Source organism: Daphnia pulex, chromosome 8, assembly GCF_021134715.1.
Source record: "Daphnia pulex isolate KAP4 chromosome 8, ASM2113471v1".
In the NCBI taxonomy this organism is placed as follows: Eukaryota; Metazoa; Arthropoda; class Branchiopoda; order Diplostraca; family Daphniidae; genus Daphnia; species Daphnia pulex.
The window spans coordinates 5,815,732-5,951,525 of record NC_060024.1 but is presented as its reverse complement, the minus strand read 5'-3'; the positions used below and the strand labels follow the sequence as shown (position 1 = coordinate 5,951,525).

Here is a 135,794-nt window from a genome sequence, read left to right as displayed (position 1 = left end):
GGCGTATATTATCATTTGTTATTATTAGCAAATAAAATTATTTACCGAATTATTAAGGCCCAAAGTGTCGGTCACGTGACTGGCACTTGAAAAAGGAGGGGTGGCGGGGTGGCCTATTCGTGACATCAGGTGGCAAAGGGTCGGATCTGCGCATGCGCAGTGAACGACACAGCAGACAGCTGAGAATCTCGAAGTGTTTTAGAAAGTAAAGGTGATATCAAACCCGGGACATTTTTGTTAGTGGGATATTAGTTGCTTTTAATCGGCCTTTAATCACATTGCTAGCAAAATTTGTGCATTGATTCCCGACAACTAATAATTTCCTGACGGATAACTTATTCTTATTATTATAGAAGGGAAATCATTCGTCGTTACTAGCATCTTATACATATACCTATTATAATGAGAAACAGTAGAAGAACTTGCTCATTAAATTTTACAGCACGTCAATTTCGCCAATCAAGACTTTCTCTATTTTGATTCTCAGTTTCACTTCACAGAGAAACTCGTACCAGTATGAGGACAAGCGAGGACAAGTTAAGACCAACAATTTGTTCCATTTGTTTTATGCCCATTTCCTTATTATCCCACAGCTGTTATACACGATCGGGTTCGATCGAGTTATTGTATGGGCTGCAACCTGTAGGCCTAAGTATAGTATGTTCAAAAATTCGCCTCACGATTGCTGTGATATCTACACATTCTGAAAAAAAAATAAAACTGGTCTTCTTTACATCACAGACTATATACATTTCGGATTTTTAGTGATTTGCTGCAGCACCGATAATAGCAGTGGGAGTATGTTGTTAGTATACCTTCTCAGTTTCTCTCGATCTGACTTCCTTAAAAGAATTTTGAAAAATTCTATTTGTTCAGCTCATTCCACCCCCATAGCTATACAGCAGAGAAGTGGCTCGAACTTTCTGCTGAATAAATAATAACTGGTCTCAAAAATGCGCTTTTTCGTAGCAAGATGGACTTTCGTTGCGCAACCAGTTCTAACAATAACTTTTGTTTTGCATAACCGGTTTCTGCTGCTTGATTTCAAGCTTATCTCATGATTGAGGGCATGTGCTAATAAAAGATGCCAGCAGAGAAATCGCATCAAGCAGAAAATTTCGAGTTTCACTACCCAAGAAAATGGCAAAGAAAGTTGGATTACATTATCATTGATGAATACCAATTAAACAAGTAGGAATAAATTGAAATATTAGAAATATTTAATTTTGTAATATGGGAAGAATAAATGCTGTAGTAATAGGGAATAGGGAAGCACACTTATGGTTTCTATATCTGGCGTATAGAAGATATATCGTAAATAGGCTACTGGCTACCAAAAGTCGTCAAACGAGATTTTGAACTTGTTTTTGTTTTTATTTTAAATCAAACTGCTGTACTAATACAACATTGCCTGTTTTTCACTTTTTTCGACGTGGACTATATAGGATAAACGAACAGCGCCATTGTTCATTCGTGGTTACAAAGCCGCGAACGTCTCTTGTTCTTTCCTCTGATTCGAGCTTCAAATTAATTCGATTTACATTTACTGTGCCGCTCGGTGCCGCTCAAATTGGGAACGAGAATGAGATATGTGGTAAGGATTAGTTTGACGGTGTGCCTACTGGTAGGCCTATCAGTGATCCCTGAATTGTCAGCTTACAACCTCCTGTTCTTGTCGCCGATTACGACTCCCAGTCACAGCAATTTCTTCAAGCCGGTGGTGAAGGCGATGGTCGATCGCGGCCACTTTGTCACCTACTACAGCGGATTAAAACACAACAACCAGCAAATGGCGACTAATAATCAAACGATCCATTTCCGTCCATTGAGCAGCTCGCCAGTGCTGCACAAGATCAGCACCGATCACCAAGTGGATTTCAACATTCGAGACAAACCGTTTCTGTTTCTCTCGCAACTCCCACAGCGGATGGAGAACTATTGCAACACAATCTACAACGATCCGGCCTTTCAGCAATTAATCAACACGACCGAAAAGTTCGATCTCATCGTCATCGAGGGCTACTTGAACGATTGCGTTCTGCCGCTGGTGCGAATCCTCGACGTGCCGTTCATCTACATGAGCGGCGTTGCCCCAATGCCGTGGCTGCTCAACGCCATCGGATCGCCACTGGCCACCGATCACGTTCCCAATGTCGTTCACAGCTTCACTGACGAGATGAATTTCTGGCAACGAACAGTCAATTCCGTTTCCTCTATAATAGGTGGGGTTTACCTTCGTCATTGGTTCGTTATGCCCGTGGTGGATCGGATGGCTCAGAAAATGTTGGGCAAAAACCTGCCCGCCATTGAAGAGATTGAACGTCGTTACCTGAGTTTATTAATAGTCAACACTCATTCCAGCATCAATTATCAGATGCCATTGTCACCGGCCATCATCCAAGCCGGCGGATTGCACTGCGTCCCCCCTAAACCGTTGCCGGAAGATTTGGAGCTTTTTGTCGACGGTTCCGGTGATGCTGGATTCATTATCGTCAGTTTTGGCTCAGTCCTAAAAGGCGCCAACATGCCGAACAACTTCCGCCGCATATTTTTGTCCGCATTCGCTCGGTTACCACAGAGGGTTCTGTGGAAATGGGAAGATCAACCCGGGGAAAACGAATCCATTCCATCCAACGTCAAATTGCTCCCGTGGATGCCTCAACAGGATTTATTGGGTCATCCGAAAATCCGTCTGTTCATCACCCACGGCGGATTGTTTAGTAACCAAGAGGCCGTCTACCACGGCGTCCCACTCATCGTTATGCCCATCTTTGCCGACCAGCCCATCAACGCCCAAAAGGCTCACGACGACGGGTACGCCATTCGTGTTGATTTGGACAGTGTGACGGAAGAGATTCTATTCGACGCCATCCAGCGGATCCTTACAGATCCCAAGTAAAATTAAAATTGCTGTAAATTATTCGGTTTGAATTTCATAATAATAACAAATTTCTGTCATAGATATGCTGAGAAAATGAATCAAGTATCTGCCCTGGCACGCGATCAAATGGAAAGTCCACTGGACCGGGCCGTCTACTGGATTGAGTACGTCATCCGGCATCAGGGCGCACCTCACCTTCGTATTGCTTCGCGCAAACTTTCCCTTTTCCAGCGCTATCTCTTCGACGTTTTATTCTTTGTCTTGTTTTCGGCACTTTCGTTTTTCTATCTAGTCTTTTACCTCTGCCGGAACATCATCTGTTCGAATGGCCGGGTGAAAATGAATGGCCAGAAAAAAAAGACGAATTGATTTCTGCATGTTTTGCACTTTCACTGTTGAAACTCCAACTGGCCGGCCCTGGCGACCCGAGCCTTTTATTAATTGGTATAAATTTATTCAGTCGTCTTAAAAGAATGTCCCGTTATTATTTTTAATGATTTTTTAGAAATTCTAATTGTTTTCATTCACCAATTAAATACAATGGTATAAACTATAAAGATCATATCAATAAGTAGCATTTTTATTTTAATCTAACTGGATTGATTTCTGCATGTTTTGCACTTTCACTGTTGAAACTCCAACTGGCCGGCCCTGGAGACCCGAGCCTTTTATTAATTGGTATAAATTTATTCAGTCGTCTTAAAAGAATGTTCCGTTATTATTTTTAATGATTTTTTTAGAAATTCTAATTGTTTTCATTCACCAATTAAATACAATGGTATAAAGATCATATCAATAAGTAGCATTTTTATTTTAATCAAACTGGATTGGAAATGTCCACCAAACGTCATTTTCTGATGGCGACTATGTAGGAAATGTTATAGAAAGAAAGTCTAAAAGAAATTAAACTGTTAGAGTTAAAAGAATTTATTTCTACATTCACGGACAAAATAAACACAAGAGACAATAGAATATTATAATTATAATGCTTAATCTGTCTTGCTGTGAGAGGTAGTACCAAGTAACTCTGCTACCAGGGCCCACTGTTGCTGAAAAATCTCCAGCGATTCCCAATCTTCCTTGAATGCAGCTTTGGGATGGGATCTTGAGGCATAGCCATTGCAGAACCAGACATTTGATCAGCCATAGCCTTGGTCTGGTCAGCAGCTGCAAAGATTGAGACCCAAGAAATAGTTAGTTTGGTTCTCTCATCATCTCAAGATGTTTACTGCTCACCATTGTTTTCTCCAAGGACTAGAGAGTAGATGCTTCGCAATCCAAACACATTCAAGAAGTACCACGAAGCAGATGAAACCCATGATGCATCTAGCAAAATCAGTTCAACTCCTCTCTGCAACATTGGTTTGAACTTCAGAGTCAGTGGGAATGGCACCTTTGCTGTAACACATGCTCATATTAGTTTACATCACAGATAAACAGGTACACATGTTTGTTTTTATACTTGTAACAAATCCTGAAAAGGCCCAGTTGATCCATCCACCAATAGTAATCATGGGAAATTGGGAAGGACATATTAGTAAAATTTCCTTTAGCATGTCAAGGGATTGATGTTGAGGGCAGCCTGTTTCTGAGTTTTGAAGTAGCCCATATCTTCACTGTTGAAAAAATGCCGTCTCATCAGGAAAGCTTGCTTGGGCAAACATTTCCCATTTTCTCGCAACAGTCTCGAACGAACCAGCGCTTGACTGTAAAGCCGAGAAAATATAATCAGTCAATTTAGTCTAAGATCTGTGGATTGCGATAGTTACAATACCTGTCTTGGTTGGACTTGCCGACTTGGAGCAACTCGACTTTCTTTTGGCTGGCTATGATGAGGGAGAAATAATGGCGAAGAATACCCACAAGGAAATTGATCATAATTATGAATAAAAACACCGAACTACGAATATTTGAATCTAATGATAGTTTTGCCATTTTTCAGCAATTAATCAATTAAGCGGTGACAGTAACGTCATGTTGTCAAATGTCAACCCCAAAAAAGCAGACGAAAACGGTATTGAATATTTTGATTGTGTTTGTGGTGTTGCAAGATTTATTTAAACGTAGCCGCGTGAGACGACGAAGAAGGTGAAATTCAATTATTCTAATCACGAATCGTTCGTTCAAAATTCAACTGATGCTGATATTCTGTGCCTGTTGCCATTGTAAGTAAAACGTTTCCCTGCCTATATGCATCTATCGAATGAACATCTATCTAGCTGCTGATAAACAAGACCCTTCCAGGTTCGCCCTCGGGTATTAACGGGCAAGATATCAGTTAAAAGCTTTTGCTTATATTTTCAAAACAATTAAAATGTAGGAATTTCGTAAGATTTTGTTTATTGTAATTTCCTGGATTTTTTTTCTGTATCATTTACGAAATAAAATAATACAGAATGTAAATTCTAGAGTTAAACTCAGACAGTGGCCCAATTTCTCCATCACAAGGGCTGAGGTAAAAAGGCAACAGTTCAGGGTACAACATCGAGGCAACAGTTCAGGTTACAAGATCGAAGCCATATTTTAGGAAAAAAGTTTGAGGCAAGGCAACAATTCAGGGAAACAGATGGAGGCAACAATTCGAGAAAAAAGATGAGGCAATTAGCTGCAGTCGATGTTTAAGGACGTCAAGTAATTAAGATCTTCAGACAATCAGTAAAAAAGGATTTGTTTACTGATTGTCTTTAAGCCACTCCCTCAGCTCCCTTTCATCAGGTATATCCGGGTTGATCTAAAGAGAATACACAAGAAAAAAAAATCCCGATGAAAAAAACTGCTGGAGAAATATTATTGAGTTTAAACTAACCATGATTACCGAATCATCGAAGGAGTCTAGGAATATTTCTCCACTATCGCGTGCGAATGCAGAAACCTTAACACCTCCAAATGCAACAATGGCGTTATCCAGGCTACTGAGCTGAAATAGCTTTAGCTTTGCGACTGAGTGCAGTACCCACGACTGAAAAGTTCTTGTCCCTGCGAAAATAAATAACTTTAAAACTGTCGGAAGCAAAATTTGTCTGATTCAAAATTTCACCTCAAATCAGCGTAAAGTTCTTCGGCCGAGTTTAGAACAACAGATTTAACAGAGCTACCATCAGAGCGAGGTGACTGGCCCGCATGTGATTAGGCTTGAAAATTTTCTCCTGGAAGCTTGACTGTATCTAAATAACAATGAAACCACAAAATGCAAGTAAAATAATTGTTTTACTCAGAAGCTAACAATACTTTCTTACTATGTTTTATTCCATAGAATTCGTCGATAAGACCCATAGGTCAACTGAGTGACAACAGGAGTTATCAAATCTACAGTCCTATCAATGATTATGAGAGTGTTTAACAACGGAGACATGGGAGGATCACAGTCTACCCCAATATCACGTCGCATTCGAGTCATCAATTCGAATACGTTACGGGCATGGCGCCCCTTACCCACAACGTTGAGGAAAATGCCATATAAACTTTGGAGGGACATTAACCCATGAGCAATTTGGTGTAAGGAGCTGATTTCATTGTCAACATATAAATCCTGAGAATAAATTTGAAGAAATTGATGACAAGCAATCCCTTTCAAAGTTTGGCTCATAAATAAAAAATAAATACCTTGAAAACATTATCGAGTTCCATTGAAATGACATTACTATCTAGTGGGAAAAAATCAACAGGCAGTTCATCAATAGAAGTAAGAGTTCCATACACTCCTTTGTCCTAAATGAAGTAATAATTTTGTCAACAATTTCTTCTTCGCTGATTTAAGTAACTTTAACCAACCTTGAGCCGCTGTTCACATACTGCACTTCGTCGGGAGACAAAATTAACTGATATTCCTTACTAGCAGAATGTCCTTGGTTTTCTTCGCTGAAATGAAAATTAACTTATTGTTGACGATTTAAAGTTAAAATATGTAGATTATTCATACCTGTGCAAGTTATCGGCAATACAATCCATCAGCTCAACTTCAGGTCTTGTGATGAACAGTATATTTTTAACAGATATGGAAGACAAGCGCCCAGGTTTTAACTGGAACATTTTTACAACATCTAGTTCCTTAAGAAAACTGTATTCTGCCACGTGCCACCAAACCAATGGGGCCAGTTCATCCCAAAATATTGCCTAGCATAATTGATGAATTTACGTACATTTCTTAAATGGAATAGCACACACCAAAATACCTTTGTTCCACTGAACTTCTCTAAAAGAGAAACAATATCCTGTCACAATAACAAAACTGTTGACGAAATTTATTTTTACTGAACAAGACATCAACAGACTGTCAACAGACAACCTAATGGATTTTGTGGTTGTCCTAAGTCACAAAAAGCTAATGACTAAATCCGCATAAAAATTAATAAAATTTAGTATTACCAAATGAATCGAAACTTACCTAAGCGCTGAGATAAATTACTGTACGTTTACACAAAAAGTTTGAAGAAAATCGATGCAGTAGTTTAGTTTTCTATAAATTTATTCTGATTCTGAATTAAAGGTTCTGGAAGCCTGGCTCAGAACAGCGTTCACTCCCCCACATCCCCCCCCCACTCCTACACACACACACACACACCCGCATTTACTTTAATGCCTTCTGGTAGTACAAGTACTACCCTCAGGGATAAAAAGCATTGGCAACCAAAACATCCACCAAGTGACGTTCCCTCCGGTTTCCTGTGTACCGCAAAAATTACAAGTTATACTCTCACTTTTGTTTCAAGTGTCAGACCAGACCACATGATGGATGGCTCTGCGTGAGTGTATGCATGCGTAGAGAAATGCCTTTCCCTTTATTGCGTAACTTTTGGAGTTTTGTATATGATGCGGTCGTCGGCAATCATGGGAAAATGATTTGACACTGTAGCGTCGCATTGTAGGTAATACGTAACATTGGGATCGGTTAATAATAGCTTACGTCGAGGTCAATCACTTTTTTGTGAAGGTTTTCAGATACGATCGTCATTGACTTTTCGATTGAAATGACGTCAATGAAAATGAATGCCCCGGCATTGGGACGTAATTATTCCATCGCTAATTGTTTACCTCTTTTTGTTTTCGAATGGTCCACGTAACGGACTCGATTCGATTTCACCATTCCATAATTTATAATTCTAAGGGTTTCTTAAATAGCATGTTTAAATAATGCTATTAAATTGAATACATTAGTTTTCCTGTTATCACCTTTTAGTAAACGATACCCATTTAACGCTCATGTAATCAAACTTATAGGGCCTCAGTGGTAAACTACAACTACACTATATATGTACTCGTTCCAGTGTCTTCATGGGAACTCTTAGTGGCAAAATTTTAACTCCGGTGGCAACCGGGTGGCAACTTTTGAGAAAACATTAAACAACAAACACTTACCCAATTGTCCACCATATTGTCAGCTACCTGCGCTGCGTTAGCAAGGTTGCTGTTAGTGATTTTTTTTTCCATAAAAAAAAAAATAATAAATAGAATTAGAATTATTAGACTCTGGTTTCGTTAAGAATAAATTCATTTCTGTATATGCTTTCGCTTCTTCTTTTCTTATCAGGTAACCTCAGATTCTTAGCATAGAAGTGAAAGTAAGTGGAGTAGTGAATAAATAGTTGTCTTCAATGAGAATCAATGAGAATTGAACCCCAGGTTGATGGGTGGGAGTTTAAGACTAGTACCACTAAGCTACTAGGTGAATTAAAATAAAATAAGATTTTCGATGGCGGAAAATCGTATTATATATGACTTGTTTCATGAGAGGAATTCTACGTAACGGACGTTACTTTTAATTGGTATTGGTTAATTATTAGCTTATTACGACAACGAGGTCAATCGGTTTTTTTCGTGGAGGTTTGCAGATTTGTTTCGTGGTGAACTTTTTGGCGGACTAAACGGCAGAGGAGGAAAACTGAAATCAACAGGGAAAGCAGAAGGAACAAAGTGAAAAGCAAAACATCGATGAGACAGCGCTGGAAAAGGGAAAGTTTGCGCGAAGCCGATCGGAGATGAGGCGCTCCTTGATGACGGATGACGTACTCGATCCAGTAGACGGCCCGGTCTAGGGGACGGTCCGTTTGGTCACGCATCAGAGCCGATACTTGATTCATCCTTTCAACGTAACTGTAATGAATAAAATATTAGACTGATAATAAAATAAGAATTGATTTTGAGGGACACGGACACCATACCTCGAGTTCGACAGGATCCGCTGGATCGCGTCGAAAAGAATTTCTTCCGTCAAATTGTCCCAATCGAGTCGAATGGCGTACCCGTCGTCGTGGGCCTTTTGGGCGTTGATGGGCTGGTCGGCAAAGACGGGCAAAGCGATGAACGGAACACCGTGGTAGACGGCCTCTTGTTTGCTGTTGAGTCCACCGTGGGTGATGAGCAAACGGATTTTCGGATGGCCCAGTAAGTCCTGTTGAGGCATCCACGGAAGCAATTTGACGTTGGATGGAATGAAATCAGTTTCATCGAGTTTCTCTTCCCATTTCCAGATAATCCTTTGAGGTAATCTACTAAATGTCGATAGAAATAATTGGCGCACATGATCCGAAATATCGGACCCTCTCAGAACTGAACCGAAACTGACGATGATGAATCCAGCGTCACCGGAACCGTCGACAAACGATTCCAAATCATTCGGCAGCTGTTTAGAGGGAAGGCAGTGTAATCCGCCTGCTTGGATGAGGGCCGGTGATGCTGGAAATTGATAATTAATGCTGAAATGAGTATTAGAAATGATAAGGCTCATGTACTCGCTTTGGATCTCGAAAACGGATGGTTGATTGTTTAATTTTAGAATCTCGGATGCGAGTCGGTCGACGACTGGGATCACGAAAAAGCGGTGAAAATAAGTGATCATCATTCCGGAAATGGTGTTGTAGGTCCTCTGCCAAAAGTCCATCTCGTCGGCATAATTGGACCCGGCATGCGGTAAATGGTCCAGCGCCAGGGACGAACCGACAGCGTCCAGCAGCCACGGCGACGGTGTCATACTGACCATGTAGACGAATGGAACGTCAAATTTGCGCACTAAAGGTAAGACACATTCGTTGAAAAGGGCCTCGATGATGAGCAAATCGAATTGCTCAGTCGAGCTCATCAGTTGGTGGAAGACGGGATCCCTGTAGATGGCCGTGCAGTAAGTTGCCATCCGATCGGGGATGGCCAGCAAGAGTTGGAAGGGCCGATCGTCGTATCCGACCTGATGGTTGTCGTTTAACGGACGCAAGCCAGGTGAGTAGAGGAGATTCAGATTGGCCTTTGGGTTTGTTAACGTTTCCTTGTCTGGTGGCAATCCGTTCCAGTAAGTGACGGTGTGACCGCGATCGGCCAACGCTTTGGCCACTGGTTTGATGAAATTGCTGTGACTGTTCGTCGTGATGGGCGACAGGACAAGGATATTGTGAGCCACGATGGATGAAATCCGAAAAGACACAACTAATAGAACAAATCCGAGCGCAGTTGCACAAAAATAGCTCACCATTTTCTCACGAGGAGAGAGTATGAATCGTCTGACAAGTGAACGAGACGAATGATGGCCGTCGACTGATCGCCCCACAGAGAGTATATATAACCAGCACGTATAGATTTATAAGGATTGGGGGGGGGGGATTGGGCGCTTGAATTGTCGGCCCTTATTGTTTCAGCAACGAGGAATAATGCAGCACTAACCCTCTGGATAGTATTTATCTTGTCCACATTCACGTAAGAAATTCCAATCAAAAATGGATTTCATAATAATACAAGCTGGAAATAATGAATGCATAATCGTCTCCGGAAACATGCAAGACTTTCCAATCTGACAAAGGTTGTGGTTTTTCAAGGGCACTAGTTTTTACTTTTTTCTCAAGGACATTGTGATAATGAAAATTATACCCTAGACTCCACTTTTCCCGCTGAATCGAAATATGCAGTCAGTATCAGCCTAATATGTACATTGTACACACGTATAGGGGAGAACGGGGCAATTGAGGTAGTGGGTAACTTGGCACCCATCGTTTATCGGCCTCTTGCGACCGAGGGTCGAGGGATTGCATTTTAATAATTACCAGTTATAGTCTTTAATAATGCGCATCTTTAAAAAAAAAAATTATTGAAATAGTCCAAGTAGTATGGGAACAAGAAATAATATAGTTTTGTTTTACTCTTAATTCGTGTCGTCCATTTCGTTTTCTTTTTTCTTTTGTGGAATTCCCTAGTTAACTTAAAATTTATGAAAAATAAGTTTCTGAAAGGAAATTATTTCCTCTTTCAGAAACCAATTTTTATTATTTTATTAATGAAATTAGGGGAGACCGGGGCTAGTTGGCTCACTTTTTACACACCGGTACCTCACAGGCCTATTTTTGATGAAATTAATTGTTTTTTGTTTCAAATTATTAATTAATATCTCGCCTAAAAGATGGCATCGAAAAAATAAGCAATACAAAAATAGTTCTTACCAAAACAACTGTTTTATTGCGACACTTTCAATTGCCAACTTACCCCAACGCCGGGGCAAGTTGCCCTTTGAGCTGGGGCAAGTTGGCCTTACATTCGACATAGGGCCTACTACAGAGCCGCCTTAGAGCAATTTGAGCAAATATAACTTTCGTCATCTTCTCCTCTGTCGTCGACGCAGCTCTCGCACGCCCATAAACCGCAATTGTTTAAACAACGGATTCAATCTTCTTTTGTTGTTGAATATCGGCCGGCACATTCTGGGCAGAACGATTCACCCTTCTCTTTCTTTCTCCTTGTTTGTTTAGGTTTGATTGCTTTAGTTTTGGTCGGTTCTTTGGATGCAAAAATTGTTCTTGCCGCTTTGGTTCTAACAGCTGCTTTCTCAGATTCGATTACATCTTTGATTGGAGTGTCCGTAAGTACAGCAGATGTCCTCTTCTTTCTACCATTATTTGCTTTCGGAGCTGTGCGAGGTCCAGCTTTTGGAAAAGGTCGTAGTTCTTCAATTATTGAAGCTGTAGAAGAAGAAGAACTGGCTGAAGAAATTGAAGAAGCAGTACAGTACCTACCGGCGAAGTTGGTACTGCGTACCAACTTCGCCCGTTTTTACATGGCGTCTTATGGCACTACGCAAGTTTAGTTTTTATTTTTTTATTAGCAACCTAGTTGCTGTAGTGTTAAGATTTTTGGGGAGGGGGGTCACTACATAACTGTTAACATGAAAAAAATACGCCCCCTCTTTATGTACATTTCCCTACCCCCTGGAACTGGCGCCATGCGTAACCGCTTCGCCGAGCGAAACTTTGGGCAGTTGCCGTGCTTTTCTTATGGCGCTACCAAAAAAAGGGCCCTGTTTTAAAAAAATAATAAAAAAATAACCGCTATACTTACGCACTTCTAGCTTTTACTAAAAGATGAAGAATAAGCCAATCTTAATTTTAAGTAATTCAATTTATTTTTTTGTTAAAGTTTAGGGGTGTAAAAAAAATAAAAAGAAAAAAACGGCAAAATTTCTCGTCTCTGAACAAGAAGTTGCTATGCCTACCACTAGAGAGACTCATCATTCGGGGAAAATTTTTCCGTTTTTTCTTTTTATTTTTTTTACAATTAAAAATAATGTTATTTACCGAGGAAAGATAAAGAAGGGTGGAATACTATTGCCGTAGCTGGAAACTGCACAAACAACCGTCACCAACACCCCTCTTTCTCCTGAAACAATTGATCGTGGAAAATGAATACAAATTGTATGCATAATTAATAATATGCAATGAAAGATAGGATAAACAAAAAGCTTACCAATTTGTTTCTTGCCTTTTCGACCTACGATCTTCTCAGGTGGTGAAACTGTAGTGACACCAATTTCGTCCATGTTCCATACGCATTCAAGCCCAATTTTCTGTCTCACCAACACCCTTTGATAATTGTCAAAGAACAAATTACTATTGTGGATGTTAAATGATGACGTTCTTGCCAGGGAAGTAGCCTCTGGTTTTCTTATTGCCAGGGTAGGATGGCGTTTCAAGAATAATGCAAACCAGTCTGGTCCAGCTGAAAGTTTTTCAGTCCACGAAGTAGGGATTTTTAGATTCAGCTTTGTGGCAACTAAATAAGCCAGCTTTCTAACATCAATTGGGGACAATCCAAAGTAAATATCTGCTGAACGGTGAAGGTAATCAGCTAGCAGAGTCTCATTTTCCTTGTTGAAAACCTGCACGATAAATTTTGACACACATGAGCTTATATTAACATCAACTATAACAAAACTGTTACCTGGCGGACAGATGAATACCCATAATGGGTTGGAGAAACACTATTGGGCATATTTTGTTCTTCTAGACCTGACTTCTTCTTCTTTTCAACATATCTAGTAAGACTTCTTCTTGGAATGTCAAAAAGAATAGCCACACTAGAACATGATTCTCCATCATCCAACACCATTGCAACTGCTGTGTCAATTACATCAGATGGGGCCTTTACTCTTTCAGTTTTTCTAACGTAGTTTCTCATTTTTCTGAAACAATAAAAGAAGAAAATTTGAATAGCCGAACTTGTCAGACGCACCCATGTCGGCTAACTTGCCCCATGGAAAAATGGCCAACCTTCCCCATGAGTCATTTTCATAGAATTATTAAAATAGAATCTAATTAAATTTAACTACAGAAAAAAATTAAACGGTAACATAGCTTGAGGAATAAGCTATCTACGAAACATCACTACACAAATATGTTACTCATACCTTAAGAGGAAATAGATAAATAGTCCGCAAAAAAAGTTGGTCTGCGAAACTGAAACACGTTTTTGACGATCAAAACTTTACGAATGAAGTGCAGACGAAACATTTTTTGGTGGACGCCATCTATGATTTAAAAAAAACATTATGGTTATTCTGAAAAAAAAAAACGAAATTTCAAATGGATACAAATAAGAGCCAAATGCGCATCTTACCCCGTATACCAAATGACCCCGGTCTCCCCTATTGCTTGAAAACGCAAAAATAACAAAGAAACCTTTTCTTGGGGCAACTTGTGTGGCTGGGTTAGAGATGGGAGGGAAAATTTCGTTGATGACGCCATCACCAGGTGTTCTTTTAGCCCGTAAGAATAACATGGGCCGTCCTACCCCGCGTACATGAGCATGTTGCCCCCTGACTCTACCCACTCTCCTTCACTTTCAAAGCGCTTTTGGTTTTAAACAAAGCAAATTGTCAGAAACTAAAAATACGCCTTTGATAGCAAATTTTTTCCTCTTTATTTTTTAGCCTAGCGGAGATAAAAGATATTGAGAAATAAAGAAGTGGGGTTCAAAAACTAAAAAAAGCGCCAACTAGTACTACTCTCCCCTATGTGTAATCAACGACCGAAGAATTTTTACTTTCACGCACTCTGCGGCTGGCGTTTTTAGTATGCTGTTGTCCTTTATGTTGTCTATATTTTTCACTAATTGAAACTATTTTTGATTAGTATCCCCTCAATTAAAATAAAAACTATCTTTTAGGCCGCTAAAATTCTAAGAAAATTACACTTGAGCCTCATTTTCGGCAGATTTCCCTGATGGGAATTAATTGAATTTCAGGGGAGCGATGTAGTTCTTATATTGATAGATGTTTTTATTGGTTCGCCACATTTTATTTACGCAGAATTATGCTCAAAACCACGATTGAAAGAAAATAGACTGCCCCAGATCCGACTAGTCGGCCATTATCGGCGCTCCAAAACCTTCCTTCGAGCAACTTGCAATAAAAACACTGGAGAGTTCGGTTTAATATTTGTATGTCATAGATTGGTTCATGCATTGCAGACTTTCAAAAGAAAATCATAGTAATTTGTTGATGAAGTAGACGTGAGCTGGTCTAAGGCGACCGAATCGCAATCTTCAGCTCGAAGATCAGTTGCTTAAGTGGCATAACCGAAGTCTCCTTCGTCTCCTTCCTCTTCAAACTCCGCTACACCCGACCCCAATTCCTCCAATAGATCTTCCTTTTCCGTGAACTCATCCGTGAAATCTTCACCTTGTGCGAAAGGAGATTCAGCGGGCGGAGAAGCAATCAAACATGGCCATCTCGTTCTGGTTTTGAACAATTGTTTACTTAATCGTAGACTTAACATCCATGCATCAATGACCAGTGGTCATTGCCACATAGTTTTTGATAAAAGGAACTGTAAATAGAAAGAGAGACAAGACATAAATAAAATACGTAATACGGTGTGCAAAGTGGCCTCTACCTGAACCAAGTGTGTGCCATGGGAATATACCACTATCTAAATGTGGTTGCGTCACGATAACTCTTCTCATTGAGACGATCTTGCCAATACGCGCCTTCTTTGGGTAGAGGAGAACTAGGCCATCTAGAACAAAAATTTTATTTGTATTAAATTTTCATTAAATATTTTTTACACGTATTGTAAAGTATCCTATTGTCTACCTTCCCTATTTTTTATTTATTTTTCCGTTTAAAGGTAGCCTAAAGGAGTTGTAACGTTTTTTACAAAGTCAATATTTTATTTTGCCCCCTACCCCTCCTCAGAAGACGAATTCGACTGCGCTGCTCCTTTCGGCAAGCTCTGGAAGCTTTTCCTTACTTAGCGGTATTGGCGGTATGGTTCAAATACTGAAGGGGGAGGACTTCTGGGAAATGCTTCTGGAGCTCGCAATAAAGGGGCAGCGCAGTCGAATTCGTCTTCTCAGTAGGAGAAGGGAGCAAAATGTCGACTGCTGGACTTTACACAGAGTAAGCCATCTCCTTATCTCTGTAAATACCTAATTCATCTAGATTAATATTACGTAATTTGTTATCGGGATGTGTTAATCGATGTCCAATACACCATTTTAAGTTCATTGAAGCAATTAATTCCTAAGAAATTCATGTAGGAAAAATAATAAGAACTAAGGAAGATAGAAATAAGTTCAGTATCTGGGTCAAACCATCTTTTCAGAATATGAATTTTCTTTTTTGATGGTTTCACTAATCCAAAAGATTTCTTTCTTACAGGATTTTTTAATCGATGTCCAAAACACCATTTTAAGTTCACAGAAGCAATTAATTCCAAAGGAATTCGTGTAGGAATATAAATATAAACTAGGGGAGATAGAAATAAGTTCAGTAGCTGGGTCGCACCATTTTTGTTGAATATGAATTTGCTATTTTGATGGTTTCAGTAATCCAAAAGAGTTCTTTCTTACAGGATGTGTTAATCGATGTCCAATACACCATTTTAAGTTCATTGAAGCAATGAATTCCAAAGGAATTCGTTTAGGAATAGAATAGATGCTAGAGAAGATAGAAATAAGTTCAGTATCTGGGTCATACCATTTTCGCTGAATATGAATTTGCTATTTTGATTGTTTTAGTAAACCAAAAGATTTCTTTCTTACATGATGTGTTAATCGATGTCCAATACACCATTTTAAGTTCATTGAAGCAATGAATTCCAAAGGAATTCATGTTGGAATAGAAATATAAACTAAGAAAGTAAGAAATAAGTTCAGTAGCTCGGTCACACCATTTTTGCTGAATATGAATTTTCTATTTTGATTGTTTCACTAAACCAAAAGATTTCTTTCTTACAGGATGTTTTAATCGATGTCCAATACACCATTTTAAGTTCATTGAAGAAATGAATTCCAAAAGAATTCGTGTAGGAATAGAAATAGAAAATAGGGAAGATAGAAATAAGTTCAGTAGCTGGGTCACACCATTTTTGCTGAAAATGAATTTGCTATTTTGATTGTTTCACTAATCCAAAAGATTTCTTTCTTACAGGATGTGTTAATCGATGTCCAATACACCATTCTAAATTCATGAATCAATGAATTCCAAATGAATTCGTTTAGGAATAGAATAGATACTAGGGAAGATATAAATAAGTTCAGTAGCTGGTCATACCATTTTCGCTGAATATGAATTTGCTATTTTGATGGTTTTAGTAATCCAAAAGATTTCTTTCTTGTAGGATTTATAAATTGATGTCCAATACACCATTTTAAGTTAATTGAAGCAATGAATTCCAAAGGAATTCATGTAGGAATAGAAATGGAAACAAGGGAAGATAGAAATAAGTTCAGTTGCTGGGTCACACCATTTTTGGTGAATATGAATTTGCTATTTTGATTGTTTCAATAATACAAAAGATTTCTTTCTTACAGGATGTATTAAACGATGTCCAATACACCATTTTAAATTCATTGAAGCAATGAATTCCAAAGGAATTCGTTTAGGAATATAATAGATACTAGGGAAGATAGAAATAAGTTCAGTAGCTGGGTCCTACCATTTTTGCTGAATATGAATTTGCTATTTTGATGGTTTTAGTAATCCAAAAGATTTCTTTCTTACAGGATATGTAATTCGATGTCCAATACATCATTTTAAGTTCATTGAAGCAATAAATTCCAAAGGAATTCATGTTGGAATAGAAATATAAACTAAGAAAGTTAGAAATAAGATCAGTAGCTGGGTCACACCATTTTTGCTGAATATGAATTTTCTATTTTGATTGTTTCACTAAACCAAAAGATTTCTTTCTTACAGGATGTTTTAATCGATGTCCAATACACCATTTTAAGTTCATTGAAGAAATGAATTCCAAAAGAATTCGTGTAGGAATAGAAATAGAAAATAGGGAAGATAGAAATAAGTTCAGTAGCTGGGTCACACCATTTTTGCTGAAAATGAATTTGCTATTTTGATTGTTTCACTAATCCAAAAGATTTCTTTCTTACAGGATGTGTTAATCGATGTCCAATACACCATTCTAAATTCATGAATCAATGAATTCCAAATGAATTCGTTTAGGAATAGAATAGATACTAGGGAAGATATAAATAAGTTCAGTAGCTGGTCATACCATTTTCGCTGAATATGAATTTGCTATTTTGATGGTTTTAGTAATCCAAAAGATTTCTTTCTTGTAGGATTTATAAATTGATGTCCAATACACCATTTTAAGTTAATTGAAGCAATGAATTCCAAAGGAATTCATGTAGGAATAGAAATGGAAACAAGGGAAGATAGAAATAAGTTCAGTTGCTGGGTCACACCATTTTTGGTGAATATGAATTTGCTATTTTGATTGTTTCAATAATACAAAAGATTTCTTTCTTACAGGATGTATTAAACGATGTCCAATACACCATTTTAAATTCATTGACGCAATGAATTCCAAAGGAATTCGTTTAGGAATATAATAGATACTAGGGAAGATAGAAATAAGTTCAGTAGCTGGGTCCTACCATTTTTGCTGAATATGAATTTGCTATTTTGATGGTTTTAGTAATCCAAAAGATTTCTTTCTTACAGGATATGTAATTCGATGTCCAATACATCATTTTAAGTTCATTGAAGCAATAAATTCCAAAGGAATTCATGTTGGAATAGAAATATAAACTAAGAAAGTTAGAAATAAGATCAGTAGCTGGGTCACACCATTTTTGCTGAATATGAATTTTCTATTTTGATGGTTTCACTAATACAAAAGATTTCTTTTTGGAAGGATGTATTAATTTATGTCCAATACACCATTTTAAGTTCATTGAAGCAATGAACTCCAAAGGAATTCGTGAAGGAATATAAATAGGAACTAAGGAAGATATAGAAATAAGTTCAGTAGCTGGGTCACACCAATTTTGATGAATTTGAATTTGTTTTTTTTTTTATGGTTTTACTAATCCAAAATATTTCTTTCTTACAGGATGTGTTAATCGATGTCCGATCCACCATTTTAAATTCGTTGAAGCAATTTTAATTCAAAAGGAATTCGTGTAGGAATATAAATAGAAACTAGGGAACCACCGTCCTATTCCGCCCCAACACAATTACAGGCCGTCGTCACCGAAATAAAAAAAAACAACCTACCCACAGGCTGGGCCCTCACCCCCGCAACACAGGCCGGAAATATGTGGAAATCCTATCAAGAGGCCACAGTAACCGCAGTCTCGATTGAGAATGGGATCAGACTTTTCATCCACATTCCCATATTCGAATTCACCAGGACCCTCACTTTATACCGAGTAATCGGTTTGGCACGAGCAACAACAAACGGCTCAACAAGTCTACAATACACCGGCCTACCGCAGTACCTTGCCACATCACCAGACCAACAGACGTTCATTGAACTTTCAGCGGAAATGGTTGGGCCATGCCGCTCAGCCAAGCAAGCAATCTGCCCCATCAGTCGAGCCGTCAGCCGAAAAAACAACAAAGGCACCTGCAGTGTCGCGATATTCCTGGCTGACAATCACCGGATAGAAGAGAACTGCGCCGTCGTAGTGACACCTTGGACGGGACAGGATGCCGTCTACCTCGGACAGACGGTGGGGACTTTCTTCCACAAACGTAACCCGCCTGATCGTAACATGCCCACACCACGCCACAGGACTAAATTCGTACACAATCGACACCCCCGCGATATCCATCTTCGAAATACCCATGTCGTGTACAGCCCAATCGGATGACTGGGTTTTCCAAGCTAGTTTCCGAAAAGATTACCACCGAAAATGGATAACAAGAACCGCCCCACAGCTCACCGACCTAAGAATACCCGGACGACCCCTGATCACCACCCAAGATGAAATACAACCTCCAGACCAAACATACCGATCAAAACTTCCACGCCATCACCTACAAGAACTGACAGCCGGAATGATCCATCAAATGGACGGTCTTTCTGACCTAGAACACATGCGGCTCAACACAGTCAACACCCCGAACTACAACCGCTACCCATAGGAATGGATATTATTCTAACATTATGCATCCTAGGAATTGAAAGTGTCATAGTAGCAGCCCACACCAAAACTACCACCCGCCAAAACGGACTGGAAGCCCAACTACAGACGTTAGAACACCGCCTACACCTTCATGAAGAAGCAACTAGCCCCGAAGAAAACGGAACAGAAAATTAAACAAATCCCAGAAATAGAATAGAACACGTATCCAGATCCGCATCCATACCTTAGTTTAAAAAAGGGGATGTAACGGATGTCTCACGCCTATCATGTAGATCCGCTGACCCATGTAATATCACCACTAATTAGCCTATCATATAGATCCGCCGACCCATTTATCGGCACATATTAGCCTATCATATAGATCCGCCCAACCTAGCATAAAAGGGTCCGAAAAGAGCTTCTCGCTCTCAGTCTCTGTATACAACTTTTATCGTGACTTACAATACACGTCTTCAATCTTATTCACCGCCTTGTTACAATATATTTAAAGTGGGCCTATTTCGTAGGGTCCTATTTCGTCCGGTCCTATTTGCCGGGCCTATTTCGTCGGGGCCTATTTCGACCGGTCCTATATCTCCGGCTTCCAAGGATACTGAACAGCAACGACAAATTATCAGACCCCAACATGCAATCCAGTTTGTCACTCGGCAGAAAGGTAGTAGTTCTCATCCAAAATACAGTAAAGAATGCAACAGAAGAAATGGACAAAATAGTAGAGGAAGCAATAAGCCCCAGTGCGATCCCGAAAAATCAATATAACATATAATCGAATTGCAAGCACAGCAAGCTGGTTTGAAACCAGAGGAAGATCCGTTAACCGCCTAATTGAACGTCTCAAGATCGAGAAAAACGTTAATATATTCAACCATCGAAATGAGACGACCCTCATAATTGCAAGCCAATTAAGAGCCTATCGTTTCGCAATTTTAATACTTACGCAAAAGACATCAATTAACATACAAGACGAAAAAGGCTACTCAGCACTCCACTACGCCATCGGAGCAAATACGCTAAAATTAGTGCTAGAATTGTTTAAAAAATGGCGCAGACGTGAACGCACGTACAAGAAGGGAACACCCTTATGCATATTGCGGTCCAACTTTACAACACAGAAATTGGGAGAGCATTAAAGAAAAATTGATTTATCAACTCTACGATATTGAACCATGAAGGGGATAGTGCACTAATATTAGCAGTCAAACTAAATAAAATAAAAATGTTAAATATCCTGTTAACATCATCGGAAACCTACTGTAACGAAGCGTCCACTTAGATAGCGCGCGCTGAATTATTATCCTATTTTATTTGGATATTATTTACACATACCATATATAGTCATGTGTGAAACAAGCGCTATAGTTATTTTGGCCAAGCTTTTATTGTATACGCTTCATGTACTGCTTCTTCCATAACTATAATTTTATTGTGCTTAAACCAGTTTAATTAAATTATGAAGCTAGATTTACAGATACAAACACGTTCGTTTGCAGCTGCCAATCTGGAATGTTCTCACCTTTGTTCTCAATTTGCAAACATTTATATTAGCATTTTGTACGAGGATTTATAAGGGACTGTCGATTCGCCAGCTTCAGTTCGCTTCAGTTCTTGGTTTACTTCCGTCTTGTGTTGTTCTTGTTCTAGTCTTGATTTATCTTAGTTCCCTTCTTTCAGTTGTGTCTAACAGTTACCAGTCCCTTCTTGTGTACCGAGAATTATTAGTGTTGAGCTCTGTGTTGAGTTCTAGTGCTGTGTCAACAAGTGCCTTATCCTGTCTCCTATTTCTTCTATTTTTCATCTCAGTAACGGTATGTCTATCTTAATTATTATTTGTGCTACTAGTTATTAGTGTTAGTCCAATACATCAGCTTGTGGGTAAAACGCCTCTGGTTGTTTATTCATTTTTATTTTTAGTCTTCTCTTTGTAAATTTATTCCGTCCGAGAGGATGGATCTTTACATAATGGTGGCAGCGATTTTAGAACTCACCCACAATGTTGAATAATGATGAATTTGGTGCTAGACCTAAACTTGTACGCGCGCCTATTATAAGTGTATCGAATCCCTTGTACAACGTTGTTGAAGTCGATATACATGCCCCACCTGTTTCCCCGATTCCGTTGAATTCTGTAGTTTCTGATTTTCAAGAAAGTTTTGAGAATATTGTCGATATTGGAAGTGCGAAGCTCATCCGGATCCTGTTCAGAAAATTCAGGGATCTACCGATAAAGAATTAAGAACTAGGGTATACAGTGAAATCCAGAAAAAACTTAGATCATACTCCTGTTATCAGCAAGTTGATCTGTTATTAAAAACACCCCCTCATAAACAGTGGATTCGCGAAGAAGAAACTGATTCTTCCACGCCTAAATCTTCTCGTCGAATTACACCAATAATAGATCGGACACGCCGTCTCTCAAATTTCCTGGAAAGCAGAGAAAATGAAAGAATTAAAGAAAAAAGAAACAAGAAAAGTGGCCGATTCCAACTACTTGAACGAAAGGCCCAAAATAATTTGCCGCGAACCCGCCCGTTATAGAACAGATGTTTAAAAAAAAGAGCTTGACCGAATTAAAAATCTAATAAAACAATAGAAACGCCCACCGCGGATTCAATAGGAGGAAAGAGGATCATTAGCCAAGAGATTGATCCTTGTTCACCCACTCCAACATTCAGCTTTGTCCCGGTTGCAATGTTCGATTGTGTGTTCTCTTCAAAAAATGACATCCCGACGAAGTGATAGTGATAGTGAAAGCTCTAACGAAAGTGTTGACCGAAGGGTCGAGTTCGAAGACGGGCGGGTAGTATATCTACCAAACAATATGCCCGAAGAAAGAGTTAGAGAGTTGCGTCAAAATCCGCAGGATCTAGCATTTTATCACCGCTACAACGCGGGCGATATTTACCTTGGTCCAAGGGAGGACCACTGGGAGGCTCTAGGCCGCCGTAGTGAAAATGAAAAACTATTCATCATGTCAGTGTATATGAACAGGCTCTCGGCGGCCGTAACGAACAATGATTGGGACGCGGCCAGGGAAAACATGAGAGCAATCCTTGATGTGGATCTGGCCAAAGACGATCTCCACTGAACTGGAACGTGCAAGATCAAGATCATCATCACTTTCGCTACGAGCCCGTTAGTGCGATAGTTAGGGAAGAAGATCGAAGAGAATAGTATTAAGGCTACGGATCCCCGTTCGTGAGAGGGCGAGAAGAACAAATTCAAAATATCAACGATGGTGACGACTGGGGAAACGAACCAGGGGCGTGGGCCATAGCACCCAGAAGAAGTCCTGTAGACCCGCACCCAGAAGAGTGGGATCTGTATTAGGAACCACCGGCAGCGCCTCAGCTTATCGAAGAAATACAACCGATTCCTAATTGGATTCAACTAGGGAATGTAGGCCGCTACAATCGGAACGGGTTGCCTGCGGAAGACTTGGAGCGAGAAGAGAAAGAAAATCATCCGAGAGGATGGATCTTTGCACTACAATAGTCAAGACAAAGAAGGAAAAACGCCATTGCATTATGCATCCATGAATGCTAACGAATGCCCTTGCATACTACACAAACTTTTAGATAGAACCTATGGATCCACCAAAGACGTTTACAGTGACATACCCCTAACAATTGCCATAAAATACAATAATGAAAGAGCAGTAGACATGCTGTGGCACAGCATTCACTTCGATGCATCACTAAAGGATAATCAAGAAAATACGCTGCTTCACATGGCCTGCCGTCACGACAATTTACCACTTCTTAAAATAATATTCGCTCACACAACAGACTTCAACGCAAGAAATGTGTAGGAAGAAACACCCCTTCATAATGCGTGCGCTTTCAACAACGTAACGGCAATTAAAATGCTAAAGAAAAATTACGTGGACAGAAACGCTTTGGATATGAGAGGACAAACACCGTTGGTCATAGCGGCAAGCTTTGACTATACAGAGGCAGCAAAAGAACTATTCGATGACACAAACACGCCAGTCTAGCCTATTCTATTAAATGATGACATCAACTCGACAGATGGGATCCTCGTGAATGGCGAAGCTATCAATATAACAACGTGTATTCTCCTAGACGCTACAGACGAATGTTGAAACACGGCCTTACACTACTGTTCCTTTTTCGGTAAAAAAGAACTAGCAAGTTTTCTCATCCACAAAGACGCGAGAACAACGGTCCTCAACAACGAGCAAGACTCCCTTGTCACCCTTCTGGCTAAACTGTCATCTGGATACAATTGCCCTATATATACGGAGGTATATGAACCCCTGAAGGAGATGCCTTGGAATGTACCAGAGATGGAGATTCAGCAATTTTTTCCAGATGAAGGACCAAGAAGTCTAGAAGATGACCTTATTTTTCTTTAAGATCAGATATCAAATGGTCAAAAGAGTAAGAATAAAGAAGAAAAAAAAGAGAGTGAAAGAAAAAAAAAGTAATACAGTTCAGTCTTGCGTCAACCCTCTTCTTTACAAAAACTAAAAATGTACGGTCGGGGACGCGGATATCAACTGTTAAACAACGCAACAAGTAGTGAAGTGAACAATTTAAATATGAAATGAAGAAGAACTGACAAGTGAAACAGTTAGTGAAATTGTAACAATACCAGCATCAATTTGGCAACGTGAGCTTTCGCTACCACGGCATGTTTTAGAGACCGTGCAGCGCCTCACTGAGTGGAGTTTTCGACGGATGGAGGAAGATGGAAGAGCAAAGGAATGTTCGTCACCACCAACTTAATATTCCGGATACACCAAGAAGTCCGTCGCCCGTTTCCATGGAAGAGCAAGAAAATTACTTTCAGCCACCCAGAATCATCCCAATGGCCCCCGGAAGTCCCCCTCCACCAGACCATTACGGACGACATTTGCCTCCATCGTAAACGAGCTCGTCCGGGTAATTGATTATGACGACTGGACAACAGCGCGGGAACTAATGGCTGCACTACTAGACGTCGACCCCCTCAATCGGCGGACACCATCCCCGCCACCATCAGAGGAGTGGTGGGCGCGCCTTCGACCTCCCGGGAAGAAGAAGAACCAGTCGAAAAACGAGCAAGGATGGAGGAGATGGAGCAAGAGGACCAAGCCGCGCCACACGTCGCGGACCCAAACTTTGACTGGGGAAGCATCTGAGTTCCTTATCTCCCCCCCCCCACTTCAGATCGGCCAAATCCCTTTTGTTGTTTCCATAAAGTTTTTTGTGTATTGCAATCCAAATATTTTGCCCATGTTTTTTTTTTACCATATGTGTTTGCATTCCCTCTTCCCCATTTGCTCTCTCGTGCTATTCCTTCCCTCTCCTCCTCTGCGCGTTCAGATGCCACGCCTTCTCCTTCAACCTCTCCTTATCCCTTCTTTAAAAATCCCCAACTGGCCGAGGTAGTCATCCAGTAGCAATAAAATAAAAATAATGAGATAAAAAAACAAAAAAAAATGCATTTTTCTTTAAAGCCAATATATACCAAACTCCGTTGGACGGACTGCGATGCACCTGCTGTCTATTAATAATAGCCAACATAGATAATAGATAATAGATAATAGCATAGATAATATAATACATAGATAATAGCTAAACATATTTGCCGTAACATTTTAATCATCGATATGGAAATTGTTAATCGGAATGGAAAAAAAAACAAAAAAAAACTGTATAAATACTAACCCCAGCGACCAACACTCGTACTCAGTCACTCTCCACTCAGTCACTCTACCACTATTACTCAGTCACTCGACCACCCTTACTCAGTCACCATGCCACACCTCTCGTGGAATCAAGAACTGGCTGCCCAGATGACGGAGCACCGTCCGATGGGAAATTTTGATTTCGTCGGGGAGTTAATATACCCCGACAAATCAATCAACCTCAAGCTTTTAGACGAGGTCCAAGGCCTCTGGAACAGAACACCGAGAGTCCAACAGCAAGACGACTACTACGTCTACATGCCGATGGAGCTGTCTTACGAGGAATGTTTGGACACCAGCGTCAGAAGCTTTTACCTCAAGAACCCAGGAGCAGCCAACGTTATATATCGTTGTATACTGCCAAAAACCCTACATCAGAGATTTCTACTCCGCACACCCTAAAAGAACGACTGTCATCATCCAGCCAGGAGAGAGACACAAGGATGCCCTAGCACGGCAGACGGAAGAGGTAAAGAACATGAGGACGCTGAACCTGTCAAAAAACTCCAAGACTGGAACTTCGCCAAGGAGATATTGGAGGAGATATTCGACATAGACCCGCTGAACCACCGGACGCCTTACCCTCCACCCGAAAACTGGGATTGCCCGCCAACGAGACCAGAAGAAGACCAAGCCGCGCCGCACGTCGCAGACCCGAACTTCGACTGGGGCAATATCAGACAGCTGCCACCAGCAGCAGAACTTCAAGAATGAGTTCCTTATCTTCCCCCATTTCAGATCGTTTCGGCCAAAAATATTTTTTATCGTTGTTTCCATCAAGGTTTTTTGTGTGTACTGCTATCCACGAAAAGCCTATGTTCCCATATGTGTTTCCCTCTTTGGCCGCAGCCCGCTGGCTGCCGCGATCACCATTGGCGTAACCAAAAATTCTGCCATGAGTGACTCCCAAAAAATCAACGACGTTCGTATCAACTGTGAGCCGTTAAATGGTGACAGCAGGCAGCAAGCAGTGACAGAATGGTGACAGCGTGCTCCACCGTTTCGCTAAGAACAATTGCTATAGGGAATTAGCAAAGGTTTCGCCGGGACCTGGGGTAAATTGCCGAAACAATCGAATGGAAACGCCGCTGATTGTAGCGGCGCAGAACAGCGCAATCCGCGCCATCGCATCGTTAACCGCCCTGTGAGCTGACGTCGACGCTCAGGATGCACACGGTAACACAGCGATGCACTATGTGGTTCTGAACTCTTCGGATAGGGCAATTGACTCGCTCGCACACGCGTATACGAATTTCAATATATATTAAATTCCGTTGGACGAACCGCTATGCATCTACTGTCCATTAACAATAGTCCGACGATTAGCGAGACAATGATGTCGAAATATTTTAAGAATTGATATGGGGATTGTAGATCAGGATGGGAACACTCCATTCATGGCTGCTGTCAGATATGACAGCCGCGCCGCATGACTTGCCGCCCCAGTCCTTCCTGACTTAGCGTAAGTCCGATATGACTCGGCGCGCCAGCAACATGCATATCACCCTTCTCATGTACCCATTAATTAAATCCCAGTATATAAGCCGCTTTTATACACATCTTGTCTCTCTCTTTTGTACTCCCGCTGGTCAACGCCTGACGTCAATACAGTTGCTTGCCTCTTTTCCTGGCCTTTGTTCTTCCCTGTAAGCTACACCTTACATGCATGCGTCAAAATGCGCGCCTTACATTTGATGAACGTGCAACTTCGAATAACATCGATGCACATCAAGTAAAAATTGAACAAAATACCCAAATATTTTTGTAAGCCCATGGACTAAGATTTCGGCCCGGGAGAAGCACTTCTAAAATATTTCCGTTATGATGAAATGAAATACTTTTAATTTCTAAAAATATTCTTTTAACTTCAAAGTTAAGAAAATTCAATAAACTTGATTTACGTTTGTTAAACTTTTTGAAACGAGTTTCAAGTTTGCTTGATCCTAAAATTTTTATTGCAAAATTTGTAGGAAAAAAGCAAGTAATTCTGGCTTCAAAAAAGTTTACTAAACACTAAAAAAGAAGTCACTCAATTTTAAATGGACACAGTCTAAACATTTTAAGTATCGAAGAAATTAAACAGTGAAATGTGTATGTATGTTGTGGACGAAAGCTCAACGAGAAATGTGAAACACAACTGAAAAATCGTAGAACTTTTAGGAACTGCAAGAAAGGGGCGTGTCAATTCAGCAGAAACGAAGAAAATGTAAAATTGTCGAGTTCCTATTGGTAGGAGATTTTTCGTGGATGCTTTGTGGGCGGGGAATGGAATGATTCTATGCATGCCTGACTAACTGTTGTCCTGAAAAGTGTAGGTCTTTATATATGGTCAATATACTGGTGTACCCGAATAAAAGAAAAAAAAAACAGATGCTGGAAGCATGGCGCACATAAAGAAAATATAATGAAATGCTTCAAGCTGTTTGTGACGTAGTGGTAGGACTACATATAGTCTGCGCTGCTAATTGGGAAAAAGAATAAAAACTTAGTTTTTATATTTTTGCGTTTTTGTTTACTAATGAAGTCAGATATTTGACAAAGTTAATGCACGTTATATGGTAGTAGCCATATATTTTGAATTGAAATGTATGATTAAAATCACTATGTTAATTCTTGTTGAGGTGCGAGTCACGCGTATATAATATATGATCTTTGATAAGCCTAGTCTTAAAGTTTATATACTTATATCAAGACACTTCGTACATATTTAAGCAAATATCAAACTTGGTACAAAACAAATATAAGGTATTTGAGTTTTTTAACAAACATTCAATTAGGCCTCAATTGTTTGACAGAAAAATAGGACACGAAAAAGAAATAGTAAAGAACTATTCGGAACTATTGCCAATAATATTTTATTCACGCTCAAATTGTAATAAAGATCTGGGAGGTTACCTATAGGCCTACTAATAGGCCTTATATGTTCGGGCATATGCTGTTATAGTGTTATCACATATTCACAAATGACAAATATAGGCCTACATGCAATTCGTATCTGCTGCCAATATTACAATTATAATAAACGAAATAAATATATTTTCAACTATTTAGTTGAATTAACATTTCCTATGTAATAATTTTGGGACATTGTTGAGGGGTGGGTGGGTAAATGTAGGCTATAGTAGATATCTTATCGGTGGCTGCCTTTTTTTAATTTTTTCGATTTGTTACGATCAAACCGTCGAACTCCACCTCCCCGCCGTAGTACTTTGATTAGGCCGGTTGACAGCCCCCCCCCCTATAGCAACGTCTCCTAGACAGTATTTCTTAGAGAGCCATTATATAGTCGTGGTAATAACTGCTGATCTGACTTCTAAATGTTGCAATCACTATATCATTTTTTAAAGCAGAATATCTTCGTTGTGTAATAAGTGTCAGAATCGAAATAGGGCTCTTTTTTAAAAATATGAAAACAATGGGCAAAAATGAAACTGTTGGTGCACAGGTGCTCATCGCTATCATGTTTTTTATGTGTCGCGAGGGCTTTTCTTCTTTTTATAAAGGTGGTTCTTCTCTCATGAGATATTACAAGAGACTGTAAAAGACTTTTCCAGCACGTCAATAATAGAAATAAAAAGGCCAGTGTACCAATCCAGATGGCGATATTTACGAGAAGTTAAAAGAGTGTGCGCAAGTGTTTTCTCTCCTGATGTTTTACCCCTTGGGACATCAGCAAAAATATCTTTTACAAAACTCTATACATGAATTAAATTCCCATGAGTGCAGGACTCCCTGCTGCAGAATATAGCCCCTTGGACCTTTATACACTCTAAAACCATGTGCAACTTTCTGCATATACCTTTAGTGTATCAAGGGGAAAACGAACTGAGGAAACCAGAATTTTGCATGGGCTCGTGTTGAAATAAGCGAGAGGAAAGAAAAATGCAAAGCGTTTTCTAGAGCAAAACTTAATTCATTTCATTGATTGAAACGTTGATTATAGCTGTACAAATCTATATCTCAAACAAAACGCAGAAATTGGCTTGTTAGCTTAATTGTGGTAGAGCGCCGTGCCGAAGTCATGAGTTCGATTCTCTTATTACTAGCCGAAATCTCGAGCGCCAAATCTCTTGTTATTGTTATAAAAAGATTTGATTATTTTGAATATTTCCCCCCTAGGTGAACGTTTAAATTTTCGTATTGTATTTACGACATTAAATGATTTTTTTGCTATAGTTAATATCAGGTCTTGTACTGAATCAAATCATTATTTCATCAATCGTTTAGATTGCGCGATGGTCTAAATATATAGTAATATTTGCAATGCGACCGCTTTGAATTTCCTGTTATTCCAGATGCTCATTGTGTGACTTGTTTGCTTCCGAATCAGTGAAAACACAATTGACATCAAATTAAATAAATTTATTTTATTTGGGACAGAAAATGGCTTATAAGGAATCGCAAAGATATAGGCATATTAATTATTTAACACGGTGCTTCGTCCATCTGTATATCATTAACGGCAAAACCCATTTTGGCATAATATAACAAACAATAAATTTGCTGCTGGATGATGGTGCTTAGGGTGCTTATCGTCTCTCACGTTGATTGTTCAATTTTTCACGATTGTTGGAGATCGCTGTTCAATTTCATCTTTCTTTTTGTAAGTTTTTGGGGTGGACAACCGAGTATTATAAAATGCCCCAAATATAAGCTGGAGTGGTTTAACTGTTTTCGGCTTGCTTGGGGTGTTATAGGCCTATATCGCGCTGGAACAGCATTCGATCGTGTTTCTTTTTGCCAGTTGGCTGACAGATGTAAAATTTTTCCTGCTGCGCACATCACATTGCAAGACAGTAAAAAATTTTAAAAAAAGAAAGGGGGAGCATTCAAATATTTGTATCACAATATCTTCAATAATCCAAAGATAATAATAATAATTTGATGAAAAATGGCTCACGATGTACTCACGACTGAGCGGATGATGACTGATAGAAATGAAAGAACGGTGGGAACAATGCAGGAAACTTTGTTCAAGCCTTTTTTTTTTCTTAAAAAAATTCAATGAAATAGCTCATAGATTTCTGTCAGCATCTGGTTTTAACTCACAACAAACCTCTAATAAAAGTAATAAAAACAACAACAATTTATTTTGAGAATCTTGGACACGGCTGGCTGCTGTATGGCCGCGCCGAACCAGTATAACTTTATATATAGCCTATTTAGGCTTTCTGGGAGGAGGCAGCGCACCAGCAGCAGCATCAGTCATTGTGAGCCGAAAATAAAAATGTGAACAATTTATCAGTGATGTGCTACAGTATACTACTATACCGCATAAGAGGACTTGCTTACAATACTTGCTATGCTACAATACTTGCTTTGCAATCTTGAATTGTTGATTTAATTGCAGATAACTCGTGTGTATTTGCTATTTGGTCATTTGGTGGCACTTTTTTGCGCTGTCGTGTTCTGGGCCGATTGGTCAAAAAGGACCAACAGAATCTGGAAGACTTGACGACCAATCGAGACATACTGGTTTCACCTCAAAGCAGAAAAACAGATTCAAACTTTGGCGTGAAAATAGCTCATCAGCCTGGAAAAACCGACGAATCTCACACAGAAATTTTTTCTAGTCCAGAAAATGTGGGAAAAGATGCGCCGGAGAAGTCTAAATTAAACGGAGAAGAAGCTAAATCTGAATTGCTGGAGTCGCCGCCGGATCCAGCAGTTCCACTCAACCCTGCGCTATCCAGTCAAACTCGAAGATTTTTTCTTCTTTACCTTTCATCTTACCTATACCGCCGACCGTATGTGAGACGTGATTATCCTTATTACTTTGGAGAGGCATCTTCGGATATCCGTATTATGGCGGATACGGTTCGTATGGTTGAAAAATATATTACGGCGGAGGATACTACGGCGACTTTGGTGATAACGGAGGGGGCTATGGTGACATCGATACTGGAATCGATTCAGATTATTAACTAAATTCGTCCAAATAAATCGCTCACAATTGTAAAATACATTTCAAAATTTTAGTCAAAAACTTTTATTCTTTTTCCAGAGAACAGTCACGATTTAAGTTTAAATTATTGATTACAAAACAAAATAAGGTGAGAAACGTATACTGATCGGAAGAGTCAATAAAAATCACGCGGGCTTATTTTGGAGTCGACACGGGCCAACTTCAACAGCGGTTGAAAAATGTGAATCCACAACGACACTGCTGGTAAACTACGATTATGTATTCGTTCTTGCACTTCAGCTTTTTCGAAATGCGACACGTACTCCGGAAACGGCTCGGGGCGGGCGTAAGTGGCGTGATCCGTAAGATCAGCGATGTAATGGTCCGTTTCGTCACTTATTCCGTCGCTGTCCTCGTCAGCACTGCCGACGGCTTTCCGAAGTTTCCAACACGGACGGAGATCGCTGCTCAATTTCTTTTTCTTCTTGGCCGTGTTTTGGGTCAGCTGGACGACCGAGTAATGCTCCAAATAGGCTGGAGCTTTAATTGTTTTCGTCTTGCTTCGGGTATCGCGCTGAAACAGCATCCGGTCGTGTTTCTCCTGCCAGTTGGCTGGCAGGGGTTGGTTTATGGCCTGTGGTATCGCATTGCAATGTACAGTAAAACTTTTATTTTACAAGAGAGGAGCCTTCAAATATGTTTATACCACGATATCTTCAAGAATCCAAGGGTATTTAATGAAAAAAGGCTGTCGGCACTCGGCTGAGCGGAAGATTGGAAATGGACGAACCGAATGGTCGTTGTTGATGACTTGCTCCAATTGCGAATTGAAATTCTGTTCCGGAATGTTCCTAAAAAAAGCAAAATTCCTTTTACCTTTACGTTTAAAATTATTTTTACGATTTTTTAAATACGAACACCAGACGATGTTTGGACGACCCTTGAGCATCCTTCATGTCAAATGTGCTGATCGGTTTCATCTGTAGAAATCTAATAAAGAAACGAAAATCTCGTTGGCAATCCTCTTCAACTTGATGTTGGTGTCTCTGATCCGACCCATGGAACGTTGCAGCCATTCCGGGAATTCGTCCAAGACCACTGGAATTATTTTTCAGAAATATGTGTTGATAATTAAGGTTGACGTAATAATAGAAAAATAATTACCATCTCGAATGTTGTTGCGCTTTGACGACGTCAAGAATTCTATAGCCAACGTCTTTCATTTGTCAGCCGTGCCTTTAACTAATTTCGTCTGTGGATCTCTAATAAAAGCGAGTGCCTGTAAATCACAGAAAATTAAATATGTTTGATGTCGATAACTGGCAATAAAAATTTTTAGTCGTATTTAACCAGCAGGGCTTCCAAGACTTCTCTTTCATAGAGACTGTTGCGAGCTTGATTTAACAGGTTGGCCAACCGGTCATCTAGAAAACCGCTTAGATTTTCCGCCGGCATCTGTTTTAACTCCCAAGAATGTTAACACAAATTTAGAACTAAAGTAATCGGAAAACGTTTTGTAATTAATGAACCTCGGGGCTCGGACACAGTCTGATGGCCGCCGAACCAAAATATCCAGTGACTAGTCGGTTTTCTCGGAGGTGGGCAGCCCACAGTCCTACAGTTATTGTGACTTTGTGAGTAACAACGATCCCTTTGTCGTATATCGACAAATGTGAATAAATAAAATAACAGGAATAACAATGGCAACAATTTCTCAAATATTAACTAAAAATTCCGAAAAAAACAAACAGTTTTAATAAAAATGCGTGACTTACCGGGCCACCAAGGCCAGCCCAGCCATCTAACTTAGCAGTTAGCCCAGACGATTGTCCCCAGTCGAATAAATTTACGGGAGGCTAACGTCTTTTTTGGCTCTGCGACTTCACTTCCATTTCCAGCTGATTTTCCTTCACCCTTGCTGCTGCTGTTGCTACCGATTTTGTTGTTAGCCATCTTTGGCGGAAATTGAATTTTATCTAAATCAAAACTGCCAAAACTCGCTCTGCGTGACTTCACTGCCCAATAACGAACCGTAAACTGCACTGAAATCCTTTTATTACGTAAAATGCGGAATTTCAACTTTGATGAAATTGCACAGTTAACTTCTCTCCTTCTCTAATAACTTTCTGTTTGAAAAGAGGTCAAAAGACGAGACAATGTGGATAGAGGGTGAGTGAGTGAGGGGGGAGGGTATGCTAGATGCGAGATGAGCCTGGGAAATTTTTTTTCAACGACGATGACTTAATTTCGCATTGAATCGTGATTGAAATGTCATCAAGTGTAAGGCGAGTTACATTTTCAGGCATCAACGTTTTTGAAAAGTTATCGAAAACGACGGCGTCTCGCATTTTGCCGTCGGTTATCAGTCGAGGGGAAATTGCGGAAATTGATGAGAACAAGAGAACACGATACAGAAATAAATTTAGATTACCGCATTATTTGTTTTACATACAGTTTCAAATCGAAGAAAAATCGAAGCGACTGCTTACGGATTTACTAAAATTCATTACCACAAAATGTATCAGCAATTTTTAAGTTAATTAACATTTCAATGCTCTCCAGTGTAACGTCGAATTAATGCACAAATGAATAAATTAATGAGCACCGATCTGTGTCGAACCAAGCTCCTTTCAAATTTGATTTTGCAGAGTGGCGAAACAAGAGTAGAGAAAACATCATCCGCAATAGCCCCATTGAAAGATACATAATCTCTTAGTCTTATGTTACTCGATACAATCGTGATTCTTCTAGTTCAATGGGAAATGACGAGTTGATCGTTCAGTCGCTCAGATTAAACAGTCTGCGTCACCGATTGTTCGCAATAGTTACGACCTTGTCAGCACTACCGATTCCCTGTAAGACAGCATTTTAAGAAATAAAAATGTTAAATTTAATCATGTTAAATTAGATGTAAAATATCTTGTGTATAGCCTATGGCGGAGCACTTGTCGGCAAGTGCACAATATATCAACGAATAAACCCACAACATGTACTTTAATTACATTTTTAGATAGGCTAAAAAAATATAAATCAATTGATCGCCTCAAGGTGGACGAATAATCGTAAAACAAAACATGAGGGAACTTCTAGCCAAAATGGATGGACGATGGTAGTCGCTGGGACACAAACTTCAACAACAGAAATATCCCTAAATTAGTTAAATCACCCAGCAGACAAGTAACCCAAGCTCCGAGACAAAAACGGACGCAATTCAACCAAAATAAGTAACGCAATCACGCCAAGTGATGCGTCATATCTGCTCCAAATAATTCTGCGCTAAATGTAAATGTGTTGACTAGGTTTTATAATTGAGCCACAGCAGCGTACTAGTGGCGCCATCACCTTGACGATTTTTCGTACCCTGTCAATTACAATGCGGGTTACAATGTTTCCACAATTTGCTCAATAAGTACTACCGGAAGTATGCGAAAAACAGTTTAATTTGATGTAAAGTGCGAACTTATTAATTACGAACTAGAGCTCAAAATAATTGCCAAATCTTGAAGACCGATACCGTAGTTGATTCCCTAGACATATTTATTTATTACCGGGGGAAATCCTGAAAAATTTCAAAGAAACGCAAAAATATCAGCAGTGCGGAATATCAGCGTGTGACTGCCTGACACTGTCTCCAGATATTTTCACATGAGAAATAAGACAAAGTTAACTTGATGACAAAAAAGCCAGTTTAAAACTTAGTGATATTTCAACAACGTCAAATAATAAATGAGGATAATAGGCCATTAGACATGCAATATCTACCCAAACCAAATTTATTATCCAACATAAATTTATTACCATATTCGAATCTTACATAAGTTTCGGTCACATACTTTCAGACGAAGTAGTCGGGTGATCTCATCCATCTGAAACTGAAATTAAGATAAGCCTGTTAATTGTGATAAACATTTTGACACATAAATGGAGATATTACGTCTCAGTAACTATGACAAAACATCAGAGGTTAAGCACAACACTAAAACACAAAGTCATCTAACCTACTGAATTCGAGCTAACATGTACCAAAATGGGCTAATGGGAAGTAAAGCGCAATTCGTTATACCTTTATTAAATTGGAAAACATCTGACACGAGACGCACCTTACGGACACCAACTGAAATTCGAAGAAAAGAATCGATTATCATTCTTTTGACTTATGAAAAATGTACAACCCAATTAAAAACAAAATCAGCAAATGACAAAATGTCTCTTCCATCAAGAAATCAGATGACACGCACGAATAAACATCATTTTAATACGGAAACCCACCGGAAACAGGAGCGAGCGACTTACTTTCCAAAATGGATACCCGAGCCAATGGTGTTGCTTGCCATTACAATTTCCGACCTGCCAAAGAATTTTAAAAATTAGTAAGTGAAAAACGGTTCAGGCAGTTAACAACTATAAGTCAGCATCAGATAACGATTGGTGGTCTATTTTGTCGTCATTCAAACAGTCAAGAGTAGCAAATAAAGTGTTCATCATTCTCATAGTCTTACAATAGTAGAGAAAACATTAGTACTTAATACCAATTATAGAATGGATGGTACCCGTTAGGAGAAAGCCCAATTCCTAAGAAAAAAAAAAAAATGTAAGTAAAAACAGAAAGAAATATTTTCATATGGTAAAAGTGTTCATTTCAGATTTGCAAAATTTTTCTTCCTCAACATCAGATGACCTATGCTATTGAATCATCATAAATCAAAATTGTTTCACAGATTTCAATATAAACATTACCCGAGTTCTAATTGGATGAAAGCAGGACTGCAACAAGGTACACTGGTACATACATCACAGGAAACCTATAAATAGAAGCTTGTTAACATATTTCCCTTTTCAAACACAGAAATATGGACAGGCTTGATGAAATAGAGCTGATATACATTTCCTCTATGATATTTCAAGTAAATATTTTACGTCAGGATTATACTCAAGAACACAGTTTAACCTAACTTACTTCCAGTTTGGTACCACAAGATTCTTTTTCTATTCACATTGGTGGATACATAATCCAAAGCTGTGCACCAATCAAGACCTGAAAAGAAAGTTCAAATTAATCAAAACAGGAAAACAAACCAATATCAGTTGACACACAACTATAGGCTCATCAGATAGGAGCGAAAGACTATAAACCAAGATGTCTTCACAAACATTAAGATTGAATGTTCTCATCATATAAATGTGTGGTAACTTAAATTAACTTTAAAATATTCACCTACATTTTAAGCAGGAAGGAATTCGCCTGCGGACACGTCGGTTTGAATATTGCTAGGATAGTGGAAGCATTTGAATATTACAACCACGTTGTTTGCTGAGAATCTATAGTAACAAAACAAAAGCTGGAGTTTAACGGCATTTACAGAGATTACCACATAATATCGTTAATTCAATAATTAATTTGAAACTGAGATTTAATCAAATTAAACGAAATACTTCTGAATTCAAGTTCAAGTAACCTATATTTCGGTAAAATGATGTACTTACCACGGCACTACGGCAGTGAGGCGATAACGATAACTTCTGAACATGGGCATTTCTAGACTGCAGAGAAGTACATTTTCGAAGCACAAGAAAATTCTGTTTCTAGTTTACTACCCTTCCCGCAATATCCAACCGGACCAACCCCCTCCACCCGCCTCCACCCAAGACCCAACCAATCCTAAAAATAATTTTCAGTATTTGTTCGAAATCTTTCTTAAATTATATTAAATTTTATAATTTACATTTTATAATCAAATCGCCAAACCGTTCTGAAAATCGTCGTTTCGTTTAGTTTTAGTTTTGAAAAAACTAAAAAGTAAAAACCCACAGTTAGGCGCTTCTATCGCTAGATGGCTATCACCTTTTGCTTTTTTGAATCCCAACCTCCACTGGCCCAACCCCCTCCCCCCAAGGGACGAAAAGATCGTCTGCTACTGCTACCTGCTGAAGTGCTAACTATTTCAAAAATGTGCTTCCAAGAATGTGCAAGGCGAGTAGGCCCTACTGCAGGCTGCAGATTTTCGTGAACCACGTGAATCCAACTGAAATGAGCTAACAATTGAAATTCGGGTACACACTTTTCATTCTGGTTATTTGAAGCCATCAACTAAAGTGATATGTTGTGATATGTTAAAATTCAATGAACTTCTGTTTTTAAATTACAGAACGTTCCATTAATTGCTTTGATCACGTTGCTCGTGATGTTGCATACTGTTTGCAATCCTGGATTTAGTTCTGAAACGGTAATTATGTAAATTGTAGAGTTAATCGTCTTGCTATGCTAATTTGGTTTTGAAATACATTCTTCTATTTCTGTTATGCACACAGTTTGGTTGCATATATTTTGCCGAAAACCTTCAGAGGGAAAATTACAATTTTGCAATGGGGACTTATTAAGATCATACTGTATAGGCTGACTTGCAGGGAAAAGTCAACATGCTATTGTCATTGAAAGAATGTTTAACTGTGTTTAACTATTTAGTAAACAATAGTTTGGATTTATTACATTCTCGCAGTAGGTTCTCTGAAGTGTCTTTTGAGAGATTCATCAGAAGAGATCATGAATCTTGTGCATTTTGTAATGATTTGTTCAGCCTTGACACTGGGAGTGTTTTTTTTTTGGATGCTTAGTTAACGTCTATGTAAATATATTTTTTTACGTTCTGTCAGTAATTCATGCAGTGATTTCTATCTGATTTAGGAACTAGAATCCAGATTTGTTTAATGGATCGTGTCATTACTACAACAGGACATCAATTTCTGATTCTGGCCCTCTCTTAAATCTGTATCATCCTTCATTTGATGTCCTCGTGTACGTTCATGCGAGTGTGAAGGTATTCACGAGGACACGAAAATCGGTTTCCTGTTCACTTCGTCAATTCAGTTCAGGTAAATTTGAACTAAATTTCTATGTTTAAATCTTTTAGTATTTTTATGGCGCAATTTTGGTTTCCGATCGATGAATGTCGTGAATGCTTAATTTCTTTTTAATTAGAAAGGGGAGGGGGGACATTTCGTCTTGTGTTAATCATACACCGAACTCGCGGCTCAGCTATTATTTTTTTAATGAGAAGGAGAAGAAGTAAGTTCTCCTTCGTTGTGCTGTGAATTTCTCTGTATAGGCCCACTGACGTACTTCGAATACAAATGCAACCATTTTAATGACCTGAAAGTTGTTAGCGAGTTTGGGTTCTACTTTACTAGCGAAGCAAAAAGATTAGCTGATGTAGTGGGCTTTCACAAGTATTTTATGCGTCTCTCAAGACTTCTCTCAAGCTCGTCTCTTTTAGCTTTTTTTTTTATTCGGAAAAAGAATTTTCGAAAAAAATTTTACGTTTACATGTAAACTTAACTCCTTTGGAATCGGAGAAATAAAATACTTTAATGTAACCCGGTGGTACTACCGGTACTAAAACGAAATGGGAAACATTTCAAATTAATTCTTTTTTTTTTTTACGAGAGCATCAGCCGTTAATAGATAATTTTAAAAATGATTTTCTCTTAGGTGCCAGTTGACTTCTGCCACAGTCTTGGAAATTACCCATCATTGGAGGGACGAACATCCTGCTTTCAAGGTCAATCATTTTTATTACTGTCACTATAGAATGGGGTTTAAGATGATGGAGGAAATAAAAAGTTAATCAGCCCTCCGTGCCATATTATATTGTTCGATGGTTTGAAAGGGTATTTTCGGAGAATCTGTTCAGCAGTTAGATCAGTTAACTGTCTTTTCAATACCGTTCTATATTCTATTTTCAATTTTGGCAAATTACCTGCGCGTTTGTCTCCGATGGCTTCGGTTTGTGTTCTTTTTTGAGTAGCAAAGTGAATCGGAACTTTTGTGAACTCCCACATTTTCTCTCTGTGCCAAAACGGAAAGTAATTTTCAAGTTTCATTTTCTATTTTGTGTTTGCAATCACGTAATTGTATCGCAACATTGGATTAGTAATCATTTCCGCCTTTGTTTAACCACCTCCTGAAAACTTTTTACCTTTTGTCTTGGAAATTCTGCGTTGTTTTTGATTGTTCGATTCAATTCAAATGAAATGAATGATTACCGTAGGCCTACTCCCGTTCACGTACAATTCTTAAACAAACTGTAAGCTTTATATTTTGGTTGCGTCAACATCTGAAAAATCGAGGAATTATTTTCTTTTGGATTTCCGACATGCCACAACTGTGTGCCTTTTCTTGGGTACCTAAACTATGCGCAAATCAAACGACAAAATTTTTTCAAAGTTATTAGATCTAAAGACTTTTGTTCGGTGATTCGTTGACAAATTTTCCTGCTGGTGTCAACCGTCGCCCATACAGGCTATAAATGCTTCAGTCGATTTCCCCGTCATGTTTTTTTTTTCCATATCGTATAAGACATTTTTCTTAGCTGACAAAGGGACCCGTAAATGCAGAATAGTTTATTTAGGAATAGATAGTAAGCATTGTTCTTGCTTTAAATGGACATCAAATCCACGATTAATCAAGTCCATGGGCAATTTTATTTGGGGCATCAACTGCTGATTGGGTGCTAAAATGAGTAGTACTTTGAGTTGTACCACGCCAATTCCATTGCGAAATATTCCTCTTTCCCGTTTAAAATCGAAATTGGTTTCTGGCACCAAGGATTGGGCCGCGAACTGAATCGAATAAATTTTCCAGCTCGCTCAGTTCCAGTCATGGCCTCGAGGTCTTGCAGGATGCGGACATATCGCCGTAGAGTTTCCAAAGAGTCGCCTGCATCAAAGTGAATCTCGACAGCCAGTTGTTTGACCTTGTCGCTAAGGAAACCGCTTCGTAGCATTTGAGGAATAGCTTCCCATTCGGATAACTCGATGTCCATTTTCAAAAAATCGATTACCGTTGAGGATCCGTGACTATTCGCCAACATGTCATAGATAGACCAGGCCGTTTTCATATTCCATCCTTTGGTGGGATGCAATCCATCCACTCCGGACAGGCCGATGTTGTAGAAATGGATTTTCTCAGTCCGATTGTAATCTTTCACTCCCATAGATGGATCGAAAGAATAGACTTGGCATCCGAACTTTTCCATGGATTCATCGAACGACCCTGTCGACATTTTTCAAGTTCTTGTCAGCCAAATATTTCAAGAAATAGAAAAAAGTGCGTAGGTTTTGACTCACACAGATTGTTGATGCCAAACGAGTAGACGAGACAATTATTGTAGACGGGAGCGATGGATTTGTCGAGACAGACAGCTTTGTGGCCGTCCGGTGCAAATAGGCCTGCAGCACCGTATATCGTGAAACCGAAATCGACAGCGAATTGACACGACGTGCTGTTGGTCCAGTGCAAATAGCGGAAGATCTCCTCGGCCGACATGGATTCAGCTTCCGGGTGTCCGTCGATGGCGCTAGTCGAATAAGTGCTGGTTGTTGTAACTAATTGACTGTAGGCAGCAGTAGGCGCATTTATCAGCTGGGGACTAGATGACGATTGATGAGATGACAGCCACATCAACAAAACCAAGGGGAGCAGTGCCAAAGCAATGGTAGCCAAGATTTTCTTCGACATTCTCCGCGGTTGATTATTCTGAATGACACAATGTTTAGAAAAGAGAGCAAACGAAAAAACAACGTCTAGATTTGAAATAGTCCAGGTCTTTTGTTATATTCCATGTAGGCCTAGTAGAATTAAGAGTTAAGGAAAAAAAAGAATGATTAACTGGTTGGCAGATCGAGCGTTAGTGTTGCGACGATTGCGTACGAATACTGACTGCGAAACGTCGCAGGTTATTTCAAGGCAAACCCCCGAGCAAGTACAGGCGTGTAGATAATGTGCCGTGAGCGATATAGAAGAGTGACAATATCTCTGTTCTTCCTGCTGGACATTCCAAGTGTTTTCAAGTGCTGGGTTCAGTTAGAACGCATTGACATTTTAGAAATGATGCACTTGAAACAGCAGTGGAATTGAGAAAAATTAACTTGCACAATTGATAAATGTTGGGGACCTTGCTTCAAGAAAAATAGTATCCCCTTAGAAGTATTTTTTTTTTCTGGAAATGAGCGGGAAAGCTTTCTTTGACTATATATACTTTTTCTGAGAAAAGTGTTGGCCAGTAATGAGTCTTGGCTTTTATATGCGTGTCTTTAAAATTGATTTGATTGATGATCAGATTTTACGACTCAAGATTTTCTTTTTATTGAAATCTTTCTTGCTATTGCGCCAGAGAAAATGTTGAAAGAAAAATGTTAAAACTGCAGTTGTCTATAAGCTTGATGGAATGGGTGGCTATTTCGTGAACTTGGGGGACGGATGTTGTGTGTTGTCAATTTCGTGAGAACTGCGACGAAATGGGAAAGCAATGCTTGCCATTGAAAATATACATCGTCAATGAGTTGACGTCCAGTAAAATCACCGGAAGGAGAAAAGATATATAAAATTTACCGCCGCAGACAGAATTCTAATTATTGGTTTTGGTTATTATTAGTCACCTGTTGTTGTCAATTCTCATGACAGACAGGGAAAACCGATAACTGAGAGTCGAATTTTTGAGGACGACGTACATGTGCATGGAAATTATCCCATGAATATTGCACACTCGGCAATAACAGATACGTAATTTAAAAATACAAACGTTAATACAATAGCAAACAATATTTATGCATTCACATCAACTTTGGAATGTACAGCAAACAGCTTTTGTTTATGTTGTTGAAATCGAAGTATAATACGAGGTTTTAACTATACACTGTCCTTTTAATGACTGAGTCAATGACTGGAATTTTATACAGTCTTCTGTGCAGACTTAAAGTTTTCAATTGTGTCTCTTTCTTTGTTGAGACCCAGTAAAGAGATTTTATTTGATATTCCTCTATTAACTGAGCTGCTCCTGCGAATAGTTTTCCTTTGAATAACGACCGTTTAATTATTCTATCCAAGTTGGATCAAATGGGTTACATTTGTTAGTTATTACCATCGCATTCCCCTGCCAGATCCAAGTAAGATTTCCGGTCACTCTTTTCGTCTAGTTTTTAACGCAAGTCACAAAAGGCGTGACGACTCCTTTTTGGATGTAGAATCATCAAGCCGTTTTCATTATTGTTTAGAGGAGGTATTGATTTATGCTATGCGTAACAATGAAAGAGGTGTTATCTCCCGTTTGTCTGATTTAATTATTCTAATTTTAAGGTTTTTGGCGAAAACTAACGTCTTTTTCGTCCATTTCGATCTTGGGGGTGGAGCTTCATCTCTTTCCTTTTCGCCGCTCTCAACCCCTTTATTGCCCTAGGCTAACGAGGTGAGCTCTCATCTCAGAGCCTAGAAAAAAAATTCGAAAATTCATTTAATTCTTTTCTGTTGTTGCCGAAAAGTAGAAAGAGAATACCGAGGATTCTCCCGCTCCTATCTAGATTGATATCACTTGACATTCGAACCACCGCCCAACAACAACGCTTTACCATAAATGCAAATCTATCACATCTTGCTAGCGCAAAATGTATTAGACTAGCTATACAGTAGTGTATTAACCAAATCGAATCTGCTGCGCGTTTTTCGGTTTTCCCTTTGGTGGTGACATTTTCGATCGATCAATGTTTTAGACTATGTTATACAGTATCTCGTCCCCATTTGCATTCCCTTCTAAGGTGTTCTTCTTCATTTTTTAAAATTCACTTGTCATCCTTGTTTTTACCTTTTTGGCCTTGGATGTAGAATCATAAAAGGTATATACATTCAAATGTCTTTACGGAATATTCTTTCGCATTCTTTCGTCGGATTGCGTATTATTATTATTGTAGTGGTAGTATAACCTGGCGCCAGCAGATTGCGCATTCACTCAGACAGCCGCCGAAGTTTTAAGTTTACGACCACCGTAAATATTTTTTTTTAGAATAATTATTATACTCTTAGAAGACAATAGAACTCTAGCTCTCCGTGACTGAAAACGACGCCGCAGTGCCATAAAGGATTAGCTATGACTGCGCTGCGCTGTTGCGTTCAAACCGGAAGTCATATTGGTCACCCCCAACGGCAAAGAACAAATATCAGAAAATGAGACATATAATATACACTTAATGATTCGTTTATAAATTGCCAACGTTATAAAAAAAATTCAAGACTTTGATTGAGCCCGGCTGGATATCCACCAAAATGTGAGTGTAAAGAGATTCTCTGAGAGATTTCTTTTGGAGGGGCAATGCCCCAACATCCCTCGTTACCCTTGGTGACTCGTGATGCTGATACTGTGGGTATTTTTAATTTCCTTCGGTGTCATTCTTCCAGCCAGGTATATGGGGGTGCAGGGGATGTAATGGGAATTGCGCAAATAATTTACTTTGTTCCATAGTCGGAGAAAAATTTCATCATCCCCTGAAAACCTGAATATAATGTCCGACTTTTGTGCAATAATAATTGGACACATTTTCTCTCCTTGTTTTAAAAAACGAAACGACTTTGCTATTTATACGTACCAGAGATTTAGTACCGTCTACCGCCATTTATGTGTGTGATAGTGGCCGTTGATGAGTGTATTTATATAAAAAGCCGAGAAAAAGAGAGTCACAAAATGCGGGATTGAATTATCTATTTATAGGATCTCCCAACGTTATACGAAAATTTAAGACCTGATTGGGCGTGGCTGGATATCCACAAGAATGTGGATGAGAGTAAAGAGGTTTGAATTGCAAATTGAGTCGCTGATATTTCAGATCGAAGAGCCCGTCGTTTTTGAACCGGACGTTGCCTTCAGCGAGAACCTATTTCCGGTCTGGATTGGGCCGGGCTTTTTGGTGGGACTGCGTCTTGTAGCGGGCTTTATGGACCAGCAACGGCTGCTCGTCGAAGGCCCTCACAACCGTCAGATTATTGAATTTGACACGCTGATACAGCTGATCATCTTCTCCGCCCCAACCCCACAAATAATTTGAATAGCCGTTGATTCTTTGGAAATCAGCTGTAAATAATGCGGTCACACCTCCGAAATGGCTTCTAGGTGTCGGCCTGAAAAAAGAAAAATTAAACAAATCGTCAATCGTATAATTTAATTTCAGTTGGATAATTTAATTCCGCACTTGTAATTGTCCCAGTAATCGATGGAAAATGACATTTGACGAGGCCTTCCGGACAGGTGTAGGGATTGCTGTCGTCTTCCGGTATAGGAAATCGACATCGTGAAAGATGAAACATTGAAATATTTCCTGCAACTGAGCTTCGTTGAAACCAATATTCATTAGCATTTCTCGATTGAACGGCGTACCTGCTGCTCACTAGCGCATTTGAATTTTAAAAGCGCGCCAAATCAGAATTTTTCAAAACGCGCTAGGTCGTGAATCATTTCAAAGAAATCACATTATCTATCATTAATGTACTATGTAGCATGAAAAAGACAATGTTGGTTTGCTACAAATTTGGAATCAGTTGGTCTGCAAACGTGATGGCGAGCACACAGCAGCACAGACTATTGAATCGTACATTAGGCTATCAAATAAAGTTTTATCGTTATGAATTTTGGTCAAGATTCCATGTCGTTTTATTTGAATCGACGTTGCCTCATGTTTTGGAGGCTTTTTCGATTCAACCACACCTTGACCCAATACCTGATCATGTTTGGGAATCTGGGAGTCCCAGATTCCCAAACACCCAGACTGGGACTACTCTTTTGTTTCTATATTATTGTGGGGGACATCAAAAGTTAATAGAATCAGCAAGATGCCGTTGCCAAAAAGAAAATGCCGGTAATAATCCCGATTAAATATCCAGGTGCGTGATATAATAATGCATTTCAATGAAGAAATATAAGTCATCTCGATACATAAATAATCATTCGTATTCAATATTAGGATGGGTGGTGAGAATTTATCATCAGCTGAAGAGCGACGACGTGGAAAGTTGGGGAGTGTTTAACGACGTCCTCGATTCGGGAACCAAGAGCAGTCGTGACCACATTGATCACTGCAATGCGACCCAAGCCATCAGCAATTGACTGCTGGGAAACATTTTTGAGATGACTTGGCGTTGGGTATTATGTTAAATTATACATTCTGCAATGTCTTGTAACGCCTGAATTGAGGTTTAATTTAATGTATTCGATTCCAGTCGCAGTTACCTTTATTGGATGACATGGTGGACACTTTGATGTCGAGGGACTCGGACAGTGTGATAATTACTCGTGAACAAGATGCCGTGGTTGAGTGGCTGGCCAGCAACAAAACCTTTCACATTTTGAGAGACCATCCCTATCATAACTTGTTTTTCCTTTGAGGTGGGTGCTACACATTTCGATTTGAGTTTCATACAATTATCAGACATTTGAACTATTATAATTTGTTGAATTAAAACTTTAGCTGTTTAGCTGTTAATTTTAATATGGATATGTGTTAACAAACAGCTTCACACTTTCTTGGCTTCACATCATTAGGTCTCTGGGGAACCAAAATCAGCCAAGAACGCACTGCAATTTTGTCTACGGCAGAAAAAATGTTCCACAAAAATCACTTGCACAAAAAAGGATACGACCAAGAATTGCTGATTAATTACTTTCAACCGATGGCTGTCAAAAGCATGGTAGATTTTTAATGCTCACCGTTCACCTTTATGAGCTTGTTAATACTAGGCTATACTTCATAGTTCATACGTGTTAGGTTGCACACGACAGTTACCACTGTGGAAAATTCCGAGGAAGTCAGCCGTTCCCGACCCCGAGACAAAACGGTTGGTTTGTCGGCTCGTCGTAGTACAAATTGCAAACTATTAATTTATGCCCTGAAAATTGTCGACCGCACAACTTGACCGGGGCATTAAAATTAGCCGATTGGAGATTGTGCTGAGGAATTTTTAAAATATTTTCCGTTTGAAAATGTAGTCTATAAAAAACTTAAACAAGATTGACGCAATACGAAACATTTTTTGATGCAGTCGAATTCTTTCACGTTTTCACATATGAATACTTCAGTTAAATTACAACCATAACTCTGTAGGGAACTCATAGGTCATAGTGCTAATGGTAACGTTGGTGAGAAGCTGATAAATCATTTACTTTATGTGCTGAGATGGTGAATCAAAATAACTCTTAATTAAGTTAATTGTTTTTAACCAAAAAAAGGATAATTAGCATAAAACTTGTTTAAAAAAGAAAACATGCAAGGTTCATAGGCTTCGCAAACCTATGGCAAAAACAAATAAGTTCCCCGACGCTACCGGTGTTTCCTAGGTCATACTTTGAATTCTTATCTTCCATTTGAAGTGCTCTTGTTTATGTTTTTAAGCTCTTTAATTTTGTTATTACAGACATTTTGTCATGATTTTGATGGATTTTGGACACACAAATGAACATAACTTCCCCCGCTCAGAAGAGTTTAACCTTTTTCCGCTAGGTGGCTCTTTTTTTTTCACGGGAATGAAATGATGGAAAAGTCGTCTGCTTCTCATTCCGTCGATGGTCGATCGTTATTTGTTGAAATGAGCTGGAATGGAAACTCGGATGACATTATGAATTTCCTGGTAACCTTTATGTCGATTAAAGTTATATGCGAATAGAAAGTTAAATTTAGTGAGCTTGATTTAAATTTAGTGAGCTTTATATTGTTTTTTTTTACAGAAATGGACCATTTCACTACGTAGTTCGTACCGTACCTATTCGCTTCATAATCATCATGTTTGCAATCCAAAACGTAACTATGTTTCATTTAAAGTGACTTGATTCAATTCTATTTTGTTCCTCTAAGGTGTATATTTTAAATATTTGTAACCCAAGTAAAGCACTTGATTCTCTTCTGATGAAATTTTGATGTTAATGTTGTAGATTTGTTGGTCGTTCTTCGTAACTTGTGTTTAGATACATTTTTTATTCAGCTGCTGATGCTGATAATTTTGTTGCTTGTTCTCCAGAAGAGCCGAGAAGAGCATACAATTCAAGAGCAAAAATTTTGCATCTGGTGGAGGTTTAAGTTACAAGCTTTTTTAAATTACAAATTTAGTGACAGAACATTGGAAAGTAGGCCTAAAGCTTTTGTTGAAGAGTACTAATGCTTTGTTTATAAAACTGCTTATTTGCTGAAAACAGAAATCTTTGCAGTTATCCTATTTCTGGCCATTTATAGCAGACATAAACCATGTCACTTTTACAGTTTTACACACCAAACGACAGTTGTGGGTCCTTATTATGTATCTTTTACCATTTCCAGAAGTTTAATGATTTCTCGAAATCGGTTATGTAATCTTAGAATTGTGTAGAATCTCCTTTAGTTTGTTCCGGTATTTCGGTTTGTTCAGCATTGACACCACTACTCAATGTTTTCATTCTAAGTTAACATTTGATGTGTGCATAGTTAAATACTTTGCCTATAATTAATGCAGTGATTATTATTTTAGGAACTAGATTCGGTTTGTGTAAATTGACTCACCTGCATCTCTTACGACCGGATTTCACTTGTCAATTCTACACCGCACAGATGAATCTTCTTTTCTCATCCTTCCCCGTCCTTGTCCTCGTGTACATTCATGCGAGTGTGAAGGTATTCACGAGGACTTCCTATTCCTTGTTTTTTTTTTCGCATGTTGTTTGGCGGTTTGTTCCATCACTTCACAGCTCAGGTAAATCTGAACTTCATTTGTTATTAAAATCGTGTAGTATGTGGGTTGCCGTTTTTGTTTAACTGTGCGGTGTAACGAGTGATGTAAGTTGTAAATGTTGGTTGTTTTCCTTCTAACTATGATAAACTATGCTTGCACATCGTGATTATAATATTTGAAATCCTCGCCCCAATTCAAGTTAAAACAAATACTGTGCTTATTATCCATCAGCAAAACAATTTATTGATGGTCGCAGAATAGCTCTTCGATTCTATAAGTTTCGAATAAGGGAAGGTCCCGTTGGAGGTGCTGTGAATTTTTAGGTGCCTAATGTACGATGTGAAATGTGGTCGCTACATTTCTTGTTTCTTGTTTTGGTTGGTTTTGTTTTCCGAAAAAACTGGAGCCATCAGCCGCTAGATGTCCACGTGTAGGCAGTTGACTGATTCCGTAGTAATTACTACGTAGGCAATTTTTAAAATTAAAATGAAGACATTCGAAAAATTTGTACCCAATTTACATGAGCTGTAAATCGGTTACTGTTAATTAGGATATAGGTAAATAGTACATAATGAAGAGAAGTTTGAACTAAAACCAATCTAGAGTAGATTGTTTGTTTTAGTTTACAGATTTTTGAGATTCCTAATTTCAACGTGTAGAAGATCAATTTACTTTTTTAATTTGAATTTTTGAAGTTTCCATGTGACATTTTGTTCTGATATTTCAAAATTATTGTTTTCCCTTAGGTGCCTTAAAATTTGAAACAACCCTCTAAGCTTCCGTGGAAAGAGCGTCTGCGTCTACCGTCGCATCTTAAGGCCTTAAGGTCAGTCATTTTAATTGTCGATAGTGTGTAAGCTTAGAAGTCATTCGTTAGAAGATCATTTGGCGGCGTGTTTAAATTGAGGAATCGAAAGGTGATACCAACTGTCGTGCTAGTCAGTTGATCCTTGTAGCGCCGGTGGTGGTTTTAAAGCGATTTTAGGTAGTCAGTATCGTTCCAGATCATTGGTCGCAAGGTTTCAGTTTGAACATTAGAAAGCAAGCAAGTTTTTTCCAAGCGAGATCATGTTCTTTTTTTTTATTGTTACGGAAGTGAATCGGGACTTTTGAATGCTCATCATTTGATTATTTCGTAAACGGCGACGCTTCCTGAAATGAGAAAGCTTGCACATCAAATTTTGTATATCTAAGTCAAATAGATTTTGCTAATGTTTTCCGCAGTTTCATGTCAGTTCGAGAATTGATATTCATTCAGCATGAACTGCAAATCAAATCGCACGATGAAATCTTCGGAAATCTTTCTCTTTCTCTATAGTCCTCTGCCTGTTTTCCGCTTGTTGACTGTTCACGCTCAATGCCTTTCAAAAATAGTTCCGCTGGCTATTGCATTTCCAATTCCTTTTTGAATTCTTTTGTTGTTTTTGTTCGGAATGCAGCTCATTTTATTGGCCTTTTGTCAAGCGAAATTCCTCAAAATGAGATCGAATTTCTTCGTTTTCTTCTCCGCTTGACTATTTTCGAAAACAAGAACGAGATCCTCAATCCAACAATTCAAGAAAATTTTTTGTCTTATTCTTATGAGACACCCGGAGAAAATTAAGTTATAACAAAGAAGGCCAATTCGAATGCGTATCAGTCAGACTGCAGTATTTCTTAAATATCACACTTTTCGACGACATCTGGCACATGGAGGAAGCGGAAGCCTGATGATAACTGCATTCCACATAGTAAATGTGAAAATCTGTTCTGTTATTCGACAAATATGCTATTTTCCAGTTTGGTGAAATTATCATGTTTGCATCATGTAAAATGGCCCCCTGTCCACCAAACGGCTTATTTTAGTTTTAGTTTTTTATTTTTGTAAAAACAGTGGGAACCACAGCAGGTGCTGAGACAAAAACCACCCCTTCACCATTTTATTTTATTTTCGGCGGTAAACTCTTTTGAACCGTTTTTTTTTTTTTTTGTCGGTCCAGCAGAAGTGGTTGCGCAATGGTTCTCACATAATGCATTCCAGTTTTCAATGTCAAACAAAGCTTTTACTCAGCTTCGATAACGTTCCCCACCACAAGCAACAGCTGACAGTCAATCAGAAGTCATCCATTTCCTCAATCCAACTGAATGGTTTTGATTCAGTTCGACTTGATTAAATGAGGTTGTCGAAGGGTGTAAAATTAAAATCTGCAAAAATAAGAGTAGGCTTATGCTTGGCTTATAACAACGTGAGTTTATATTCATGTCATAACGTCTATATATCTTGCATGGTATAACTCTTTTGCGTAATAATTTATACATGCGGCCTACAGAGGGCGTTGTTCACAGACATGTTGCAGTCCACCGGTTCTTTAACCGTCCGTCTCGCATCAGACTTTCTTCCAGGTTATTATATAGGCAAGCTCTGAAAAGTATTGTGAGTTTAGTTATTCCTTATTCTTTGCAAAGTGCATGTTTCACTACTTCCCTCCCGGTTGCTGGAAAACATCAACACATTTCTGTATTACTTCAGATGAGATTTTACTATTTTAGTAGCCCGTTGAAATTAACATATTGTTTCTATTTAAAGATTCAGATTTCAGTTGATTCTAAAATTTGTTGAATTTTATTGTTCAGTTATTTATCTGTGCGGCACAGGGAAAACAATAGCTTATAATTTTCGTGATGCGTTTCGCGTGTCCTAATCGCATGTCCGCTGTCCCTTCAGTTTTTCTGGCCTTCTCCGCCGTGTTTATGTTTGCGCTTTATTACAGCAGAGCCACAGTAAGAAGGAACTAGTATCATTATTATGACAACTCTCTTTGAAAAAGAATTTTTGATGTTTGGCGAAATGGCAGAACCCTCCTATTGTTATTGCCGACCAACCAATTCCGACTCCTGTTCCATCAGTGGAGATTGCGACAAAGTACAACTTGATGGAAGAAACTTTCGGTGAAAACTGGGCCAAAGAACAAGCAGATAAATATTTAGCGCCGTCTTATTGCACCATAGGTAACTAATCAATCAAGAGCAGGGAATTGATTTTTTGAAACTATATTCAGCCGTTATACGATTCTAGAGTACGCCAACACAAATCAACTACAGCAGGATCATCCCTGTGTGATCCGTTTGATTCGCGAGAGTTACCTGCGCCAACCTGCACCGAAAAACGTGCCCTATAACATGAATCATTCTGAAACGATCGATCCCTCCGACGGGCAATCGAAAGAGATTTTGCGACTCCTGCACAATCAAGTAAATAAATATTAGGCTACACATAAGACATATTTGTTGTCTATAGCTTATTTTTTTCTCTTTGAATTGTCGATTACTCGATTAGACTAATGGTTTTTTCATCGAATGCGGTGGATTCGACGGTGAATTTCTTTCCAACACCTTGTACATGGAGCGTTCACTTGATTGGAGCGGATTGCTGATTGAAGCGGACAAGAAAGTGTTCACTCAGCTGATATCTCGCAATCGCAAAGCGTTCACCACGCCCGCTTGTCTCAGTACGAAACCGTTTCCCATGGAAGTAAGTCCGTCGACGTATTTTGTTCAGCCAATTATTCGCTAATGTCATGGGAACGTATAGGTGGTCTACAATGGTACCGCCGAAACGTTGGGCGCCATTATCGAGGAGAAAGATGTTAAACAACCGCAAAACCAGCAGAAAGACACTGAAAACATTTACAAAATGCAGTGTTTCCCGCTTTACTCCATTCTACTTGCAATCGGTAGAACCGACGTAGACTATTTTGGACTTGACGTTGAAGGAGCTGAGTATAAAATCTTGAAAACCATTCCTTGGCACAAAGTCAACATGAAGGTATAGATGGTCACCTGATACAGCAGTTTGTTTTGTGTGTCAATAACATTTACGTTTTTTTTTTAAATTGCGAATGCGTTAAGACGGTGACTGCGGAGTGGAATCACGTCACCGAAGGCGAACCGGGCTTGACTCGTTTGATGGAGAGCAACAAATTTACCAAAACTGGTCTGATTTCGAATTATTATACCCGCGAAGTTGTCTACATTCAAAATTCATTCAATATTTATAGAGAGAAATAAGTGACTTCTATTGTAGTCAGTGTGGTCTCTTAGGAGAAAATGTAAACTGAAAGTCAAAAGGCTTTGAGATCAATAAAACTTAATGCATCCGCTTAAAATTGTGATGGAAATTTTCTAATACAATAAATACTATTTGTGGGAGATGAAATTACTTTGAGGATATGAATTATTTGATGAAGTTATGGTGAACAAGTCCAAGAACAATTACTACCAACCTGTTGCCATGGCCCTATCTGTCCATTGTTTTAAAAATTTCTACGAACGTAGGTGACTGAATTGAAGGCAATGAACTAACATTAACTATAATCTTTCACCAATCCTACATGGGTGGAATTCATTCAGTCTTCGGATTGACTTAATTAAATTTTTGATAGCATTTAAAACTTGGAGCTAAAGAGTAAAGACAGCTTTGATATGGCGTAGGTGATTCCAGTTCCCAGCAATAAGCGATTTAGACATTTTTCTTTACGTATACATTCAGTGTATTAGGACCTATTATAGGGTAAGTACAGCAAGCAATAACTAACATCATAAGATTTTAGGCGAGAAAATGCAGGCCGACTGCGTATCCCACCAATCAGTGAGGTTGTGATAAATTTTCGGTGGCAACGTTTCATCATGGAGAGCGGCACACAAGCGACACATGCTTTTCTTCTTCTCATCTTCGCTGTCGTGAACTTGGAAGTAAGGTTTCCACCAGAAATATTCGTTGTAGAGCGTGTCGTTGTTGTTGAGGAGGATCAAGTAGTCGGCCAGCGCTTTCGTGTTTTCAAATTTTGCCGCGTTAATGAACGAATGCGGTGGCGCTAGTTTTTCTTGGTCGTCGTGAAGGCCGTAAACGACCGGGATGATTGGGCGGTGCATCATAGCGAATAACCTTAGAAAATACCAAAATGAGAAATAATTAAAAAAAAAAAATTTTTTTTACGAATTTGAATCGCATACTTTTCGGTAACGTAATCGCGACACAGCGAATTCTCTAGTGAAAGGTAGAATTTGTGTTCGGATGCAGCCAAGTCTCGACATTCTTCGCTCGACTCGTACGAATCGTCCAGCTTCTTGGGGCACGTCAAATTTCCGCAAGTGCCGTACACGTCGATGGCAATGTACTTTTGCAGTTCCTTGACCAATTCGTTTCGGCTGCTCACAACAGTCCGGCAGTTGGAGGCAAACCAAACGGCCATTTTCGTCTTTCCTTTGGCGTAGTTTCGACTGCTGTTGCGACGATTAGACAAGTAGATTTTCATTTGGGCCTCACTAGGATGAAGCGGCACGTTTCCAATGGGTCTGACATAGCCGTAGGGAGCGACCACGTCAGAGTCCCAGCGATAGGTCATGGTCCAATTGAAGAATTCGGCCATGGGAGCGACGCTGTAAATGCGCCAAGCCGCCGATTCCATGCTCCAGAACACGTAGCGCTGATTAGCCAAGCGCGGATGAGGCAAGTCATTTTTACTCCACGTTCGGAGATGAAAGAGAACGGCGTCGTAGGTGTGGACGTCCGTTCGGTTGGCTGAAGTTTCGCACTGCCAAACGGGACACCCCAACTTTTTCAGAACGTCCCTCCCGTGCCCAACGCCGTAATTCTTGTTCTTGTTATTCTTGTTTGTATTGAAATGAATTATTTATATAAGTGTTACGTCATGTCTCATGGATGTTATTTAGGCCTACCTCATTCCAGAAGAGTATCCGCTTGAAAGTTGTGTTCATTCTCAACAGTTTGTCCTCTGCTGAAAATCTTTCAATTGTTTGGTAGAGTTCGGGTTGTGGCTCGATTATTATCGGTACTGACGTTGATACGTCAACAGTAGGCGACGGTGTACTGGTTAAATTATTTGTGAAGACGCAAATTTCATTTGATTTTAAAAAACTACTGCTGCTGTCGCCAGTATTGACGTATTCTAGTGCTGGTAGCAGTTGATTTGATGATGTTCCGGTCGCTTGAATTGACTCTATTTGACTATTGAATTTGATTTGGTTTCCCGAGTAGAATTGCCATTGAACTAACAGGAAACTCATCAGGATCACCGAGCAATAAATGACTTTGCGCCGGCCAAAGTTAACAAATATTTTCGTCGTCATACTTACGGTTTCGTCCATTCATGTTATGCTGCGTGCATTTCAAATCTAATTTTTAAATACTATAGCTATCTGCAAATTATTGAAATTTTCACTCACCAAATTTTACCAACATGTGCAGTGAGAGTGACACGTTCAAATGAATTTCGTTTTAAATTCTCAGATTCTTTTATGCGTCGAGTTTGTTGCATTCTGGTACCACTTTTTCCCGTTTTTTTTTTTTCTTTCGTTATGTCCGTTGGCTTTGGCCAATGGCGCATAGTTCTGGTGAAATAAGCTCCGCCTCAACAAGGGAGAGTAATTATTAGGGAGCGATTCCAGGTATGAAAGCGAGTTAAACCTAACAGAAATGTAACTTGTCTCGTTCTACAAAATCTGGCCTAGCTTATTGTGACGAAAACTGTGAGGAGACGAAGGCGACGAAATAGGTGAAATAACACTATAGCACGGATTAGGCTACCTTGTGCCTCCCTCCATGCATGTTTCAGGCCTAGCCTTATCAAATACTCTTTTTGATAATCGTCTCTGTTTTCAAGCGGGTTTATTTTATACCACTAAATCATTTAGAAATAATTTTCGGTTGAACGGTTGAATTTTGAAAAAGTAACAAGATTGGCGAATATTTTTCTTTTAACAAGAATGCACTTTTTCTATTTGTACATGCTGGTTTACCACTTTTATGATTACAGGGGATTATGTAGAGGACAACACCTTTGGGAAAAAGTTTATGTGTTTTAGTTATTATCGGCCTTAATATTCATAAAAGTTGAAGCTGTTGAAATAATGCCTTATTCCAATGGTTTTTTTCTTTCTCGCCAACAATGTCCAACATCTCTTTATTAACAAACAGCAATGCACCTCATGGCAGCGGAAAACAGGGGTTCCAGTTTCCCAGCAGCTGCCGTGAGAAAGTTGACGAAGCTGAAAACAGTCTAAAACTTTGATTGACATTCCAAATCATCTTGTGGGAGATTTTTCTAGTAGATGGTCACCGGGGATCCTAATAAAATTGCATGATTGTTGGTTTCAGTTCCACCTACAGCATGCTGTTACTCATTTAATGGTACGGTAGACTTGCGCATAGTATTTGACCCCCTGGATAATTGCGTTGTACAGCAACAATCTACTTGTGTAATGAAAGAACAGAATTTTACATTCAAATATACTTTGAAATGTAAAAAATAAAATAAAAACGACTTTCACTTCCATTTGCCAGATGTTGAGGCCGAACGCCGAAGCAAGTGATGTGGGATAGTAGGAAACTACATGTTACTGGCTGGATTTTTACGAGCGTCACAGCAGACGTCATTCAGTTCTTCACTGACTAATTTAATGTGGGTACTGGGTAGTATACTTATAGTCCAAAGCTGAAAGTAATCTTAAATCTGTAATCTTTAATGATGTTAATTCATGTTCATATAAACATTTCAGGGTTAAAAAATGTGGGTTTAATTTCATTTAATTTTTTACAAGCAATCACGCGCTTTATTTAAAAAAAAAATCCTTTTCTTTTTTTTTTATTTACAAGGGCTCGATCGGATATTGAAAATAATGCGAAATGCTGTAAATAATTTAATTGTGTGGAATGCAGGAAGAGATTGTATCTGTTATCTTGTATCCGTTGTCTATAGGAGTATAGGCCTAAATACCTTGACAATTTTAAATATCGTACTTCAAGCTTCACGCTATAGTGATCAACCCGCAGACACTGAACCCTGACGGAAAGCACCTTTCGCACGGCGCATACCGACAGGTTTGAATTTTTGTCTCCGCACCCGCCCAGTGTATGCTGCTGTGTTTGACTCCCATTTTCTTGCAGAATGCATGCACGTATATAGTAGGCTTATTAGCAATTGTGAATCAGTTGGTCCGCAAGCTCGGTGTCGAGCGCAAACAGGCATTTTAATCTAACACAAATTTCACAGTTGAACTAAAATTGTTGTCAATAAGATCTGTCTTTGTCGATTTGAGTCAGTGTTGCGACATGGTTTCAAGATGCTTTCGATTAAACCACACCTTGACACAATACCTGATCATTTTTGGGAGCCTGGTATTATTTTTTAGTTTCTATTATTTTGATGGGCCGCACCACCAACAGATGAAATCAGCAGTGGTAAATGCCATTGATGACTGGATCAAACATGAGCACAATGATACGTACGAAAAAAGTACCACGCAATCTAGTCCTACTACAACAGCAGGAGATTCAGAATCTGCATCATCGTTTCATTCAACTTGCAGTGCGTCCGCTGATCGCAGAGGTCCACATCAAAATGTCATCGGCTATTCCATGTACGGCAGCAATTTCTCCGAGCCAAAATTTTACAACTTGTACTTGAAGTCCTTTACTGAAACTCTCAAGTCTATTCCGATCATGTATCCAGGTGCATAAATAATATTATCATGTCAATACCTAAATAGCCTAAAAATCATCTCGATGTGTCATTCATATTCAATATAGGATGGGTGGTGAGGATTTATCTCGAGCTGAGGAGCGACGACGTGGAAAGTTGGAAAGTGTTTAACAAAGTCCTCGATTTGGGAACTAACAGCAGCCGTGACCACATTGATCTCTGCAACGCAACTCAAGTCATCATGAATCGAAAATTGGGAGATATTTTCGAGATGACTTGGCGTTGGGTATTAATATTAAAATTAATTACGCTCTATAATGTCTTATATATAACGCCTGAATTGAGGTATAATTTGATGCATTCGATTCCGGCCGCGCAGTTACCTTTGCTGGATGACATGGTGGACACTTTGATGTCGAGGGACTCGGACAGTGTGATAATTACTCGTGAACAAGACGCCGTGGCTGAGTGGCTGGCCAGCAACAAAACCTTTCACTTAATGAGAGACAACCCACATCACTGTTCATTTTTTCTTGGAGGTGAGTGTGCTATAGGTCATCATAAATCTCTTTGTGTAATATCTGGTGAAAAGGTTGTTGGGGAGTCAAAATCAGCCAGCAACGCGCTGCAATCGTTGCCACAGCCGAGAAGATGTTTGGCGAAAATCACTCGCACAAAAAAGGATACGACCAACAGTTGCTGAATGGATTCTATAAATCGATGGCTGTCAATAGCATGGTATATACTGATCTTTCAACTTGCATCGTCTTTATACTTATATGATAGATAACACATCAATCTCGTCATATTATTAGGTTGCCCATGACAGTTACTGCTGTGAAAAGTTCAAGGGCTCACAGCCATATCCAACCCCGAGACAAAATGGTGCGTTCATCGGGGCGGCTCAGCACAACCCACCGATTCAGCCAGTCCTAAAAGTTCCATGTCCTGAGAGTTGTCGACCGCACAACTTGACCGGTCCATTGGCACTGGCTGATTGGAGTTTCTGCTGAAAATTGTTTGTATCATCCATTTTAAAATCTGGAATGCTGTCACGGTGATGGTTAATCTGACAAAATTGCAGCTGCGATAGAATTTAAATATTCGTGCACCTTTTCTCATATTTAGGCTACATAAACTATTCTGTGTCTGACAGTTGAATAACTAAAGATGATGTAATGGCAAATATTACTCATTCAAATAAACAAAACAAAAGGTGAAATATTTCCGTTGATTATCAATACTGTATAAATATCAAGCATTTGAAGGGCTTTTAGACTCCTTAGAATAGCATAAAATAACGAATTCGGAATTTAGCAGGTTAAGAATTAGTTTAAGTGAACAAGACCATGCAGCAGTTAATGTAAATCAAATAATCCGTGTTGCCTATACGTTGCAAACATAATTTATTCAATGTTCATTTACACCACAATCCACGAATCTGATCGTTCATCATTCGAAATCTCAAAGTCGTTCATTAATATTTGTAATGTTATACGGTTGAATGTCGACAAGAACAGCAGTATAGAGGGGTTTGAATTGGAAATCAAGTCTCTTATATCTCAGATCGACCAGTCCATCAGTTTTGAATCGGCCGGGACCTTCTCTTATTACTTGCATCCTGTCAGGATTGGGTGTGGCTTTTTTGTGGGACAGCGTCTTGTAACGGGCTAGATGAATAAGGGATGGCTGTTCATCAAAAGCTCTGGTCACGTTCAGGTTTTGCAACTTTACACGTTGATACAATTGATCGTCCTCGCCACCCCAACCCCAAAATGAATTTGAAAATCCATTGACTCTTTGAAAATCGTTGGTCGATAATGCGGTCACACCTCCGAAATGGTTTCCCGGTGTGGGTCTGAAATTTGAGTAAGAAATATGTTCAAATCTTGAATTCAATTATTTCGTCAGTAACCGACTTGTAGTTCCATGAATCAACGGAAAAGGCCATCTGTCGAGGCTTTCTGTCTTCTGGGCAGGTGTAGGGATTGCCGTCGTATTCTGGCAGAAGGTCAACGTCGTGAAAGATGAAACATTGGAAATTCTCTTGTAGCAACTGGGCCTCTTTGAAGCCGATATTCATTAGCATGCCCCGGTTGAAAGGCGATTTTTCTTCATGTAAAACAGTAAAACACAAATATTTTCAGCAGGGAATCGGATTAATAGCTAAACATTTGTAGTAACCAGATTGTTCGACGACGATGATTATGTAGTTGAGTTGCTGACGTTGCAAAAACGGGTGCATGTACCGCAAGAAAACGGTCAAGTGATCCGTTCGATTCCGCACTGGAACGACGATAGCCACTTTATGCTGCGATTGACACTCGACTGGTTTGTACCTCCCACCGACTTTGATTCCCGATTTTCTCATCTTGAATTGAACAGCGTCCTCGTCTTCTTTGAGAATGGCGGTCGTTGTCTCCAACGAGAGGTTTCTCCGTTCGACTGTACATAATTATTTCAACAACATCTGTTGAGTCTCTTCTATAATAAGTTAATAACCATTTGCCAACCGTTGGCAATAGTAAGTTCGATATGCCAATGCTGATGATAAGAAAATTTAAACTCTTACCTAAGTTAGATGAAATCATATTAGGACACGGTGGCGTTATTTGCCAATCACATTTTGCATCAGTCCAGGGATAGGGACTTTGATTGTTTTTTCTGTCGGAGACAATAAACCAAGGGTGAATGCAACTGTAGTTTGACGCATAAAAAAAGAAGTAAAAAGAACATAAAACTGCTACTAAGGGAACACATAAAACCAAAATACGAATCGGGATCGAGTTGGTGACGTATTTGCATCGGGGCAACATGTCTCGGCACTTGACTACATGCACCCAAGACCTATGGCCACCAATTGGTGATGAAAGGAATTTAGTTTGTTTGAGCTCTAGTGCTGACGAAGCGAAAAAGAAAAAGTATGTAAGCAAACTACACCGGTGTCCGCTGTGAAAAGGACATGTAGCATCAAGACTTGAGATTTCACTTTTCTAAACGATGATCACGTGATCCCAGCCAACCAATCGAAAGCGTCTACTCCCCACAGTCCCTCCTCGTCCTTCAATTCAGCACAATGATGTCTATATTTTATTGATAAACAAGATATCGAGTTGTCAAAATGCCTGTAAAGTTGTAAACTACATTCTTTCGTTTAAAATTAGATGACAAAAAAGATATCGTTGAAATGTTATAAATTTGTTATAATTTGTGATGTTTCGTGATATCAATGAGCCACATTTCTGGTGAATTCTTGTGGCTAACATTTTTTCGTTGAAAATAAGATACAAAAAAGATATCTTAGAAATGTTATAATTTTTTATAATTTTTCGGGATATCAATAAGCCATCTTTCCAGTGAATCCTTTTGGATAACATTTTTTCCCTTGAATATCTGATGCCAAAACAAGATGTCTTAAGAATGTTATAATTTTTTATAATTTTGAACGAAATCAATAAGCCAGCATAGCTCCATACAGAATTCTTTTGGATAATTTTTTTTTTTTTACTTAGATGTAAAAACGATATCTTTCTAAAATGTTACAAATTGTTAAATCACTTGCGTATGACATCCTAATACCTTGGCCAACGGACTTGAAATTGACGCATAGCGGAAAACTTGACGTCTGTGACGCTCGGGAAACTCATCCATAGCCAGTGACATGAAGTTTATCTTTCTCGTTCACATCACTTGGCCTCGCCACCGACCATCTGGCAAATGCTGGAAATGGGCGTCGTTTGTTGTACATTCCAAAGTATATTTGGATGTCAAAAGCTTTTCTGTTATTACGCTCTTTTTTAAGTTTGCTGTTGCTGTTCACGAACAGACTGCTGCAATTATCCGTGGGATCAAATGTGATGGGCGCCAGTCTACCAAAATGATGTTCCGGCTTTTGTTATGTTTTTTACTCGTTTTCCGCGTCTAAAAAAATTGGGAACTGTAACAACAGCAGGTGCCGAGAATATATCATTGTAAATAGGCTAAGGTTTGCGCTGCGGTTAATTTTTAAAAAAATCCAGCCGTCTGCTGGATTTCCAGCAATAATCATGCTGGTGCCACCTATTTCATCCAACCAACTATGTAATATGGCATCATCTGCACCGACTTGTTTCACATTTTGTCGTAGGTAGACTGTCAGCTGTTGGCGTGGCCAAGACAAATATTTAAATATAGCTGTAATTACCGTCTGCGCTGGGAAGTTTAGATGCTCGCACCTGCTGTTACTTCACATTGCGCCATTGTGCTGCCGTTTGTTAAAGATTTTCTCAACCAGGGCCAATAATTAAGTTATTACTCAAAACGTTTATATCTTCGTTCCACGGCTACTGCACTTTTATTGCAGAACGTATTCCAGAATATTTTTCGGTTTTACTGCCCAAACCAAATCACAAGTGGCGAGGAAACGCATACTCCTTTATTCTCACGGCTCGGCTTTGGCCTTGTGTAAAAACGTGCGAGGACACTACGAGTCAACCTGAACACGAAATGGTATTGCACGTAATATGGCAGAGAGTATAGGCTCACAAGCACCCGGCTAGGAACTCGGACAACAAGTGTCCGCGCTAAAATAATTTAATTCTAATCAAATCAAAAGTGAAATAACGCTATCTGAAATGGGTTCCTCGACACATCGCCAGCTACTCTCGTCTCTCCTCTCGGTGGTTCTATGGCGAAGAAGTTATCGTTATTTAGTGATCTTGTTTTTCTGCTGCTACATCTTCACCAATCTCGTCCGGCAGCAGTATGGTGTCAAAGAAGTAAGATTCGTCAAGGAAACATTTAGAACAATACGCATGTAATATCATATTAAATATCAATTAAGGTTCAAGTTTTGATTGAAAGTGATAACCTCCTCGGCGGGGAACAGCATGATAACGCCTTGCCAGTTTTGAAAACGATTCTCTACTGGAACAGCTTCTTCGGGAAAACAAATTTCGCTTTCGGATTCGGACAGCAACCGTTTGTCAATGCCAAATGTCCGACGGCGACCTGTTACGTGACCGACGACCGGTCGCTATTCAATCGCAGTGATGTCGTCATCTTCTCCATTCAGGGAATGAACCTGACAGATTTACCGACTCATCGATTTCCGCATCAGCGATTCGTCTTCTATGAAATGGAATCTCCGGCCACCACCGATTACCGACCGTTGCTGCACAATCAGACCCGTTTTGGTTTCTTTAATTGGACCATGACGTATCGGCTGGATTCGGACATTGTTAACCGCGATCCTTACGGCATTGTGTTGCCGACTCAAAATAGTACCTCGTATCCGAAACTTCGCCGGGGTAACACGGCAGCAGCATTACACGACCTGAATAACAAGGATGAGCTTGTCAACATTTCCAGCAAAAAGAAACTGGTGGCCTGGTTCGTGTCGCATTGCGTGACTTCAAATCGTCGCGAGGATTACGTCAGAGAACTGAGCAAACACATCCCGGTGGACATTTACGGCAAGTGCGGCAATTTGACTTGTTCGAATCGAAACCATTGCAAGGAAATGATCCGCAGAGATTACAAATTCTACATCGCTTTCGAGAATTCGCTGTGCACAGATTACGTCACGGAGAAGCTGGCCATTGGTCTCATTTATGACGCAGTACCCGTAAGTCAATAACCATCACCTTAAACGAATATTGGAATTCTTGTTCAGCGTCAATTATTCTTTATTTTTAAATAAATAAAATCGGATCTGCTTCTTGTCTTTAATAGATTGTTATGGGCAGTGTTGACTACACCAAATTTGCGCCGCCTCATTCGTTTATTGACGTCAACGACTTTTCTTCTCCGAAACAACTCGCCAGCTACCTTCTACTGCTGAGCGAAACGGATGCGCTGTACATGCGCTACTTTGACTGGAAGCGGGACTTTACGGTCCACTTGAACCTTAAGCTGAGCTGGTGTCGTCTTTGCCAACTGGCTCACGAGAGCCAAGTTATTTCGTCAACGACTTACAAAGACATTCTAGAGTGGTGGGTCAGCAACAACCCAGCCAACTGTAGCAATTTGCCCCCAAACCAAAAAATCCGTTTCCGGAATTTGCAACAAAATTTGATTGATTTTGAAATTTAATTGATTGCTTTGTAAGAAAATTTGATGGATGTGTTTTTTATACACTATTTAGTGTGGAATGTTTAGTGTTGCCCGGTGTTGCCATTTTTGTTGATCCTATTAATTCCTAACGCGCAATACCTAATCAAATGGAGCGCTGAATAAATGAACAAACCTCGTCTATTTAGATACTTAAAATGTGATCTCATGTTGACATTAAGTACCTCATCTTATGCAGGCCTTTATAAGATCTAGACCTATAGACGTATCATTATTCAATCGTTACAAACTATTTGTTACAGACTTTTGTTATATTAATTATTATTGATGAAATATATTACATTTTCCGTTTTAACTTCTGTGTGTATTTGGTACAAGTCAAACGTTTAAACAAATTAAAATCAACACTTTCTCCGTTTGGGTTTACATAGTCGCAATAGAATTGATGAAAGAGGATCCCGCTAAACAAGGAATATCATCATACCACCACTTGGCAACATTTTCGTAGCTTTTTCTCTTCTGTGTCGGATCGTTGAGCTTCTCACACAGGTCGCACCAGCCGTTCAGGGGTCGATTGATGACCTCGAAATTTTTTTTCCAGTCAAAGTATTTCCTGTACAAAGCGTCATTCTTGTCCAGCAACAATAAATAATCGGCCAATTCTTTGGGCGATCTGAAATCGGCTATGTTGATGTAGGAATGGGGCGGGGCATACTGGCTGTAATCGGCACCGCCATAAACAACTGGAACAATGTCATTGAGAAATCCCCTGTAAAATTTCTCTGTGACGTAGTCCGGGCAGAGGGAATTCTCGGCCGCTAAATAGAATTTGTATTTCATCAATACCCGCGAGTCGCAACGGGGAGTGTTTCTCGGCAAACATTCAAGAGTGCCGCACTTCCCGTAAATGTCAACCGGCATGAACTCGGCCAATTTCTTGACGTAATCTTCACGTCGGCTGTGAGTCGAGCAATGCGAATTAAACCAGACCATCAACTTGTTTCTGTTGCTGATATCAACTTGAGAGTTATTTGGTTTCGGCTCATCTTGGCTCATCATGATTTCAGAGTCCCTTTTAAACCGCAAAGCGCCGTACGGCCGAGCGTCGTAAATGTCTGAATCCCGCCGGTACGTCATTGTCCAGTTGTAAAAGTGTCGCCGAGAAAAGCACGGCAGATGGCGCAGTCCGGGAAGAGTTTCGAGGTTGAAGAAAATGAATCGCTGATGAGGTGAGCGGTAAGTCGGCAAATCGTTTTCGGAATAATCTCCGGCGTGAATGATGACTCCGTCGCTTTCCTTCAGCAAACTGCGGTCGCTAGTTGCGATGCAGTTATTGACTTTGCAGCCAGCTCTGATGAAAGGCTCTTGTCCGACGCCGAATCCCATGTCAGAATGGTTGAAATACTTGTTCCAATAGAGAATGATTTTGGGCTTATTGCTTTCCGCTTGCTGAATTGTTTTTTGGGCGAATCTCTACATACAATTTTAATGAAAGAAAACGAATAAGTCTCAATAGACTATGCAACATGTTTCCCGGACGAGTTATACAGATAATCAAATTTGAAGCGCTGCTTATTATATAATATTCGATCTCTACACAGTGGCGGTATCCTACTTTCATGTAACTGCTACTCGGTGACAGCCTACTAACCAATTGATTGAAACTACTTCTCAATTCTTCTACCTTTTCTTACTCGCCTTACTAATTATAAACTAAACCACTTTAAATTCTTTCCTGCTTTTACTACCCACCCCTTACTTAAAAAGTTTTGACCACTTCATTTATGGCATTGGTTTGCCATTCCTACTGATATTATTCGGCACCACTAACCGACCATTTCGATTTTATTTAACTTGGAAAGAAGACTTGATTTATTCGGGAATTGAACCCGGACCTTTGGCGTGGCAGTCTAGTGCCTTACAGGCACGCCACATTAATATATATAAAAGCTACTATCCTAACGAATACTACTTATTCCTTGTAAGTTGTAACCTACTAGTCTAAGGTACTGAATTGTTCACACTACTTATAACAAAAGTACTACATTTTTGTAAACTACTAGCTATAACCTACATTGCTTTTATTATTGATTACTTTTTAAAATCAAACTACTAACCCTACCTGAACATACTGAATTTTTCAGACTACTAACTAAATCTTTATAAACTGCTGGACCAACCTACTGAACAGAACTATGCCTACTAACAGTTTCACTAGGAATAACGTAAAAAGTAGGCAAATGAATGGTTAGTAGAGAATTTGTACTTAAGCAAGTACAGTAAAATACTGAATTGCGTTTCAGTAGCATATTCGACCCTTTTGAAGGGTACTGAAACTGTTAGGGGTGTGTAGGTACTGGAAATCGTTAAAATAAGCAGTTTAACGCGGCTGTGTAAGAAATATCGGTAAAAAAATGTTCTAGATTTTTCTCGGTAAAAATGTCAAAAGTTTCTTAGAAAGTAGGCTTACCTTGTTTCGGACAATGACAGGGCCTTTGTAAATGTTTTCGGAAGTGGGATCATTCGACGCTGAACTGCCTTTATCGTTGGAAAAACTGTAAATGACTAAAAGGATTCCAAAGAAAACCAAACCGGTTCTCAATAAACGAATCAGAAGAAAGTCCATCATTTTCGCTCAAAAATTTTTCTATATTTCCTGAATAATAATGTGATCGCTATATACGAAAGGGAGGTATACGCATGCACCCCACGTGAAGGAAAGACTAAGAAGATTTCGTATTCTTCTGAACTTCTTATTCAGAAATATGGGAGGAATTCCCTGAGGCCATATCACAGAAGGGTGCATATTAGAATACTGCTGTACAAGTCTAAAGATTTCTGGTGTGGGAAATGTGGGCGGAATAACTTTTGCAAGAACGGCATAGACGCATAGGGTCTATATAGTTTCTGCTACCCTGAAAGTCTTTTACGACAATTTGGACGTCAGCTGTCTTATTCCTTTAACTCTGACTCTCCGTATAAGACTGTGAGGCATCTGCAACACACTCTTTAGTCTTGGCTATTAGTCCGCAGTCGCTTTAGTCTGTTGGTCACAGTAAATGGAATAGCTCCAAAGTAAATGCTTGTTGATTTAGTTGTTTGATTTTGGTCGGTGTTATAGCCTAAAAGCCAAATAAATTTTAAATCTCCCATTAAAAAATGACCAACATCAAACAACTTATTCAACGTGTCCAACGCTATCGATTTCGATTCGTACTCATACCCATGGCTTTCTTTGCATTCGTGTTTAAGTTATCCTATGTAACCCAAGTTGAAGATCAATCATTGCAGTCATTACAATTATCCACAACTAGGAAAAGTGGCGAAAGAAAAGTGCCGATTAACTATGCAGTATTTGCCACGTCCACTCCCAATGGAGAGAGTTACAGGTCTTACGATTATGCCTACAATGTACCGCTGACTGCCCTAGCCTGGGAGCGGATAGGTTTCCGATCCATCGTTCTAATCATCGGCTCCCGGTGCGAATGGGAAAATGAGCCAGCTCTCAAACTCATCCTGACACGCCTGGAGGAGAGACGAGGCACTGCCATTTTCGTCGATTCTCCTCTGCAGTATCGACAAACTCTGAGTCAAACGGCCAGAATCTTCGTCGCTAACATGGAAAAATTTCCGGGCCAAAGTGGCGATTATCTGATAACCACCGATTCAGATCTTTGGCCATTGCGCAGAGAGCATTACATTCCTCGGCCGGGAAGCGACATCGTCCTGGTCCACAGTGCTTGCTGTGGCTATTTCTCAATGAACAACAAGAGCTACCAACATTTCCCGATGAGTAACATTGGCGCATCGGTGTCGACATGGTTGCAAATGACCAACGACAATCATTCGATAATCGCCAGAGATGCTGAAAGCATTTTGGATTACTTGCAAGAGGTTTTTGGAGAAATGGCCAGAAGTCCAGTAGTCGTTGGCCAGCCAGCCTGGTACATGGACCAACACATAGTGAGTATTCGAATCGCTGAGTGGATGGAAAATCATCCCAATAGATCCGTCCATCGAGTCTCTGACAGCGGATTCTCTCGCATTGACCGGCCGACGTGGGATGCCGACAAACTTTCACCGGCAGATTTCTCACTCAAGTTTGACACCCATTTGCTCCTAAAAGGCTATCTGCCCTCCACGCATGCAAGAATCAAACCGCTGATCCATCTCATGTACGGAAACGATTCGTGGGAAACCAAATGGATAGAAGAATACAACCAAGAATTTTTATCAAAAATCAAAAATTGGGTTTCATTATAGTTTTAATGTTTATTGCTTTAGCTGATCCGTTTGCCTTGAATACTGTTTTACGTGTATATTATGTTCGAATGGTGAATTTCCTTCGTTTCGTTTTCAAATATCTGCTGTGGTATCTTAAAAATAAACCCCGTTTCAGTGCTGATGGACCATACATTTATTCGCAATACTTTTTGAAATATTTATTTAGTGTCAATTTCGACGAATTAAAATTGTATGCTGTACACAGTTTGTTTTACTGGAAAATTATGATATCAACGCGCACTATACAAGCCTACTTACTATTTTAGGTGTATCGTTTAATTATAAAATTTATTATTTGCAAATTTTGCGAATAGGAAACGATAGGAAATCAGGAAATCCTGGTTTCTATAATAAGGGTGTTCTCTCATTGGTGAAATACATAAATTTATGGCATAATTGATAAATTTTTCAATAAGCTATATTATTTTTCAAATTTCAAATTAAATAACGTTTGTCGATAGCTTAAATGTAATGGCCTAGATTTTACGTAATCAGGTGCCTCTTAGTTATTGTCACAATATTAACAGAGCGCGCTTAGGCTTTCTTGGTAATGTTACTGATAATTATGGAAACAGTATGTTTGAATAAAATTTATTTGGGAGTCCAATTGTTCTAACCAAGAAACGGCTTATATCCGTACATTGCTTTTCAAGAACAACATCTGGAAAATAGAGAAAAGTACTTCATTATATTATAGTATGCACGGTTATGTAAAAACCTGTTATCTACGTATAATTGGATCCGTGGGATCAAATATGATACGGTATGATACGACTGATGTCTTTTCTAATTTGAGTTCCGACTTGTTTAGTCATTTTCTGCGTAAAAACAACAGCAGGGGCCGATCGTGCCGAACAGAATAAAACATCTCTTTTTGCATGCCTAACCAGCAAAAGACTACAATTCCCTGTAAAAGACTGCTCACATGTGTCTTAACATTTTATTGCCAAAATTAGCCTAAAGCATTTTTTTTCTCTTTCGCATCGGCAACGTTTCCGAATATCAATTGACCAACAGCTGACACTCGGTATTATAAGCTATAGGCCTACTCAGCAAATACGGTCATCTATTCCATTTTTAAATTGGATTGTGAATTACGAAAAAAGAGAAAGAATAAATTTTATTCGTTTAAAAACGAGCCCAATCATCTCTTCTTCAGCAACAACACCAAACAACAATCAAGCGTTATATTTTCTCTCATTCATTTTCTGCCCGACTCACATAAAATAGAAATATACCCAAATAGTAAATAAAGGTAAAAGATATTAACAACACAAATCCACACCACGAAACATCCAACACTCCTAAAGATTTAAGCATATGTGGATTTATCATTGCCAAAATAATACAATTATAATTTTCAAAGTGACTTTTCAACACAAACTCCAGTCGGCCAATGCCGCTGCTCCGGTCAAGTTGTGCGGTCGACAATTTTCCGGACATGGAATTTTAAGCTCTGCCGATGGTTTGCGTTGCCATCCGACAAACCAGCCGTTTTGTCTCGGGGTCGGGAACGGCTGGCTGCCCGGGAATTTTCCACAGCAATAGCTGTCATGGGCAATCTGATATTATTTATGTATTAGAATTATATTTTCGTGAATCCGATACGGACGTTATTATTAACTTATATCAATATACCATGCTTTTGACAGCCATCGATTGAAAGTAATTAATCAACAATTCTTGGTCGTATCCTTTTTTGTGTAAGTGATTTTTGTGGAACATCTTCTCGGCAGTGACGGCGATGGCAGAGCGTTCTTGATTGATTTTCACTCCCCATAGACCTTATTCCCAAACAAAAACAGATACTATAAAAACCATAAATATAAATAGCGCTGCCTTTTAATCCATATAGTTAAATGTATAGCACATCACAATTGAATATTTAAGGAGAACTTATTAAAATGTGTACACATATTAGCACCCACCTCCGAGAAAAAACACGTCATGATACGGATGGTCTCTCATAATATGGAAGGTTTTGTTGCTAGCCAGCCATTCACGAACGGAATCTTCTTCACGAGATATTATGGCACTGTCCGAGTCCCTCGACATAAACGTGTCCACCATGTCATCCAATAAAGGTAACTGCGGCCGGAATCGAATGTATCAAATTATACCTCAATCAGGCGTTACAAGACATTGCAGAGTGTATTTATAATTTAACATATAATACCCAACGCCAAGTCATCTCAAAAATGTTTCCCAGTTGTCGATTCCTGATGACTTGAGTCGCGTTGCAGAGATCAATGTGGTCACGACTGCTCTTAATTGTTCCCGAATCGAGGACGTTGTTGAGCACTCGCCAACTTTCCACGTCGTCGCTCTTCAGCTCGTGATAAATCCTCACCACCCACCCTTTTGAATACGAGTGGCACTTCGAGATATGACTCATGTTATTATTTCTTTCAATTATTCTCAAATCATCACGTACCTGGATATTTGATTGGGATTTCCCGGAGAGTTTCGCCAAACCATTTCAGGTACGAGTTGTAAAATTTTTGATCTGAGAAATTGCTGCCGTACATGGAATAGCCGATGACATTTTGGCGTGGACCTCTGCGATCAGCGGACGCACTGCAAGTTGATTTAAACGATGATGTCGATGAATCTTGTTGATAAGTTTGCTCAGCACTAGACTCGTGTTTGATCCAGTCATCTCTGACATAGATTGCTGACTCCATTAACTGGCGATGCCCATCAAAATAATAGAAAATAAAGAACAATACCAGACTCCCGAATATGATCAGGTATTGTGTCAGGGTGTGGTGTAATCGAAAGCACCTTGAAATCATGTTATAATTTTCTTAGAATTTGAATAAGACTATACTGAACTAGCTGTGCTGTGTGCACGCTACTATGTTCGCGGACCAACTAGTTCCAAATTCTTTCCTTCCCACAATTAATGGCCCCTTCCCTTTGGGTTTATAGGCGGCACACTGATAGCGGGCGGAGACAAAAATACAGAAATGTCTGTGTGCACGATATGCATATCGTGCCCTGTTTGAAAAAAAATGTTGGTCTTATAGTTGGTGGTTGTAGCTAAGGTATCTACCGTATCGCTCTAGCGAAGAGAAGCGTTTTGCGAGCGAATTCTCGTTTGCGGATATTTTATTTTTATCTGTCGTTTGGTTCCCTCATTTTTTATCTCGATGACACGTACAAATGTCAAAATTTTTACCGGGAATCCAATGTCGTTAAAACGCACCGGGGCTGTTCTTTATAGGTCGGGGAAAGTTGCTCGTTTGTAATTATCAACATTATTATTTTTAAAATTTTAATAAATGATACAACATTTGACAAAAATTATCTTTATGCCGTTAAGGTCCACCTTCAAAGTATCCCGTTGTGACACGTCAGACTAGACGGGTGGCTTTGAAGGAAATAAGCCAAATATCTTTTAATCTTCAACGCCAGGTGGCATTGAGGATGACGAATGAATTTTTATAGGGATGAAAGGAGAATTTGGGGGGGGGGGAATTATCGAATTTCAATCGTTTAGATCCCGCGGCTCAGAATCCAAATAATTAAAAAAAAAACGGAGAGAAAAAATTGAAGAGGAGAGCTAAGCATTCTTTGGAAGGATTCAGAATATTTTTAAGTGATCTAGTGTCCGAGAAAACTTATCTAAAATAAAGAAATTAAATTAAATAAAAATTTATTTCATCCATAGCTACACACAGTGATTCGCAATGATTTAATAACGTTACAAAATATTTTGAGAAACAACCTATAAAGTAAAAAAAAATAAATAAATAAGTCTATATGATAACATCCTAAATTTGGAGATGATTCGTAATTTTTTTTCCGTTGTTATCAACGAAAATTTTTTTACCGTTTAAAAGTTTTTTCTTTACGGTTTTCCGCTCATTTCATAGAATAAATAGATGTAAAAATTGTTTCCGGTATTGCACTTAATTATTGGTTTTGTTGCTGTTCGCGTACCGTTGGCACTTCAAATATGGGTAATAGATCCTGATGTGTATAGCATGCACATTTCCGTTTCTTTATGTACTTGTTGGCATTTATCTTCTTTTCTTTGAAAAAAGGACAGGATCCGAAGCGAATGTAAGAATTTCTAGTCCAGTGCAATAACAAGTATAGAGAGAAAGACAACCGTCTTCAAGTTCAAAGTCGCATAGATGTGACTAACTTCGACCAACGACGATGCAGTCGATGCACCTCCCAAGCAAAACTATTTCACCCCATAAAGTTTTAAGTTTGTTGTTCCTTGTGTGGTATTTGATGATGTTGTGCTATTGCCTGTACAAGAGAGAAGTGGCGAGGGAAACGGACCAACATGAAAGTGTCGAGAACAGTGGATTTATTCAGAAAAACGTAACGAAAACCATTTTAGTGTGGAACGGCGTCAGAAGGAAGGAAGTTCGAGTTTTTGGACAAGGTGACCAAGTTTTTGTCAACCAAAGTTGCCCCGTCAATCGCTGCGAGATCGTCACCAGTCGAACAGAACGTCCGATTGAAAGTTACGACGCCATCATCGTCGTCTTTCACGACGAATTAATTACTCCCTATGAGCTGAAAATGCCAGAATTCCCAAACGGACGCAACCCAAATCAACGCCTCATCTTTCTGACCCAGGAGCCTCCGACGAGTTTGAAACGTTATTACAACACGAGCCAATTAACTAATTTTTTCAACTGGACCATGACGTACAGAATGGACTCTGACATTCCATTTCTTTACGGTCGGGTCCTGCCTAAAGAGACGGCGCCTCGAACTCCAAATGAAATTGCACATTACAGAGAAATTGCTAAAAACATCAGTAAACCTCTGCTGAAACCCGAATTGCGCAACAAGACGAAAAAGATCGCTTGGATGGTCTCTCATTGTGAAACGCACAACCAACGAGAAAAGTACGTGGCAGAACTCCAGAAATATGTCGACGTGGACATTTATGGCAAGTGCGGCAATGGCAAGTTGTTCTGCCCACGTCACGGAATGTTTCATTCTGAGCCGCATTGCAACAAAGTCATTGAATCCACCTACAAGTTTTATCTCTCATTTGAGAACTCCTTCTGCAAAGATTATGTTACCGAAAAGTTTTTCAAAATCTTGGATCTTTACATGATTCCGATTGTTTATGGAGGGGCCGACTACACCCAACACGCGCCGTCCCATTCCTACATCGACGCACGAAAATTCAAACCGAAAGAATTGGCCGCTTATCTGAAAATCCTCGACGCCGACGACGCCCTTTACAATGAATATTTCTGGTGGAAGGATCACTATCGTGTTGAGTTCATCACGGAGAATACATCACGTCACGGTTTCTGCAGTCTCTGTCAAAAGTTGCACGATATTCAAACTCCATTTAAATCATTTGCCGATGAAGGGGTGATCTCTGATTTGGGCGATGACAGCAAATGCCCTCCCTTTGATCCCAACTGGATATCGTAAATATAAATAAATGGAGATAATGTATGTCTATTGTTTCAAAAAAATAATTCGATTATTAATAATAAATTAACTGATTCGCTTGCAAAACTGAAAAAAATTCGCACGATTATATAAAGGCGTACCTATCTGTCGTGCCCATCCGGTATTTTTTGTATAGGCTATACAAGCTACTACATCTGCTGACAGCTAGAGACTAGAATTTCCTTACATCCAGATGTTTATGGGCGGAGCTTGAACAAAACCTTACTTCGCCTTTATACTTATTGCGGAACCGAATTTTTGTCTAAAATGTTATGCTGCAGGTTATACAGTCAGGACTCAGGCCGACACAAAACCACACACATAATATTGCAGTTAGTCGTTTTTCAAGAATAAGAATATTTTTCTACTCTTTTAACATTTGTTTGCTTATTCGGCGGTTTTGATTCCAAAAAAGTAGCTGCTTTTAAGCCCATTGTGTATGTATACTATAGAGATACATAGGATTGCATTTAATTTTGAAGTGTTATGCTGATTGTGATTCCTGGGGAGTCAAGTGTTAGCACCTAAAAAATATGGTGATAAAAGTGCCACAATTAATTCGTGAGTTTTCCTGTGAAACCTTCGTTTTTACGAAATTTCGTCAGAGCCTTCTCTATTTCCTAGCGCTCTTTATAACTGTCTTAATAATTTTTTTTTACTCGATTTCGCTTAATCCATCTTCCATCATCCATCATTATCACCCTCTAATTCAAAGTATTCTCGCATTCAACTTGACTAATAAATTTGAGAATTACTTGCCCACCAGTTTTTTCAAAAACGATAACAGCAAAAACAACTTAACCAACCCTAGTGAAATTGCTGGAAACGATGTGAAGCGCATCTTATTTTGGACGCCCTTTTTTGGAGTGAAAGATTATGGGTTTGGTATCGGTCGGGATGCCTTCACTAAAGCCAAATGTCCTGTCAATAATTGTATGACGACCACCGATCGAAGTTTAGTCAATCAAAGTGATGCAATCATCTTCCACCCATTCGACGTCAATGTCAAAGATTTGCCGATGCACAGAACGGCTCACCAGCGCTACATTCTATTCTTTTACGAAGCCTACGTCAGCCACAGAAATTTCCCCGTCTTTAAAAACCCTGCCACAAATTTTGAATTTTTTAATTGGACGATGACGTACCGTCGGGATTCGGATATTTACGGTTCTAGTTACGGCAGTATCACGCGGCGGAATCAATCGGCGCAGTTGAATACATTGCCTCCACTATTGTCGCCGGAAGAATCTCCGCCGGATCCTTTTACCTTTTGGCAATTCAGCGGACTCAATCAATCGCGACAGCATCCGGCAGTTGCCAACCGGACGAAATCGGTGGCCTGGTTCGTCACCAACTGCAACACTCCAAGTAAACGTGAAATCTTCTTCCGCCAAGTGGCCAAGTACATCCCGATCGACATTTTCGGCGGATGCGGACCTCTGAAATGCCTCCGCGGGGGCAGCGAGAATTGCGACCAATTATTAGATGATTACAAGTTTTATGTTTCGGCGGAGAATTCCATCTGCCCCGATTACATCACCGAGAAATTCTACCGGGCCCTCGAGATGGGCGTCGTTCCCGTCGTTTACGGAGGTGCTGATTACTCGGCCTACGCCCCGCCCCATTCCTACATCAACGCGGCGGATTTTGAGTCTCCCCAAGCGCTGGCCGATTACCTCCTCCTGATCGAGCGCAATCCTCGTCTCTACTCGGAATACCTGGACTGGAACAAGGACTGGGAAATAAACAAACAGAAACAATCGGAGGGTTGGTGTCGCCTTTGCGAGAAACTCAATGCAGCAAAATCAAAAGAGCAGCAGCCAAATAATAATACAACATCAAAAGTGTACCGAGACATGGCCAAATGGTATTACGAAACCGTTTCCTGTATACCAGGATCAACTATCCTAAATAAATACGGCATATCTTAACATGGGCAGCATGCGGGCACTCAATTATTATTATTATAAATATGGATTCAATTGCAAAAGCTCTAATATAATAATACTGCCTTATAGACAACCAGATTGTTCCTGACTAACATGTATATTATAACTTCTAGAAGCACTGTGAAACGCATGATTTTCTCTGTGTGGTTTCACGTTATTTCTAAAAATAAAATCTTCTACGTTGGATTCCTTATTGTTATACTTATAAATACACTGTCATCAACACATACAATTTCTTTGTGATTTTCATTCATAATTATTTTCAGAAAGATCAAGTTTGAATAAAAATATACTTTTAAAGTCTATATAGCTATAATTGTTCCAATTTAATGAGGCAACTAAAGGTTTCTACTTGTAGTAGGGCTATACTCCTGCGCTTGGCACGTTTGGTTCGAGAACAACATGTGGAAAAAACCGGAAGTCTTTTACTGTTACGTTATTATGTGAAATAAACAGGGAAATAAATAACGTTGTTGCTAGCTGTCTGCTGTGCACGTAGCTTCTAGTCTAATGATATATATCCTTGGGTTTGAGTATGATCATTTTGTTTCGACACTAATTTCAGTTCCGGCTTGTGGTCACTTCTCGCTTGCTAAAAACAACAGGTGCCTAGTCAAAACCAGCAGTTATCCTACAACTGTATTTTCTATGCTCGAAAATTCTGAAGATCCAATTTTAAACTTAGATTTCCTTCTAAATATAATGTTGCCTTTTTCCTTTACCCATGGGCGACAGTATATACAATATGTTTACCTTGTCGCATGCCAGTATTTTCAATGTCAAACAAATAACATATTTCTGTGCGATATCAAAATTCAGCTTTCACTTTTTTGAGATCGGCAGCAATTCCGCAGCACCAACGTTTCCCATGGACTAGTATTATAATGTCCAGCAGCTGTCGTAGAGTATACGTATGCAGGAACAGTCTAATAACGTTTTGATTTAGCTGGATTATGAAGGTGTAAAAATATGAATGAATAAATTTCCCCGACTGCTGCGGTTTTGAATCGAGTCTTATAAAGTATATTTTATTTAGAATAGGCCTACACCATTATACATGCATGCAACATTACAATTTTTTCAAAAGCGGAAATTTTTCACAAACTCAGTTAATGTAAATGCTCCGGTCAAGTTGTTGCGGTCGGCAATTTTCTGGAGATAATAGGAATTGCACTGCTGCATGGCCAGTGGGTTATATGATGCGAATTTATTATCGGACTCCAAAAAATGATTATTGTGTCAAATCGAAAGTACCTAAATTGTAACGCAATTGCAGTTAGACATACAAAATGTGTATTATGAATACCTTTTAATTATTTTAACACTCTCTATATTACGTGTGCTCGCCACTAAGCGTGCGGGCCAACTGTTTATATTTATTATTTATTTGTCACCAGCCAAAGTAGCCTTTTAGACGCTGGCCTGCAAGTGAAAGGGTTTGAAGCGACTGGGGGGCGGAGACAAAAGTACAAACGACGTGAGGGTAAATTTTTTTACGTGTTTTCAATTGCTGCAGGCAGTGTAAGCTATTATGTCCCTTTGCTTAATAACGAAGCATTTTACAATTTGCCGACTTTTCTTCCTAATAACGTTGCAGAATTGGTAATCTTTTTACTCAGATATTCCGCAGACAATAAAAGTTTACTATCAAGCGGCCCTGTAAATATAGGGCCGCTTGATTAAATGATAAAAAAAAAAAAATTAGATGACAATGGTTTTTCTCTTATAGATTTTATTAAAGCGAATCAATTTCCAACAACTCAAGTACCCCTTGGTATTCTCGGAATCTCCGATATCCTTAATATAGCCTAGTTGGAATGATTATTACCAAAACGGCAAGTATTGTGTAACAATGTGACTAAGAATTTTTAGACTTGGGGCGCGCACCAAAATCACCTCAGGCATTTGCTACGCAAAAAGAAATTCTTTTTTTAACTTTTGGGAGTTGATGCCCCCTCGCTACTTTCCATAATGGGAAAACCTTGTCACTGCTCGATGGTTTAGCAAAAAAAAAAAAAGGGAATGGCTCCTTTCGCTTCTTGAACTTCGTGGTGTTATGCTGGTCTTTCTATATTTTATGCTGGTATAAGACGAATGGTAATGCTCTTTTTTTGTAAAATTTTTTATGTTCCATCCACGTTACATCCTAGGGGCATTTCGGCATTCTTATTGCCGTACGCGATAGAGTTACGCGTGTACAGCATGCATTATCTTCTATCTCAAGGTTCTTCAATGCAAGGATGACATTTTTCTTGTGTGTCTTAAAAGGAAAGGGCAAAATGTCTTGCATATAGTAGAGAGATAAAGACAATAACCGTCTTCAAGTTCAAAGTCTCATAGATGTGACTGACTTCGGCCAACGACGATGCACCTCCCAAGCACAGCTATTTCACCCCAAAAAGTTTTAAGTTTGTTGTTCCTTGTGTGGTATTTGATGATGTTGTGTTATTGTCTGTACAAGAGAGAAGTGGCGAGGGAAACGGACCAACATAAAAGTGTCGAGAACAGCGGATTTATTCAGAAAAACGTAACGAAAACCATTTTAGTGTGGAACGGCGTCAGAAGGAAGGAAGTTCGAGTTTTTGGACAAGGTGACCAAATTTTTGTCAACCAAAGTTGCCCCGTCAATCGCTGTGAGATCGTCACCAGTCGGACCGAACGTCCGATCGAAAGTTACGACGCCATCATCGTCGTCTTTCACGACGAATTAATTACTCCCTATGAGCTGAAAATGCCAGAATTCCCAAACGGACGCAACCCGAATCAACGTCTCATCTTTTTGACCCAGGAGCCTCCGACGAGTTTGAAACGTTATTACAACACGAGCCAATTAACTAATTTTTTCAACTGGACCATGACGTACAGAATGGACTCTGACATTCCATTTCTTTACGGTCGGGTCCTGCCTAAAGAGACGGCGCCTCGAACTCCAAATGAAATTGCACATTACAGAGAAATTGCTAAAAACATCAGTAAACCTCTGCTGAAACCCGAATTGCGCAACAAGACGAAAAAGATCGCTTGGATGGTCTCTCATTGTGAAACGCACAACCAACGAGAAAAGTACGTGGCAGAACTCCAGAAATATGTCGACGTGGACATTTATGGCAAGTGCGGCAATGGCAAGTTGTTCTGCCCACGTCACGGAATGTTTCATTCTGAGCCGCATTGCAACAAAGTCATTGAATCCACCTACAAGTTTTATCTCTCATTTGAGAACTCCTTCTGCAAAGATTATGTTACCGAAAAGTTTTTCAAAATCTTGGATCTTTACATGATTCCGATTGTTTATGGAGGGGCCGACTACACCCAACACGCGCCACCCCATTCCTACATCGACGCACGAAAATTCAAACCGAAAGAATTGGCCGCTTATCTGAAAATCCTCGACGCCGACGACGCCCTTTACAACGAATATTTCTGGTGGAAGGATCACTATCGCGTTGAGTTCATCACGGAAAATACAGCACGTCACGGTTTCTGTAGTCTCTGTCAAAAGTTGCACGACATTCAAACTCCATTTCAATCATATGCCATTCAAAGAGTGATCTCTGATTTGGGCGATGACAGCAAATGCCCTCCCTTCGATCCCAACGGGATATCGTAAATAATAAATAATGATGAATGTGTAATAATATAATGTGCTTTATGTTTATTGGTTTATTCAAATAAATAATCCATATATAATAAAAGAACAAGCTTTTGGGGGAGGAGCTTATTCATGTGTCAACAATGTGTCAACACAGGCTCCTCCCCCAAAATGGAACATGCCCAAACAAATCACCACCAGATGTCTCGCCGTGATGACAAAATCATCAAGTAAGGTACTGAGCAGATTTCCCACGATAAAATTTATTACGGGCAGATCTTGCTACAGAAAAGCGAATATTAAAAGAGTCCGACTTTACGCTAGACCAAAATTCCCCGGATTTGAACGGGGCTCAGGTTACTCGTATGTTATTAATAATAAGTTAACTTATTCGCTCGCATTGAGATGAGATGAGTTGAGATGAGTTACTCAGTGAGTTCTCATTAGATGAGAAATCATATGAGGATATGCGAATGTATTCATTCCTCCTCCTCACATGAGTTATGGTTGATGAGTTAACCATGCATATGTGGATAGGAGTTTTCGATTTTTCATGAAACGCATGTGGGTTTTCATATCACGAGAAATCATATGAGGACGATATACGAATTTATCTATTCATCCTCCTCACATGAGTTATGGTTGATGAGAAATCATATGAGGGTAAGAGATTTTGGCAACTTATATCTCATACTAGAGACTGAGCCCCGTTCAAATCCGGGGAACTTTGATCTAGCGTTAAGTTTGACTGTTTCGCTATTCGCTTTTCTGTAGCACGATCTGCCCGTAATAGATTTTATCGTTGGAAATATGCTCAGTACTTTACTTGAAGGTTTCGTCATCACGGCGATGCTATAGACATCTGGTGGTGATGCTGGTTATTGCGTCATCACGGCGACGACATCTGGCGTTGGGCATGTTTGGGCATGTTCCATTTTGGGGGAGGAGCCTGTGTTGACACATTGTTGACACATGAATAAGCCCCTCCCCCAAAAAGCTTGTTCTTTTATTATATATGGACGAGTAACCTGAGCCCCGTTCAAATCCGGGGAACTTTAGTCTAGCGTAAAGTCGGAATGTTTTGTCTATTCGCTTTTCTTTAGCTTAATCATCTGCCCGTAATAGATTTTTTTCGTGGGAAATCTGCCCAGTATACTTACTTGAAGATTTCGTCATCACTGCGATGCTATAGACATCTGGTGGTGATGCTGGTGGTTGCGTCATCACGGCGACGACATCTGGTGGTGATTGGCATGTTTGGGCATGTTCCATTTTGGGGGAGGAGCCTGTGTTGACACATTGTTGACACATGAATAAGCCCCTCCCCCAAAAGCTTGTTCTTTTATTATATATGGATGAGCGCCTGCTTATCCGAGCCTATTCAATTTCCTTAAACAATTTCTTTTGCGTACAGTATCCTGCACGGAAACTGGGACAGCCGTTAGGTGGTTCTTACGAATATCCTGTGTAAAACCCGTAGCGGCTGTCCCAGTTTCCGTGCAGGATACTGTACGTGTGAAAAATTATTGAGTCATCAGTACACATGAGAAATCAGTGTGCTATCACTATCAGTACAAATGAGAAAGCAAAAAATTGAACATATTTTGAAATTAAAGTAGAAAACCAAAACAATTTCAGAAATTTCGAATTTTGTAAATTTGAATAAAAAAATAAAAATAAAAACCAATTTAAATAAAAAAAAAAAACATTTTTGAAAATGAATTTGAAAAATGAAAATGATTTTGAAAATTGAAAATGATTTTGAAAAATAAAAATGATTTTGAAAAACTAAATGTTTCTGCGAAATCGCAATAATTTGTTTTACATCTGGCAACTACGCCTACGTCTTCCCTGCCTGTCATTCTCTCCCTTTCAGTTAATGTCGCCTGCTATTTTAGCTCATGTCGTGACAGTCAGTCTGTAATTTTATTAAGCTCTGTCTAGAGTCTCTTTGATCGTGAAATACGATTTTAGTGTGTGTGTTTCATCTTTCATCAAGGTACGCCCTTTGTACAATTGTTTCCCGTTCATGAATCTAATCCCATGTTTGTATATTTAGCCTGAACAGATTTCAGCCTGTGTTCTTTCCTTTCTTTGAGGCTATTTGACGTGATAACGTCTATGTACACGTGGTAATTATTCTTGAGCTTGATGTATTGTTACTTAAGTCTACATTTTCATATATCTTTCCCAGGTCCCAGATACTTGTATCACATATACTGTTCATGTGTGTGTCACCCGATAAGCTTCCTTGCTTATAAGGTAACTTTCTCTATCATGCCCTTCATGTATCGATTATAATTCTTCCTGTCTATCTCAGGTACCTCACACGTATACTCTGTACACATCAACACCTGACCCTGTACATATTTCATCGCTCTCATTTTATTCACCACTCATCGACTTTAATACATTGGATGTTAGAGACAAGAGAGAACGAGCATCCATAATCACTGGTTCCAACATTCAGAGGGAACATTTGGTCCTTCGAACCGGAGACAGCAATCTTGTTTCCAGTCACTTTCCGGTCGTTCAAGTCGACACGTCCTGCTGTCAGCAGTTCATCTAGTCAACAACTCTTGTTGGCCTAGTCATCTTCAAGTTCAGTCGCTGCCTGCTGTCAGTAGTTCATCTAGTCAACAACTCTTTGTTGGCCTATTCATCTTCAAGTCCAGTCGCTCTCTGCTATCAGCAGTTCATCTAGTCAACAACTCTTTGTTGGCCTAGTCATCTTCAAGTCCAGTCGCTCTCTGCTATCAGCAGTTCATCTAGTCAACAACTCTTTGTTGGCCTAGTCATCTTCAAGTCCAGTTGCTCCCTGCAGTCAGCAGTTCATCTAGTCAACAACTCTTGTTGGCCTCGTCATCTTTAAGTCCAGTCGCTCCCTGCAGTCAACAGTTCATCTAGTAAACAACTCTTGTTGGCCCAGTCATCCTCGAGTCCAGTTGTTCATCTTGCCAACGCTGTCGTTGGCCCCTCTTCCAGTTGCTTAGCTCTCTACGGCCTGTTCTTCTTCAACTCACATCAGTCACTCGTGAGCTTTCATCATGACCGAGCAACCCAGTCGACCGTCACCAGAGGATGAGTTGGAGGAAGAGGAAGAAGCCACGCTTACAACCGTTCGGACGGCAGCATGGATCAAGGCAGCAAGAACTAAGAGGAGGACACTCCGTCAACAAATCACCTCGACGGGGAGGCGTATTGAGACTCTAGTTCAGTCTAGGGGCTCCAGAGGGGCTATATTGGGCCTTATTCGACACTTCGATGAACTTCTACTCCGAGCGTCCCATTTGCAGACAGAGTTGACATCAGTGGAAGAGGACGAGGAGGCCGAGCGTCAAGATACCCTGCACCTCACATACGTCACTCGAGTTGGCGAGACCACCGAATACGCCCGATCTTACTTGGCCAGCAGGGAAGGAGAAGCCGCTTCCGTGGTTGGTTTAGGTGGCAATGTTCCAGCCGCCCCTGCCGTCTCACCATCGGAGATTCAACGTCGCGAGCAAGCTCGCCTAGAAGAGATAGCCAACGCCCAGAGGAGGTGTGACGAGGCCCGGGAACAAGCGAATCGAGTCTGGGAAGAATGTGAAGCAGCACAAGCGGCCCTAAGACAGCTAAGCGGCCGACCAGCAGAACCAGACCAACACTCTTCCGTCAGCCAACAATTACCAGATGCAAATCCCTTGGCCAACGAATGGCTCGCACGGCAACGGCGCATCAACAACATCAGCAATCTGAACAACAACATCAGCAATCTGAACAACAACAACAACAATCAAGAAACACCCGACGATTGGATTGATCAATACAGCGCCGGCCTGCTACCTCCCATCTCCAACAACCTTTCTGCTCGTTCTGCTGTCTCGGCGGAACTCGCATCTTTCCAAGGGAAGGCTTTGGAGTGGTTCGAATGGATCGACCTCTTTCGTGCCCTCGTTCACGACACGCCCAAATCGCCCGGGGAGAAATTGGCTCTCTTGAAGCGATACCTGAAAGACGAATGTCTCGACGTCGTGTACGGTTTAGGTGGTGGCGAGTCGGCCTATATTCAAGCGTTGGTGCGCCTAAAGGAGACTTATGGACGACGCGACGTCATGAGAGCCGCACATCTTCAAGCTCTCGACCGACTGGAGCTGAAGGGAGAAGCTGGAGCGTTTAAAAGATTCGCCGAAAAGGTCCGTTCCCACCTGTTCGATCTCAACCGGATTGGAGAGACGTCCACAGCCGACGTGATCGAGAAGATCTGTCTGAAACTGAACCTTCAAGACCGACTCGTGTGGAACGAAGAGCGTCACGGCCGCCTGGAGAGGAGGAGTCTAAACGATTTTGGGACTTGGCTCTGTTCGAGGGCGTCAGCTTACCAAAATGCGTACAGTATCGCTGCCAGTCAAGCAAACTCATCGGCTCCCGTGAATGAAGGTTTCACCCAGCGTCGAACAAGAACTCATCAAGCGTCTACAAAGACGCACGAAGGTGGTTCCAGCACGCAATCTAGCAAACCCTTTTGCTTTAAATGTGAGAAGAGTCATCGGCTAGCAGACTGCGAGGACTTCAAGGCGCTTCCCGTTGGAGAGAAGATACATTTCTGCATGAGAAGACGACTCTGTTTTAATTGTTTTAGTTGCAAACATTCTGTTCGTGAATGTCCTACTGGCCAGCCATGCAAATACGCCGACTGTCGTTTTATCCATCACCCGTTGCTGCACGGCCCAGAGGAATTGCCCGTCAAAATCGTCCATCCATCTACAGCTCGAGCGGAGAGAAATCAACGAGTGGCGCTTGGGATGCTGCGATTGCAGGTTCAAGGAAACGATGGAAGTTGGTGCTCTGCCAATATCTTCGCCGACGAGGGAAGTGACACTACTCTAGTGCGTAGCGCATTTGCTACGGCGCTCCAGATTCGAGGCTCTCCGCAAGTGCTGACCGTTGATGGCGCCGGAGGCGTGGTGACCAGTTATCCATCCGAGTTGATCCACTTCCAGGTACGCGCCGAATCCGGCGAGATCGTCACACTCGAGGGGTCTACCATGCAGAAGGTTGCCAGCCCAGCTCCGACGACCGACTGGAGTAAAGAGAAGATGCGGTGGCCACATCTACTAGATCTGCCGGTAGGAGAAGTCGGAGGCGAGGTTGACGTCCTCATCGGGACGGACCATCTTCATCTACTTGCTGCCCGTGAATCAAGAGAAGGTGAAGATTACGAGCCGATCGCGTCCAGAACCCGTCTTGGATGGATTATTCGAGGCGTTACAGACAGAGATGCTCGTGCTCTGGCCGTCCGTAGTTTTATTATTTCTGGCCGGACACAATTGGATCTGTTAACTTCCGAGATGCGTCGCTTCTGCGACACGGAGGCGTTCGGAACGGAATACAGGCAAGGCTGTCTATCTCCCGACAACCAAAGAGCGATGGCGTTCGTGAAGGAGAAACCAGATTGGTCGAAGATCCCGATCACCCCCCGTCATATTCCGCAGTTGTGTGAATTGGTTGATAGGTTCCCGAGTCCCGTGCGACAGTGCCAAGAAGATTCATTTTTAGAAGAATTACATCGACTCCGGATGAAGAAGCCGCTTTATTCTACCTCCTCTCTTCTTGCACTCGCGCCGATCTTAGGTGAAGACTGCCTCCTCCGTCTAGGCGGACGTGCCGGTCGGGCACGCCTACCTTATGATCAGCTACACTCGCCGTTTCTGCTGGGCCGGCATCCGCTCACGGAGAAAATTGAGGAGTTGCCGAAATTCATGCAAGCCTCTCGCATCAAATGGACATTTCAACCTCCGCGCACCCCACGTTCCGGTGGAGCTCACGAGTCGTTAGTCAAGTCTACGAAGAGAGCACTCTACAATTCCCTAGAACAGGAGAAAGGCGCGTTTCATCATCCAACGGAAGATGTTTTACATACTCTGCTCTACGAAGTAGCCGGTCTCTTGAATACCCGGCCATTGACCTACGCAAGCTCAGATCCTTCTGACTTCCGGCCATTGACGCCCAACGATTTTCTGAATCGAGCTCCTACCGCTTATCCACCTGCCGGACAATATGATGATGCTCAGCCACGAGACCACTATCGGTACCTTCAGCGCTCCCTCAACCTCTTCTGGGATATCTGGAAGACCGTCTATCTACAATCCTTGGCCGCGAGAAAGAAGTGGAAAATTCGTCGCCCAAATCTGGAAATCGGAGACGTCGTGTTGGAGATCAACAAAGGTTTCGGAAGAGGTGTCTGGAGCATCGGTCATGTCGTTCAAACGTTTCCGGGTCCCGACGGCTGCGTGAGAGCAGTAGATGTCCAACTTCCGTCAAGAATATTTCGCCGCGGGATCACAGAACTTTGCTTGCTTGAAACCAGCTCGGCCGTTCCGGCCTCGGGGGAGGATGTTTCTGCGAAATCGCAATAATTTGTTTTACATCTGGCAACTACGCCTACGTCTTCCCTGCCTGTCATTCTCTCCCTTTCAGTTAATGTCGCCTGCTATTTTAGCTCATGTCGTGACAGTCAGTCTGTAATTTTATTAAGCTCTGTCTAGAGTCTCTTTGATCGTGAAATACGATTTTAGTGTGTGTGTTTCATCTTTCATCAAGGTACGCCCTTTGTACAATTGTTTCCCGTTCATGAATCTAATCCCATGTTTGTATATTTAGCCTGAACAGATTTCAGCCTGTGTTCTTTCCTTTCTTTGAGGCTATTTGACGTGATAACGTCTATGTACACGTGGTAATTATTCTTGAGCTTGATGTATTGTTACTTAAGTCTACATTTTCATATATCTTTCCCAGGTCCCAGATACTTGTATCACATATACTGTTCATGTGTGTGTCACCCGATAAGCTTCCTTGCTTATAAGGTAACTTTCTCTATCATGCCCTTCATGTATCGATTATAATTCTTCCTGTCTATCTCAGGTACCTCACACGTATACTCTGTACACATCAACACCTGACCCTGTACATATTTCATCGCTCTCATTTTATTCACCACTCATCGACTTTAATACATTGGATGTTAGAGACAAGAGAGAACGAGCATCCATAATCACTGGTTCCAACATTCAGAGGGAACACTAAATGAATTTGAAAAATTAAAATGAACTTAAATATTTATACATGTTCATTTATATACAGTAGGCCTACCTACCGAAAGTGTTTGGAAGCGCGAGAGAACCTTATGCAAAAACGCTGTTTTAGCAGTCCTCTCAGTGCTACATTTTTCAACCAAATGTTTTGAAATTTGGTTTGTCCCTCTGTCACCTCTGATTTTCTCCAGATTTTTTTTTTCATTTTTAGAGGCGCTATATGCCCGCTGTAAAAGTTTTTCGAAAGCCGAGAGGACCTTATGTGACATTAAGCAAATAAGGCCGCTTTGGCCTTCTTTTGTGGTTGAACGGCTAGGGCTTCGCAGAAACACGAATTAAAAAAAAATAGAACTGTGTTAGCTTTATTGCAGCTCCGATTTGAATTTTTTTTATTTTTATTTTCATCGTTTAATTTTAATTTGGAAAACGAAATTTTGTAGGGGAGAACGGGGCAATTGAGGTAGTGGGTAACTTGGCACCCAGCGTTTTTCGTCCTCTTGCGACAGAGGGATTGCATTATAAAAATTACCAGTTATAGTTTTTAATAATTCACATCTTTAAAAAAAAAAATTACAGAAATAGTCCATGTAGTGTGGAAACAACAACTAAAATAATTTTTTGGCCCTTAAATCGTGTCGTCCATTTCGTTTTCTTTTTTCTTTTGTGGAATCCCCTAATTAACTAAAAATTTATAAAAAATAAGTTTCTGAAAGGAAATTCTTTCCTCTTTCAGAAACCTATTTTTATTAATTTTTATTGACAAAATTGTTGATTGAAAACGAAATAATAACAAAAACACCTTTTCTCGGGGCAACTTGTGTTGCTGGGTTAGAGATGGGAGGGAAAATTTTCCGGAAAATTTAGTTGATGACGACATCGCCAGGTGTTTTTTTTAGCCCGTAAGAATAATATGGGCCATGCTATCCCGCGTACATGAGCATGTTGCCCCCGACTCGACCCACCCTCCTTCATTTTCAAAGCGCTTTTGGTTTCAAACAAAGCAAATTGTCAGAAACTAAAAATTCGCTTTTTATAGCTAATTTTGTCTTCTTTATTTAAGCCTAGTGGGGTTAAAAAATATTGAGAAATAAAGAAGTTGGGGCTCAAAAACAAAAAAAGTGACAACTAGTACAACTCTCCCTTAATAGGGTTGGTGCATGAATAAGGGATTCCCTTGAAAAAATATCATTAGAATCAGTTTTTTACGCTGATTCTCATGGTATTTTTTGTTTATTTTTACAATAATAATTTCCCCCCTTAATCTCACTTCAAAGTTGAGTTAGGCTCCCCCCATTTTAAAACGGACCCCACGCCATTTTTGGTGGGCGGTCCTTAAAATGGGATGAATTTCCCCCCTTTTCACCCTTTTGGTCTTTCGCCTTTCGCCCTAAGGGCAAAAGAGGCCTAAGGGGTATAGGCAGCACGAAAAAGGGTGAAAACGGGGAAAAAGAGCAAACTTCATCCCATTTCAAGGACCGCCCACAAAATTTTGAAAATCAGAATCATCATTTCAAATTCATTGAATTGGTGATTTTCAGTTTCTAAAAGATTTTCTGTATAGAATACTCTTTCTCTCTCTCTCTCTCTCACAATTTTACAATAATTATAAGAGAAAACTTATTACATTTGACAGGTTGCATTGGTATTGAATAAATACAGTACCCACCAAACTATTAGGTACACACCCCTATTTTCAGTGCATTCTTATGGCACTACGTGTTTAGAAAAAATGCAATAACTCTTGAACCGCTTGGGCTAGATTTTTTTCCTTTTGGCCCTGAGTAGATCTAATGATGATCTACATTTTTTCTACACATGAAGTTGTCGTAGGATTAACCCCCACGGCGCTACGGTATCGTTCAGTTTATTAGGTACACCCGTTTTCCCTATTTGAAGGGAAAACGGGTGAAAAAAAAAATTTGTCGAAATTTCTAATGCCTATGGGGGCGACAGTGCAAGTGTGTAGTAAAAAGTACAAATTTTGAAGTGGAAAACTTTAGGGTATAGGGAAGGGTTCTCTGAGTTGGTTTTATTGTAAATCATTCTTTAAATTCGTATAGAGTGAAGAATTCTGCATCTTTTGGCACAAAGAAAAAGATTTTAGCTTGATTTTTAGTATTTTTTGTAAATTTTTGAAAACGCCGTATTTAACACGGCGCATATGGGGGGAAAACGGGTGTACCTAATAAACTGAACGATACCGTAGCGCCGTGGGGGTTAATCCTACGACAAATTCATGTTTAGAAAAAATGTAGATCATCATTAGATCTACTCAGGGTCAAAAGGAAAAAAATCTAGCCCAAGCGGTTCAAGAGTTATTGCATTTTTTCTAAACACGTAGTGCCATAAGAATGCACTGAAAATAGGGGGGTGTACCTAATAGTTTGGTGGGTACTGTACAAAAAAAATTTCCCAAAAGTTCTAGCCTGAAATATTTCCAAATCGTGGTGGAGACCTCTCCTATCACATGTAATTGTATTTTTCATGTTGAATCAGTGTACAATACTCTATTTTACAATAATTATAAGAGAAAACTTATTATATGTGACAGGTTGCATTGGTGTTGAAGAAATACCAAAAATGTCCCAAACATCTAGCCTGAAATATTTCCAAATCGTGGTGCAGACCTTTCCTATCACATGTAATGGTATTTTTCGTGTTGAATCAGTGTACAATACTCTATTTTACAATAATTATAAGATAAAACTAATTATATGTGACATGTTGCATTGCTGTTGAAGAAAAAACCAAAAAACGTCCCAAAGTTCTTGCCTGAAATATTTCCAAATCGTGGTGGAGACCTTTTTTATCACATGTAATGGTATTTTTCGTGTTGAATCAGTGTGGAATACTCTATTTTACAACAATTATAAGATAAAACTCATTACATGTGATAGGTTGCATTGGTATTGAAGAAATACCAAAAAAATGTCCCAAACATATAGCCTGAAATATTTCCAAATCGTGGTGGAGACCTTTCCTATCACATGTAATGGTTTTTTTCGTGTTGAATCAGTGTAGAATACTCTATTTTACAATAATTATAAGAGAAAACTCATTACATGTGACAGGTTGCATTGGTGTTGAAGAAAAAACAAATAAAAACGTCCCAAAGATCTAGCTTGAAATATTTACAAATCTTAGTGGAGACCTTTCCTATCACATATAATAGTATTTTTCGTGTTGAATCAGTGTAGAATACTCTTTTTTAGAATAATTATAAGAGAATACTTATTATATGTGACAGGTTGCATTGGTGTTGAAGAAATACCAAAAATGTCCCAAACATCTAGCCTGAAATATTTCCAAATCGTGGTGGAGACCTTTCCTATCACATGTAATTGTATTTTTCGCGTTGAATCAGTGAACAATACGCTATTTTACAATAATTATAAGAGAAAACTCATTACATGTGACAGGTTGCATTGGTGTTGAAGAAATACCCAAAAAATGTCCCAAACATCTAGCCTGAAATATTTCCAAATAGTGGTGGAGACCTTTCCTATCACATGTAATGGTATTTTTCGTGTTGAATCAGTGAAGAATACTCTATTTTACAATAATTATAAGATAAAACTCATTACATGTGACAGGTTGCATTGGTGTTGAAGAAAAAACAAAAAAAAAAGCCCAAAGATCTAGCCTGAAATATTTCCAAATAGTGGTGGAGACCTTTCCTATCACATATAATGGTATTTTTCGTTTTGAATCAGTGTAGAATACTCGATTTTTTGCGTTGAATCAGTGAAGAATACTCTATTTTACAATAATTATAAGAGAAAACTTATTACATGTGACAGGTTGCATTGGTGTTGAAGAAATACAAAAAAACGTTCCAAACATCTAGCCTGAAATATTTCCAAATCTTGGTGGATACCTTTACTATCACATATAATGGTATTTTTGGTGTTGAATCAGTGTGGAATACTCTATTTAAGAATAATTTTACCGGAAAATTCATTATATGTGATAGGTTGCATTGGTGTTGAAGAGAAACCAAAAATGCGCCCCAAACATCTAGCCAGGAATATTTCATAATCGTTGTTGAGACCTTTCCGATCACATATAATGTTTTTTTTTTGTTGCATCAGTGTGGAATACTCTATTTTACAATAAATATAACATAAAACAAATTATATGTGATAGGTTGCATTGTTGTGAAGAAAACCCAAAAATACGTCCCAAACATATGTTCTTAAATATTTCCATATCGTGGTGGAGATTTTCCCTATCACATATAATGGTATTTTTCGTATTAAATAAGTGTGGAATACTCTATTTTACAATAATTATACAAGAAAACTCATTATATGTGATAGGTTGCATTGGTGTTGGAGAAAAACCCAAAATACGTGCCAAATATCTAGCCTGAAATATTTCCAAACCGTGGTGGAGACCTTTCCTATCACATATAATGGTATTTTTCGTATAAAATAAAAGTGGAATACTCTTTTTTACAATATTTATACCAGAAAACTTATTATATGTGATAGGTTACATTGGTGTTGAAGAAGAACAAAAAATACGTCCCAAATATAAAGCCTGAAATATTTTCAAACATAAATATCTTTTGAAATACCTACTGGGTAATTGAATATTTTCCCCTCTACGTATTATGGACAATCACTTGAAGGTTTTAACGTTGAATTTTCGTTTGGGGAACGCGGATTTCCACCATGGCATACTGTGAGAATCTTGAAATGGTAACACGAAAATTTCTCCGGAAAATGATGAAAAAAGATTTTCAAACATGAATAACTTTTGAAATCCTATTGGGTAATTGAATATTTACCTATATACGTATTATGGAAAATCCCCTGAGGGTTTTAAGATTGAATTTTCGTTTGGGTAACGCGTATTTCGACTTTTGCACAATGGAAAGTATTGAAATCGTAACACGAAAATGTCAACAAAAAATTATAAAAATTGATTTTCAACCATGAATAACTTTTGAAATACTATCGGGTAATGGAATATTTGCCCCTCTACGTATTATCGGAACTCCCTTGAACGTTTAAAAGTTGAATTTTCGTTTGGGTAACGCGGATTTCAACCGTGGCACCCTAAGAAAATCTTGAAATCGTAACAAGAAAATGTCAACAAAAAATGAGGAAAGTAAATTTTCAAACATGAATAACTTTTAAAATTCCTACTTGGTAATGGAATATTTTTCCCTCTACGTATTATGGACACTCTACTGAAGGTTTTAAAGTTAAATTTTTGTTTCGGTAACGTGGATTTCAACCGTGGCACGCTCCGAAAGTATTGAAATCGTAACACGAAAATTTCTCCAAAAAATGATGAAAAAAAATTTTACAATATGAATAACTTTTGAAATCCTATTGGGTAATTGAATATTTGCCAGTCTGTGTATTAAGGACACTCCGTTGAAGGTTTTAACCTTGAATTTTTGTTTGGGTAACGCGGATTTAGACCGTGGCACACTGTGAAAATCTTGAAATCGTAACACGAAAATGTCTACAAAAAATGATTAAAGTAGATTTTCAAACACAAATAACTTTTGAAATCCTATTGGGTAATTGAATATTTACCGATCTACGTATTATAGACAATCCCTTGAGGGTTTTAACGTTGAATTTTCGTTTGGGTAACGCTGATTTCAACTTTGGCACACTGGAAAGTATTGTCGCGTTGATCATTGATCACGCATTGGTCATTGCTCTCGCTATACGATCCTATTGACATGTAGGCCAACTGGTAGTGTGGCGTCAGCATCCGCCAACGCCCAACACCTATATAACCATGTAGCTACCCTTGTATCGCTCTCGCGCTAGTGCAGTAGTTAGTAGAATACACGATTGAACGTTACATGGGAGCGTTGCGGTGCTGGTAAGTGCGAACTTTCACCCTTTTTTTCATATGGACGAGTTGCTTATTGAGTGGTGTGACTAGCCAGCGGTTAAGCTTTCGGAGGTCAGAAACCATCGGTGACGAGCTACTTAGGGGTGGAAAGATCGAACACTACTAGTAAGATCTCAGTACGCGTGTATACTGCAGGTAGGCGAGCGTGGAAGAGTTGGTTATAAGCGCACAGTGAGCAGCGAGCTTTTTTGGCTGCGGGCAAGACCTGGGGTCGCTTTGGGAAAACGCACGTTGAGTGGAAAAAGCGCGAGCCTTTTGTCCGCAAAACGGGGTAGTTGTTGTCAGCGCACGGTGAGCAGCGGGCTTCAGACCACGTGCAAGACCTTGGTTCACTGTTGTGGTAGTGAAACCAGGGGTGAACGGACCGAAGACAGGAGGCCGGTGTACGGCAAGTAAGGGACGGAAGGTCATGTCATGAGGGATTGCCCGAGGTCCAATCGGCAGCAGCAGATGGACTTCGGCGGACCCCGGATGGCCAGTTCGTGTGCTATGGCTGCGGCGAAGCCGGGCACATTCAACGGTTCTGCCCTGGAGAACGACCCCCCAACCCAGCAGCGACAGAGCAGTGCTGGTCAACAACTGATTGGTCTGGTCGGGACAGAGAACAGGAACACCGAGGAGAAGGTATGGCCAGTACTGAAAATTGACTTTAAACAGTTGGTGGTCAAGATGTCTTGTGTGGATGAAGGCGTATCCCGGCCGTGATCGACACGGGGGCAGCGGTATCCGTGTGTTCCCCAAAGCTAGTGGAAGAACTTAAGCTTACAGTGAGACCACGGAGTGCGAATCGCCTAGTTTCAGTGGACGGGAAAGAAATCATTCTAGGAGGAGCTGCTCAATTTGTGATTTTGGACGGAGAGACCAGAGTGGAGGGAGAGGCACTTGTGAGGATCTATTGGAAAAACTTGGAACAAGACTGAAGATTGGCGCACTAGCTGAAATATTCATCGGCGAGATGCCCATCGGGGCGATAGCGGATGAGGACTCACCGGAAGCAATGATTGCAGGAGTAATGGCAGAGGAAGAAGATAGCAGTCAAGACTTCGACAAGAAAATCTTCGAAGGGCTGAGTTCGAGTTAGCGGAAGAAAATTTTGCAAGCTCTCTTGGAATACGACGACCGCTTTGCGCGAAAGGAAGACAAACTAGGAAAGTGCACGGTGGCAGAACACACCATCGAGACAGGGGACGCCAAACCCATTCGACAAGCGCTGAACGCCAGAGCGTGGAGAGTGGCGAGGTTGCCACTGGATGTGGCTATTGGGGCAAGACCTTCAATCGGATCTAATTACCCACTTACAGTGGCCCGAAATTTGGAGATGGTAAGAGAGGAGGTAAGAACGCGTTTGGAGCAGGTATAAGAACGACAAAAGAAGATCTACGACGCAAAGCACAGGGCGGCCCTAGAATTCATCCCTGGAAAAGAGGTCCTCATGTACAAACCTTTACGAAAGGTTGGGCGGTCTGGAAAACTGCTGCATCGTCGGTTAGGGCCCTATGTAGTGGTTCGTCGCGCATCGGCGGTCAACTATGAAGTGAAGAAGCCAAGTTACTTTGCACACGTCGTAAGGATCAAGATATTTGTATGGAACGGAGAATGGACGGTGACTGAAAATGTACCGAAGAAGGAGATGACAGGAGTGAGGGGAAGGACTGTGCCCAGGCCCCTTGAGAAAAGCAGCGGGCACGTCGGAGCGGCTTTACAAGTGGAGGCTGGGCGACCCAAAGAACGTGCAGTGGAGACTTCGGCTGACCAAGTACAACAGGAGGAGGCTGGGACAAGTAGTCACCCGGAGATGGAGGGGGCCAAACTGCGGCGATCTACGTGGACGCGGAGGGCCCCGGACCGGTTGGGACCCTCGGGTGAAGCATCAGCAGTTGGGGCTCTTCTTCTGTTGCTGGGCCTACTCGGACCCCTCATGGGGGTACAGCCGAGCTAGGGAATGCAACGCGGGTCGTTTGTGAAGGACGGAGTTGTCTTCAAGTTTCAAGGGGAAATATTTTTCAGTGACTCGGAGTTTGTGGGGGTGACAGATGTCTCTCTCGGATCCATCGAATCCGCGATCACCGCACTGCGTCACTGGTTTACGGTAATGGCGAGTGAGGACAAATGTAACGGAGGCAAAAAGCGAGCATCTACGCACCAGGGTGAAAGACCGAGCAATGGAAGGACTGGAACTTCTGGAAGTGGTGAGCGGACGCTATCGGACGCTACGAGAGGCACTGGTTGGACCGGAAAAACGGAGAAAACGAGGCCTGGTTGATGCTGGAGGAACAGTGCTACAGTGGATATTTGGAGTGGCCACCGGACGCGATTTGGAAGGAATGAACGGACAGCTACAAGCCCTAGGACGAGAGACGACAGGAAGCATCCACGCCGTGGCGCAACAAGCAACTCTCGTGAACGAGACCTGGCGGGAGCTAACGCGCGAACGCCGCTACCCACGGAGGATCCGCAAGGAACGCTTCACGCTTTCGAAAGCTGCGTTGTTGGTATGTTTACTAACGTTGGCAACAGTAGAAAGCATGGGAATCGGCCGAATGTCAACCAGCGCCACCTGTCATTCGCTTCTCATAGTGAGCGGGTTGTTGCGTATGACTATATAGATGGATAGATGTAGCCAAATAAATCAAACTGTTAAACCAGGGGGTTAATTTTCCAGTCGGTCGGCCGACGTTAGATTTAACGTTCAAGCAACCTGATAAATCAATCAATGGCTGATCGCAAAAATTAGACTACCTATGATGCTGGAATCTGAACCCCAAGGGAAGGCAGACAACTCGAAATCATGGGCTATGTTGGCCAGGGTGATCAAATCTCGCACCGTCGACGCTTTGGCCCGGAATAAAATTGTGGAAACCAATTATGATGTTTTTAAATCGTCACTAAAAAAGACTAGGCATAAGAAGGGAATTATTGACGGAGGCGGCAAGTTCTTAAACTGGTTATTCGGAGTATCAACCACCGACGAGTTGGAGACAGTCAGCAGGTGAGTCGACCGGTTGTCGACAGAATAGTCAGCCATTGTTCGCGAATTGGAAGCACACACCACACTAATAAACGAGACAGTGTGGGAAGTCAGGGCAAGTCTAAAAACGATGGACACTAAGGCGGACGTGTGTGGCTGGGGGGGGGGGGTACGTTTTTTCATTCACCTACCAGTGTTCGAATTCCAGCTGTCTTTGTACCGGGTCATCAGCCTTCCAAGAACGGCTGAAAATGATTCGATGGCGGTACGATGTACCTAGGGAAGCTGTAAACGATGCGCGCGCCCCCCTCTGGGAGAAGTGTAAGGTGCGATGGCGCCTGTTTTAAAAGATAGGGAAAATGAACAAATTTAAATAATTCATAACTAAAACACGAAGGTTGGAAGGAGGTAAATTGTTACAGGATGAGTAAAACTGAAGACGGGCTATAAAATGGCGTAAGTCGCGACCAGCTTCGCCGTTCGAGAATGGAGATATTAGTCATTAAGGTTTTTTTCTTTGAATGAAGATTGCGTAACAGTGCTAATGATTAATCAGACTCAGGCAAAAACCAAACAAATTCACTTTTTTTTCTCTTTTTTTTTTGGTTTTTGTCCAATCTCAATTGCTTAATCCACCGACGTTTTATTAACGTTTTAGATAAAATTCCGCACTACGATTCCCGAAAAAACCGTAAATTTGGAACAACAATTCACGCTCAACCGCTGATCCAAAAAATTTGAAAATTTGACAGTATTATGTAACTATGACTTACAACACACAGTATTTTTTTCATCAAAATCGGTGAGGTACCGCGACAAAAAAAATTGAAATACCATGGAATGGCCCCAATCTATTACAACCAGTTATTCATAAGTGTGCACTATATTACTTGGACGACGTAATTATTTATTCTCGAATAATTGAAGATCATATGAAACATATTCAATGCGTACTAAATCTGTTAAGGGAGGGTGGATTAAAAATTAAATCATCGAAATGTTCATTTTTGCAAAAAGCAGTAAAGTATTTAGGACATATTATATCAGAAGATGGCTTGAGGCCAGATCCAAAGTTAACGGAAGCAATTAGAAATTATCCAACGCCACAGAATAAGAATCACGTGAAATGTTTTTTAGGATTATCAGGATATTATAGAAAGTTTATATGGGATTACGCGAATAAAGCGAGAGCGCTTACGATTTTAACGAGACAGAAAGAAGAATGTAGATGGGGCCCCGAAGAGGAAAGTACGTTTCAATTTTTTAAAACTTACGCATCGGATTTGCCGTAGGAAAAGTTCTAGCGCAACGAAAAATAGTGAACGGAGAAAAAGTAGAATATGCCGTAGCATACGCGTCACAGCAATTATACGAAACGCAAGAAAAGTGGCACACGACGGATAAAGAAGCATATGCAATATATCACGCGTTGAAGACATTTTATCATTATTTGTACGGTACAAAATTTACGGTAGAAACCGATCATGAAGCATTAAAAGGTTTTCCAAAAATAACAGAGAATATGTCGAGAAAAGTGATTAGATGGGCTTTGTTTGCCAACGAGTTTGATTTCCAAACAGTTTTTAGGCCGGGTGTAGCTAACGAAAATGCCGACGGGTTAAGCAGAATACCAGAGTCGAAGGAGGTAGTCACAACGTCTGGCCAGACACAAAGTATAAAAGCTTTGACTACTGAAATGTTTTTACAGGAACAAGGAAAAGATAGATTTTGTAAAAAAGCGAAAGAGTAATATGTAAAAGAACAGCAGCGACGCAACCAGTTTATGGAAGAATATTTACTAGCTGTGGGAGACGGAAATAAATTCGAGAACGAACGTAGCAGAAACGAATAAAACGAATATGAAAACGACATCGACGACGATGAAAAAATAAAAGAATTTAAGAATGACTTAATTGGCACTGCCGACGGGAAAATATTAGTACCAGAATCATCAAGAGAGAAAATATTGATCAGATTTCATGATAGCCCATTCGCGAGGCATCTAAACGTAAAAAAGACTACAGCGAGAATTCAGAGACGTTTTAAATGGCCGTTTATGGTAAAAGAAATTAGAGATTATATACGTAAATGTGAATTGTGTGCAAAACGAAAAGTCGGCGGAGACAACAAATCTCCTTTGAATCCAATACAACCCCCAGATCACGTATGGCAGTTTATGGCTATGGACATTGCAGGCCCATTGACCCCATCAGGACCAGAAAATCATACGTACATTTTAGTAATGGGCAAATATTTAACTAGATATATAACAGTTGCATCAATGCCAGATAGTAAAGCAGAATCGATAGCTAAAGCTTTTTATAAAAATATTATAGCGCGTCACGGTGTGCCAGAAATGGTACTGACCGATCAAGGCCAAAATTTTTTGTCAAAATTCATTGATTGTTTATACAAGCAGTGTGGCGTAGAAGCCATTCGAACGTCGGCCTATCGCCCTCGGTGCGACGGTATGGTCGAACGTGCAAATAGAACGCTTGCCGATATAACTTCTTGTTATGTTAAAGACAATCCCCATACATGGACAGACTTTTTAGATGTAGCAGCTTTTGTTTATAATACCACAGTCCATTCAAGCACGGGATAAAGCCCTTTTTATTTAATGTATGGAAGAAAAGCGCGAGAACCAAGACGATTTAATGCCGCCCGCGCGAAACCGGAATTTAACTGACGTTAATATGCTTTTCTCACAGCAATGGTACGACGCGATTAAGATAGCAAAAGAAAGATTAATTGAAGCCAAGGAGAAGCAGAAATTCTATTATGATAAAACAGCAAAACGAGTAGATTTTAAAATAGGCGAAAGAATTTTATTTAAGCAGTTGGCCATCTTGCCCGAAAAATTTAACATGCGCTGGGAAGGACCGTATACACGTCACGGTGTGCCAGAATTTACACGGTTACCGTATACAGTGGTGGAAAAGAAAAGTAATGTCAGCTACAAAATAATATCGGATGACGGCAAGAGGCTAGTGGTAGTACATGCCGATCGCATAAAAAATTCCAAGGCCGAACAAGCCCTCAGGCTACTAACACTGTAGCACCCGACAGAGTGACAAAGTCCAAAGCGCAAGTTACCCCACAACATAACGTAGTCCAACAAAGATATAATTTAAGAAAAAAAAAATAAAGCCCCACAAAGATATAGTAATTAATAAATAGAAATGTTTTGGATGGACAGTAAACTCGCGCTGGGACGGCTGTCAACACTCGCGATTGCCACGGTGACAGGAGTAAATATTACTATTTGCGACTGCAAAACTCCCAAGGCAATCGGCTAGCTGGACGCGGAGCTTCCGTCATATTGCCAGGAATCGATAACTGAAACACCCGTTATAAAGAAGTATACATTTTTTATTAAAGAAGAGCCACACGCGCATTGGGATGGGTTTGTCTGTAGAACGCGGATAAAAACAAAGAAAATAGAAGGTTTCTTTTTCGGAGGATATGATACGACATTTACGACTTCTTCTAGGCCCATGGCTGAAAAAGAATGTTTGGAAATGGTACAGTACTACAGATGTTTCGAGAACGGGATGGAAGGGGCGCAAGATTCTTTTGCATTTACAGCTTCACCAGTGGATGAAGGAGCTTGGATGCAGACAAAAGAATACGGTATAATTAACTGCCTACTACAGAGAATAACGTTAAGAAAAGATTGATTAAATTGTCCTATTAGTTCCCCATATGGCATTCTAACAAATAACTCAGATGTGTCTTTTGTGCAACATCACAATTCAATCATCGTGTGGGATGCATCAAAGGTGAACGTATCGAACCAATGCCAATTGAAAGAACTTAAAAATGGGAAAGGTTTAGTCACAAGAGTTGACACAAGTTCATTTAAATTAGTAGATAACACAGCTCAGTTAGAATTTTTTTATCACGAAAATATAGAAAATATTTGCAAACGACCACTACGTAAAATAAAAAATCTCGACGCCGCATACCTCCATATAACAGCACAAAATTGGACCCACATTTACAATGTGGAAACCAAAATTTGTCTGGATATCAATATGGAAAATGCGCCGTGTGATGGTAAAAAAACCACACGATTTCTTTTTAATCGGTAACGAAATTGCTATAAATAATAAAGAACTTGGATTAGTACATGCTAACTGTATAGCGCCAGCGGCGTTATATGCGCTATCAACGATTCTCGCTACCGTTCTCCCCAAAACAAAAGAAAGCATCCCGACGGACAAGCCAAAACCAACTTATTTTCATGTAAAGTCGTCGCAATGAAGACAGAAAAATAATTTTCGCTGGAACAGCGAGACGTTAGAAATTACTGGTATGGTTGACAGCCGCGAAGGTTGCCTCACAGCGGGAGTAGGCCTACAGCCTTCATTGAGCGATTGCAATCAAGAAAAAAATAAAAAATGGATATTTGGTCGCACCAATATTCCTATTAAACGGAAGATGAACGGCCGGAACGGCCAACCACTCCTACTGCAGCATCATCAATACATGGAACATCAAGCCATAGTCAGTGAAAACGTATTAGAAAAAGAAATAAAAAAGATATATTGCGGTAATCTACAAGTGCGCAGATATACTTTAATGCTGCTCGCGGAGCAAAACGGATTATTAGCAGCGCGTGCAAATAGCCTACCGATGTGTCAACGACTTAAAATGTACGGTGATTACTTTTTAGTGCAACAGTGCAAACTTGAAAATATTTCGGTCGGAATGGAAAAAACAAAGTGCGGACCAGAGCCTAAATTTAAAAACTATACTATAGGAAAAGATGGTTTTTCTTAGCTACACCCCTTTGAAGAGTGTTTTTGGGCAAATAGTTTCATCAATTTAAATGGAAAACTATATATTTGGAAAGACAATAAATGGAGTGCAATACAACCAACGGCTCATCTCTCTACGCTCAAACTTACATCAAAGTTTACAGAGCTAGAAGATAACGAAGCTCAATATTTGTTAAATTCCCACGATATTTTCGAGGGACCGGAATACGAACAAATTAATGCTGTCAACGAAATCGTAAATAAAATTCACGAATCCAATACAAGAAGCTTGTCAGCAATTTTAGTCAACGAAAAAGAGGAATCGCGTTTCTGGAGTTTCAGCAATTGGGCAGCAAAAATCAAAGCATCATTAATTACAGTAGTTTCAGTTGTCATCCTAACCATCTGTGTGAAGTATAAATCAAGAAAAGGAGGGCTGCAAGAAATCCTAACCCATTTCGCTGTGGGGGTGCAAGAACGCATACGAAGACAAAATAATGTGCTGACAGAGTAGCCACCCAAGGAAAATAAAATATACAAATCGGAAAAACAGCAATATACTGCACCCACTTGAACAAAACATTTCTAAATTGATATCACATTTCTTCCTCCTCAGCAAACTAATTAAACAATTAACAAAAAGCTGTTCGATAGTTCTCGACAGACTTTGTCAGTGTGCACCAAGACTTCATCGAGTTTTGTGTTCGCTAAAGTTGTCCCCAGTTAACTAATCCCTGTGCTGCACCATGAGTGATTCCCTCAGAGTAAACGAAGTGCGTACCAATTGTGAACCGTTGAACGGTGATGGAGTGCTCCATCGTTGGGCCAGGCAAAACAATTACAAGGAACTAGCGAAGGTGTCGCCGGGCCCGAGTGTAAATTGCCGGAACAATCGTATGGAGACCCCATTGATTGTGGCGGCACAAGCTAGCGCAATCCGCGCCATCGCATCATTAACAGCTCTGGGAGCTGACGCCGACGCGCAAGACGCCCAAGGTAACACAGCTTTGCATTACAAGGTTCTAAATTCATCAGAGAGGGCTATTGATTCTCTCGCGTACGTGTACGCGAATTTCAATATTCACAACTCTGTTGGACGAACCGCAATGCATTTGCTGTCAATTAGCAATAGTCCCAATTTAGCAAAACAATTAAGTCGCGATGTGTTTAGAACAGACATGGAAATAACTTATCGGTATGGCAACACCACATTCATGGCTGCTGTCAGATATGACAGGGGGCGCCGGCAACCACATCCATGAAGTGGCGCATCTGCTTTACCCCACGCGCAAGCGCGCATTTCAAAAGGTGGTCGCACTGGCTTGCAGAGCGACCGTAACTTAAGTTTTTTACGGGGGGGGGGTATTTTATGTTGTGAAAAATAGGAGAAATGGAGGTCACATGTGACGTCAGCCTCCAAAGACGCCATCTTGTAATAAATGCATTGCATGTAAATTTTTATGAATTATTGCCTGTTGAATTGTTTTCGGTTATACTTTTCTTACATGTTCAAATTTGCCTTTTTGCAATAAAAATTTTAGTCAAATTGTTTAGTTGGTTTGTCTTAATTTTAATTTAATTTTTATAATTTGGTTTTTATTGGTTGTTCTATGATTTGAAAATTAAATGAACTTAACCGGAAGTTATCAGTTTGCTCGCACGTACAATCTGTTAATTGTAACAAACTGTACGGGAAAGCAAGTACTTACTTCCCATTAAATTTACTTAACACCGAAAAATAAACCAGTTAATTCTTAAGTTATTTGCTCAAAAAATTTGTAGCATCGATGAAATGAAACAATGAAATAGTATAGTTCTGTTGTTGACGAAAGCTCAACACGAAATGTGAAAAACAACACACTAGTTGTAGAACTGTAGGACTGAACAGGGACTGCAGGAAAAAAGGGGCGTGCCAGTTCAGCTAAAACTGATTTGTCTAGACGCTGCGTGGGTGGGGATTGGTTCATTCTTTAGCTAACTTCAGACCTTAGGGGAGGGCCTTGGACAAATTTTGTTTTTTATCCATTATTCAGAAATTTGTTGAAATATAATGAAAAAGAAATTGATAAACTAAAAAGACAGAAACCCCAAAATTTCCCGTCTCTGAACAAGTTGCTATGCCTACCACTAGAGAGACTGATCATTCGGGGAAAATTTTGGTGTTTCTGCCTTTTTATTTTTTTTATACCCCTAGACTTTATCAAACTAACAAATTATAATACACTCACTTCCATTAATATGGTATACAGGCATTGCGAAAAACAACGCACCTATTTTGGCTTTAACCAAAATTCTTCTTTCTTACAAAGAAAAAAATCTAACCTTTCCCTCTCGATAACAAACAACAAAGGCTGTACACCACTGTGTCCAAAATAGGTGCGTTGTTTTTCGCAATGCCTGTATACCATATTTAATGGAAGTGAGTGTACTTAAAATGTAGATGAACACATTCTTCATCTTTTAGTAAAAGCAAGTAGGGCGTAAGTCTAGCGGCTATTTATTTATAATTTAAAAAAACAGGGTCCTTTTTTTAGAAGCGCCAAAAGGAATGCACGGCAAACGTCACAACTTTCGCTCGGCGGAACTGTTACAAGAATTGGCGCCAGTTCCAGGGGGCAGGAAAATATTGATAAAGGGATGGGGCATTTTTTTCACATGTTATCCGTTATGTTTTGACCCCGACTCCAAAAATATTAACATTACAGCAACAATGTTGCTAATTAAAAAATAAAAAATAAAGTCACGTAGCGCCATAAGACGCCATGCTAAAAGCACTTCGCCGGTAGGTAGGGGAGATTGGGGCTAAAAGGCCTGGGGGCAGGTCGCTCTTTTCTAATTATTTAGCCCTGTATTTAATTTTTAAAATTGAGCTTTTAACCATGTGTGCATCATTATCATGCGCATTAATATTGGAAATTTCAAAAATATATGACTAGCCGTTCTGAAGATAAAAAGTAAAAACACTTTTTGACTTTTCTTATGCAAGATTTTTCGAAAAGCTTTTACAGATAATTTCTTTTGGAATAATGAAAAAAATATTTAAAAATACTAGTGAAATAGAAAATTTTATCCTCTATCGACTATATATAAAGGCGTAAACAGAAAAATAAATTAGAGTGGCTCAAAATATATTTTTGTGTAGAAGCCCTTGTTGCCCCAACAAGGGCAATAAAATTTCTACCTTTCATCGTAGGGCTAGTTGGCTTATGGAAAATTGCCATTGCTGAGAATAACTTAATTTTTGAATTAGCTCAAATTACATATGGATATTAAAAACTAACCAAGGGAATTATATAAAAACAACCCTGAAAAAATAAATCGTTGTTATTATGATTTATTCTATCAAAATCGAGGTTAATCAACCCCCGTATCGGCTGTTATCCCATAAGAATTACAGGGAAAGCCAAAGGGCCCCGTCGTAGGCGTTCCAATATATAGACCTGAGAAAGGCGGCTCTATATAGCCTATGCTCTTCTCTCACAAGACGTCACGTGAGACTATATATAGATTAAAGTTCAGCACGCAAAGAGAAATACCGAGAAATACAACAAAAGCCATTGTTATACTATAGGCCTACCAAGTGCAAGCCATGAGCCCCGAGTGCTGTTCGTTTTTTTTGTGGTGTTTGACCTCTCGGGACAGCAGCAAGAAAGTCTTTAAAAAACAATTGTTAAAGAGGAAAACTCCCATGCGTGCAGAACACCCTTCGCTACGTGCACTACTTTTTGTAGTACTTCTATCCGGCTGGGGCAAACGAATCAAGGAAGCCAGACTTTTGGGCTTGCTGCATAGGCTTGGGCTAGAAGGGGAAAGAAGCGGCGACGAAGAAAAAAAAACTTCCTACTGGTTGGCAAAGAGCCAAGATCTTTCAGATTTTCCTGTGGGGAAAAGTAAATCATTTCAAATATTAATATTATGAACTCAGATTCATGCTGATGCTTACATTTAGGCTACTTCTGAAGTGGGAGGAAATCAGGAGTAAATAGGCTACTTAGTCCTGTTTTTATTAAGATATTTTTTTGTTCTATATACATCATAGTGGAATATATGAAAAGAACATATGTACAATATTAAATATAGCCTATTACGATAAGGATCATTTGACTGGTGATACTAACTTTCACACGGCTTGTTAGCTCAGTTGGTTAGAGCGCCGTGCTAATAACGCGGAGGTCATGAGTTCGATCCTCTTACGAGCCATATCTTTTCTTTAATAATTATTTAACCGAACACCAACACCACAGAATTCTTGTTTCCCTGTGGTAAACATTCGTGTTCACTTTACATTTACAAAGTTAACTATTTTGAAACTAGTTAATATTAGTACGATATTTTAATTAATTGTATCGACCACTAATAAGTAATAACCAAATGGTCTGTATATAATATAATATTAGCAACGCGAAACGCTGTAACAATAGAAATGAAAATATTATAAGGGTTGATTACAATACATAATTGTAATCTGAAACTATACTATGATGATGGAAGGGATATAGATTTATGTAAAAAGATTTATGGTGTTAAATTAATATATCCGTTGACTTAGAATTTATTTACAAGTGTGCGAAATTTTTCCAACACAAACCTCGCACGGCCAAGGTCGCTTCCACCAAAAGACGAAATTGAGTCAAGCCACATCCGTTTATTGTGTTGCCCTAGAGCCCCAGCGTTTACCTGCGGTGAATTCGACTGTTGTATTAAATAAATTCCTCGTCAGTAAACGCAGCCAGTTTTCGCAATCTCTATAACACGGAGGTCCGTCCGCGTCTATTATAACTAATGGAAACCGCTTGGCTAATAAAAACTTTTGACCTGTCCGATATGGCCTATTGGTTGCCGGTACAAGGCTAATAAATTCCCATCATGCAACCGCATGCAACTTGCCTTGCCATCGGCACATCACGTCACGATGCATGCTGTATATACTGTGTATATGCAACCGTGCTGCTTTGAACCTTGCAACGAAATACATTATAACTAGAAATATTTTCAATCGATTTTGAATTGACATGGAGACGATGCATCAATTGTTTATTGCGCTTTTCAAAACATTTTGATTTTGTGGGTTTAGGTGGGTTTGAAATTAAAGGGGGGAATTCTTTGTCATCCGTCTGCTGTGTCGTAGACGCTATAGGTATAGAAGGCAACTATCCATGGTGTTTTGCATGAGAACGGGGTGGATCGAGGAAACGTTTCCCACTTGTTCGGTTATTTGGTCCATTTTGTTGTTTCGCTTTGGATTTCGTGTGAAACTTGAAACACTCCTCGGAAAGCTCTGCATTCCGGGCCGCCACTTTGCCATTGCGTTGCTGGAAAGCTGCCTTCCTACGATTCATTTCCCTGTTTAAAGTCAATATAGAATCAAAATTACACTACACGTTTAGATTATGGAATTTTTCACAAATATTTCGAATAGCAAATAATCTTACACGATTGGCATCTGTCCAAGTATGGCGAAGTAATTGAAGGCCATCAGCCCGGTCTTGATCAGATTGCCGTATCGGTTCATTTTTTCAGAAATCTGTGTGACATTGCACTGTATAGGAAAAAAAATATATGTAAGTATCAAAAGTAGCTCTCCCAGACCAAAAAGATGTAGCATAATAAAAAATATGAATGAAAAAAAATAAAACATATGGAAATTTATCTGCCATTTACTTTAAGATTTTCTTTGATATTATCCATTAAATCAGCGCCAGCCACTGATTCGCCGAGCAAGCCTTCCATCAGTAGAATAATCTCGCCGTTTAAATGTCGCGCCCGTTCAAGCCACATCAATTTTTGAAACTCTGAATCACCGCCGTTTGTCCGGCCGCCTGACATCTCCACATCGAACAGGGCCCGGGAAATGACATCCTCTACTTTCTTGTACTGACTTTCGTCGTTGGGACGCATGAGCTTTTCCAACAGTCGCTTGACGATTTCCAAAATGTCTTCCTCTGTCTTCGGTTGAGGTAAGACACGATCTTCAATCAGTTCCTGGATGGTGAATAGTGCGTCCACCATTGCCAGCCCAATTTCAGCATTATGGATTATTTTTAGCCTAGACTCGGAGTCCTCAGAACCGTTTGAAACCTCTTCTGATTCTTCCGGCTGTTGTTTCGTTTGATCCACTACTTCACCGGTCATTTGTTGTCGAAGAGGCACTTCACTAAATGTAGCATATTGACATAGACACGCGAAGAGCACAAGTGAACACAGAGTCGCAATCGTTCCCTTCATATTATGTGGATGATGACTAGAATCCATTTACTTCACTTTCCACTCAACAAAACTTTAATTTAAGCCACATGCAAAAGAAATTGAAAACTTCGAGGCCGAATATGAATAGCTAAATTATTTGACGTCAAATTTCAAGAGCGTCCAGCCCTGCTCTGATGTTGCCAACCATCAGAGAAGCAGATGGGCTAGCAGTCATAAAGTTCCTTTCCGCTCTTTCCATATACATATTGCTGGGCGCGGCAATAACCTGTGACCATCTGTGACTGACCTGACAATTCAAAAGCAGCCTATACGTATCTCCTCCCTTTAGAGTTCAGCGACTTTTGTTTTGAAAATGGTCTATAGGGGCAATCTATTTTGGTCGAGATATTGTGGTTTCTTCCTAGGAACCAACTTCTTTGTATTTAAATATGCGTATAGGCCTACATGTCATATGTTCTTGGAGAGAGACAAGATTAAGACTATAGCCATCATATATGACACGCCTAACACATGTGCAGTACGACTTTTAGAATAGCTGCATTATAGGCCTAAATATAGTGCCACCATTGGTATTAATATGTCAATCTTTATTGTCTTTATCTAAAATTGACTTGATTCTCCAGAGATGAAATACAATTGTAAATTTGTGAAAGTGTTTTCAACGTTTAGATTTTTCCGCGCGACGCATAGACGACGATGTCCAATAGCTTTTTTAAGCATCGAAGATTCGAAGAGAAGAAAGAAAAAGAAAAGTGATTTGGATTTCTCAATCTTCCTCCAATGGCAAGTCTAATTATTCGACACGGTAGCCTATACACGGGGCTCAGTATTTTGTCAAAATAATGTTTTCAATTATCATCACTTCTTTTTCAGCAATGTATGATTGGGTTGTTACTGTTTAAATTTGTTATTGCTGTTGCACTTGGTGGACCGGTGGCACCCGACCAACATCAGAACATGAAGAGCCAGCGCCGTAATCGTAAGTGATTCGTCAGTTTAGCGATTAGCGAATATCCTTTCAAACAAGCTTGTAATGAAAAATTCAAAAAACTTAAAAAAAAATTGGTGAAATGTGAAAGTGCTTGCAACTACCGTCGGCCGTCGCTCCCACCCCCCTTGATGTTATTCTCTAGAGCTCAAAATATATATACCTATGACCATTTTCCATGGTACTAAACGCTCAACGTTTCCACCTGGTTTTCCCCAACGAAAAAACGACGAATTGAACCAGGTATAAATATGTGGTTAAAAAGACCATTCTAAATGTTCGTTTCGCTCAGTTCCTCAAAAATGGTGAGTTTCACTGCATGCCAGTAAACAGATTGACAAGAGAAAAAAAAACATGTTAAAAGCAACTTAAATTTTTTTATTTATTTGCAGATAATTCGTGTGTATATGGTGGCACTTTTTTGCGCTGTCGTGTTAGGCCGGTCGGCCGAAAAGGACCAACAGAATCCAGAAGACTTGGAAACCAATCAAGACACTCCACTGGTTTCACCTCAGAGCAGAAAAACGGATCCAAAACTTGACGTGAAAATAGCTCATCAACCAGGACAACCCGAACCTCATCAGGAAATTATTTCTATTTTCAAAAATGTGGGAAAAGATGCGACGGAGAAGTCTGAATTAATCGGAGAAGCTAAATCTGAATTGCTGCAGTCGCCGCCGGTTCCAGTTCCACCCAACCCTGCGCTATCCAGTCGAAGTCGAAGATTTTTTCTTCCTTACCTTTCGTCTTACCGCCGACCTTACTACCGCCGACCGTACGTGAGAGGTGGTTATTATCCTTATTACTTCGGAGGCATCTTCGGATATCCGTATTATGGCGGATACGGATCATATGGTTACGGTGACTACGGCGGAGGATACTACGGCGGCTACGGCGATTACGGTGGGGGCTATGGTGATTATGGTGGAGGCTACGATGACTATGGAGGTGGCTTTGGTGATTATGGAGGGGGCTTTGGTGATTATGGAGGGGGCTATGGTGACATCGATATTGGAATCGATTCAGATTATTAACTATAAATTCGTCCAAATAAATCGTTCACAATTGTAAAATACATTTCAAAATTTTAGCCAAAAACTTGTATTCTATTTCCAGAGAACAGTCACGATTTAAGTTTAAATTAATATTGATTAAAAAACAAAATAAGGTGAGAAACGCAAAAACGTATACTGATCGGAAGAGTCAATAAAAATCACGGGCTTATTTTGGACCAAGACAAGGACAAACTTTAAACTCGGTTGAAAAATGTGAATCCACAACGACACTGGTAAACTATGATTACTTAATCGTTCTTGCAGGTCAGCTTCTTCCAAATGAAACACGTACTCCGGAAACGGCTCGGGGAAACTCAGCGAGCGGGCGTAAGTGGCGTAATCCGTCAAGCAGCGATGTGGCCTGTGGCCCGTTTCGTCACTTATTCCGTCGCTGTCCTCGTCAGCACTGCCGACGGCTTTCCGAAGTCTCCAACACGGGTGGAGATCGCTGCTAAATTTCCTCTTCTTCTTGGCCGTTTTCTGAGTCAGCTGGACCATCAAGTCATATACATGCTCCAAATAGGCTAGAGCTTTAACTGTTTATGTCTTGCTTCGGGTATCGCAAAGAAACAGTATCCGGTCGTATTTCTCTTGCCAGTTGGCTGGCAGGGGCTGATTTATAGCCTGTGGGCATCGCATTGCAATGTACAGTAAGACTTTTTATTTTAAAAAGAGAGGAGCCTTCAAAATATGTTTATACCACGATATCTTCAAGAATCCAAGGGTATTTAATGAAAAATGGCTGTCGGCTGAGCGGAAGACTAGAAATGGACGAACCGAATGGTCGTTGTTGATGACTTGCTCGTCCAATTGCGGATTGAAATTCTGTTCCGGAATGTTAGTCCACCTAATAAAAGCAAAATTTGTTAAATTCCTTTAAGCTTTACGTTTGGAATTATTTTTACGATTATTTTAATACGAACACCAGACGATGTTGGGCCGAGCCTTGGGCATCCTTCATGTCGAATGTTATCGGTTCCATCTGGAGAAATCTGAAAAAAAAGAAAGAAAATGTATTAGCTCTCTCAGTAGTTTTTCCAGTATAGAATTTCGAACCTCGAAATGGTTATGTGGTTGCTGGCGACATTTTCCACAGCCCACAAGAGTGGCGTTTCCTCGTTGTTGCGTTCGATGCAATTCTTGACGTGGAAAAAATTGAAAAAAGCCTCTTCATACTCTACCGAAACAAGGAGAAACTCAGTTTCATTGTAAATAATAAACAATTTTACAGATACTCGTGAACGTACCCGCGTACCTCCTTCTGAAAATTGTCTTTTGCCCACTTCTCGGCGGGCGGGTTGGTGACGCTTGGGATCGAATTTCTTGGCCGGGAGGCAAGAAACGAGTAAATGAACGGGACACAATTTGGCCCATTCTTCGTCCTTCATTTGATTGGCGTTTTTTAGGACTGCGAATTCAACGCCGTTGAGCTCGTACATGCACTTCGTTCCAGCGGCTTAATACTGACCCAATTCAAGTCAAAGAGCAGGTTGTCCTTTCTTGGACATGTCGATTCAGTTGGACGGGTAGAAATCTTGGTGAAGGAAACTTCTCAGCTGTCGGAGAAACTGTTAAGAAATATTCTGTAAAATAGCTAGTGAAAAAGGTAAAAACTTTTAAGGCCAAGTCGGAGCGAGATTGAAGGAGGCCGTGGGATTATTCTGATGGTGAAACTGGCCTAGGGGAAGCAAAACAACGGCGTCTTTGGCATGATAACGGACATCGATCCATCGCCAACTAGCAACTCCACGCAATACGAAAAAAAATACTTGATATTAATTAATAAATTAACAATAAATCAATTTGTGTTGTCTTTTGAAGGAAAAAGTTTTTACAAAATTAAGTTTTAATACCTGGAAAACGAACCATTTTCGCAGACCAGATAGTCTCCTTAGGAACAACAGATGGCACAATAACCCACCTGTTAAAAATAAATCAAGAAATGATCGTTACTATATAAATAATTCAGTTTCAAATTAAATAAAGCGCTTACGTGAATATCGTCCTCGCCAATGCTGCAACTCGTTGCCAGAAGTTCATTCTGCAGAAGAAAAAAAAAACAATAATTCAGCGCTCATAATTAATTGGGAAAAAGAGAATAGACTATCACCTTTCATTCGTGATTGCATTAATTTCCAAAGAAGAGCGGATGTTCCAGACACACGGACTCATAATTTCCACATGACAGCCGAGACAGAAGTAATCCATATCAAAGTTCCGGCCTTGATATCCTGTCCACCCTAGCTGTTGTAACAAGATGTTGGTCTGCTGAGTTTTCACACAACAATAAAAGATGCAATTCGATAGACGGAGATTTACCAATGTCGCAATTCCCGGCAATTCCGCTGGCCGTAAATGAGATCATCTTCTTCGGAATTGTTTTTCTTCTTTTCCTTCTTATTGTTGCTGCCCTGGAACACTGACAGACGATTCTCTTTTTTCTCGTTGGCGATCCTCTTCAACTTGGTGTTGGTATCTTTGATCCGGCGGTCGACGTTGGAACGTTGCAGCAATTCCTGAAAACTCGTCCAAGACCACTGGAATTGTTTTACAGGAAAAAGGTGTTGATAATAAAGGTTGACGTAGTAATAGAAAAATAATTACCATCTCGACTGTTGTTGCGCTTTGACGACATCAAGAATTCTATAGCCAACGTCTTTCATTTGTCAGCCGACACGCAATAAAAATGCGTATTTAACCCGCGGGCTTCCAAGACTCGTCTTTCATAGAGGCTGTTGCAGGTTTGATTTAAACAGGCTGGCCAAACGGTCATCTAAAAAACCGCCCAGTTTTTCCGTTGACATCTGTCGACAAGAATGGCCATAAAAAAACTTTCAACTTTCAAAGTTTCATTTTATTTAACTTTTTTTATTTGTGAACCTCGGACACGGCTTGATGTCCTCCGAACCAAAATATCCAGACACTGGTCGGTTTTCTCGGAGGAGGCAGCCCACAGTCATTGTGAGCAACGACGATCCCTTCAATGTCGTAGATCGACAAATTTGAATAAATAAAATAACACGGATAACAATGGCATCAACTACGATCAGAATTTTGAATTCAGAAAAAAAAATTATTCAAAAATGACTTGTTACCATGTCACCAAGGCCAGCCATCTAGTTTAGCCCAGACCATTGTCCTCAGTCGAATAAATTTACAAGAGGCTAATCGCCAATGTCATTTCCAGCCGATAGTTTGTCCTTCATTCTTGCTGCAGCTGCTGCTGTTGTTACCGATTTTGTGATTAGCCATCTTTGGCGATATTGAATTGAATCCAAATAAAAACTCGTTCCGTATTCATAATGACTTCACTGCCCGCGATAACCGATAAGGAACCGTGGATTGCACCAGACTCCTTTAACACACGATGACATTGCGCAGTTAACTTCTTTCCTTCCCTATAACTCCCTGTTTGAAAATTGGTCAAATGAGCTGGAGCGGACGATGTGGATAGGGTGAGTGGTAGGGGGGGGTGTGCTTTTTGCTATACAAGATGAGCATGAGAAGCTTTTTTCCCCAACGACGATGACTGTAAGGGAAAATGTGATTGTGATATGTGTAATAAAAGTAGATCTATAAGACGAGTTGACATTTTCAGTCATCAAAGTTTTTGAAAAGTACAATACAAACGAATTTGAAAAATTTGAAAAAAATAAACGATATGGCGTCTCGCATTTTGTCGTCGGATATCAGTGGAGGGGAAATTGATCGGAGTAAGAGAACACGATACAGAAATAAATAAGATCACCATTTGATTCTACAGTTTAAAATCAAAGAAAAATCATGGAAAAATTAAAGCGACTGATGCTGACAGATTTACTATATACTCATTACCAGAAAATATACCAGCATTTTAAGTTAACTAGCGTTTCGTTATTCTCCAGTTTTACGTAGAGTTGTTGCACGCATGCATAAATTAATGAGCACGAATCTGTGTTGTATCAAGCTCCTTTCGAATTTGATTTTTCAGCATGATTCTTCTAGGTCAATGGGGATATGATGAGTTGATTAATTCAGTCAATGTGATTGAAGTCTGCGTCACCAAATGTTACGACTTTGGCAGACCATACACTACTGATCCCCCTATCAAAGAAGCAAAGAAAATCTCCACCGGTCCTTATATAGCAACAGCAAACAAGAAGTTTTTTTCAGTTTTCTTTATTTACTGTAGCCATCCAGTATAGTTGAACGCTTCACCAATTTTGTATAATCGAATTCCGACAAAAATCTTCCGTCATCCATCAGCTAATATAACAAGGATTCAGTCCCCCCTTATCCATTTCGTCCATCTCGTCCTCCACACGTTCGTTTGAAAATTAATTCACGTTCTCGTCACGTCAAGAGATCACCCAGTGTACAAGACAACATGTTAAAAAAAAATTAAACTAAAACGAGAAGTGCGAGTTGCGAAACTCGAACCACCACCATGTAGTCCGCCACACCCATGTATTATTATACAATGTGGAGAGCCGAGAGAAGAGGATTTGTCTGCTGGAAAACTTGTTTCTTTTGATTTTGATTATGACCCGACACTTTGGAACAAGGTGCGGTATTCTAACAAAAGACAAATATTCACGATAGGTCGATAGCCATTGTAGGGGGGTCCAAATGAATCCCTAAATAATGAGTCCAACAAGTTCATTAGCATTCCGCTCACGATGAAGGTCAAAAGATGAGTGCAAGCAAGCGTAACGCATAACATTACAAACATAGGCTACTAGGAATTTGGGAGTTGGGGAGTTGACTGTATAATACCGATCTAAAGAGTAATCTTAATAACCTGAAGGTTTCGCTATACTCCTTGTCGTTATTTGTGTGACAATAATTATATTCATTTTTGAAATCTATATACAGTTCTTGTCTCATCACCTCTTCGTTATTTCAAAGGGTGGTGGCTCAAATCAAACCCAGTTGAACAACATATTGGGCGCGGTCCCCCAGTGTTTCCTTAGCGTCCGCAATCCCGTAATATAAAAAGAAGCGTACTTTTCGAAAGTAAATTACTAGTTTCCTCCAAGTGGACACAACAAAACCCTCAACAAAAATAAAGGTATAATTGTGTCAAACTTAAGGTTAATTTCTTGATTTAGCATGTCAACTGAATTTCATTATTATATAGATGAAAACCTAATTTATGAATAAGCTGTTTTCATTTTGAAATGTTGTGCTTTGCATATGCACACAAAAATTACAAAGAATTTAAAATTTAGTTGGCTTTTACCGGATTTTGCTAAACTAATTATTTCATAACACAGTGCGTGATACTTATGAAAATTATGGGCGACCAAAAAGGTTTTTCAACAAATATCAAAGTCTATGCTGCGGTCGTGACTCTACTAAGCTGTTGCAGCCCAGCGTCAAGTTTCCTCTTTCCTCGTGTCACTCGTACAAGTGATGCCACCATCATCGATTGTATTTATAAAGAATCTTGTTTCTTATTATTCATAATTTGTATTACGTAGTAAATTGGCTGAATCGTTGGATGTATTTATGTTGTTTTAATTTAGATACTGGCGTGGGATATGCTCCCTTGCTGCACCAAGGCAAGAACTATGATGGAGACATTGCTAATTCCAAAGGATTCATTCCGGTGTCGTCATTCAATCCTTACGCAATGACATATCGCCAGCCGCAGCCAATAATGTTCAATGAATGGCCTTATTCATACGGACAGCAAAGTCTGATCATTCCTGCAGCAGGTGTCCTACCTCATAGGCAGCTTGCCGACGTTCGTGAGCAGCAAAGGGTAAACCAATTAGACATAGGCCTAAAACAAGGTATCACGGCAGCAACGACGACGATACCACCAACTCCAGCGATTCAGTGCGGCCTTGGACCAGCCACCATGCCCGCAGCACGATCATCGATCAGTGAAAGACTCGCAGGCGGAGTAAATGCCAAAAAGAACGCTTGGCCTTTCACGGTGCGTTAATTACTTATTTCATATTGAATCGTGTTATATTGAACCTTGTGTTGATTGCATCTCTTTAATTATACATTTATTCATTTTTAATGATATAGGTATTAGTTGCCATTAGTATTGGACTTGGCCAGCAACCGTGTTCTGGAGTTTTGATTAGTGACACCAAAGTGCTATTAGCAGCTCAGTGCCTGGAACGGTAATATTCATGTACTTATAAAATTATTAGTTAACATAATCTTGCTAAATTAAAGAATTTCCCCTTTTTATTCGCATTTAAAGATTGCCTTTATTTTACACGATGCTCATAACCGTTTCGGTTGGGATGCATTCAATAAACCCGTTCGACGCCCCAATGACGAGGAGAGTCAGTAATATTGTTCTTCACGGCCAATTCAATGCTGCCACCTTTGTGAGTTTCAAAATCAGAGAAGATTTCTTGACATTTGATTTACTCCTATATATTTGATTTTGATTATATATAGGCCAATGATATAGCCATCATTACTTTGGACGCGCCTGTGGTTTTATCCAGGACAGTTGCACCTGTTTGTTTGCCACCTGCCAGTGCAGACCCCGACCAATACGTCGACCAAGATGCGATTGTTTTGGGGTGGGATGGTAAGGAAATACCAGTAGCACCAACTCTTTATTTATAAATTGTGATGAACTGGTAGGTCTAAATACATGGATTTTTTTTTGTGTAAATTTGGGGTCCAGCAAGCAATGTTTTGCAACAAGGCAAAGCGCAGATTGCGTTGAATCAAGATTGCAAGAATTTACAAAGCATATCACAATATGTTTCAGAAACAACCCTCTGCCTTAGTTCTACTAGCGTTTTCACATGCATCGTAAGTCAATTATATTTCTCCCAACATTCAGCAAGTTCACATTCTATGGGGTAAAAATGTTACTCTTATTATATAGGGCGACATTGGAGGTCCAGTGGTTATCAAATCTTCGACAGGGGCTTGGACCGTAGTTGGAATCAATAGCTATACCCCTGCAGGTAATTTGCTAAATATATAAGGTATTATTCGTTGTTTGTTGAAAATAAACTAATGAGCCGATGGCTCGCGTCTTTTGACAGAATGCACTTCAAATGGCCTCAAAACCAGGGTGTCCGCGTTCCGTGCGTGGATTGATAAATACATGAAATGAAAAAAAGAACCAAAGGGTTGTAATGACGACAACCAATATATGAAATTTGAGGTCGACCAATTTTTTTTTCTAACCTTTCTTAGAAATACTAAACACAAATTTTTTATTCCGTTTTGGCTGGCTTAAATGAATTATTGTAGGCCACTGCCCACTGGCCACCGTATGCTGGCAGCCATACAATTTTTAACATGATGAATAAACAAACATTGCCTTTGAAATTTTTACCTATTTCTTAATTTAGACAAAGAATTATCCGATCAATAAGCTATGTTGTTGTTTATTTCGTTTTGTCTTGACTTGTATAAGAAGATATAAATTTCAATAAGTTAAATACCGAAAGGATATTTAAATTACAATATCAGCATCATTGAAAAAATTGCACCTCAAGGTTTTTTGTATATTGCCATATTTTTATTATTTTCAAGGGCAACTCATAGCCTAATAAGGGAATGACGATTAACTCAAAAGTTTAACAAGATTAAGTACTCGCGGGCGATCACCGAATAAGGAACTTGTAATGGTCAGTGAAGGGACAAGTACTGGGACTGAAAAAAATCATTTTTCGGTAGGAATGAATTTCCCCTTTTACATTATATGGAGATTTACGGTATAGCTGGCCTGTTTTACATATAACTGCTCGATTGCTGCTGCTGGAATGCATTCAAATGAACCGTCAAACTCCCAAATGATGGCGAGGGAAATCGCTAGTTTTGTTTTATAAGCTACTCAGGTGAGTTATAGCTCAGAATATTTATACATTTTATTTAACTCAAAATTAATTTCGATATTGCCATCATTATATACTCAGACTCGGAGGTAAAGTAAGAAAATGAATCCGTGATGGCCGCTTTGGCGCTTTTCCATTGCAGAATCATTGTTACACGATGCAAGCAGCAGTGATGCTGCTCCGCTGCTGTATTAGGCAATAGGCCCGCCGCAGCTCCCACTCTCCCCTACCGGAAGTGCGTAAAATGTAGGCTGACGTGGGCGTGGCAAGGAAATATACAGATATAGGACATAGGTAAAACGGTATGAATAAAAGTTGAATTTTTCGGGTAAAGAGTAAACCATAAGTAAAAAAGAGAAATGATTGATGAACATGGTTGTGCATGTGTTGCATAAAGCCATTTTCGAATTTGACGTTGCCGACGTTGCAGAGTTGCGGGACAGGAAAAAATGTTTCATTGCAGCTGAAGGATAGTGGAAACATCAGCCAAGATAACCTCGTCGAAAGTTACGTAACTTATCGTATTAATCAAGCCAGATGCTGTGATTCCTCTAACAGGTCAATGCTTGGGAAATGACGACGAGTTGATCGAGCAATTGATTTGATTGAAGTCTGCGTCACAAAATGATACGACAACGGCAGACCATACGTATTCGGCCCAAATTGTTTCTCCCAAAGGGAAATCAGTCCGATTTCATGTAGTTTCAATGTCCTGTCGAAATTGAATGCAATTAAGAGTCAAATAAATATTAATAAATTATGCAAAATTTGTTGTGCAATCAGTTTAACGATTATACAATATACACCCTTGATTGAAATTTTCGAGGTAAGGACTTTTTTTTGCCAAACCCCAGCCTGCAGCTCTGCTTGAACGATCAACCGCTGTTATGATGAACTTGCAGTGATGTGTTTTTTTAGTCATCTTTTATGGCAGTTTTCAAAACAGCCATGTAGGCCTAAGCACACATTTCACTGAGGTTTATGAAATAAGAAATGTACATTATAATATCGTCAATTAAAAAAGTAAGGTCACTTTATATTAGAGGCAATAATATATAGGCCGCATGCATTCACAATATCAGCGGTTTTAATTCACATTGCATCATACAAAACGTTAAAAATTCTTTAAAAATAATGGCTATGCATTTCCACGCCGTAAAAGGAACGGTGGGAACCATGCTGGAAACTTTGTTCAAGACAACCTTTTTTTTTTTTTCAAAAAATCAATGAAATACCTAATTCGAGAGTCTCGGACACTGCTGCTGGATGGCCACCGAACCAGTAACACACAAAATAGAGAATCGGCTTTCAGAAAAAAAAGAACCCCAGCAAACCCAAGTGCGTAGAACACATGGCATATGCCTAGGCCCTACTGGAAATGTGATATATATACACAGTATCATAAATTTGAATAGCTGCTATAGAAAGGAGAGGGAGGGATGCAGAAAACTGGGGCCAAGCTGTGGCTGCATTTATTCCCATAGCTAGCAACAGCGCTGTATATATACAGAGAACAACGTGACATTTGTAGCTATTACATCTTGAAAAAATTAGCCAGAAATCCCATTTATAACGAAATATGCATTGCGTTATAATATAATCTGTACATTAGGCTGTTCTTTATATACTGTTCTATAGGCCTACCTGCATGATGCCCAAAACGATCGATCACAAACCAAAATATCTAAATTATTTACAAAGTTTTCTTTGCCGTAAACTTTTTTTGTTCATCTTTACCGTTTCAAATGGCAGCTAATTTTTCATTTGTACAGTTGTCGAGATGAATCTGCGTTATGTTTTAGTCGGGTTTTAGTGCTGTATGACTGTATCCTACTCAATACCAGCACGACTCATCGTGCAGGCCTGCTGAAGTCGGCTGAAGTGAAGACCGGAAACATCATCCGCTATAGGCTTTTTAGCACTAGTTGTAACTATATAAATGTAGGCCGGCCTATATTAGATCGGGTTTTCTAGGCCTATACATAGTTACTTCACATGAGAGTATGGTTTACTATAACCATTATAACGTAATTTTAAAAGTGCAGAAATGACTCAAACAAAAAAAGAAAAATCCATAAATATTTTCTATTTACTTTGCGGGTACAGAATTTAAGACTTAGAGAACACTTATCTCAATTAATCTATACATTGCATTGTCTTTGTAGGGCCTATATTACTCTTTTGTTCAATTCAAAAATTAAAATAGATTGTCAGAAGTGGGATTCGAACCCACGCCCAGAGAACTGGACTGCGACCTGAACGCAGCGCCTTAGACCGCTCGGCCATCCTGACATATTTCGTGGTCAAGTTTAATACATTATAAACCGCCTTGTTATCAAGCAACAAAAAATAAATTCTAAACAAACTTACTTGATACTTGATGGTTTGTTTTAAACTCCTTACACGCATAAATACTATGTAATATAGACAACAAATAATATTATATTATATATTATAATAGGATTGAAGACATGACCTCATCTGCGTTGTTGGCACGGCGCTCTAACCAACACAAGCTAACACACCGTGCTGCGTTGGACATGCCCATCTATTGTTTGTTTGTTTTTTACTGTATAAAATTGTTATACAGTATATCGGTGCAGTCTATTGTTTATATAAAGCAATTCAGCCTCGTGTATAGCCTAAATTCTTTTAATCTTTGTGTTTAATCAGGATCTAATAGCATCCATAAAGAATATTGTAACTTTCCCAGCTAGCAGCATGTACCTACTGAGTCAACCAGCAGCATATAGCTATAGGCCTAATAGGCTATAAGATATGGCGCGCCTATAGCCTATACGCGCCCTTCACCGATGTAGCCCAATACATCAAATATGCGTGTCGTACTATAGCAGCTTCGGTTGCTGCTGTATACATTAACTACAGTAAGCTATATATAGGCTATAGCCTATTTCTTCCGCCAATAGCATGTTGAGATTATTTCGTGTCAGCAGCTGCACTGCTGACTCCCCCTCTGACTCCCCCTCACATTTCATTCCGACTAGTAACTGCAGTTAGTCGTGTTCTAGTGGGCTCCGGGCTCGGTTGTTTCAACAGTTTTGGTCGAATTTTTGTCGAGAATCCATAGAGGAGATAACTGTATATTGTTGTTATCATCGGAATTGTTTCTTTACTTTTACTTATTGTTGCATATTACAGTTTCTCCGCTGTATCTGTCTATTCAGTTGCATGAATTGATTCTGGTGTTGAAAATTATCTAAATTGGAAGTCAGTACTTGCTTTCACGTACAATTTCAATTACGAAATTATACGAGAAAGCAAACTTGAATCTTCCAACTAAGTTAATTGTTTCTAACATATATAGACTGAAATGCAACGACGTGTAGTTTCATTTCATTCATTCATTTATTTTGGAAGTGTGATGTTTCCAAGGCGATTTTGTCTGGCACGAGCACTTTTTGACCGAAAAGCTTGTATTTAGTTATATGTTTTATTTGTTTCCATCTTGCACAAATATAGCCAGGGAATTTAATTTCTTCCCGTTTTTCGGTATATACTGAATAGTTGACTGCATTCGTGCGTTTTTCATCTTTTTCGGGCTGACAGTCTTAATAAGAAAATTGTAAAATTCCCTTCTGAGAAGCTTGCTCGCAATCACATACGGTGACTTCGAGAGCGTTTAGGCCTAGAGCGTATTTAGGCCTATAGGCCTAGCAGCAGTAGTATACGGAGAACAAACATTCCCGTGCTACTAATGACAAAACATTAAAAGTAATGCAAAATTGACAAATAATTTAACAATACAGTGTGATGATGGCTTATCACAATAAAGCGAGTCGACAAGAGAGGTGCGGCTACAAGGTGTATTTAGAGTCAGCTGACACAAGGTGGTAATGTATGACAGGGACAGTCAGGGACAACCAAGACAACAACTGTAACACTACTACAAGCGTCTCACTACTACTATTTACAAGTCCTATAGATTTAATGCACTTTATAGGCCTAATTCATTTTCCCCTTCTTATTATAGGATAGCTTTGTCTCTTTTTCCCCCTTTTTCTACGCCATTTAAACTGTTTTAGTTAAAAGAAAAAAAATATATATATGTTATAAAGTTGTCCCAACGCAAGCGTAGGAATTTATTTAAAAAAAAAAAAAAAAGAATACGAGCGAAACGAAAATAGTATCAAGTAAATTTTGTATTATTCGACGGCAGACAGGAATACATAAAAAGTTTCAGCCAACGAACAAACAAAAGAAAAATAGATGGACTCAATCAATTATCAATCCCGATGAGGATGAAGAATCCGATATTGATCGTCCCTAGATAACGTCGCGAGATGGGCGTCCATCCGACGCCGAAAGTTGAAATAGCCGGCTATCCTCTCCTGCGTAGTATAGCCTGAAATGAAAAAAAGTAAGAAAATATATATAAATAAAAATACAGAAAATGGCGATGAAACGAGATTAGGGTACTTACTGGTCAGCAGAGTGGCCAAATAGTTCGACTCCAACGAATACTGCTTCTCGAAGTCGTAAGGAGAGGGGGGAGGGCTCGAGGAACTCTCCGACGACAGCAGTGGCGGCGGCAAGCCATGAATCGAAGAACTCTCAGACAACACTGTCGGCGGCCAGATAGGAACAAGCTCCGGCATGCTGCTGGGACATTCCAAGCCAAAACGACAAAACCTTGCCGCGGTCATATTCCCGAATTAATTTTGTTTATGATAAATCTTAAATATAGATCAAAATAAGACTTTTTGTCGAAGGGTTTTGAAAAATAAGGGGATGGGTGGGCGTGGCATCGATTTATATTTTTCGTACCCTATTGATACCGTATTCATTTTAATTACACTTTTTTATACTTTAAACTAAAATTTAAGGGAAACTATTGATCAGAATGTGTTAAGGGAATGATAACCTAATTTTAGAAAAAAATCGGACGACTGTGGTGGCAGCACCATCGATCTTTCCGAACGCAAAAACCACCCTACTTTGAACTATGCGCTAGGGATGACGTCACAAGTTTTTTTAATTTTTTATTCGATAAAAATATAGATTGGTATTGCTTGTTTAAGTATACAAAAGATGGTAATCCTAACTTAAGTAGAAAAAATTAAAAAATTCCATAAAACGGAAAAAGTGTCAAAATCACTCTTTTTTGAAAATTCACAGAAAAGGTGTTGACACTTTTTTATTTGTGAAAATTACACATTGTATAGTTAAGTATGTCTTTAAAAACATATCAAAAATTTGGAGGTGTGTTATTTTTTTTCTGAGGTATTACCGTTTTTCAGTGATACTGAAACAAAACAAAAGAGCCAACGCCGAGCCAGTGTAACAAAAGCGTACCAGTCGCGCATATGTAGCCGGCGGGCAGAAGAAATTCCGATGAAAGTTTCAAGGCCACCCTGTGCATGTGTATTGTACAGCGCCGTAAAAGCTGTGAAATTATCGAAATAATAAAAAATACTAATACCCCAACACCATCGCCAGGGCCACCAGGCCAACAAGGGCCACCAGGCCAACAAGGATCACCAGGCCAACAAGGACCACCGGGCCAGCCGGGGCAAAATGGCCAACCTGGTCCAAAGTGGACAAATGGGCGTCCATGTCCCTCCGAAAAGTGTAGTAAGCAGCTATACGCTCCTGCGTAGTATAGCCTGAAGTCAACAAAAAAAAAGAAGATTTTATTAATGGAATATATACAATTAATAATGGGGAAAATAGAATACTTACTCGTTAAAAGAGTGGCCAAATAATTGGCCTAGAGAGAATGCTGTGTTTCGAAGTCATACGGCTCAGCCGGGCTCGACGAACCCGGCGACGAAACCAGTGGCGACCTGGAGCCAGCATCTGATGAACGGCCGACCACCAGAGTCGGCGGCCAGATGGGGACGAGCGCCGGCATACTGCCTACGCTTTGCCCCCTTCCTGACGGCGACGCGGGCGGGGGCTGAGGCACCGGGGTAGCTACAAACGGCCGGAACGCTGAGCGAACCGGGCTGGATGGCCGCACAAACGATTCGACGACAAAAGGGCCGGAACGGCCACCCGCCGGAACACGCAGAGGCACTCCGAAACTTTTTCGAGCCGTCGGCCGAACAGGGCTGGAACGGCCAGCCGCCAGAGGAACTACGGAGCCAGCTTGGCTTCGGGACGGCGGACGAACGAAGCCGGAGTGGCCAGCGGCCGGAACAACACGCGGCGATTCGGGACGAACCCGAATGACGAGGGGGGGGACTACCGATGTTGAGGGCACCTGGGGATTCCCCGCATTTGAACTAGCGGAGGACTCCGCATAAATAACGCGCTTAAAACGTTTAGGGCGCGGCATTTTAGGTAAAACAGAGAGGGGCAACTTTTTCCTAGCAAAAAAGGGCGAAACGTACGCACTAGGGCGAGGCGAAATAGGCAATGAACAAAAATAGTGAAATGTCTGACCAAAATAAAAGACCACCCGTTAAACCATCGTCAGCATGTAAGGACACCCACCAATTCTCGTTTCAAATAGCTAAAAGATCGTATAAAATACAGAAACAAAAAAAAAAAAAAAAAAAAAAGAAAACATATCACGTAGGTTCCCCATATATATTCAAGAAACAGAACGCACACCAATAACATGTAACACAATGCTAAGAAAAAAATGTATTTTGTCCTACTACAAAGCTTAAGAAAGTAGAAATATTAATCAAAGAGGATGACAATATAGAGCACATTGTATTTCAAATTGTTTACGCTACATACATATTACACTACATTTTAGCTTCAATAATTGACCTATTTTCCATTACGACCATGTTATGTCCCATGATAACCATGTTATGTCCCATGATGCCATTATAGAAAGTCGAAAAATCTTAAACCATCAAAGGTGAAGAAACAAAAAAAAAAAAAAAAGGGCGATGTCCTTTAATCAAAAAGGCGAAGTATTGAAACAAAATTCCGGACGTATCTCGCCAAAACGCGCAAGAAAAAGAAACAAAAGAGCCAACGCCGAGCCAGTGTAACCAAAGCGTACCAGTCGCGCGTACGTAACACTGCAGTAGCCGGCGGGCAGATAAATTCCGATGACAGTTTCAAGGCCACCCTATGCATATGTATTGTACAGCGCCGTAAAAGCTGTGAAATTATCATACATTTCCTGTTTAAATGTCTCTTTCAATGCATTTTATTAACCGATCCTTAGCGTAGCTTAATATTGTATTTGCCCAGGAGTGCAAATTTAAAGGGGGGAGTGTGTAAGGATCGGGTTAACTCACCGCTCTGGCAGAGAGTAGTACCCGAACCCAGCCACGGGAGGGCACCCGTAACCAGCAAACAAGCGGCGCATCTATAGCACCAACAGCCATAAGCGCGCAATTCAAAAGGCGTATGTGCAAACGAGCCCGTTGAGCAAATGGGATCATCTCACGGACACCGTGAGGCTGACTCACGGGAAGTATCCATTGCTGACACCGTGAGGCTGACTCACGGGAAGTATTCATTGCCGACACCCTGATGTCGACACACGGGAGGTATCCAGTCCCAACACCGTGATATCGACACCAGCCAGAGTATCAATCCCAACACGGCAATAACGGCAATAACGAGATCAATCTCCGACGCTGACTTCCGCCTTGACCAGTATAAAAGCCCCCTTGTTTCCCTTGTATAACCAGTCTTCCCCGAGCAGGCCTTCACGCTGGTAAACACTCTTTCTCTTATTATTCTAATATTGAATAGTCGCATTCGTGTATCCTATGTTCAAACTTGGGTATTCAAATACAAAACGTCATCCTCTTACAAGTCGTTGCGTCTCTATTTCGTACAAGTAAAGTAAGGCTGGGACGAGCCTTACAGTCTTGTCGCTTCTGTTTGCTCGATCTCCACGGCTACTATGGATCTTGCAGGGATTCTTGTTCCTGTTTTTGCTATGATTTTCAGCAATGAGCAATCAGCCCAGCAATCAGTAATGGTAATTGAGGCGAAGATGAAGAGATCATTTCCTTACGTCTCTCCTAAAGCGACATTTGTTTTTACGTCTAATAAAACACTACCAGGTGGTCTAGTAATAAGAGATTTCGTTAGCACCGTTTCGAACGATGGAAAATATAGTTTATTAGTAGAAAATCATTCAATGCATTCTGTTTGTTTACCAAGAACAGGGATTTTTGAAGATGAACGTAAAGTTCGAAAATACGAGAAGCGTATGGGTGCCGAAGTTGAGGCTGATGGTCTTGGAGATGAGTGGAAGGGATATGTATTCAGAGTTGCTGGTGGCAACGACAAACAAGGATTCCCCATGAAGCAGGGTATCCTCACTACAGGTGATGTGCGACTTTTGTTCTCCAAAGGGCATTCCTGCTTCCGTGAGAGACGTACTGGTGAAAGGAGGCGTAAGTCAGTCAGGGGATGCATCGTTGATGCTAACTTGTCTGTCTTGGCAGTTGTTGTTGTCAAGAAGGGTGAACAGGCAATCCCCGGCTTGACCGATGTTACTGTGCCTAAGCGATTGGGTCCCAAGCGTGCTTCTAAGATCCGCAAACTCTTCAACCTTGCCAAAGAAGATGACGTTAGGCAGTACGTTATCAAGCGGCCATTGCCAAAGAAAAAAGGAAAAATAGACGGAGTATCAATTGTCCCGATGAGGAGGAAGAATTCGATACTGGTCGTCCTGGCATAGAGTAGATAAATGGGCGTCCATATGACGCCAAAAAGTGTAATATCCGGCTATACGTTCCTGCGTAGTATAGCCTGAAGTAAAAAAAAGTAGTAAGGCAATATATACAAATAATAATAAAAAAAATTGCGATAAAAATGGAGATAAGGGTACTTACTGGTTAGCAGAGTGGCCAAATAATTCGCCTCGAGCGAATGCTGCGTCTCGCAACAATAGAGAAAAACAAAAACCCCGAATTGCAACAGATTATGCAAGCCATAGCTAACATACAGTTGTCTGCTGACTGCGCAGGTGTAGCAGCAGGAACGGTAGCACATATATCCGAACAGAAGCAAGAGGGAGAGAAACAAGTCCGTTTTTCCGGAAGGAGCAGAAGTTACAGCCCAAGATATAGAGAAAGGCAAAATCCGGAGGACGCGGACGGACGCACGCGGTATTACCCGCTGGGACAAAGATCGCAAAGTGATTACAACTGGAGACAGAATCGCCGTCAAGGAGCACAAGAAACACAACCACAAAGGAGTAATTCGCTAAATCGTACTCCGGACAATTGGGATAACCAAAGAAACGGAGGGTTCCCGGGAGGACTAGAGGACAGAACCTGTTTCTTTTGCAAAAATAAAGGACACATAAAAAGAGCGTGTCGCAAATACCAAAGTTGGCGCGCAGAAAATGTGAGAGGAACTCAAGCTCCCAGAGACCCAACCAGGAGAACGTTCAAAAACTACAAAAACGTACGGAAATAATCGCATTCGGACATGTATCAACAAAACAATGCGACCCATCCCAGTGTAAAATACAGTATGAACCATTTACAATATTAGTGACAGTAGGCAGCAGACGAGTAGCAGCTTTAATAGACACGGGCTCCACGGCGAGTGTAATCTCTTCCGACTTCGAAAAACAGATACCGCAAACAGCAAAGAAGGAAAGATCAATAGAAAACCTCAAAATCATAACAGCATGTGGGGATCCAATGCCGAAAGTTAAAACAGTAGAACTACAAGTGAAATTACATTCGGTGGATAGCGACCCAATTAAAAATAACTTCCACGTAGTACCAAATTTAGCGGTTAGTTGCATCTTAGGAATGGATTTTATAACAAATCTCGAGTTTTGAATAAACACCACCAGCAGGCGAATATCATATAAAAATAACGGCAAACAGTACCACATCGTGGCCAAAGTATCAGAAATACAACCATGTCAAGTATGCGTCATCATACATCAAAAAACTCGAAGAAGAAATAAAAGAATTGATCGGAAAAACAGAAATCAGGAAAGAAGACCTTCGAAAAGTACGGGAAAGAAATAAACATATATTCGCCACTTCGGCGAAGCCATTGGAGAAGAACATAGCATTCCGACAGTGGGCCCGCCAGTATATATACCACCAAGACGCCAGCCACGAGTGATGTTGCCAGTTATAGAAAAACATGTAGAAATGATGTTAGCAAACGATGTGATTGAAGAAAGTAAAAGTCCGTATAGTTCACCAATCCTATTAGTGAAGAAGAAGGATGGAACAATACGGTTCTGTGTCGATTTCAGATTCGTAAATAATGCAACAATAAAGGACAAGTTCCCAATCCCTAGTATTGAAGGAATAGAAGACGACTTGAAAGGAGCGAAATTTTTCGACGCTTGATTTCATCAGTGGATACTGGCAAATACCAAAAAAGAAGGAGGATAGGCACAAGACAGCCTTCACAACGCAAAATGGTCACTACCAATTCAAAAGAATGCCATTTGGTTTGACCAATGCACCTCCATGCTTCCAAAGAATTATGACTGGAATTCTAAGGAAAGCTATTGGGAAATTTGCATTAGTATACTTGGATGATGTGATTTTTTTCTCAAAAACAGAAGAGGAACACATCAAACATATCGAAGAAATATTTGCCCTCATTGCCAAGTCAGGAATGAAACTAAAACTCTCCAAGTGTTGTTTCTTCGAATTAAGTGTATTATACCTAGGGCACATAATCTCAGAAGAGGGTTCCGCGACAGACCCAAAGAAAATTTTGGCGGTAAAAAATTACCCTATACCAGAAAATAAACAGCATGTAAAAAGCTTTTTAGGATTTGTTGGAATTTACAGAAAGTACATAAGACATTTCGGCAAAATCGCCCACCCACTAACAGAACTTACTAAAAACGACGTGGATTTTGTGTGGGGCACCGAACAAGAAAACGCGTTCCAAAAACTTAAGCTCAGATTAACTACGGCACCCATCTTAGCACACCCGGATTTCACGGAAGAATATATAGTGCAGACCGACGCGTCAGGGTACGGCGTTGGAGTAGTATTGGGACAAACCCAATGGCTGGAAGGCAAAAGGAGAGACGTAGTAATTGCATACGGATCCAAACATCTGACAGACACTAAGTCAAGATGGAGCACACTCGACAAAGAACTATACGCAATAATTTACGCGCTAGAAAATTCCACACATACCTTTACGGTCCAAAGTTTACAGTATATACCGATTGTCAGGCATTGGTAAAGATATTAAAAAACCCATTATCGCATACATGTAAAATATAAAGATATAGTTCTTAAGTTATTGGCTGACTTGAAAAAAAGCTGGGATTATAGAGGAATCAATTTCAGCTTGGGCAGCACTAGTAGTTATACAGTCCCCTCCATAAGTATGGGATCACCCCACGCCGTTCCATAAGGCGGCGTGTATTTTTCTTGTTGGTTTTTCGGGTGGCAAAAAGTGAAAAAATGACATAAATTCACAAAACTTGGAATTTATGTCATTTTATCTCTTTTGTTTTGTCTGAATTTTTTTCAGATTTTTTCGTTCATGGGTTAGGCCTCTAAAAGTGGCTCCAAAATTATCGGATCACTCCGACACCCACCGTGTTATCTTATGGCCCAAACTTGTTTTTCATATTGATTTTTATATATTTAATTTTCTACAAGGAATTGTTATTTTCCAACCGTGTATACAATACCCTTTTATAAATTAACTGTGAGTTTTTCATGATGATCTGAATTATTTTTGAATTTTCCCAGATTTATTCGTTTCCCGAGTTTCTGAAATCAGAGACTGCAGAAGACTTCATTTACGGTTTACAACCCGTATCAGCTGGCGTAGGCCGGAAAATTAGTGTCGTTTCTATACGCCCCTTAAGTAAAAAAGGAAGCAGAGCGCCAGTGGTACCGACGGGAAATTAAAAAAAAAAAAGAGCAAGAGAAACGAAATAAACCATCAGCTCGTTTTCCCCCTTTCGCTTCGTTTGCTAGTATTAAAAGAGCTTCATGACGGACCAATAGGAGGTCATTTAGCATTTCTTCGTACATACTTGAAAGTTAAAAATAACTATTATTGGCCAAAAATGAGAAAGGAAATCGAAGAATATTGTAAAGCTTGTAAAGAATGTACAGAAAATTCCAAGTGTACATTAAAGGCCTATTTACATCCACATGACCTTGCACAAGCACCTTTTCAAGTCATAGGAATTGATTTCCTGGGGCCAATAACACCAGCATCAACAAACGGAAATAAATATATCTTGGTAGTCACGGACTATTTTTCCCGTTGGCCACAAGCATTCGCGCTAAAAAATCAGAAAGCTTTAACAACGGCCAAATGTCTATTTGACACAGTAGTGACCCGGCACGGGATGCCTAATGCTATCGTTTCAGAAAGAGGAACAAATTTCACTTCAAAATTATTTAAATATTTTTGCGAAATTTAAAAATAAAACATAGATTGACGACTTCTTATCACCCGGCTAGTAATGGAGAGACAGAAAGATTTAATAGAACGATAACGACCATGTTAAGAAAACAATTGAAAGACGGTAACCATGAAGATTGGGAAGATTTAATTTACCCTTTACTCTTTGCCTATAGAAATTCAATTCATTCTTCTTCAAACGAGACCCCGTATTATATCATCTACGGACCACGGTAGAGATGCCAACATTCCTATAAATGAATTTCTGGTAGCAATCCCTAAAATAAATATTTCACCCTCCGATTATGTAGGAAATCTGGTCAATCGTTTACGCTACACTTTTCAACGAGTACGGGAAGAAAGTGAAAAAGCGAGGGAGCGGCAACGAGAACAATATAACAAAAGAGCAAAGGAAAATAAATATGTAGTAGGGGATAAAGTTCTAATAGATATAGTAGTAGTACAAACCGGAAACAGTAAGAAATTTACTTCAAAATATAAAGGACCCTTTCGAGTAATTAAAACATATAATAACAAGACAGTAGACATCGCCGACAATTCATATAATATCCAACGCGTACATGTGAATAGGCTAAAACCGCTATTTGAAACGATGCTGTGGAAAGACGAAGCGTGCCCAGAAATAGAAAAACCAGACGAAATAAAAGACCCGCGCTTTAAGTCAATAAGTACGCAAGTAACAGAAGGAGCAGAGGAAGATGAAGAAATAAATAGCGAAGAATCAAGTATTTCTAGTGACAGTAATGAGGATGAAGATGACGAAATAAATAGCGAAGAATCAAGTATTTATAGTGACAGTAATGAGGATGGCTGGGAAACATTTAGTAACGAAAGCGATTCAATTGAAACAGAAAACGAAGAAAACGTGAACGAGGTAGGCCTAACAGACGGGGAAAATTCTAGTCTAGAAAAGAATAACGCCGAAAAAGAAACAACGAAAGTCAATGCTAACGAAAAAGAAAAAGGATTGCATACGGGAAGAAAAAGCACAAGTAAAGAGAAAAAGCGAAGCAATATTCAAAAAGCTAAAAATAGAAACTCGCGTTCTCATCGCGAGCGCGTTTCCCCCTTGCCGCCCTCCCCTGTGCTAGCTGATACATATTCCAGGCGCCATCCATACCAACTCAACCCCTTCAAGCAAATTTACACCCTGTAGTAACGGCAGAGAAAAAGAAAGAATCAAAGAAAAAAGAAACAGAAAAGTGGCCGATTCTAACGAAAGACCCAAAAGAATTCGACGAAGTCCTATTTGTTATGAAGCAGAAATGTGAAAAAGGATTGACCGAAAAAAAGATATGTGGAGATGGAAAAAGCATGTGGAACATTGAATTCAAGAAATAATCATGTGTTTGTAATTGTCTTTTATCAAAATCAGTCAACTTCTTTCCTTATCTAAATCTTATAGGGGAGAGTTGTACTAGTTGACGCGATTTTTGGTTTTTTGGCCACCATACTTTTAAAAATAAACTTTCGAAACTTCCGATTATCTTAAACGAAAGAGGGGAGAATGGCTATATGCCTCGAATTTTTAATTTACAGAAACTCCCCTTTATTCTGTCAAAAAGTAAATTTGCAAACATCAAAATTAAAAGACGAGATGCCCCGTTGAAGGGGCCCTTCGCTCCATGTATGGGGGCATAAAAGCCCATGTTATTCTTATGGACTAACAGTCCAAGGGACGGTACATCAGTTAAACGTATAAATAAAGAAAGAAAGTTAAGATTCAAAAGTATATTCTTGGTGGAAATGATAACGATACATAAGTTATTTAAAAATCACAAATTAAAATGGCCACGACATCAAGATCATTAACATAACTAAGAACATTGGCCGTGATGTGGTTCTCTGGAACGGGAGTTTGGTCTTTTTGGACTGGGGCCTTCTTGGACGATGTTATCGTTGGATGCTGGGATTTCTATGAAGATGGGACTGGTGATGAATTAAAAGGACGATCCGTGACGAAAGATGGAGCAAAGTCGACCGATCTTTCTGACATATCCAGCCAGACTAATTGGCTGATCCAACAGAACCAAGAGGGGCACCATTGAGGAAATATTCCTTAAAATGAACTCTGAAATAAAGAGACAAATTTGTTAGCAAAAGACGACATTTTAGTTGAAAAGAATGTTACCGTGGAAAGACAAAATATGGTGGAATAGACGAACCTGTGGCAGATACTGCAAGGCAGACTGTAACCAGTGTGCCTCTCTCACCTGAAGTTCAACCTCAACATTGTCAAAGAAGGAATCAACGTAATGCTTGTTGAAACTGGTAGCTCTGCTTAGAGATGTTGCTTGTGGTTTTCTGATTGAAAGGTCTTGACGTCTTCTCATGAAACCAGAGAGCCAGTCTCTTCCAGCTTCCTTCTTGACCGACAAAGAAAGAGGGACAATACATTTTTCTTGGGTAGCGTACTGATAAGCCAATCTTCTCATGTCTGTGGTAGTGATTCCATGATAAATGTCACTGGCCCTTTTGACGTAACTGCTAAGATTGCTTTCTTGTTCGCTGCTGAAGACCTAGAGCGAACAAGAAAGAGTTAACATTGCAACACATACACAGAAAAATTATAAGTGGATTTACCTTACGAGGTTTTTGGTAACCCCCAATGATTGTAGTTGCTTCAACTTCATCTTGAATTCCAGTAGCCAAGAAATTTTTAACATATCTCAGTAGAGATCTTTTTGGGATGGAGGTTGCTTTGGAAACATCACACACTTTTTGTTTCTCAGCAACAACTTTCTTTACAGCTTTCAAAATGTAACCATCTGGATACATACAACGTTCAGTTTTTCTAATATAATGCCTAACCATGTTACATTTAACAAAAATTGACAGATTTTTTAGACTCACCATTTTGACATTAGACGACAGGAATGTTATACCCACAAACTGCCCCAACGTTGCCAGGCCAGTTTGCCTCAAGAATAGGTGTCGTTAATCAAATTGATTTTTCAGTAACTCCTCTAAAAAGAAATAATAAACTAAAATATCAGATTGAAAGAGGAAAGAATTTCCTTAAAGAATATTGTTGAAAGTTTTATTCTATTTCTGAAACCCGTAAATTGAAAAAAATCTGTCAAAGCTGATGACACGATTTTAAGGCGCCAAAATTGTTGTTTCATTTATTACTGAACCCTTCGGACTTTTTTAATGATTTTTTTTAACGATGGAGATTTTCGGGTTGTATAAGCATGAATTTTTCCGACACTTTAATTTCATTAAAACATATCTCAATATCGATAGTGCCAACATACACACTACCCTAACTGCCCCGTTCTCCCCTACCTTATTATACATTTTTTTCCTTATTATGATTTTATGCGCGCCACAGTCGTCTGCTACAGCCTCGACGTGTTGTGATTCTGTGCACCCGATTTTTTGGATATTTTGTGTTTTTTTCTGGTTTGTTTTCAACAGCAGTCTTTGATTTATCTCGTTTGCGAGCGAATCTGGACTCTGTAGAATATCTTTTTTCTAGAATTCTCAACTTCTTTTCTTTTCTTTTCGTTGGTTCTTTTGATCCATTGTCTGTGTATAAAATCCCCCCCCCCTTCCAGCTGATCGATTATCGATTCTCTGATCTGTCAGTGGCCTGACTGATCAGCTTTTCTTCTCTCTTTCTATCACACCTTTCTGCTGCCTTCTTATTAGCATATATCAGTGGCTTAATTTGTGTTTTTTGTTTCTCTCCCAATTAGTAGACTCTCGTGTATTCGTTCATCAGTTATAAAGGAAAACAGTGTTAAACCCTGTTTCAATCGTTAGTTGCGAAGTTCTATTTTCAGATTTTTTATAAACAGGAAGTGTGTGGTGAAATTCCACCCCATCCGGTCTGGTTCTAAGCATAACTGGAAAAGGCTTGGTCCCCTAGTTTATTGCTCTAAAGAGCTAAGATCTCCAGTGATCTTGCTCCTCCTCCCTGAGCGAGCGGCAAGGCCAGAATCTCAATCCGTTCTCGTGTCGTGGGCTTCTGTGGAAGTGCCGGAAACCTTCTGGTGGAGACCTTGGGGGGTTTGGGTGCTGGTCACTCTGCTCACGCTTGGGTTGAGGGGTGAGGGAACTGGGGATAGTTGTAACTTCTTCGACGCCGTATTCGTCTTGCCTGTCCTTCCCAGTGTCGAAGAGGATCGTCCATCTTTTTCTTTCTCTTCTTTCTCTCCACTTGATTCCCTTTTTATAAGGGCCCTGATGTAATCTGCTAGCCAATAAATTTCTCCACTACTCTCAGATTGATGGGGGATGATGATGATCCAGGCGGAGATGCCTCCGTCTGGGGTCATACTTCCCTGGCTCTCAGTATCACCACCCCGTCTCAAAGTCAAACTACCTCCTGCAAATCTTGCGCTCTTCCGTTTGCCCCGATTGATTCTCGATACAAATATTGCGTGGATTGTAAAGCCGCAATGTTGTTGTCTAGACCGAAAGCGGCCGCGACAAAGAGAGATAGCTCTGCAGCTCAGTTTTCCCTCCAAGAGACAAATTTGTCCAAACAGCAGAAAGATGATAAGGATGATAATTTCCCCTTCCTACTTGATAAAGCGTTCGGAATGGATGTCGATTCATTCCTTGATCTCGACCCAGCAGAGCAGACGCTCAAATTGAAATCCTTGTTTGCCAAATTGGAAGAAGAAGCAGTCTGTGTCGAATCAGAAAAGTCTTTAATGACAAGAAAAATCGAGAAGCCTGAGAAAGTAATCGAAAATAGAGCCACTCTCCAAAGCGAATTAAACCTAGCAAAAAAAGATCTTCTAACTGCCAAACTATCTCTAGCTGACAAAGATATCCGGCTTTTTGAGCTGCAATCGTCTGTCAAATCAGCTAGGACTCCGTCTTTAATCCCACCCCATTCAGCTTCAAACCCTCCAACTAGCAATCCCTCGGCTCCGAAAAATACCCGCCTGTATGCGGAGGTACAGTCGAGTCCATTGACATGCGCGGGGGGTCCCTTACCCTACGCGGGAAAAAATTTAGCGTTGCATTGGGTGTACGCGGCACGAAAGGTTTTTTTCCTATGGTTGGGTAAGAAAACGGAGATAAAAAAAGGTTTTCGAAAAAAAAAGAAAAAATTGTTTTGCAATTTGGTTCAGTTTATTTTAAATGGCGGAAGGAGACAGACAGGTGGATTTTCCACCGTATGAATTTATAGGACCTCTTTTACCCCATTTTGAGAGAGAAACTTATCGTTTAACACCCGCGCAGCGAATCGAAATAATTGCACTGCATCGCACTGGCTTTAGTAAAAATGCTATCTCAAAAAGATTGGGTATTCATCATTCATCAGTTGAAAGATGGATAAGTCGTTATGAAGAAACAGGGGCGCTAGAAGAGACTATACTCCCTGGTCAGCGAAGATTGACTACCGAAGAGGAAGATTTTAACTTAGCTTGTTGCGGTATTTTATTAATTTATTATTAGACGTTCGGGCATATTTTTTTTTTCAATTATACTCCTAGCCACCTTAAACAATTTCGATACCACTGTCGATATTGCAGCCAAAGCCGGTGTAGATCAATTGTCACGGCAATCAATCACGCGGAGACTGAATTCCGCTGGTCTAAGATCCAGAATTGCCGCCGTTAAAGATGTTTTAACGGAAGAGCATCGTGCTGGATGTCTTCGATTTGCAAGTCGCTATGTCAACATGCCAATTGCATTTTGGCGTCTAGTCATTTTTACAGACGAAAAGTCTTGGTCCTCGTCCGCTCACGGTCAAATTCGTGTTCGACGTCTAAATAATCAAAGATATAGTCGCGAAAACATACTGCACATTAAGAAAAGTGGCCGCTCAACAGTTTCCGTTTGGGGCGGAATGTGGCTTGGTGGCGTAACCCCATTAAGACGAGTTGTTGGAAATTTGACTGCTGTCCAATATGTCAACATCTTAGAAGGAACTCTTATCCCTTATTTATCTGATTATTTTCCGCCGGGAGAAGCTGTAACGTTTGTCCAAGACAAGTAATAGAAATATTTTTACGCAAAAGAATATCTACTAATTTCCAATTTTATTTGCAGTTCCAGCATACACAGAGCGCATAGAACGCAGGATTGGTTGAACGAGCAAGCTCGTTTAATAGCCCTTGATTGACCGACAAAAGGGGCCGACATGAACCCCATTGAGAACCTCTGGGGTTATTTAGTTTGTAGTTTAAATAAAGCTCATAACAGCGATGGTGTGCGATTTCATGCCAGAGATGCAAGAAACAGTGATGAACTGTTTCAATTTGTGTCTGAAAAATGGAATGACTTGAATGTTAATGGGGAATATCTGGAAAAATTGGTTGATAGCATGCCCCGGCGTCTTCAAGCTGTAATCGATAAAGAAGGAGGATGGACAGAATACTGAAATGTCTTTGAAAATAACGGCAGAAATTTATTTTTTTTTGTTTTTTTATGCTTTGCGCTAAACCACGTTTTATTTTTTGTTTTAATTCAACTATTCATTAAGAAAGAATAAACAAATCTTTTGTTTTCATGAAAAATACTTCATTTTTTCATCAAAATATCGTGGTCCGCTTTCCGCTTTTCCGCTTATTCCAGTCATAATTTTTAAGCGCAACATTTTTTTTTTCAACGAAAACCTTTTTTATCTCCGTTTTCTTACCCAACCCAAGAACGGTAGGAAAAAACCTTTCGCGCCGCGTACACCCAATGCAACTCAAAACGTGTTTCGTTCTGTATCGGTCCCTCAAAAACAGTTTCCTGCTCTGGCCAGGTTTCGATAGTTACAGGGAATCTCCCATCTAAAAGGCACTGAAAATAAGGCTGCTCGAGTTGCGCAAGAGAACGCTCTTAATCGTAGGCTTGTTGAACAAAATCCTGGCCTAAGGGGTCATTTACAGTCGTTTCGAGTTCTCCACCAACGCCCAAACAGCAACTCTTTCCTTGTCCGAATTGCTTTCTCCTCCAAGCCCTTCTGTGAGCATCTGATCAAAAGTGGTAGAATCCTCCTGGATGGCGTTACTCATGCGGTTGTCGAGTCTGACCCAAGAAAAGAGGTGCGGAATTGCTCAAAGTGCCAAAATTATGGACATATCCATCATTTTTGTAATTCCGCTATCTTAGTCTGTGGGAAATGCTCGCAGAACCATGCTACTCATTCCTGTACATCATTCCCTAAAGACTTCAAATGTGCTAATTGTCAGCAAAACCACCAAGTTGGCTCTAACGCTTGTCCTGCTCTGGCCAAAGCCGTTGCTCAATACCTCGCCTACATTTCCACCGAGTGAACATGCCAGTCGCCCATCACAACATCAGTAAAGCGTCTGCCCCACTCAAGTGCTTTCAGATAAATCTGAGGCACTCTCGAAGTGCCGCACTCAACCTTGCCCAACTGATAATAGACCTAGACATCGATGTGGTATTAATTCAAGAGCCTTTTGCCAAGGTCTCCTCCTTGTCTCCCTCCATTGAGCTGAAATTCATACCGCCTGGCTATGTCTCAATTCACAGTCTCTCTTCAGAACACGCTTTCGGTTCTGCAATCATCATTAAAGCCTCACTAAACGCTTCCCTCTGTAGTTTCGGCCTAAGCAACAATTGTTGTGGTATTAATTTGCCTAATAACGCTTTCTTCTTCTCCATCTACTGCAGACCGTCCCTTCCTTGTATTCCTTCTCACCTGGCCTCTATTCTCGATACTATTCCCCCGTGGGTAATAAAGGCTGCCACCTTGGGAATTGACTGCAACGCGAAGATTAAGTCCTGGAACAGCTGCTGTACAATCAAAATCGGTGCTGATCTCGAGTATTGTTTTCTAGACCACGCCTTGTCTATCTCTAATGTTGATATTGCTTTGCTGCCTCACAAGCCACTGAACACTTCGTTCGTCGACGTAACCCTTGAAGGTGACTCTGTCTCCCTCAGTGGCTGGCACTACCCTTTCTACCCGTCACTATCTGACCACCCGTTTATTATGTTCGATGTTGAGTACGAGCGCAAATCTCTAGCGTCAGCGGCCAAAGCTAACCGCCTTCCATCCCCTCAATTTTGCGATATTCCTCTCTTCCTCACTAGCCTCGAGATCTCTCTGGCTGAAATTCCCAGTCCGGACGTAATCCAGTCTCTTAGCACTACAAAGGAGATTGATGGTGTAATTGTCTCTCTGTCTCTGAACTCGGTCATAAAATCGTCTGCACTAAAAAGCAAACTCGCCTTCCACCCATCTCGCATTCCAGCCAAGATGCCTTGGTGGTCAGCTAACCTCTTGGCACTCCGTGCTAGGCTTAAATCTTCGTATAAATTTAAGCGGCAGGATCCTTCAGAATTCAATATTACCGACTACATTCACAACAAAGCAGTCTATCAAAGAGCACTTAGAACGGAGAAGAAAGAGAGCTGGAAATCCTTCTGTAATCGCAAACTTAATGGTGATATTTTTGGTGAATTAAAATCACTCACTAACTCTTCGCCCCCTATCACTTTTCCCAACGAACTAACAATCGATGGACTATCTATCTCTGACCATTCCGATATCCTCTCTGCTTTCAGCTCTAATTTCTTCCCTGTTAACCCGCCGGATAATCTATCTCACAAGATTGTGTCAGACTCTGTCAAGGCTTATTGTGACGTGCCTCTCGCCTCCCCCGACATTTATGTCACGCTTGATGATCTGAAACTGGCTATGGAGTCCTTGCGCATTACAAAGTCTCCTGGCCCTGACGGTATTTCCGCGGTTTGGTTTAGCCACTCGTTTGATCTTATTTAATTCCATTTAGTTGCCCTCTTCTCCGCCTGTTTTACCTTAAGCCACTTTCCGAACAATTGGAAATCTGCCTCCATCATCATTTTGAAAAATAACAACATAGCTAACTATAGCCATTCTAGTTGTTTCAGACCTATCAGTATTCTCAATGCCTTTTCCAAGCTGTTAGAAAAAATAATTCTCGTCAAATTGAAGCGCTTAGCTACGGCTCATAAATGGTTCAGCCCTAATCAGCATGGCTTTAGGTCTGGTTTTTCAACCGAAACAGCTACTCTCTCTCTCACGAGCCTTATCGAAAGTAATAGAAAAAAGAAAATCATCACCTGCTGTGCGTTCCTTGACATCAAGTCTGATTTTGACACAGCTTGGCATCCGGCCATTCTAAACGGTCTGATTAGTAAAAGCTGTCCGGCCTTCCTAGTAAAGCTCCTTGCCAATTTCCTAAGCTCTCGTTCATGTCTCCTGTCCAGTTCTCTCGCTTCCAGAGTTACAAATATCGAACTTGGTTGTCCACAAGGCAGCGTTCTTTCTCCTTTCCTTTGGAATATTTTGCTGGAGGACCTTCTGTGTCTCAATTTCCCCTTC

The 135,794-nt window shown here is 40.0% G+C and overlaps 21 protein-coding genes, 4 long non-coding RNA genes, 2 other non-coding genes and 1 pseudogene across 34 annotated transcripts; 14 read left to right on the top strand and 14 right to left on the bottom strand.

Moving 5' to 3' along the window:
• The first annotated feature begins 1,448 nt into the window (after nt 1-1,448).
• Nucleotides 1,449-3,671, top strand: LOC124199639 (UDP-glycosyltransferase UGT5-like). Its single transcript, XM_046595548.1, has 2 exons — nt 1,449-2,895; nt 2,962-3,671. Exons 1-2 carry the CDS (start codon nt 1,583-1,585, stop codon nt 3,248-3,250), a joined length of 1,602 nt encoding a protein of 533 aa, XP_046451504.1. The 5' UTR covers nt 1,449-1,582; the 3' UTR covers nt 3,251-3,671.
• Nucleotides 3,672-3,792: 121 nt separating this feature from the next.
• On the bottom strand, nt 3,793-4,904 carry LOC124199640 (annotated as a pseudogene).
• A 598-nt stretch (nt 4,905-5,502) lies between these two features.
• LOC124200337 lies at nt 5,503-7,288 on the bottom strand. Of its 3 annotated transcripts, none has more exons than XR_006877279.1 (8): nt 7,266-7,288; nt 7,054-7,187; nt 6,801-6,994; nt 6,653-6,739; nt 6,485-6,589; nt 5,919-6,410; nt 5,688-5,857; nt 5,503-5,612 (listed from the first exon to the last, which is right to left on the bottom strand). It is a non-coding gene; the product is annotated as an uncharacterized LOC124200337 (long non-coding RNA). The 3 variants fall into 3 exon arrangements; XR_006877277.1 differs by lacking the exon at nt 7,266-7,288 and having other exon boundaries at nt 5,919-6,045; nt 6,118-6,410; nt 7,054-7,263; XR_006877278.1 differs by lacking the exon at nt 7,266-7,288 and having other exon boundaries at nt 7,054-7,264.
• A 1,276-nt stretch (nt 7,289-8,564) lies between these two features.
• On the bottom strand, nt 8,565-10,397 carry LOC124199447 (UDP-glycosyltransferase UGT5-like). Its single transcript, XM_046595264.1, has 2 exons — nt 9,040-10,397; nt 8,565-8,971 (listed from the first exon to the last, which is right to left on the bottom strand). The coding sequence occupies exons 1-2, from the start codon at nt 10,338-10,340 to the stop codon at nt 8,680-8,682; spliced, it is 1,593 nt and encodes a 530-aa protein (XP_046451220.1). The 5' UTR covers nt 10,341-10,397; the 3' UTR covers nt 8,565-8,679.
• A 784-nt stretch (nt 10,398-11,181) lies between these two features.
• On the bottom strand, nt 11,182-13,604 carry LOC124199480. The gene is made up of 5 exons (XM_046595305.1): nt 13,536-13,604; nt 13,070-13,310; nt 12,596-13,007; nt 12,427-12,508; nt 11,182-12,149 (listed from the first exon to the last, which is right to left on the bottom strand). Exons 2-5 carry the CDS (start codon nt 13,304-13,306, stop codon nt 12,125-12,127), a joined length of 756 nt encoding a protein of 251 aa, XP_046451261.1. The 5' UTR covers nt 13,307-13,310; nt 13,536-13,604; the 3' UTR covers nt 11,182-12,124.
• Nucleotides 13,605-30,928: 17,324 nt separating this feature from the next.
• On the bottom strand, nt 30,929-32,325 carry LOC124199446. Its single transcript, XM_046595261.1, has 3 exons — nt 32,287-32,325; nt 31,829-32,220; nt 30,929-31,756 (listed from the first exon to the last, which is right to left on the bottom strand). The coding sequence occupies exons 2-3, from the start codon at nt 32,069-32,071 to the stop codon at nt 31,298-31,300; spliced, it is 702 nt and encodes a 233-aa protein (XP_046451217.1). The 5' UTR covers nt 32,072-32,220; nt 32,287-32,325; the 3' UTR covers nt 30,929-31,297.
• A 9-nt stretch (nt 32,326-32,334) lies between these two features.
• LOC124199444 lies at nt 32,335-36,723 on the bottom strand. Of its 2 annotated transcripts, XR_006876837.1 has the most exons (10): nt 36,607-36,723; nt 36,342-36,441; nt 36,080-36,157; nt 35,860-35,924; nt 35,652-35,694; nt 35,416-35,469; nt 35,186-35,236; nt 34,937-34,994; nt 32,473-33,975; nt 32,335-32,401 (listed from the first exon to the last, which is right to left on the bottom strand). It is a non-coding gene; the product is annotated as an uncharacterized LOC124199444 (long non-coding RNA). The 2 variants fall into 2 exon arrangements; XR_006876836.1 differs by lacking the exons at nt 32,335-32,401; nt 32,473-33,975 and having other exon boundaries at nt 34,806-34,994; nt 36,607-36,716.
• Nucleotides 36,724-37,021: 298 nt separating this feature from the next.
• Nucleotides 37,022-39,172, top strand: LOC124199445. The gene is made up of 4 exons (XR_006876838.1): nt 37,022-37,173; nt 37,269-37,346; nt 37,805-37,992; nt 38,609-39,172. It is a non-coding gene; the product is annotated as an uncharacterized LOC124199445 (long non-coding RNA).
• A 330-nt stretch (nt 39,173-39,502) lies between these two features.
• LOC124199443 (probable methyltransferase-like protein 24) lies at nt 39,503-40,846 on the bottom strand. Its single transcript, XM_046595260.1, has 3 exons — nt 40,788-40,846; nt 40,246-40,654; nt 39,503-40,171 (listed from the first exon to the last, which is right to left on the bottom strand). Exons 2-3 carry the CDS (start codon nt 40,634-40,636, stop codon nt 39,630-39,632), a joined length of 933 nt encoding a protein of 310 aa, XP_046451216.1. The 5' UTR covers nt 40,637-40,654; nt 40,788-40,846; the 3' UTR covers nt 39,503-39,629.
• Nucleotides 40,847-44,905: 4,059 nt separating this feature from the next.
• On the top strand, nt 44,906-45,986 carry LOC124199442. The gene is made up of 3 exons (XR_006876835.1): nt 44,906-45,323; nt 45,480-45,625; nt 45,703-45,986. It is a non-coding gene; the product is annotated as an uncharacterized LOC124199442 (long non-coding RNA).
• Nucleotides 45,987-47,599: 1,613 nt separating this feature from the next.
• LOC124199441 (protein Star-like) lies at nt 47,600-51,822 on the top strand. Of its 4 annotated transcripts, none has more exons than XM_046595256.1 (7): nt 50,053-50,129; nt 50,246-50,392; nt 50,467-50,620; nt 50,688-50,863; nt 50,949-51,143; nt 51,204-51,437; nt 51,521-51,822. In XM_046595256.1, the coding sequence occupies exons 2-7, from the start codon at nt 50,294-50,296 to the stop codon at nt 51,677-51,679; spliced, it is 1,017 nt and encodes a 338-aa protein (XP_046451212.1). In that variant the 5' UTR covers nt 50,053-50,129; nt 50,246-50,293; the 3' UTR covers nt 51,680-51,822. The 4 variants fall into 4 exon arrangements, with proteins under 4 accessions (XP_046451214.1, XP_046451215.1, XP_046451212.1 ...); XM_046595257.1 differs by having other exon boundaries at nt 50,199-50,392; XM_046595258.1 differs by lacking the exons at nt 50,053-50,129; nt 50,246-50,392 and adding an exon at nt 47,600-47,653.
• Nucleotides 51,823-52,137: 315 nt separating this feature from the next.
• On the bottom strand, nt 52,138-53,903 carry LOC124199440 (alpha-(1,3)-fucosyltransferase C-like). Of its 2 annotated transcripts, XM_046595254.1 has the most exons (4): nt 53,607-53,892; nt 53,351-53,567; nt 52,625-53,280; nt 52,144-52,556 (listed from the first exon to the last, which is right to left on the bottom strand). In XM_046595254.1, exons 1-4 carry the CDS (start codon nt 53,777-53,779, stop codon nt 52,208-52,210), a joined length of 1,395 nt encoding a protein of 464 aa, XP_046451210.1. In that variant the 5' UTR covers nt 53,780-53,892; the 3' UTR covers nt 52,144-52,207. The 2 variants fall into 2 exon arrangements, with proteins under 2 accessions (XP_046451209.1, XP_046451210.1); XM_046595253.1 differs by having other exon boundaries at nt 52,138-52,556; nt 53,351-53,903.
• Nucleotides 53,904-55,617: 1,714 nt separating this feature from the next.
• On the top strand, nt 55,618-57,334 carry LOC124199439. The gene is made up of 5 exons (XM_046595252.1): nt 55,618-56,142; nt 56,220-56,398; nt 56,492-56,651; nt 56,705-56,850; nt 56,928-57,334. The coding sequence occupies exons 1-5, from the start codon at nt 55,743-55,745 to the stop codon at nt 57,123-57,125; spliced, it is 1,083 nt and encodes a 360-aa protein (XP_046451208.1). The 5' UTR covers nt 55,618-55,742; the 3' UTR covers nt 57,126-57,334.
• Nucleotides 57,335-57,501: 167 nt separating this feature from the next.
• LOC124199438 (beta-1,4-galactosyltransferase 4-like) lies at nt 57,502-59,060 on the bottom strand. Its single transcript, XM_046595251.1, has 4 exons — nt 58,685-59,060; nt 58,297-58,557; nt 58,032-58,224; nt 57,502-57,970 (listed from the first exon to the last, which is right to left on the bottom strand). Exons 1-4 carry the CDS (start codon nt 58,926-58,928, stop codon nt 57,577-57,579), a joined length of 1,092 nt encoding a protein of 363 aa, XP_046451207.1. The 5' UTR covers nt 58,929-59,060; the 3' UTR covers nt 57,502-57,576.
• Nucleotides 59,061-60,512: 1,452 nt separating this feature from the next.
• LOC124199437 (alpha-(1,3)-fucosyltransferase C-like) lies at nt 60,513-62,243 on the top strand. The gene is made up of 3 exons (XM_046595250.1): nt 60,513-60,869; nt 60,935-61,717; nt 61,825-62,243. The coding sequence occupies exons 1-3, from the start codon at nt 60,726-60,728 to the stop codon at nt 62,182-62,184; spliced, it is 1,287 nt and encodes a 428-aa protein (XP_046451206.1). The 5' UTR covers nt 60,513-60,725; the 3' UTR covers nt 62,185-62,243.
• Nucleotides 62,244-62,505: 262 nt separating this feature from the next.
• Nucleotides 62,506-64,890, bottom strand: LOC124199436 (alpha-(1,3)-fucosyltransferase C-like). The gene is made up of 2 exons (XM_046595249.1): nt 64,634-64,890; nt 62,506-63,636 (listed from the first exon to the last, which is right to left on the bottom strand). Exons 1-2 carry the CDS (start codon nt 64,790-64,792, stop codon nt 62,587-62,589), a joined length of 1,209 nt encoding a protein of 402 aa, XP_046451205.1. The 5' UTR covers nt 64,793-64,890; the 3' UTR covers nt 62,506-62,586.
• Nucleotides 64,891-67,590: 2,700 nt separating this feature from the next.
• LOC124199435 lies at nt 67,591-69,322 on the bottom strand. Its single transcript, XM_046595248.1, has 5 exons — nt 68,882-69,322; nt 68,624-68,805; nt 68,376-68,535; nt 68,086-68,231; nt 67,591-68,009 (listed from the first exon to the last, which is right to left on the bottom strand). Exons 1-5 carry the CDS (start codon nt 69,240-69,242, stop codon nt 67,821-67,823), a joined length of 1,038 nt encoding a protein of 345 aa, XP_046451204.1. The 5' UTR covers nt 69,243-69,322; the 3' UTR covers nt 67,591-67,820.
• A 1,373-nt stretch (nt 69,323-70,695) lies between these two features.
• Nucleotides 70,696-71,865, top strand: LOC124200578 (alpha-(1,3)-fucosyltransferase C-like). The gene has a single exon (XM_046596846.1). The coding sequence runs from the start codon at nt 70,696-70,698 to the stop codon at nt 71,863-71,865; it is 1,170 nt and encodes a 389-aa protein (XP_046452802.1).
• A 956-nt stretch (nt 71,866-72,821) lies between these two features.
• Nucleotides 72,822-73,817, top strand: LOC124200577 (alpha-(1,3)-fucosyltransferase C-like). The gene has a single exon (XM_046596845.1). The coding sequence runs from the start codon at nt 72,822-72,824 to the stop codon at nt 73,815-73,817; it is 996 nt and encodes a 331-aa protein (XP_046452801.1).
• A 2,455-nt stretch (nt 73,818-76,272) lies between these two features.
• LOC124200576 (alpha-(1,3)-fucosyltransferase C-like) lies at nt 76,273-77,442 on the top strand. Its single transcript, XM_046596844.1, has one exon. It carries the CDS (start codon nt 76,273-76,275, stop codon nt 77,440-77,442), a length of 1,170 nt encoding a protein of 389 aa, XP_046452800.1.
• A 1,782-nt stretch (nt 77,443-79,224) lies between these two features.
• LOC124199434 lies at nt 79,225-84,512 on the top strand. The gene is made up of 7 exons (XM_046595246.1): nt 79,225-79,423; nt 79,484-79,556; nt 79,619-79,686; nt 79,745-84,006; nt 84,067-84,139; nt 84,202-84,269; nt 84,328-84,512. The coding sequence occupies exon 4, from the start codon at nt 80,472-80,474 to the stop codon at nt 83,820-83,822; it is 3,351 nt and encodes a 1,116-aa protein (XP_046451202.1). The 5' UTR covers nt 79,225-79,423; nt 79,484-79,556; nt 79,619-79,686; nt 79,745-80,471; the 3' UTR covers nt 83,823-84,006; nt 84,067-84,139; nt 84,202-84,269; nt 84,328-84,512.
• Nucleotides 84,513-102,237: 17,725 nt separating this feature from the next.
• Trnai-aau lies at nt 102,238-102,311 on the top strand. The gene has a single exon. It is a non-coding gene; the product is annotated as a tRNA-Ile (tRNA).
• An 817-nt stretch (nt 102,312-103,128) lies between these two features.
• LOC124199433 lies at nt 103,129-104,361 on the bottom strand. The gene is made up of 3 exons (XM_046595245.1): nt 103,773-104,361; nt 103,544-103,650; nt 103,129-103,454 (listed from the first exon to the last, which is right to left on the bottom strand). Exons 1-3 carry the CDS (start codon nt 104,334-104,336, stop codon nt 103,262-103,264), a joined length of 864 nt encoding a protein of 287 aa, XP_046451201.1. The 5' UTR covers nt 104,337-104,361; the 3' UTR covers nt 103,129-103,261.
• Nucleotides 104,362-105,571: 1,210 nt separating this feature from the next.
• On the top strand, nt 105,572-106,340 carry LOC124200575 (protein FAM98B-like). Its single transcript, XM_046596843.1, has 2 exons — nt 105,572-105,611; nt 105,699-106,340. Exons 1-2 carry the CDS (start codon nt 105,582-105,584, stop codon nt 106,338-106,340), a joined length of 672 nt encoding a protein of 223 aa, XP_046452799.1. The 5' UTR covers nt 105,572-105,581.
• Nucleotides 106,341-111,290: 4,950 nt separating this feature from the next.
• Nucleotides 111,291-113,498, top strand: LOC124199432 (chymotrypsin-like elastase family member 2A). Its single transcript, XM_046595244.1, has 9 exons — nt 111,291-111,411; nt 111,617-111,773; nt 111,869-112,284; nt 112,383-112,480; nt 112,564-112,693; nt 112,767-112,902; nt 113,002-113,132; nt 113,209-113,290; nt 113,372-113,498. Exons 2-9 carry the CDS (start codon nt 111,629-111,631, stop codon nt 113,440-113,442), a joined length of 1,209 nt encoding a protein of 402 aa, XP_046451200.1. The 5' UTR covers nt 111,291-111,411; nt 111,617-111,628; the 3' UTR covers nt 113,443-113,498.
• A 2,879-nt stretch (nt 113,499-116,377) lies between these two features.
• Nucleotides 116,378-116,461, bottom strand: Trnal-cag. The gene has a single exon. It is a non-coding gene; the product is annotated as a tRNA-Leu (tRNA).
• Nucleotides 116,462-121,994: 5,533 nt separating this feature from the next.
• Nucleotides 121,995-122,810, top strand: LOC124199429 (40S ribosomal protein S6-like). Its single transcript, XM_046595242.1, has one exon. The coding sequence runs from the start codon at nt 122,010-122,012 to the stop codon at nt 122,793-122,795; it is 786 nt and encodes a 261-aa protein (XP_046451198.1). The 5' UTR covers nt 121,995-122,009; the 3' UTR covers nt 122,796-122,810.
• Nucleotides 122,811-128,224: 5,414 nt separating this feature from the next.
• On the bottom strand, nt 128,225-129,366 carry LOC124199430. Its single transcript, XM_046595243.1, has 4 exons — nt 129,359-129,366; nt 129,089-129,273; nt 128,637-129,024; nt 128,225-128,576 (listed from the first exon to the last, which is right to left on the bottom strand). The coding sequence occupies exons 3-4, from the start codon at nt 128,938-128,940 to the stop codon at nt 128,446-128,448; spliced, it is 435 nt and encodes a 144-aa protein (XP_046451199.1). The 5' UTR covers nt 128,941-129,024; nt 129,089-129,273; nt 129,359-129,366; the 3' UTR covers nt 128,225-128,445.
• Between the last annotated feature and the right edge of the window lie 6,428 nt (nt 129,367-135,794).

What these genes read in the sequence shown, in the direction of transcription:
- LOC124200575 (XM_046596843.1), top strand. Translation starts at nt 105,582, where the DNA reads ATGTTCGTTTCGCTCAGTTCCTCAAAAATG. An exon ending in CGCTCAGTTCCTCAAAAATG is followed by an intron (nt 105,612 to 105,698) that starts GTGAGTTTCACT and finishes ATTTATTTGCAG; the next exon opens with ATAATTCGTGTGTATATGGT.
- LOC124199429 (XM_046595242.1), top strand. Translation starts at nt 122,010, where the DNA reads ATGGATCTTGCAGGGATTCTTGTTCCTGTTTTTGCTATGATTTTCAGC.
- LOC124199439 (XM_046595252.1), top strand. Translation starts at nt 55,743, where the DNA reads ATGGTTTCAAGATGCTTTCGATTAAACCACACCTTGACACAATACCTG. An exon ending in TATTCCGATCATGTATCCAG is followed by an intron (nt 56,143 to 56,219) that starts GTGCATAAATAA and finishes TATTCAATATAG; the next exon opens with GATGGGTGGTGAGGATTTAT. An exon ending in CGATGGCTGTCAATAGCATG is followed by an intron (nt 56,851 to 56,927) that starts GTATATACTGAT and finishes TCATATTATTAG; the next exon opens with GTTGCCCATGACAGTTACTG.
- LOC124199438 (XM_046595251.1), bottom strand. Translation starts at nt 58,928, where the DNA reads ATGTTGCCCCGATGCAAATACGTCACCAACTCGATCCCGATTCGTATT. An exon ending in TATGATTTCATCTAACTTAG is followed by an intron (nt 58,558 to 58,684) that starts GTAAGAGTTTAA and finishes AATTATGTACAG; the next exon opens with TCGAACGGAGAAACCTCTCG. An exon ending in GTTGATTCATGGAACTACAA is followed by an intron (nt 57,971 to 58,031) that starts GTCGGTTACTGA and finishes CTCAAATTTCAG; the next exon opens with ACCCACACCGGGAAACCATT.
- LOC124199432 (XM_046595244.1), top strand. Translation starts at nt 111,629, where the DNA reads ATGAAAATTATGGGCGACCAAAAAGGTTTTTCAACAAATATCAAAGTC. An exon ending in TGATGCCACCATCATCGATT is followed by an intron (nt 111,774 to 111,868) that starts GTATTTATAAAG and finishes GTTTTAATTTAG; the next exon opens with ATACTGGCGTGGGATATGCT. An exon ending in GATTGTTTTGGGGTGGGATG is followed by an intron (nt 112,903 to 113,001) that starts GTAAGGAAATAC and finishes TTTGGGGTCCAG; the next exon opens with CAAGCAATGTTTTGCAACAA.
- LOC124199435 (XM_046595248.1), bottom strand. Translation starts at nt 69,242, where the DNA reads ATGATTTCAAGGTGCTTTCGATTACACCACACCCTGACACAATACCTG. An exon ending in TGACGTGTTTTTTCTCGGAG is followed by an intron (nt 68,232 to 68,375) that starts GTGGGTGCTAAT and finishes TTTGGGAATAAG; the next exon opens with GTCTATGGGGAGTGAAAATC. An exon ending in CGATGGCTGTCAAAAGCATG is followed by an intron (nt 68,010 to 68,085) that starts GTATATTGATAT and finishes AAATAATATCAG; the next exon opens with ATTGCCCATGACAGCTATTG.
- LOC124199434 (XM_046595246.1), top strand. Translation starts at nt 80,472, where the DNA reads ATGACCGAGCAACCCAGTCGACCGTCACCAGAGGATGAGTTGGAGGAA.
- LOC124199446 (XM_046595261.1), bottom strand. Translation starts at nt 32,071, where the DNA reads ATGCTCAAGGGTCGTCCAAACATCGTCTGGTGTTCGTATTTAAAAAAT. An exon ending in GGATTCTTGAAGATATCGTG is followed by an intron (nt 31,757 to 31,828) that starts GTATAAACATAT and finishes GCGATACCACAG; the next exon opens with GCCATAAACCAACCCCTGCC.
- LOC124199433 (XM_046595245.1), bottom strand. Translation starts at nt 104,336, where the DNA reads ATGAAGGGAACGATTGCGACTCTGTGTTCACTTGTGCTCTTCGCGTGT. An exon ending in ATATCAAAGAAAATCTTAAA is followed by an intron (nt 103,651 to 103,772) that starts GTAAATGGCAGA and finishes TTTCCTATACAG; the next exon opens with TGCAATGTCACACAGATTTC. An exon ending in CTTGGACAGATGCCAATCGT is followed by an intron (nt 103,455 to 103,543) that starts GTAAGATTATTT and finishes GACTTTAAACAG; the next exon opens with GGAAATGAATCGTAGGAAGG.
- LOC124199443 (XM_046595260.1), bottom strand. Translation starts at nt 40,636, where the DNA reads ATGTCGAAGAAAATCTTGGCTACCATTGCTTTGGCACTGCTCCCCTTG. An exon ending in GTTTGGCATCAACAATCTGT is followed by an intron (nt 40,172 to 40,245) that starts GTGAGTCAAAAC and finishes AAATGTCGACAG; the next exon opens with GGTCGTTCGATGAATCCATG.
- LOC124199437 (XM_046595250.1), top strand. Translation starts at nt 60,726, where the DNA reads ATGGGTTCCTCGACACATCGCCAGCTACTCTCGTCTCTCCTCTCGGTG. An exon ending in AGCAGTATGGTGTCAAAGAA is followed by an intron (nt 60,870 to 60,934) that starts GTAAGATTCGTC and finishes ATATCAATTAAG; the next exon opens with GTTCAAGTTTTGATTGAAAG. An exon ending in TCATTTATGACGCAGTACCC is followed by an intron (nt 61,718 to 61,824) that starts GTAAGTCAATAA and finishes TGTCTTTAATAG; the next exon opens with ATTGTTATGGGCAGTGTTGA.
- LOC124199441 (XM_046595256.1), top strand. Translation starts at nt 50,294, where the DNA reads ATGCGTTTCGCGTGTCCTAATCGCATGTCCGCTGTCCCTTCAGTTTTT. An exon ending in TTTATTACAGCAGAGCCACA is followed by an intron (nt 50,393 to 50,466) that starts GTAAGAAGGAAC and finishes GCGAAATGGCAG; the next exon opens with AACCCTCCTATTGTTATTGC. An exon ending in GGCACAAAGTCAACATGAAG is followed by an intron (nt 51,438 to 51,520) that starts GTATAGATGGTC and finishes GAATGCGTTAAG; the next exon opens with ACGGTGACTGCGGAGTGGAA.
- LOC124199480 (XM_046595305.1), bottom strand. Translation starts at nt 13,306, where the DNA reads ATGAGAAACTACGTTAGAAAAACTGAAAGAGTAAAGGCCCCATCTGAT. An exon ending in GGTATTCATCTGTCCGCCAG is followed by an intron (nt 13,008 to 13,069) that starts GTAACAGTTTTG and finishes TTTATCGTGCAG; the next exon opens with GTTTTCAACAAGGAAAATGA. An exon ending in AAAAGGCAAGAAACAAATTG is followed by an intron (nt 12,509 to 12,595) that starts GTAAGCTTTTTG and finishes CAATTGTTTCAG; the next exon opens with GAGAAAGAGGGGTGTTGGTG.
- LOC124199440 (XM_046595253.1), bottom strand. Translation starts at nt 53,779, where the DNA reads ATGGACGAAACCGTAAGTATGACGACGAAAATATTTGTTAACTTTGGC. An exon ending in GGATACTCTTCTGGAATGAG is followed by an intron (nt 53,281 to 53,350) that starts GTAGGCCTAAAT and finishes AATACAAACAAG; the next exon opens with AATAACAAGAACAAGAATTA. An exon ending in CGCGATTACGTTACCGAAAA is followed by an intron (nt 52,557 to 52,624) that starts GTATGCGATTCA and finishes GTATTTTCTAAG; the next exon opens with GTTATTCGCTATGATGCACC.
- LOC124200577 (XM_046596845.1), top strand. Translation starts at nt 72,822, where the DNA reads ATGACGACCACCGATCGAAGTTTAGTCAATCAAAGTGATGCAATCATC.
- LOC124199639 (XM_046595548.1), top strand. Translation starts at nt 1,583, where the DNA reads ATGAGATATGTGGTAAGGATTAGTTTGACGGTGTGCCTACTGGTAGGC. An exon ending in CGGATCCTTACAGATCCCAA is followed by an intron (nt 2,896 to 2,961) that starts GTAAAATTAAAA and finishes TTTCTGTCATAG; the next exon opens with ATATGCTGAGAAAATGAATC.
- LOC124200576 (XM_046596844.1), top strand. Translation starts at nt 76,273, where the DNA reads ATGTTGTGTTATTGTCTGTACAAGAGAGAAGTGGCGAGGGAAACGGAC.
- LOC124199436 (XM_046595249.1), bottom strand. Translation starts at nt 64,792, where the DNA reads ATGATGGACTTTCTTCTGATTCGTTTATTGAGAACCGGTTTGGTTTTC. An exon ending in CTGTCATTGTCCGAAACAAG is followed by an intron (nt 63,637 to 64,633) that starts GTAAGCCTACTT and finishes AATTGTATGTAG; the next exon opens with AGATTCGCCCAAAAAACAAT.
- LOC124200578 (XM_046596846.1), top strand. Translation starts at nt 70,696, where the DNA reads ATGTTGTGCTATTGCCTGTACAAGAGAGAAGTGGCGAGGGAAACGGAC.
- LOC124199447 (XM_046595264.1), bottom strand. Translation starts at nt 10,340, where the DNA reads ATGGTGAGCTATTTTTGTGCAACTGCGCTCGGATTTGTTCTATTAGTT. An exon ending in CGGATCCTGTCGAACTCGAG is followed by an intron (nt 8,972 to 9,039) that starts GTATGGTGTCCG and finishes TATTCATTACAG; the next exon opens with TTACGTTGAAAGGATGAATC.
- LOC124199430 (XM_046595243.1), bottom strand. Translation starts at nt 128,940, where the DNA reads ATGAGAAGATTGGCTTATCAGTACGCTACCCAAGAAAAATGTATTGTC. An exon ending in CCATATTTTGTCTTTCCACG is followed by an intron (nt 128,577 to 128,636) that starts GTAACATTCTTT and finishes TCTTTATTTCAG; the next exon opens with AGTTCATTTTAAGGAATATT.